The sequence below is a fragment of the Dromaius novaehollandiae genome, chromosome 9 (assembly GCF_036370855.1).
Source record: "Dromaius novaehollandiae isolate bDroNov1 chromosome 9, bDroNov1.hap1, whole genome shotgun sequence".
Classification (NCBI taxonomy): domain Eukaryota; kingdom Metazoa; phylum Chordata; class Aves; order Casuariiformes; family Dromaiidae; genus Dromaius; species Dromaius novaehollandiae.
In genome coordinates, this window is record NC_088106.1 from 5,087,923 (window position 1) to 5,232,101 (window position 144,179).

Sequence of the window (144,179 nt, forward strand, 5' to 3'; positions counted from 1 at the left end):
CTGCAATTCCCCTCCGCCTCCCCTGTGCATCAAGGCGGCACCTACCCCGGCATCGCTCTTCTCATCACCTCTCACAGCAAGGCGAGGAAAAATCAGATATCTGACTCCCCACGCTCCCATGCAGCTGCTTTCGTGAAAACTGTCCAGGGCAACAAGAACTGCCCTATAATTGCAAGGATAACGAGCTAAAACGTTCCCCTTCCAGAACTGCGAGGTAGTTTATGAGTGAAATAAGCCTTAAAGTCCAAAAAGTCTGTCCTACATACGACCCAGGACCGCAGTAATTCCTGCTGATGGCAGTTTACTTACAGGAAAAAAAAAATCCATATTCCTAAGTCTACAGTTACACAACTATGATTTTACCACCTTAGCAATCGTCGGAAATCACAGTAGAGAAACTGATGAAAGGCAGGTGACTTCCATAAGACCGTCAGCTAAGGCGCTGGACTGCCTGGTGTCCAACCTTGTTGTTTTGAGACGGGAGGAAGACCTGCAGGGTGGCATATTATCCCGCGACGAGGTTTCGTGCGGCACCACAGCTCCCACCACCGGCCCTGCGGTGGGAAGCTGAAGGTCTCTCTTGTTTATGAGGCTCTCGCGGAGCAGTTAATCTTTTCTTAGAGTACATTATTGATATTTCCCGAAAGGGGGGATTCATCATTTCTGATTATAAGAACCTGCTAAGAAATAAATGAAACCAATTAGCAGTAAAAGACTGGTCTCAAGAACGTCGGATCAGGACGATCCATTACAGAAGTGAACTGAAGGCAGCTAATGGCAAAAGACTTTGGTCCCTAACTTCTCAATTGAAATACTGTTGCCAAGTCCCTGGCTGTATTATAACACTATTTACAGGCACTGTGTGAGATTACAGGCATACTAAGTCCAGAAAAAAAGTGCTAGTGAAATTGAGAGGAAAATTTGCACTTCATTGAATCCAGTGTCAGCTTCTATTAAATTCAAAGGGACACAGGAGCCTTCACGGGGTTATTGAGCATGTGTAAAGCTATCCAAGAATGGCCCAAGTTACAGGTTTATCTTTCAATTCGCAGCAGTGGCCAGGCAAAGCTATGTTCATTTTTTGTTATAGAAATAGGAGAACAAAGAAGAATGAGAGCAAAGGTTTGATGAGAGAGCAGAGAGGTTTAAAATATGATCAAAATCTTACAATATTCGTGGTGCTACACAGTTTGGGACCCCAGTGGGTATGAGAAACCTAGTCTGATATGACTTTGCCTGATTTTTACAGATCTTGGCTACTCATTCACTCTAGCGTGGCCTCAAAGGCATTCAACACCCCGCATTTCAGGTCTGATATGCTTCATGCTGACGATCCTGGACTAACGGGCACATCTCCTCCTTGGCTGTCTTTGTTAAAATGCAAAACTTCAGCTGATCTCGATGCAGGGTCACCAAGATCACTGGAGCTAAAATTCATGAATAAGAAGGTTGAGAAGAGAAAAAAACACAGTGACAGCACTTCTCTTGCTCTGATAAAAGCTTCTTGCTTAAATAACACGGGAAGAAAAGAGAGGAAGGATATCTAAACATTTCAGTGATAAACAGTATTTAAAGTCTCTGTCGTCATCGTCTCCCCTCAGTAATAGGAGAGGCAATTCTATATGCTACAAAAGCTAAGCTGGCATCTCAGTCTTTTCCAAGTCTTCCTGCGGTGAAGGTTGTAGTCAACAAAACTGCTATTCTTGGACATGTGTGACATGCTGTTACTTGTGTGTTCATCTTGGTTATAAATACATGCTTACTTATTTGGGGGGGTTTTGTGTGTAACCTGCACATACACCTGTTCACTTCTGGTGGAAGAGAGAGGGCTGGCTCACCTGATAAATTAGGGTTCAGCTTAAAGCCTACAAACTTCAGTTGAAAGAATTTCATTGATTTTAATAGCCTTTGGATTAGGCTTCTATTGCAAAATACTGAACCCATTTGCAAGAAATAATCTTAGAGAATGAAATCTGAAGATGCTTGAGAAGAAAATCATAAAACTTTCTTGAAATCCGGGGGTTTAATTGCTGCTCAGAGCTAAAAGAGCAAGCACAGGACCTTGGGCAAGCTCCACTACCCTGAAGCTTTAACAGTGCTAAATGACTTGATGTGGCAGGAAGGGCAAAATAGCCTTTTTTAAGGAATGGACTGCAGCTGGATTTCTGAGTTTGGGAACACATTGGTTGGCAACCACTATGGAAAAATACCTTGCCTTTTCTGTTTCTTTCTTTTTTTTTAATTTATGCAGTGATAGAGCAAAAGAATTTATAGAAATCCTGCAAATCTCTTAAGGCATCAAAACACTGAGTAACAGTAGAGGCAACACAGAGGGGAAAAGCAAGAAATATATAGGAAGGGGGAAGAAAACAGCTGAATAATGGAAAACTACCTGATGCATTTTACCGGAGGGATACACGAGGAGAAGAAAGAGGTTACACAGTTATTAGCAAGAAATGGTAATTAATTGTCAAAGAAAAAAAAAGACCTAAGTGTTTTGGTTAAGTGAATGTGGATTGAAATTGGAGATCAGAAAGTATCACAGTCGGGTGACCTCTGGGCTCTGCTGCAGGACCATTTTAAATGGGTTCACATTGTGTCAGCTGCTGGATTTTCATAGTCAAAATATTGACTGGGATGAGTGTTGCACAAAAACAGAGAGACTATTTGACTAGAGGCAGTGTAACTTCTCTTTGAAGAGTTTCTTGATTAATCAGTTTGTTCTTTCACTATTTGGGATTTCAGTTTAGGCATAAATCCCCGTACACTCAGGCTGAAGTGCAGTTCTTCTTTAATGGTTGTTGCTCATGTCATCGCGCTTTTTGAAATACTTCATGAGACTGAGTGTTAAAAAAGGAAGTAACAAAAAGTTTTCCCTCCTAACACAGACATTGTCAGCAGTTCTGACCACGTTTCTGGTTATGTTTGGGAAATCTGAGATCTGCAATCAATGACCGGTGATTCTCCATGTAGTACTGAATTATAGCACGTCTCAGAAGCAGCTAAGAGACCCGGCTGGGGAACTATAAAGTGAAGTCAAGCACATAAGTCCAGATTCCCAAACAATGAATGAGAAATCCCATAATTCAAACAGAAATACCCTTGGAGCAATGCACGTAGTTATTGCAAACCACAATTCATTCCTTTACATTTTATTTTACAGATTCTCCATTACTTGCTTCAGCTACAGTGAAATGGCCTACTGTAATTTAAAGGTATTTCAAGCAGATCTTTCACTTCGCTTTTCCATGTCAAGGAATATTCAGACAACTGAACAATCAGATTACTGAAAAGCTGTTAAGTGCCTTGTAAGGCAAGAAAGTGTGAACTATTTAAGAGCTAATGTGAAAGACGGCAGTTTATATGATATCAGGTAGGTCTAGAAGGATAAAAGGAAGAATAAGTCAATATGATCAGATAGGACTGTATTCAGTAAGCACTCTTTTTGTTTTGAAATTGTAAGAAAAGAAAGTTGTTTCATGGGAGATATTTCTAGAATATATTCTAGAAAAAGATATCTCTACTATGTAACCTGCATTTTGCCCTTGCAGTCTTCATAGTTCATAGGAGTAATCTGATAGTAAATATTTGGATGCACAGAAAATGAGAAATTTTTTACACAGGAGAGGCTAAATGAGTTGTCCATACTAAAAATTGCAAAGATAATTTAAACAAGAAAATAGGAATTCATTCAATCATTTTTAAAGCAGAAATGAGCTCAAAGAGAAAAATACTGCATCAATGATAGCTATTTGCCAACTCTTTGCAGGCTTCTCAGGAATGAGAAGTTGTTGAGTTCATCTGAGTGGACCCATCACAAAGCTGTTGGCAGCTTCGGCTGCAGGACTAAGTGAATATTTGCAATTAAGTGACACATGAAAATTTCATAAAATTTAGAATCATAGAGCCTGTGTTTTGTTGTGTTTTACCAACTGAGATTTCCGAAGCCCTCAGTACTCAACGAAATCTGGTCTCACTGAGGTTAAAAAGATAGGTGGTTATTAACAGATGAATTTTCACAGCAGAGACAGGCAAACTAAGACACAGGGAACTTCAACGTGTATGTTCTTCTTTTGGGTGAACATTGAAAAGACCCAGCCTGCACTAGACCGCCTTTCTCTGGGAAGCAGGCGGGAAGAAGCACAGCTGTCCATCTGAGGTCGCCTGCCTTATTAAGTTTTGCAAAATTTAAGTAGAAGAAAATGCAATTTCACAGTAAGTTGTAAAATTCTGATTAGGTTTTTTTCCTAAAACGTAGGGCTTTAGAGTTAGCCTTTGATGACAGCTCTGGATCCACAAGCTCTGTCCTCTGTGAGGAAGATGACCTGCTACCATTTGGGCAGTTCTGGTATAAAACACAATTCTCGTGTCAGAATGAGGTCTGACAATCCAGGTATTGTACATCAGCTTCAATGCGACAAAATGAGAAAAGTCTTATATCAGAAAATGATGTCTTTTTTTTAATGTTACATATTAAAAACACATCAGAAACTGCCTTTTTTCCCTAGAGGCTCCAGAATGGAGACATGACTAACATTTGAAAAGATCTGAGTTTATGGTGACGGAAGATGGAGTGCCAAAGAATTTACTAGAGTTGAGTGCCCATTTCCATCAAAATTTATTTAAGCCAATGCTGAACTATTAAGACCTTTTCATGAAGTCCAAGGGATTGTAATGAAAGTGCTTTTAATTATAGCATTTTCCATCACAGATACTTACAGAAGTAGATATACCCTACAGAAAGATGGTATTTGTGTGAAGAAAGGTGAAGAGGGTCAGAAGAAATCTACATCTTACAGAATGTAGAGAATATGGATGCTGTAATTAATGGATCAGATTGCCAAGGAATTGCAAAGAGGATCAGAGGGTAAAAAGATAATTAGCAGATCAAAGGGTTAAGGAGCCAAATATTGAAATAAAATGGCAGTAATACAGACAGCTAAAGAGGAATTATTGACCAATAATTGTATTGCTTTGGGCAACGTGTGCTTTGCTAGAGCCATTATCACAAGGTCTTTCATGCAAGATTCTACTTTTTATAAATTTGGAGTTATGAATGTCAAATGCTGTGAAGTCATTGCGCAGCCATAGCGCACTGACAGGACCCTAGTTTGAAGAGTCTGTAACTGAAATGCATAAAGGGAATTTAAAGGAATACAGGCTTCAGTGGCTACTTACATGGTCAAGGAAGTCTATTTTGAATACAGAAGTAAAATAGAGTGCATTTTTCAGAGATTTAGCATAAGACTTATATCAACATAATTTGCATAGCTTATTCTGGGGTTAATGCCGCCTGGGGATAAATCCTCAGTGAATCCTCTCCAGTGTTCTGAGTGAGTTTTGGATCGCCCGCTGTTATTCAAAAGGGTGCCCAAGTCAGTCAAGAGAAGATCATATATTTTCACGCCATAGCACACCTGCCTCACCAGAAATAAGGGCCAGGTGGAATGACTGAGAAGCTAATAGGAATCCAGGGGTTCCCAATTGTCTTCTGAAGCACCTTCTTGTTAAAAGACCTTCCTGCCTAGGAGGAGACTTTTGCCCTGTTTTCATCAGCCTGTGGCTGTGGCTCTATGGTCCTACTACAGCAGCCACCATGGGAAGCAGTTAGCCTGGGATTAACTAGGTGGAAAAAGGCAGGTAAGACCCTGTTTGTACCTTATACAGACTGATTTCAGTATGGAACTTTTTAGAAAATCTCATGCTATAGCTGTGTTCTTACAGTTTGAGGTAGTTAAAGCCTAGTTAATCTGGCATGCTCTGCCTGGGGATAGGGAAGAAAGCACAGTGAGGTTTTCTTTACTGCTTTTCTTCCTCTGAAGTGTTGTCAGATTGCATTGCCCAGACCCCATCAAGCTGCATCTTGAAGTAAGAGCAGAGGCTTACAGGCTGAGTTTTGGCCAAAATCCAGTTTTGTGGTTCTGGAGTTGCTGGGAAGAGTGATGGGACTTGGCACAAAACAGACTTGGGAGCTGCTGTAGCAGTTGATTATCAATGCCTCTCTCTAGAAAGGAATTCTTGGCTGTATTTGATCTTATTATTTTTAATCATCTGTACATTGCATCTGAAAGTGGTTAATATGGGAACTGCTAGGGCGGATCAGATTTCCAGTACAATTAACCTCATCTCCTGCCTGCTCAGAGCCCTTGTGCAGGAGCAGAGGATGCTCAGGTGAGCTGAAGGCATGCTGACAGCTTTGCCAGGGACTTGCAGAGGATAACTCTGGTTTCTGCTTCCATTTTTCAGAGGCCATTTGTGAGCAAAAGAATAGAAATGTACAAAATGTAAACTAAATGGAGTGTAAATATAAACACTACTACTAAATGTGATGTAATACTACTGCTAAATTACTAAATGTAAACTGGATGGAGTTTTTAGCTTCTCATGCATTTTCCACTGCAAAGAGTGCATAAATATGGTTTGTCCATATTTTACTCTTGCATTTAGCTTGTCATTAACAGAAATCTGCAAAAAATATATACATATTTAGAGGTGGAGAATTTATTCTTAGATATTAAATATCTCCCAGATTTCTAAGTGATAGAGAAGATTGAAAATGTCAGTCAAAGGAGCTCTCCTTGCTTCTGCTAAAGGGTAATGACAAAGCTTTCATTAACTGATCACCCAGTGATCTAAAATTGAGAGTGCTGAGGTCATTCCCAAACAGAGATGTGATATAAAATACTATATGATATGAATCAAGACAACACTATGTATATAAGTGTATACTTGCTCTTTTGGTTTCTAAGAATCATTCTTGAAACCAAAAATATAACTTCAATGAGAGCTACAAGATCAGTCTCTTCTAGAGAGCAGGGAGAGAGGAAAACAGTTCTATCCAAGCCACTGTAGCCATGAAAGAATGAAACATGAAATGGGATGAACTCCACAGTAAAAATATACTGAAAGATAAAAAAATATATATTTTTATGCAATTCTAAATCCTAATTAAAAAAAAATAACCAGGCCTAATTTTTCCTGACTTAAAATAAATATATTTAACAGTTATGTACATCAATATTATTTAATGACTCTGATATAACTTCAGCTAGCAATATCTATAAAATTTGCAGCTTGGTAATTAGTGTGTGTGTGGGGGAGTTTAATATTTCAGAAGTATCGTTTTGGATGTGTAATTCCAGCTGGTTCTCAGTCCTAAATAAAATCCATGTGAATTGCTTTCTAAACAATTCTTGATGAATGATCAGTCATGTCTCTTGCTGCTTATTCTGGGTTAAACCCTAATTGCCTCACATATGAGATAATAAAATAAGATCAATCTTTAAAACTCTACTGAAATATATGCATCTCTTTTGCAAGAAATGGTGCTGCATAGCCTGTAATAGAGAGAAGATGATGAGGTGCCCTGAAGTGATTAGACATGCTGCAAGAGCGAATTTAATTTGGAAGATTGAGAGGTGTGGAGATAACTGCTTTCTGCCTACACACTTTTACCACTACTCAGTATAACTGAGGACTTATAAATACTTTATAAATTAAAGAAATTAACCACAGCACTCCCAAACTGCAAGAACCACCTACACCGTTTGTACATTGTGCTATTAATAGTGGCTAAAACATTAGTTCTTGGAATATATTAAGTGGAAGTGGAACATTAAAAGCCGAAGCTGGCATTCTTTTCCAGGCACCAGATATTTCTGCAGTTTTGAAACACCAGTAATTTCCAGGCAGTCTCTAGGACCCTGACCAGAGTGAGTATTCTTAAAGAGAAGGTGATGTAAGTAATGGCTGGATTTGGTAACGTCTGAATGTGACTCCCAAAGTCTGTGAGCACCTGCAAGCTGCTGTAATTCCCACCGCTCCCTCCTGTGCAACAGGCCCTGTACTGGGACTGGGCTTCGCTTTTCCTCCTAGCGCTCCCCAAACTAGCTGAAATCATCATGCAACGAACCCACCCTCAGCCCAGCATTTTCATATGCTGTATGCCTGGAAGCCTTATTTAAACTCACTGGCAATCCAATTAAAAGCCTCTCAAAAATTCACACCTGCACTAATTGTAGATTCACATTGCTGCGTTGTAGTCATTAAGGCTATGAGTTAAAGTTTTTTATGAGTGCAACTAGTCTAGTTCATCAACAAAATGCTTGAAGGTTGACATGCGAAAAGAAGATAATCAGTATTCATGCTTCAAGACTTCAGCAGGGGTCAGGACGGAATTATCTTGTCTTATGATGCATTTAAAAATGGCTAATTATGTTTGTTCATAAAATTTGCTCCTAAAACAATTGAAATCAGAGTAAAAGCTTTTGAACTTTTAACTGTGAACGACTAATTTGGCTGAGGTGTTTGCTGATTTATATCAGAATGTCCTGTGATCATCTTATTCTTCAGTTACATGACACATTTTGAAAATATAAAAAAGATTAACATATACTGCCCTTACATAAGCTTTCATTCCTGAGTCACTGTTGCTTGCAAAGGTTGGAGATAGTTTTGAGAGGCATTTTCCGGTGAATACCTATATATAGGTATGTGTATATGGATGCACAGCTTCTAAAGTCCATAACATGTAATTTTAGAGTGATGGTTCTCTCTGCTCAAAGAACGGGGTCAAGGCTGTTAGGTACTGGCTATGTGCATGCGTTGTTTCCAAATACCTCTTGTAGATCCCTAAGCCATAGTATTCATTTAATCTAAAATTTATGATTACTAGAGATCTAAAAAAAATTTTCCCACCCACCCAGAGCCAGTAATTCACCTAGCAATAGGAAAACCCACCCAGAACTTTTCCTAACAGATTCTTGCTCCCAGTCCACCCAGAGCAAATCAGGCGGTGTGTGGCATGTGCTCCAGAGGGACTGGCAGTGCTAAACGTGTCCAGCTGCACCTATCCGTTACACAGCTGCATGGCGTTAGGGCTGCTGGCCAAGCCAAGAGTGGTTGGGCTTTTGGGCAAATGCCCACAGTTCCACTGGTTGGAAGGGAAAGTCGGTGAGAAAGTTGTCAGCTGGCCCTTGCGCTTCCCACAGCAGACCCCAGGCTCGAGCCAGAGCTGCTGGTCTCATTGCTCGCCCCATATTCAGAATTGCTGGCAAGCTCCTAAGCCTGTTTTGCAGTTCAGTGGGAGAATATTTTGGCTGGAATCATCAGAACAGAGATACTAGGCTATGTAGGACCTCCATATACGCTATTCAGCCCTTTAATTGCTAATGATTCTGGGGCAAAAATGCTTGTTTCGAATGGTGGGGAAGGAAGGGCAAAGGGACCTGTCTACTGTTTTCAGGCTGGCACTTGGTAGTGGCACCACAGACTGCTTTTTAATAGCTGGACATTTTGCAGGTGTAACCGAAGCATTATGGTGTTTATTATGTCCCTCAAAATAGCTGCTACTGATGTTGCAGAACTGGTGCTGAGCCAGTAGAAATGCGTGAACTATAATCCTGCCTGAGAAGAAGACAATGTTGTGATGTTGACGAAGACACGTGTGCTCACACATGTGCACACACATACGCACACCATTAATATGACCAGATTAATTTGTATGATATCTGCATATGGCAATAGGCCGAATCCCTTGCTGATGATCCATTGTAACAAGAACATTAGAGAGGCTCAAAGAGGGTCATATTAAGCTTGTACATCATGAAACTGCCAGAACGTGTTATTTATATTGCATCACTTTCTCCATAATCTATGATAATTTTCTCTACAGCACTCTACCTAAAATAAAAAATTTATATTTGTTATGTTGCAAAGATGCATTTCCATCTATGGAATAACATGGAGCTGCCTCTGTTCCTTTCTATTCACAGACATATCAGAGCTACCTGTTGACAAAGAGCTAAATTCTGTGCATATATCTATGTATTTATAGAGCAACCATCTCTGCTCTATAAATAGCCTGAGCCTCCAGTGACCGAAGAGGGGCTGAAAAGCCAGGCTTCCAGTTAAATGGAAATTTGGCTTTCTCAGTGTGATAAACCTTGAGGGATGGATTAAAAAGCCTGAAAGCCAGTCCTAAATATCCAAGTTATGGGTGTAAAAGCTGCAATTTCAAGGAAGCCTGAAAGCCTTGGGGTTTTTAGCTCTGCTAGAGAAAAGCTGAAGGGTCCAAGGGCCCCTGTCTGAGTGCAGGGCTGGTGCTTGGGCAGCTTCCAGACACAGTCTGCAGCCAGAAAGCTTCGACCTTGACTTGCCCAAGGGCCATCAAACCCTGCAGAGCCCCTCAACCCTGGTACTCTGAGCATGCCGGCTCCTTTGGTTTTGGATGCTCCAGCAGAATCATAGGTAGGGTTTCCCTCAAATAACACTTTACTGAGAGCTTATCGGACCCAAACTCCTTTAGAGAAAACATTAAAAACTCAAAAGCTGCTATTCTTAATTAAACAGTTTTGTTGGGAAACTTCTGACTCCAACCCTCTTATGACTATCTCTAAAATAAGTGTGAAATGTCTGTAATTTAATCAGTGTGCTGCTAGCTTATAAACCTAATGACAACTGGTTTAATGCCAACATTTTCGTTGGCACTGAAGTTCATTTTATTATAATCTTCCAGCAGCTCTGGGACTAAATTCAAAATTCTTGCTTCAGATATCAAGTATGAGTTGAAAGTATCAACACATTTTCCCTGGTTTCACAGAGAAACCTTGGTTTCTTGCCTCTTTTGAGCAAAGAGAAATCATTAATTAACAACATTACATCCTCAGTGAAGTCTGGGTGAGATATTCCCTCTAACATGCAAGCCCTGGGTTAAGCAATGACACTGAAAATCACCTCAAATGATATCAAGTATGTTTGACCTTCACTTTTAAACTCTTCACAATGGGGACTGGTCTTTAGCTCTTCATTACCTCAGCCATGTTAAGTCTAAATACTTCAGGCTTTATTATATTTGGGTAAGTGTGGGATATGGATGTGTGACTACATGATATGTTGATTTCATGTGAATGATACAACAGAGAATTCCTTTCCCAGCATATGAAAAACACAAAGCTATCAATTTATTCACACCAAGAAAATCAGTAAAACAGCTCTTTAAGAAGTGATTTAAGCTTTATTTTATTCTTTCCTCTCCCCTCCATCTTTATTCCTCTTTAAGATTGTGAAATGGACACAGTATACATACTGTGGAAAGAGTATTAATTATTCTTCAAATATCCAGCCTAGCTAACAGCACATACAAAGACACCTAACCAACAAAATATTTTATAAACCTCTTTACAACCACCCTTCCCAAAGGTTATTTGTGCATTTTAGTTAGCTCAGTTTTTTTTAAATTGATTGGGCTGATTAGACAGATATCTACTGAAATACGGCTGAAGAGAGGATATCAAGGACTACAAGTGCTGTGTGTAAGTGTGCTGGGGGTGGTGTCGCTCCTGTGGATGCTCGCTGTGGCAGGTCGGTACCCGGCACCTCTGGAGCGCACGCGGAGGGATGTGGTGATGGGCAGACCCAGCTGGAGGAGGAGCAGAGGCTCGTCCTTCTGGCACGTCCTCCGTAGCTATCAGCAGTATGAGCAATCCTCAGTAAATATCCAGTGCATTGCAGACTGACACAGCTCTCCATGCTGTTTTTAATATCAGTAACCGTGCTGATGTAGGTAGTGAGATCATTACTTGTGGTATGAACATGCAATGCTGTATGAAGAGGGTTTTTCAACCTCTAGATGCTTTCATAGTTATAACCAGCCTGCCCAAAAATGTTCAGGTTTTTGATTGTGGAAGTTGTGGAAGTTTGATTGTGGTCTTCAGAAGTACTGTGATAGAAGTTTTTCTTTTCTTTCATAACTTATTCAGGAAATAATTGTATTCTCTTAACTGAAAGGATGAAAAGCTATCATGGGTTATGGAGTTTGGCTTTTCTGAAAAATAAATGATGACCCCTTTTTGTGTAGGAATCCTGCATGTTCAAGTTGGACACCAAAAAGAGACCGCTCTCTGCTATCTAGATCTCATCAGTATGGCAAATTAAACAAGGAATTTTGCAAGAGCTTGTGATCACCAGAACAGGAAATGGCTGCAGAGAAATAGTGAAAGTGGGGACTTTTACAAAAACTTCAGGATAATTTATTTATGAGATGGGTTGTTCCTCTTGCATCTTCCTTATATTAAATTCTTGACATTTATTCTTCCCAGATGGGATGGTGAAAGGAAGCTCAGTAAGGTATTATTGAGGCATATAACTTCCAACCCCATCCAAAAGCGGAGAAGTAGGAGGAATAGTTAGCTGCGTGTGTGCCTCTGAAAGAGCCGGTGGTCCTGACCACTTCACCTTGCATGATGTCCTTCCACGCTTTCCCTGAAATGCGCAAACGCTTTGGGGCAAGGTCCCTGCTCTGTCTGGCTGAGCAGGGCTTTCGGGACTGATTTCTGGTGAACCATGCAGGTCGGTGCTTTTCTGCAGGTATGGAAGCGTATCCTGCAGCGCACGTTCCTGCAAACGTGGGGCATCACCTGGGAGGCAGCTCAGTGGACAAAAATCACCATAATCGGAGCTTACCTGCACAGCAGAGACTTGTGCAGACTGAAGGCTTGGGGTGTGTGAGCAGGGGAAGGGTGGCCCTGGCCGCAGATTTCTTTCTTTGCGTATCCCTCAGTCCTCACTCTTTGCAAAACGGGGTTAGCAGAAGCTGAGGCTATTCTAACTCGCTTGACGATTGTGCTAGCACAGGGGGCAGATGACTTTAGGCCGTGAACAGGTAGTTTGGATGCTCTCCTGCTTTGGCTGTCCTACAGATTTGGCCATAAAGAAGCAATAATTCAGGCTTTATTGACTGCCTTAAAACTTCTTGGTCTAACAAGCAAATATCATTTGATGTGTCCAGCAAAGTTATAATCTCTTTATGTTTATGTCAATTAAATTATGTCTGAAGCAAGGTTTAAGTGCTGTAGCATCGCAGTCAAAGATCAAAACCAATTGTGTTTTGCATGACAATACTCTAAAACACAGCTATTTCTATTTAAAAAATCCATTTTTCTATAACAGATTACATTGTTTCTTTGAAGTGTGAATTTAAGCAGCAACTGTTTGTAATAGTATGTACATCATTAATCTTCAGACTTTAATATCTATAGTCCTATTTAGCACACTGAAGCTTCAAAGGGTTTTGGATGTCTTGTTGTTTATTGAGATATGAGGTAAAACAGAAATGAAAGATCTGGGGAATTAATATTATACCCATAATTTTTTTAAAAATCTGCATAACATTTTATGCTAGATGTGTTAAAAATACCTGTATATTTGCCTTGATCAACAGTAATACAGACATACTGGAAAGGATAAACATATTAATTAGAGACCTGCACATTTCTCCTTCTTGCTAGTGTAATCATTAAATTGATTTTTCCAGTCCGACATGTAATTGTTCCAGCGATGGAATCCTGCTTTCCACTCTTGTTCTGCTTCATCAACACTTCCTGTAAAACATGAAATGGGTTACACTAATCTAAATTTGAATCTTTAAATGCTAATTGAAAATATTTTTGATTATCACTGTCATTTACTCTAGATACATTATAGGCTAGTCTTCCTTTATATCTTTTCTCTAACCTGGAAAGATTGGAAATTCAGTGATTAACATTTTATCTTTAGATCAGGAAGGAGGGACTGGACAGATATCATCCTGACATGCACTTCAGGATAATAAATATACTTTGCAGTAGATTCATTGCTTTTTAACCAATATTCATACCCATCAAATTAGTCATTGTAAAGCCACGTCTTTCTGAAATCCTCAAAATATTATTTTGGTTTGGTATATTTTAAAGTGAAACCTAGATGCTCCAAAGAGATGCAAACTGAGACAGGTGCATGCAAAGATACAGTGAAATCACAGCTCAGCTCAAAATGAGAACAATATTGCCATTAGATTTAATAGGGTCATGATTTCACCCTGCTTTGAAATAAATATACATGTTTAATGCATAAAAGACATAAGTTTGGAGAAAGATGCAGTAAAACGTGCACAATGTCAACATAAAAAAATTGCTTTTTTCTCTCCTTGTTCTAGCCTATAAAACATGTGCCAACTAATCCTGTGTCCCAAGACAATATTTATTGCCAAATCTGTAATAGGCATCATAGCAGAGGGTGAGGTTAAGAAGGGTAATAAAAATAGATCATCTTGGAAAGTTCCCAAAGTATCTTATGGACAGGGATCACTTCTTCCATTCCCAAAAGGAAATTAGCCCCAGGGAGGAACTGGGGGATGCTGTAGAAACGATTCATACAGCAGCTAAGGGGAAGATAACACTTAAAGTTCATTGCATGTAGGTCATTATTTTAGATCTGTTGTAGAGATTTTTTGGTTTTGATTGTTTTGATTTTTCTGGTTTTTGTTTTTCCTTAAAGTTTAGAAGCATTTGTGGACCTAATTATCTCAGTCTCCCATATTGACATAACTTGCTTCTGAAAAAAATTCGGTAATTGCGTTCATGCTATACCATTTCCATAGTTGCTTTACGCTCTCCTGATTTTATGTTCTTCTGCTAGGATAGAATACAGGCCCCTTTCCTCCATAAATACACCCCTTCCCCCTTTTTTATGATCTGATAGCAGTGCAAGTTTAGCTGGCTATGTGAAAATGAAATACTACTTTTGTGTTTTACACATCAGTAGAGAAAATATTCTGGAAAGAGAGTTAACAGATTCAGAGATTTAGTTTGGAGAAGCATCCAGTAATTTAGTTGCTTATCTGCTGTTCAGCTCAACATTTCCAAACCTTTTTGGTCTGGAAATCCAGATGGCAATTTAATGAGACTTTGAAATGAGATTTTCATTACTACTTGGTTTCAGTGAGGGCAGAAATTCAACCTTTTCTTGATGTGGTTCTGTACTTCTGCTTGTAGTCAAAAGTAAAAGTATGAAGAGCAAATATAAGAAAAAAATTAAAAAAATTAAACAAACTCCTCTCCCTCAGTTTAAAGAAGAATATAAGCTTGGTCATATCAGGGTTTGAAGAAAGTTCAGATAATGTAAAAAATGTTTCTGCTGGCCAGCATTGTCATTAACTCTAAGAATAAAGCTGCAATGCTGGTAGCAGTAAAACCATGCTTTGGTTACTAAGCTAGGCAGATAGGAATCGCAGAACTATAGGGAGAAGATATGCATGACATTTTCTTTTCCTGACCCTAAGAACTGGTCTTTGCATATTTCTTAATTTAAAGAAGTCAGGCTCTCAGATAAAGCCAAATTATTTCCACGCATCTCGGATGGTTTGGTAACTCAGCATTTGGATTGTTCTTGTATTATTTGGAGAAAAGTGCCTATATCTTATTTCTTTTCTTATACTTGATTGTTATGGGTATCCAGCTTTATCCAGGCAAATCTTCTAATTATCAGTTCAAGAAATTGCTCCATTTCTTCCTTCATTATTCAGGTTTAGGTGTGTCTGAAGTCTTAATATTTGGAAAGTATTTCTGTCTAAAGACTTGGAATAAAATGGAATAAATCTACCATACACACATCTTCAATTAAAAAAATCACTGCTCTAGAATATAAATTATGAGACATTTCAGTGCTGCTTAAGGATCACTGTGAAGGAGTGAGTGAGCTGGGGAAAACAGACAGTGAGGAACGCAGACTAGCCATCATTATGAATCTAAAAGACAAGGGAGAAAGGAAAACACTGAAATAAGAACTTGGATTCCCATTTGTTTGCTTTTTGCAGTGATAAGATCCAAATTGAAGTCACAAGTCAATGCATCCCATTATCACCAACATCATCAATCTCTTTGAAGCAACCACCCATGACTTAGACGAGCTGTCAGCTAGAAGGCAAAAAAATAAATTGGGGAATTCGGCTTGACCAGTAATTGCAGCTTGGAGCACTGGGCAGCTACGATCAGCTGCAATACTACAGAAGTCGGCTACTAATACAGTGAACTTATTTTGCTATATACAGTAATTTAGATAGTCCCAGACCTTACAGTAATAACAATTAGCCTGATCCAGAGCCCAGCGAAATTTATGAGGAGAAAAGGGGAGATTTCAGTAGGCAGTGAATCATATCTTCATGCTTCGAAAGGTCTCAGTTTAACAAAGCAAAAAATAAAGTTTTTTCTATGCCTCAGCACAGGGTCAGCACAGACAGCTGGCGTTTCTTTTCTTTCCACATAGCAATACAGCCCTCATTTAAATGGTATTATAGTAAAATTAAATTTGTCTCCATACCGTCATTTGTTGCTGGACTGAATGTGCCAATAAAGTGCTAATCTTAAATGTATTTTTGTGCTATTGTCATTAGGAGCAGGGCAAAGGCCATGTAGCTGTTCTTTTATAGTACAATTAAAAAGGGATGGCAAGTTAGAATTAATTTCTCTATCCTTCTCAACACCTCATCAATCAAAAAGATGTTTGCAGGTACCAGGATTTATCAGTATGATAAACATTACAACTTGATCTACTGCAGACTCCCATGGTGATAGTTTTTACATAAAATGTCACCAAGTAGAAAAGAAACAGTACCTATACCTTTATCTCTTTATTTGATATTTTTAAATCATATATTCTGTTGAATATTCATGCTTTTTTTAAAAAAAAAGTATTTGTTTCCATATGTCTTTTGAAGAACTTTAGATTTTTTATTTTCTTCTCCAAAAGCCAATATTGATGCCTGGAAGGTGAAGTATTGTAAGGGCTGTTCTGTCTCCTATGACCTGGGATGCAAGATGCTGGAGCTAGAAAAAATCAAGATCTGTGGCTGGCTGGCAGTAGGCACACTGAACAGTTGCAGTGGTATTGGTGAGGTTACTTTTGAGTAATTCACTTTTGAACAAGCATAACGAGTGCAGGACCTAGCTCTATGGAAATAGAAAACTGATTCTGATGGTGAATTTTCTAGTTCACTGTATTTTTAGCAGTCTGAATGCCCTGAGTATCTATAGCTCTTTCGATACCTCTATAGAATCCAGATGTTGTTTGGATGATCATAGCAAATACAATGATTTTGGTTATTCACTAATCAGGAGGTTGACATTAACTGTTCTTTGTCTCCTAAAATCTTTTCAGGGCTTAGTTTTTAAAATATAGTGAGTTCATATTAGCTACCTTGATATTTGTTTTCTTTTATGATATAGGATACAAAAGAAATAGAAAAGTACATATTTTATGTATCGGACACAAATAGTAATGGAACACCAATGGAGAGTTTGGCTGCCTGCAGCTTTCTATAATCAAGCGGAAACAGGAGTGTATAAATAGTTAGGGCTCTGGATACATTCAGATTGTATTAAGGAAGTAGAGTCTTACATAGATGCTTTTATAATTAACATATGATTGCTCTAAAAGCTACTTAAGAGTCACTTACTGTTCTCTGTCCCTCCAATGTGTTACTTTTAGAAACAGTTGTCAAAAAAAAAAAAAAAAAAAAAAACTTCTGGTGATTGTCCCAGTGCTCTTGCCCTCAAGTGAAATAATAAATGCTGAACGCTCCCAGCTTTTTGTAGGCTGGGTGGGAATGGTCAGCCTATCAGATTTTGTTGCTTGAGGAAAATGGAAAATATCTAACCATAAGAAAGGCAGGGGCAAAATATTTTTCTTTCCCTTATATTTAACTGCCCTGAGCCACCTGTCTCACCTGGTGTGTCATGGGAACAGACTTGTTCAGATGCTGAACACCTTTGGACGTGGCCATTACATGACCAGAAGACCTCAAAGGGGTAGCAAGGCTTGTGCGAGAAATGGCTCAATAACTAAACAAGGGGTTTGCTGCCAAGCAGGACACGATCATCCATCTGAAATCCTGGCCACTTGGCACTACTAGAAATCCTTTGCAGTTTCTGGAGAAAAGAAATCACTTTGGTTATCCTCTTCAGATCCTAACTGATATAATTCCACTTTGTCCATCAGAATTCCCCTTGAACTATAACTCGCAATAATGAATGTCCTTAGTTCCTGTTCTCTGCTGTCTTACATCATATTAAAGTAATTTTTTACTTCTAAGAGTATTTTCATAGAAGAAATAATAGAAAAAATGGGCCTTCATAAGATGAGGAAATACTTCTATTTATGACATGCAGTGCCCTGTGTTCCTCTGGGCATAAAAGGAGATAGAAATGCAAAATATTTCAGTGAAGAGAATTTTTACAACATAAGGATATTATATCGTGTTTGTAAGTAGAAGCATAAGGGTTTCTTTGTCAGAATTGTAAAAGATTGTGTACAGAACATAAGTATAAAAACATAATATTTTTACTATGATATTTCAAGGACTGATAGATCCAGATATTTGACAAAACAGCACTACTTCTTCACAATGTTCTTGGCTCATTTCTAGAGCAGGATTCAGGCATGATGATTCTTTCCTTTTTGTGAAGAATATGTTGAATTTCTTTTAATTAATAATGTAAGTATAAGTTGTGAGTTGCAGAATGTGGTACAGAAGGTGAAGTACTTGTGTCTGTTGGCAGACCAGGAGGGCTGCTTCCTCACCCCTCGTGCCACAGGAACGTGCAAAGCAACTCTGCCGTCCTGCCAAGACGTTTTGAGCTGTCTAGCGATGTGCTCTGCTCTCTTCTGCCACAGAGCATTTGGTTACGCACGGCTCATTTGGCAGATATACATTACCCCACAGGAGCTCGCAGCCAGGTTAGAGAAACTTGTAAAATGGTTCTCCTGGCTCAGCATAAAGGGGTTGTAAGAATTTGAGAAACCGCCCTAAAATCCATCCACATAATTTGATATTCTGTGTTTTTAAAATCGTAGACTAGGTTTGATAAAATATTCCTTTTACCTACTGATGGTGCTTCCCTTGGTTTAATTGAAAAACTTCTATTGAATTGAGAGAGGATAAAAGTTTGGCCATAACACAAACAGAGGCTCAATTTAGGAAGGAACAAATTATTTTAGGAAGAAAAAGAAATCTGTGCACTTTTTCATGGAAGTTTGCTTATTTTTAAGTCTAAGATTCGAGCTGAGTCTTATGGAAAGCTTGTAAATTACTAATTAACCTTTAAAAATTGCATCTTCGTTCCGAAATGAGACTCTCTTCCAACCCAGCTAGAGTATGCAGCTCAGAGCTGCAAAATCTCTTTTATAAGAGCAGTTCCTGGTGCAGCTCGAAGGCATGGACCCTGGATCAGTTTGGGCTTTGCAAAAACAGTTGTTTGGCCTTTGCACAAAAAGCCTATCTCAGTGCAAGTGGGTTTAAGAGTCCATTGTGCTCAACTAAACACAAGACTTCAAACAGCCACAGTTATGCTTTTTTGAGTAGTGATTAGCTATATCTCCCAAACGTGTACGAACAGCCAGCTACAAATCAGATGTATTTTTCCTAGGCCAGTGCTGAGGTCCCTCAGTTGTCTTCAATGACTGAAACTCTAGAAATCAAACATTACTCTGAAGAACCAAACGCCAACTTGGCAGCTGCCAAACACTTCATATCCTCTGTGGATTGGTCACATAATAATATAATCTCATATGCTGTATATAATATAATCCCACTATAACAGCCCACAATACACCTGGGACATGTGAAGCTTAAACAAAGCTTCTCCACCCTTCAGAAATCCCAGTGCAAGTTCCCATCTTAGCAATGTCATTCGTGCTGTCGCCACCAGCCCAGGGAAGCCCAAGCTGAAGCAGTTCCAAGACCCTCACACCGGACACCTTGCATACGGAGAGATTTACACCATGCTAAAATATCTCATGTTGTAGATGCATCTGCTCTGCACAAGTCCAGGGCCTGGGCCTGTTCCCGGTTTTGTCCCAGCGTGTAGCTGGGTGCTACAAGGTTATGGACTGATGACCACAGCTGTAGGACATGTAGGAAGTACAGTTCTGAGCATCAGAACATCTTGTGGAAATACATTTACAAACAAATCAAGTTTTAAACTAAAGTATCCCATTAATATGAAGCAAATGAGCTTGCATAAAACAGTTTACATACATATGTCTACAAAAAAGAGCTTTTACCTGTCATTTCCAGGACTTTGGGAAAAAATGTATTCCAGAATCGACACTGCTGAGCACGTAATTTTGTACGTATCTCTGAAGGTTCGGTATTTAAAGTTAAATATTTTTGTTCAGTACTCGTGAAGACTGGCCACCTCGTTCCATTAGCCAGAGTCGCATTTGGTGTTCTAAATGAGTAAAGAGAAACATTTCATTTCTAATGAGAAATTACCTCAGCACATCAATTAAGTAATTTTCTTCTGTTGAAGAGTTATTTTATTTCAACTTAAGTTTGTTAGTTTGGAACTACTGAAGTACACTTTTGTAAGGAACAAATTAAAAAATATATATATTTGAACTTCATTTAACAAAAGTAAAGTGATTTATATTAACCTTTCAGGGTGTTTTGCTTTACCTAAGAAAAATCGTTAATAAACTACCATAAACAAATCACACTGGAATTTGGAGATTGTAGCAGAAGGTGTGAAGTATTATGGGTGACTAAAGAACAAACGAACTAACAAATTGGAAGGCTGTCATGTTTGTTTTAATTTGAATGTTGCTGTTCACTTCCGATAGACAAGTATATTGGGCTAAATGTCTCAGACATGCAAGCGAAGGTTAAATAAAAGTCTAAATTTTGGATGAGAGCTGTGTTGGAAGAGAAGAATTTTCTCATTAAGAGAAAGCAGTTTTTTCTTCAAGCATGCCGAGCACCTTTGCTGCAGAGCCAAACATGAAAAACCTCGGCTCTGTTGGAAACCAGGAGGAGGTAGCGTGTGCTTGGCTCTTTATAAAGCAGACATTGAGTATTACAGGATCAGAGCTGCTAGTAATAAAATAGTTGTAATTTTTATAATATGATAGAATTCGTAAGGGTTTGGGAGGTACAGGCAGATTAACATTCAAAGGGACAGACATTAACATCCATTTGTTTCCCCTCCAAAAAGGACATTTGAATCTGTAGCATCTATAGGATGAATCTATATAACTTGAGGAGAAAGAGAATGGTTTAAGGGTGCAGAAAGAACATTGGAATGGGCAATATTGTTTTGGGGGACACATGAGACAGAATATGATCTTCATAGAAAGTGGATGGTGTGTGACTTAAATTTAAGTCTATGTTAGCAAAGAAGTTAGACCAATTAAACATCTTGCTTCAGTGGAAGCACTGGAACTTGTTTTCTCTGCTAGAAGCTGAAATCAAGGAACCTGGATTTTAGGGCAGGGCAACATGGCTTGATGATTCTTGGTAAGATAAGTTAAAGAGCATTAGCAGCTGCATTAATTTAATTATTGTTACTTTACTTTTCGCCAGTGGTTCGAAAGGAGCCCAGTGCACGGGGAGCTGACATGAGCTCTGCTTGTCAAGGAAGGGAATGAGGTACCAGGCATGGAAGTGCAGCTGCTAAAATCGTATCCATACCACTGAGTTTATGCAGAATGAGTCAAGTTCTTGGTCCATGCTTTAGTGCTCTGCTTTACTCTCTGGCCTTCAGCACCAGGTATTGGCCACTCATAGAAGCGTGATATGAGAGTAAAAGGTTCAGTAATGTGATTGAGCGTGCCCATTCCTATGTTCCTAAATTGCTCACTTCTTTACTAATTCTGCTCTGATTAACTTACGGCACCCTTTTTAACTGCACATTTATTTGTGGCTCATGAGAACGATTACTTAAGCAGAGCTGACTTGCACTTCAGTTCAAGATCAGAGCACTAATGGTGCTGTCAGTATTCATTTAACAGCTTTTATGCTCTGAAATAAATCATGACATTCCACATTATAATTTACAGGTGTGGGGGGTTATACTATGGCTACAGATGTATTTTACTAAAAGTGATTGAAAGAACTGTCAGATGAACACAGCATTTTAAAATGTATGAACCTGCTGATTAGGACTTTTTCTCCGTATTCCTATAATGCTTACCATTGAGATAAATGTCCAGTAATCTCCTCCTTTGCTCTACTATTGAAAACTTCCAAAGTTAAAAAGCAGCTCCCAACGACAGCAAAGCAGAAAGATCACAAGAGTACAATTTTTTTTTAACTGGTAAGAACACAAAGTTTTGACTGTAACCTCATTGCCCTAGCACAATTACTTTTCATTCCTTCTTGTAAAGAACTTCATGATGAGAATGGTAATGCCCAGAATAAGCTGTAAAATTCCATAGTCTTTGGACCAAATGCAAAGTTTAATACTATATACAAAACAATTTGAATTGGAAGAATATCCTTACTGAACAGAAGAAATCCAACGCACCCCAACTCTACATCTCCACTCACAAATACTAATTATAAGTGAAGACCATCGTTGCAGATAGACTATAGGAACTTGGTTCTACTGAAAGAAGGCTCAGAATTTCCATGGAAACCTCCATCCTATTGACTTTATCAATTCCTCAAACCTTTGTTCATTCACATACTCTTTCAGCTTCTGGTACTGCTCAATTATCTCTCTCTCTCTCTTTCTCTCTCTCTCTCTCTTTTGTACATGCTGCTTTTGCCCCCTCAGAGCTCTTATTAGGACCTGAAGGTGAGTTTGGTGCCTTCAGCAGGGCCAGGCCAGCTTTGCCACACACGTGCAGGGGTCCCTCTATCCCCTGCGTCTACCTCATCAAATATTAATTGCCTTCCTATATCTCTGTCCCTATCTTTGAGCTCTGGCTGGGCAAAACCTTCATTTTGTGTGGAGAAAACAGGAGCTACTTCATTGAATATTTTAGGAAGAGACTAATTTCTACAGGCTCTTTAATGTTTGCATGAGAGAGTCTTATGGCAATTAAGGAGAGCAATTGTCTGAATTGCTCCCAGGGAAGAAATGCAAGGGAAAACAAAACAAAATATCTGTGTTTAAACTTTGATATAAACAGGATTTGTTTCAGTATTTCAACTATTTTTTTTCTTTGCGTATGCCCTGAAGTTATAGGCTGGACTCTCTACTCTTTCACAGTGGTACAGCACCTCATTTATAGGTACTCAATTATTTCATTAAGATCTGTCTTTAAGGCAGCCAAACTTATTTTCTCATTAACTTGAAAAACAGAGTTTCTCTTTGGGCTCAATCTCCATTAAAGCTGCTCTCATGTTCTACCTTTATGCATATACATGTTCCCACCGAAGTTCATGAGCCTTATTTTAATCCCGTGCTCAGTGGAATTTGCTTGGCATTATTCATTGTTACTAAGCTCAGACTCTCCCTCTTTGGGTATTGCATTCCCGTAACTGGCAATAACACTTAATTCTCAAGATTCATTCATAGTAAATATGCTAAGTTTGACATAGCAGAAGTGAAGAAGATTTTAGAAGAGCTTATTCCCTGATCAATTCTGTGTATTTAGTGTTCATCTTCAGCAACTTCAGGAAGAAAAAGTTAAATTGGTTCAGATGAAAAATGGGAGAGCCTAGACATAGCGAGTTCTGTTGATCATTATGAACATATTTTGGTTACCCTTCTTATTAACCTGATCAAACAGCTTGAAATACAATACTAGCTCACTACATATTTATTAATATTCACATAGCATTACTCTTACAGGTGGCTTATCAAACATGCACAAAAATTTAATTCATCGTTTAACTTGTAACTTTTTTCACAAGTGCTTGTGATATGAAGTACCTGTAAAATATGCACTTTTGCATATGACGAATGAACATTGAACAGTTCTCACTCTGCAGCAGTATCACCATTTAACATATAGGTTCTTTTGTACCATTACATTACACTTTGATGTAGTCTAGAAAGTAGAATTTTCTGTGGTAATTCTCGTGAAAAGTGTTTTAGCATCCTGTGCCTTTCTGACGCATATTGTAAGCATTGACTGTAGCACCATGCTAGCAGAGATTCTCTCAAGCTTTTGCTATATTTCTATTTTGCTGCTTTATTTGTAAAGGGATCTAATTAACATGCTGTGTGTTGCTCCATTTCACTAAAGAAAAGAAACAAACATCCTTTAGCTGTGTAACGTAGCTGGGCTACACCAGCCCAAGGTCATTAGCAGAGCTGGAGCTGGCTTCCACCAGGCCACCTCCAAGAAGGGCACGGCAAGCTCATTCGCCTACACTTTATCCTGTAGGCAATATCCAGTTCTTCCTTGTTCTGGGAAACAGCAGGAAAGGTGGTGTCTCTGTGCCCAGCTGAGTGCTCGATGCTGCTCTAACCACAGTAACGGCAGCAGTACTAGTCAAAGATGCTCTGTCCAAAGTGAGGCAATTTCTTCCTCAACGCCCTCTGCCCATTACCCTCATGCTAGCACTCGAGCCCGTGTGTGTCTCGTTAGCGGGATGGGTTGCCCACTGAGATTAATGAGGGGTTATGATAATGCCACTGCAACCTCCGCTTTCCCTGTGCAGTAAGAGTTGAAATCAAATTTAGAGCTGTTCTCGCTAGGTGCAACTTTATTGACTTCACCAGGCTTGTATCTGCTGATGCTCATTTTCAATTTGGCCCCCTTTTCTTTTAAAGAGCTGGTTTAATGGGAGGAGAGAGTGAGTGTGAATCATTTTTTATTAGCTTTCATGATTCCTCCCAGCTATCAAACAGTACGGACAATAAGCTGTTTTTCAGTGGATGGCGTTTTATGGTGTGTTACCATGGGCACAGGATAACAGGCTGGGGGAACAGCCTTCGAGTTGACATAACAGCAGCAATAAGCTTGTGTCTATTTTCTATAGTTGCATTACGAAGGCTGTAAGAATTATGGAAATAGCGGGTTCAGCGTCAAAGAAGGAACATACTGTGAGTGTTTTGCCCAAGGGGTAGCTCGAGGAATGAAGAATCGCTTGCGTACGTCTATACTGCACACAAAAGGAGTTATTGAAGCTTACACACATATGCCCGAGCTAACTTTAAGACAGTCACTCGAATGCTAACTGCGGTGCGAGTGTGGCAGAACAATTTAACATAGAAGTTCTTCTGCACCTACTACAAATACTTGTTCAGTGGCCCAGTGCAGGTATAAAACCTACTATTAGAGAATATGATTAACAATGTGCTTTGAGTTTATACTTGTGTAAACGAGAGAAGCCTAGAAATCCTTCCTACTGAAGTCTTAATCAACGAGCCATCCCGTCGACTTCAGTGGGATTAGGATTGGGGGAACCCTATGCTTTGAGGAAAGGCCGTAAGATTTGTAGCCTAAAAATGTATCTTAACTTTACAATTGATTTATTAATGGTTATGTCATGTAGAACACTTTAAATTAATCATGCTGTCACTGAACAGAACATCCAAGGTATCTTAAGTACTTGACTAAGCATTTGAGCCAAATGGATGATCTTTTTATTTTATTTTTTTTCCTGGCCTGGAAGAGAACGTGTTGTTTTTCCCCTTTCCTATTTCGGCAAAAGGGCCCTTGTAATCAGCGGTGGAGCTGAAGGGGAGAGACACTCGCGCTCCTCCAGTCCTTCGAAACGCAACGAGCTGCGTTGGGCACTGGATCGTCTCGGAGCGGGGCAGGAAGCGTTTGCTGCCTTCGTCGGGCAGACGTGGCCAGATGTCTCGCGTCATTTCTAAAGGCCACAGCGCGTGATATTTATACCTACATTCGTTTCCTAGTCACAGCGCAACGAGTGCCAGGTTAGCAGCAATTCTGGGCCGTGCTGCAGTCCCCGGAGGGACCATGGCGTCATGATAGCGCACATTTGCCTTGTGTATGCAGGGTAATGTTTTGCTCAGAAGGTGCGACTGGGAGCTTAACTGATACTTTCCGGCCCAGTCCTATTAAAAGAAGAGCAGATTTTAATGTTAAGTACTGGTTAAATCTTCTCAAACCCTCAAACAATTTGGCTTAATGCCGGTTTCTTCATACCAGGCTATTAGTTTCATATGAGTCACTGCTAAGTAGACACCAGAGAGGGCCATGAGGCTGAAGACTCAAAATCCCTAACCTGAGGAGCAACCCTAGCTACTGCAACAAAGGAATCCATTCTGGAAACTTTCCTTAGAAAAGTTAGCAAGGGAAAGGATGAAAAAAAAAATTTGTAATACCTCTAAGAAAATTGTTAATGGCAAAAATACCCCCGGAAGCTCTAGCTATTGTATATTCTTTCCATTCAGAGATCGCGACCTGTGTAGATCTGAGAGGCTCTCACTCTACGAAGACGTAGTTTGCATCTGCTGCCTGTATCGCCACCAGTTGCGGCCACCTATGTATGATTCAAGGTAACGAATTTACTCTCAGATTTTTTAAATTCAGACAGTTATTCGGAACATTTTCCTAAGTCAACTAATCATTTACTATCTACTAAAATGATTTGATGGGTTCTCTGAACAAAACCTTTACGTCATACCAAAATAAAATAAAATAAAATGTACTCTTTGAGGTTTCTATTATTAGAAACTGCAAAAGCAGAGACAAGAAGACAGAGGCACTTTTCCTCCCTCTCCGTTATCCAAAGTCTATGAATTGGCCCATTTAGAGCAAGCGGGCAGGGGAAGTGCCACTCCGACAGAAGTGAGCTGGAAAGCTGGCAAACTCTCACTTAACAAATACATTCATTATTTTTGCTGTCAATGCCACTACCAATAGGTGCTCTTGATACACAATACTGTGTAACAAGTTACTTTACTGTTTACTTTTAGTGTAGACTGCTCTTCAGAGTATTCCTTAATATCAGCTAATCACTAACCACCTAATTTATTGAACTGATGGACTCTCTGTGCAAAGGCACTGCCACAATTAATATTTTATTTTAAAATATTCTCTTGTCTTAATCCCCTCACATTCGTGGGAAACGCGTCTAATCTATCAGCTGAAAAAATCTATCAGCTGAAAAGTGTGAATGGTGCCATTTATAATAACCAAGCTCTGAGACTACCACACTTAAAAGGGACAATGCGGACAGAGGTATTATCGGCGTGTGGAATAGTGGGGGATTGGGAAGCGTTTATGATTATCTGTTTTATACTCCAAGCTTCTTTGTACCCTTGTTCTCGTTTACAACACAAGCCTGTGCTCCCGTGGTACTAGGGAGCTTAGAAAAAAGCTAAATAATATTGGACCTGTTTAAAAGCATTGATCTGTTTATTAGAATTCAATGCTTGCAAGAAAATAGTTACCAGTTTCTGCAAATTGGTAGCAATTAAACCTTTCTCATTTACTTGCTCCTTAAATATGACAAAAAAACTTAGGTCCCCATTCTGTGATCTTCGAGCCTTACTCAAACTATAGCAAACAGAAATATTCATATGATTAACTACTACCCTGTTTGAGCAAGGTTGTAGAATTAGATCCTTCAAAACACTTTTCTTAGAGTTGTTTATGGAAAACTTGTTATAGCTGCTAGATTTTGAACTCATTTCTGTGATCTGTGAGCGAGAACTGAGCACAAGGACAAAAAATAAAGTGCCCCTGAGTCACAGCCCAAGGAAACTGCTTTGCAAGTTATATTGAAGATAAACATTATTTCTTCTGCTGATCCTTGGAGAAACCTGTACCATCCAGCTGGCTTACTTTTTAACTGACAGAAATTGGAGCCGGACCTTTGCAGCTAGGCTTTCTTGCACCTTCACAGGCTAAATAAAGCTCAGGATGTTCCTTCCAGATTCCCATTTGGTGACAGCAGAGGCATGTTTAAACATCTTAAACTATAAATTATCATGGTATGCACTATTACAAGTGATATCAGTTTCAGGAAATGAAGCAACAAGCTGCTGCTTCTTTTTTGGTCTTATTGTGCTCTCCTCAAAACAGGCTCCTGAAGCAGCCAGCAGCAGAGTCCGAAAGGACTCTCGTTTGTGGATGTCTCACCTTTTTTGTGAATTCCTGCTGTACATAAGGGACTGATGAAAGTGAGTGCTAAGGTATCGGACATAAATAGAACAGTGTTTGAGAAACCTAAACCTAGGATGTGCTGCCTGAGCCCTTGGGGCATGTTTGCACTGCGTGTTGGAGGTCAGTGCGTCGAATCTCCGGCTCCTGGCCCGGAGCCTGCTCTCGGATCGGAAGTGATAACGATGCGGGTCAGCGAGGCCAGAGTTAAGGAGCCCTGCAAACCCCGCCGAGGTGCATCTCGCCTTCTGCGCCCACCCTCGTGCTCCTGCACGTAGCTCTCCCGCGTTGGGTGCACGTCCCAGCAAAGCCTGCGGCTATTTCAGGACCCCCTGCCCCAAACTCTGCTCTACTTTATAGCGCGTGATGAGAAATGATTATTAAACAAGGAACAACGTTCCTGCTCGTCCGTCTAGGAGTTACTAGTGCCAGAAACTTGAAAGTGAGTTAAAATGGACTTTCCTGAGCAGCTATAAACTTAAACCCGAGCAGCCCTTGCTCTTCCCTTGGATTAAAACAAGCTCTAGTTAGGAATGGAGATCTATATTGATTTAAATAAGCACAATGTAGTCTCAGTGTCCTCTGAGCGGGCACTATCAAACCTGTGTCTCCTGACCTCTCCACGCTGCATCTCAGCAGCCTCATCGGAGGGTGGTAAGATTTCTGGCCAAAAGAAAAGAAGGAAACGCCACAAATGAAGTGAGCCTATGGCACTGAAAGCTGCCACAGAGAGAGGAATGATTGACAAGGGGAAACGACGGGGGAAAGAAGAAAACCCAAACCAGACAATATCCTGCAATGTAATAGTAAGAGGTTCTTCAGGAAGAGGTAAAAATCAAGTTAAATTGACCCCAGGGAAATGGCTGAAATTTTGGCACTAATATGGAGATAATTTCAAGCCATTAAAAGTATGGTTTATCATGTCTTTTCTTTTTAAGAAGTACTTATTGCTCAGCCTGTAGCTTACAGGCACACTACGCTGAATAGGACAAGTACCTAGTGCACCATTCCTACAACATATAATTGTAGTCATTTACATGATTTAGCTTATACATTGAGATAAAGCAAGCAAGAATTCTTCATCAGTGCTTTATTCCTTCCTCTTAACATACATGCACCTGCCTTTTATTCTTTATTCTGGATGGTTTTTGGAAGACCAGTCCAGAACTTTGAGGTGAATCAGTATGTTCAGTTTTGATCCAAATCCAGCCAAACTAAACATAAAGATTTCTGGATGTGGCTGAGGTCCTAGGTGGAGAAGCACCTGTAGGTGTTTACAAAAGAAGCTTCTCTACTCCTAGACTGAATTTACAATGATGTAACACCTTTTCCTGGACGCCAGGTGCTTGTGTGAATAGTCTGTGTTCATATTTATGTCACTTATGAATAGACGTAATGGGGGCAACACTATGACTTAGAGTGGAGAAGGTTCCATTCTAAAGGAAATCTTTTGCAATTTTTTTTGGAAAAAAAAGTCTTTCAAACTACTTTGCAGACACCCTACGCCCTTTCACATGGTATCAATTTTGGCTTTCAAGGACCATTTTTCAAAGCTGCTACTTTTTTACACTCTTGGCTGCAGCAGGAAATCAGATGAAACTATAGTTTTTAGTCTTACTTGTAGGGGTTGAGGAGGGCTATTTGGAAATGGAAGAAGGTGCTGAACCCTATTGAGACTTTGAAGGAAGAAATCATTTCTGTAGAAGCTAAGTAAAAGAATAAGTACCCAGAAAGTGATGTGACACCTGACCTTTTACTCCTCATCTGAAACTGGCTGATCTCCTGTCCAGCCTCCCTCCCACGACCTGGAAAAGCATAAAACTTGCACACTATTTTAACCAGTATTTCTCCCTGGGACAAATCTAAAGAGCGTCTGTAAAGGGAGAGGAAAAATGCTTTTATTGCCTCAGAACTATTAATACTATATTTTAAATTCCCCGTGGCTTTGGTAAAATTTGTCAGTCCTGTTGGTTGTGAGAAAGAGTAAATACTCCACTCATATGTATATGATTGCTGTTTCCATCTCTTGCTTTCTCTGCCATTAATAGAGTTCATTCCCAGACACTCAGAAATTGTTAGATAAACGGCTTCAATGCTTTTCTTATCTCGAAGGACCAAATTTTCAATACAGCCTGTGTGGTAGACGCTATACTAGGGTATAACATTTGAGATTTGTTTTCAATTGTAATTGCCATAATCATTATTTCTTCCCAGGATGGATACTCCACGTAGTCCTGCGCCACATAAAATCATCTAAATTCATTGTGTCCTGAGGACTTGATCACAGTAACATTTTTCTTGATATTTCCCACTAATGCCATTGTCAAGTCTCTGCTTGTGGTAGGAAGAGCATGAGTCACAAATTTCTGCTGCCGTGTAGTCTGGGCCTCACTGACAGCCCTCTGTGTGCAACCATTAGGTGACTTTCAGTAGGGCGTATATGTGCTATTGCTTCAGCAGAAACTGAACCACTTATATTACGCTACTTCGTTAATTTAGATAAAAATCACAGCAGCTCCGGTAGAGGAAGGATGTCTCTGCTGTAAGTTTGAGGCAACACTGCTCAGAATATGTTTTGTATGAAATTAGGTAGTTGTCTTATGTTCCCTAAGGGAAAGGTAGAGAAAACAGATGGAAGCCAGGGATGTCTGGGGAAGATGATGATGGCAGCTTTTAATTCTGCATCTGCACTAGCATATGATTGTGTAAGATAATTAACTGTAAGCATGAAATGACTGATTTCCTCTTATGCAGCTTCTAGATTTGTGGGGACAGAATCTCACAAATCCTGTGACTAAATTGCTAACTACATTTATCCACAGCTGACTTCTCTTGCAGCTGATTGAAAAAAAATTAAACACCATATTGAGCTACCTTTGAAAAAGTGATGTTAGCTAACCTCTGCTGTTCCTCATTTCCTCCTTTCCTCCCCTTTGCCACTTCCCTGAAACAAGCCAATCTCTTGTGTTGGGGAGTAAATTAAAATGTGTACCGGAAAGTTTCTGTTCCTCCTGCAAAATTTCTCAGCAGGACTTCAAGTCAGTGTGCCAGAATCACCTGGAAAAATGGGGTTTGCAGACCTTTGAAACTCCAATTTCTGCCTTTTGAAGACAAAACAAGGAGTAAGCTGCAGAAAAGCAGCACTGTATCTATGGAAGAAGAGCACCCTTAGAAAGAGGATTAACTGTGCATGAGCACTAATTAGACCTTCACAGGGCCTTTTGCAACCATGCGTTTACATGCCTGCAAATGTTATGATTTAATGAGCGTAATTCCTAATCCTGGATTATCTCTGAAGTGTATTGAGCTTATACGTGAGCCCACCCCACACACAACTTGTAATAAATTCATCCATGCGTTTCCCTCATTTCACTGTTCACAGCTTCTTTCACCCAGAAACTGCTAGCAGGTCTCTCTGACACTTTCTTCTCCTATCTTTCCATCTGCTTTTGTTTGTCCTTTCTTCTTTGTCTTTTCTTGTTCATCTAGCTTCCTGTATCGATTAGCATTTCCCTCTCGTTTCCCAGCTTCTTCACTCACATGCTTTCCATCAAACATTAAATAATTTCAGTCCAGGCCTCGTATTCCCATCCCCAAATTTGAGGCAGAAATCAGATGATGCATACACCGGGATTTTTGTGCGTCTCTGCCTCCATGTCTTCAAACACAGCGAGTTTCCCTTATTCGGGCCCACGATTGTGGGTCCTTACTGGCGGTTTTGATCCTGCAGGCTTTGACAGTATTTTTGAAGTATTTGCTGGCTTTTCTACCTGTGGTTGTCACTGTGGTAACGGAACATATGCCAAAACTGATGAACTGTCCTTGCAATATAGCTCTGACTCAGAGCGCTACGTCGGTGATCATTTTGGGAACAGAGACTCAGCGAGACAAAGGTATTCAGGTGCTTGCCTCCCAGTGAAACAACCTTAAAAAATCTGGACTAAAATAGTTTTCTACAGGAAGCACAAAAGCTTATTGCAGATCTAAATCTTTTTCTCTTTTTTCCCTTGTAATTGAAATCCGCTGATTTTAATCACAGGGCTTTTTTCTTCGCCTCTCATCAGGAAGAGGTTTTTTTACCCGCTGCTCCGTTCCTGACAATTGTATTAGATCTTAACCTTTTCTATAATGTGCTACCAGTATTATGTTCAAGGCAAAGCTTAACATTATAGTTATAGTTTTTAGTTTGATGTCTCATTCAATTATTCCTACAATATTTGGACATTTCCTTAATAGAAGCTCTCATCCCATCTTTGAAATATGTGGTTTGACTCATCTTTTGTAGAGAACAAAACCTGTGTGGACTGCATTGGATTTGCTGCACATATGGGAAGTGACAAGACATTTTCTTGTGTTTTTGCAAGAGCTGCAATAATTTAAAGCCAATCTAAGCAATTTGTATCCTAGGCATATTTCAAAAAAATGACTGAATCAAATATTCCTGGTTTCAGTTTTGAAATTCTGTGACAGCTTGTCAGCTTGCAAGCCAGCAACCGAGATGACTGCCAAATGTGAGTCTCTAGTTACCGATTTTTCCATGATGCACTATTTCCAAATGTATTAGATAGCTAAATAGATAGATAGCTAAAAAGAGGTTTCCATTACTGTTTCTTAGTATAACAATATGCACGGACACCGAAAACATAAGTCGCTTTTAAGAATCTGAAGATGGAGAAGTAGGTATAGAAAACAATGTTTCCTAGATCATGACTATTTTTTGTTCGAGAACAAAAGGACCTGTGAGCATCAGCACCAGGTCTCAGGGTTGTGGCTCCTGCCTGTGTCTGCACAAATGTGGGCTAACCTCAGAAGCGGTACATTTCTTATCACAAAGTGCTCAGTGGTACATAGACCTTCCTAGTTTCTGAAGTACTAAAAAGTTAAAAAGGAGGTTGGAGTTTTTTGACTTGTGCTTTCTTTAGTGTGTTCTTTCCTTTCCACACACACAAGATATGGGTCCCCAGTTCAGCCCCTTGTCTGGACACTATATGAGCCTGTTGTTTTTGTTCTCGCTGTTCTGAAACTGCTGTCTATAAACGCGTGGTGATAAGCTGGTAACAAAAGCACTGAAGTTTATTATACATCTACCGGTGGAACATCAGGGAAAGGCAATAATAACCAGGCAAAGTGCTTCCGAGCTTTAGTGGGACAATCAAAGCCTCTCGAATTCCCCTAAAACATAGAAGGAAATATTTCAAAGGCTTTGCTTTATAGCAAAAGCTGCAAAGATTTGTTTCATCAGTTGTAAAACTGGCAGTGAGACAAGTTTTGCCAGTTTCCTTTTATAGGAATCATTTTTCACAAAGCCTTAAAAATATTATCTTTGTGTGTTCCGCTACGTTCTTACCTGAGTTTTCATCTCATCTGATTTGTCTGTCTCATTGTCAGTTTACTTTGCTTGTGTCTAAAAAATACAGTTACTAAACCTAATGAATAAAGTAATGCAAAAGGCATAACCTAGCAGCCACTGATTTGGGATGCCATATATTTTTTCGTGATAAATAAAACTCTGTCTTACTACAGCTAGCAGAGCATTCTGCTCGTTGTGATTGATAGTGCCCGTTAGTGTCACTTGCTTACTTCCACAAGCTTTCTGAAGAACATCAAAAGTGAAGCAGAGAAATGAGTTTTAAAAGTATTTTAAAAGAGAAATCTTCTCTCACCATGGACCTTATTTAAAGTAAGGCGTACAGGAGAAAGGCAATGAATGCTAACTCAATAGTGTTAGAGTGAACTTAATCTGTGTTCACACACAAGCACACTGAGCCTCCTCCCCGTCCCTCCATATGATGTTGAGATCACACTTTGGTTTCCTGCTGAATATGGTTTGGCTGAAGCTACTTGCCTGTCCAATTCTGATGTTTCTGGAATCTGCTCAAATGATTTTTAGACTACTCTTGAATTGATGTTCAAGGCCAATAGTCTCAAACACAAGAACTGGCTGAGGAGACCCTGGGTCAGCGTAAATGGAAAACTTCTAAATCAAAATTTAGGTCACTATGATCAACTTTTGGAATCTGTTCTTTCTCATAAGCCAGATATTTTATTATACTTGATCTATGCTGAAAGCACCAGTAACAACCCTCTTTCTTCCCTCGCTAACAGCAGAGATTTTTGAGGGAGCGATGACAATGTTCTCTCAAGGCTCAAATATATGCAAAAGAGACATCTTATAAAATTATGCTAATAACACTAGAAAAGGCTAGGTTACTTGGTCAGCCTTACTTGATACCAAAAGCTTAATCTTTAAAAGCTGTAGCGCTAACAAAACAGCAGAAGTATTCAGGTGAGGGGAAGGAATTGCCACGCATGCAGGTTTTTGCCTTCCACACCCTAGAAATTATTGGCAGTTTAGTAGAAGTTACCTTTCTCTACACATTAGCAGACATCGATGTCTCCACCAAGGCTGATGACACATTCATCAGCCAGGACCGCTCCCGGGTATCTGCACTCTCTCCCTCAATACACTGAATCCAATTTAAAGCGAGGGCACTCGAAGATGCAGCAGCTGAGCTGCGGGCAGACGTCAGGTAACAACATCGGAGACACCGGGAACTGCCTGGTTTTGGAAGGCAGAAGCCCTTTGGCCACGCTGTGGAGGGTAGTAACTGGCTGCCTTTTCCTACGGTATAAAAGATTGGCTATTGCTGCTAGTGATGCTCTTCTACACACTGTGTAAATCACAGCACAGCATTCTGCTCCACAGGTAGCGCATTATGCAGAGTCTAACCCGGTTTCTCTTGCCAGGCAGCTCCTTATGCCAGGATATAATTGTACGATGGAGGATTAGGACTAACGTATGGCATCTCCCGCATCTCAAGTGCCTAAAAGAACTTAAAATGGCATTAGGGTGAGGTAAGCACGCTCTAAATGATGTTCTTTGTTCAGAAAAGCAGAATAACTGGAACAGTTTGCTTGACAATAATAAATAATAATAAAAATCTGTGTCATTCATTACTTACATCTGCTCTTGAGATGGATCATACACGTATTTCTGAGGGGAACTGTTGCTGTAAGTGAATAAGTGGCAGATGAGGTACCCATACTGCCAGGTCAGTCAGCCGCAGCTCCGTGGCGGGTGCCCACCTATGCTCTGTTTATTAGGATCAAGGTTAGCATTAGTTGGTGATAATCCAACAGGCTGACTCCTAAGCATCGCGCCTAGAAATCTTATGGGCCTGCCAGTCTGCCCTTTTCTCAAGTTATTTCATGTCAGCTGCTTGAGCAGTCACAATACATGAGGAATTTAACTCTTTTTCCATTCATCTCAGTCTATATGCTCTGAAGTAGCAGCATGTATATGGGTTGCTACCACAGGTAGTGATGGATAGCCCGTTCCTCTGTGCAGGAGCACAGGTAGTCACCACGTCTGCATCCCCATGCAGCCCCTGTGTCAGGGTCTGCTCTTAAAACTGTGCCCCATCTGTGCATGGGTTAAGTGGCAATTCGCACTGTGGCACCGTTTCCAAAAGAAGTGACCTTCTGAACAGGACTTAAGCATCCTTCCACATCCGCTCATGGTTACCAGAGCTTCCCGAGACACTGAATCCTATTTTGGGTAAGTGAATCTGCAGGGAATCTCATGAACAAAAGCCAGTGGCCTATTGTCAGAGAAGAATGGTGCAGAGCAGGGTCTACACAGATGTTAGAGACTATGTAAATATATGTCATATTCCTAAAAAAAAAAAAAAAAAAAAAAAAAAAAAGAATTTAACACTATGCCCTTGGGTATAGAAAATGAATAATAGAATAACAGAAAATCTTCACCCTGATAATTTTCCAGAAAAAAAATGGTCAGTTATCATGGCTATTTATGTTTAGCAAGGGTGTGAAATAAAAACTGCTATACTATATACTAACAATACAGGGTATTTAAACCTTTGACTTTTGCTATCACCATTTTTAATCCCAGTGCTCATGTAGGAAGGAAAAATAGAGAGCATTAGGGTCAAAGTGTGGGCTTGAAGCCCCCTTGCAAGAAACGCAGAGTGGGGTCTGCAGCACCAAAGGAGGCACGAAGCACGTGGCCCCATGCAAGGGAAGCTGTGCCATCTCACCGGCCCGTCAGGGAGAAAGTCCCAAGACAAAACTCATTTATTTCAGCTTGTGTTGTCTCTACCTTATCTCTTTTTCCTTTTTTTCTGCAGGCTTCTCTTTCCTCCCTTACGCTTTTGTACTAATGCACATTAGAATATTAGGTCAAACGCCCTCACTAAAAATTGTGCTGTACAATATCTCTGATTTTCATCTTTTTGCCTAATTTTTTCCTCATGCATTGCAAGCATCAATGGCAAAGCAATTTTTTCCCCAGATGTTTGTCCTTTGATCACGCCAGAGTTTACTATAAACAGATGTCAAACACAAGGAGGGCTTCCCCAGTTCTTTATAAATGTTTACTGTCCGTACAAAAGTGCTGGGGGAAAAAAAATCAGCTATTTCCTTGGGGATTATTAACAATGTCTCTTATTTCTCCACTCATTCTAAGGTGTGGACAATTTATAACAGAACCCAACGGCGATCTGTGTTCTGGATTATGAGGAAAGTGGCGCATAATGGGTTAATACTGATCTGCACTTTTAGTGCAGGTCCAATTGTACCATTGTATTAGCTCCCATAATAGTCATGGTTTTGATATTTGTGACAAAAGCAGAGGTAGGGATTATTTGCTGTTTGCTGTGGAAACCACGTGAAATCCTATCTGTTGGCTAATCTAATTATAGTGCAAATGATAATCAGGCTAGAGGACAAGACTGGTGGCTAAAGCCTTTCATAAATTTAAACCTGGATGTACCTTATGATGTCTGATTTTAGCCAGAAACAGGGACAGTGTACTCTATTTCGTGCAGCAGGTAATAGGGACACAGGAATGACTGCGTATGTATATTTATATTATAATATAGCAGAAATCGAAAGTTCAAAACAATGTATTGTTCTGCAAAATCTAGTTTGGACCTAAATTTCTCTTTTCCTAGTAATAAATAGTTTTGCATAATGGAAAGATCTACAGGTTTTGGATGGCCGTTACCCAATCTCGATTGCCAGTTCCTGCAGGGCAGGTCTGTAACGCGGCGGTACCCAACACGGAGCCTGCGCTCAGCTCCCTCTCACCAAGGGCCTGGTGACACCAGCTTCCGAGCAATGCTGTCATATCCTATCTTCACAGTGCAGGAACGGTTGCACGTTTTAAGTGACCTCATTGCACTTCGCCTTGGGATTCCTTCCCGTGCATTTTTGGCGTTGACGAATGATCTGCACAGCCCATTTCCAAAGCGCGCGTTGCTGCTGAGTGCTGCTCTCTGCTATAGTCTTCCCCACAGAACTCGTACAGAAGAGCTCCCAGACTGAATTTTAGATTACATTTTTACAAGTATAAAACCTGTATTAAAGTGCTGCACATTTGAAGAGTGTAATTATCTGTACACCCATTCTCTGAGTTTTAAAATGCTCATCATTTACAATAAACAAAATACATTATAGGCTCTAAGCTGTGAAAGGAATAGAACTTGTTAAATCAATTAACGTTTCTATGTATCAAGATAAACAATTACACCTTTTCATAAGAAAATCTGTTAAAAGGAAATGCTTGTAAAAATTAACTGTTTGTTCACCTCGGGGCATAACGTAAAGGGAATGCAAAAGGCGGTCTAGGAAACGCATCTTACCAAGCAATGGTTATCATTTCCTTTGCTCAAAAAATACCACAGCCCCTTACACACCTGTTGAAGGAATAAGCCAGTTAGAAGAGTATTTGGGTGGGGGAAAGGGGATGCGGTGCGGCAGGCCTGTTAAATAAGCGCTATGACAAGTCGCGAAGGGTGGTGACACCTGGAGCCGGTAACGCAAAGACGAGCGGGTGGCAGCCGGGTCCGGGAGACACCGCAGGTGCGCGGGGACCAGACTGCCCGCGGCCGAAGCCGAGCCACCGCCTAACGCTGCGCCCAAGTCAAATAGCTTTTCCTTGGGAGGAATATCAGGTCGAAATAGAGAAGATATATGGCACCTGTCATGAGGTCTCCTTTTGGATGATTGTGTTTTGTCCTAGCAAGGGAAGTTCCAAAAATGCACTGGTGAGTCAAAGAAGAGCCCTAGTTACTATTAAAGCACTTGAAAAAAACGCTTCATAGCCAAAGACTCAAGAGCACAACCTGTTTTGTTTAACAAATAAAAGGTTTAAGCATTATTCAAATAGAGTCTCAATCTAGCTCCATAGGGAGCACAAATTTAATAATATAAAGCTTAAGAAATTGTCAAAGATTAACACATTATCGCAGCTGGAAAACTAGAATAGACAAATTCAGACCAGAAAAAAAACTTCTCTTTTTAACTGGAAGTGTAATAAAGCTTCAGAACAACCTGCCACTTCCACCCCTGGAAATGTTTAAGTCCTTTGTTTTGTGTTATGTGTAAGCTCATATGGACTAAATGAGCACAATAGACTCTTCCGATTTCTGATCTATTAATCTACTAAGAAAAAATTGTTATGTCCTGTTTCAAAGTTGACTTCAGTCTTTACACACCGTTACAAAACCCTCCATGGATTTGGTAGCAGGACATTCACAAATCGAAGGAGAAGTCCACCACGGAAGATAAATTAATGCAGGATTTTAAACTATCGGCTAAAAATTTTTAAAGTGTGAATTGAATATTTTACTGCATGTTTCCATAGGTACAGTTTTCTACTTTCTATATATACAGTTTTCTTAGCAGAGGGAGAGAGAGGAAACCGAGCTTGTGACAAGAAAAGACGGCTCCCCCTTCCTTTGGGCTGACAGCCTTGAGACTAATTGCACATGACGGTGATAACGACTGTTTTTCTTATGGCGATGTAAGACATTTCCATCTGAATATTTCATAGAGAGAGAAGCACACAGATGCAGCAGCGCAGAGCTCCGTGCACCGCACAGCGAAGGGTTTTCTCCCTGCTCTCTCGGACGCTACCTAAATACACCGGTGCATTCAATCCATTTCACGCATCCAAACAAAATATGCTTATTTGGTTAAACGGTAAAAAATGTTTAGTACTTGCTTTTATAGGTGGGTACACAGTATTTCCTTAAGCTCATCCAATACAGTGAGCTACACGCCAACAGTTTATTTTACTAAGACATTGTTTTTATCACAGCTAAAACAGGGATTCTGCCTAGCTGGACAATTAATCCTCCCTCAGAGCTCTCATCAGACTTCAAATCACAACCAGCATGGGTAGGGTTTCTGTGTCTGTGCAAGCGCAAGCAGCTGACCAATCAAACAAACGGCTACAGGAAACTTACCCCGTTTTTGCAAAACTTGCCCAGTATCTCAGCATGGACCTACTTAAGATTTCTTCAGCCTTGGTGTAATTAGCTCTTCTTTCTAAGGGTAATCCAAACACAAACTGGATCTCGCTACCGTGCATCACTCCCATCCACTCTGGCCAAAAGACCTTTGAGGATCGATGTTCGAAGAAGTAGAAGAATGCGTTGTGTCCTAGCTGCGCAAACTTTTTTGCGAATTCCACCGCAGGACATATCATAGTGTAATCACCAACCACGTCGTCCATGGCATCACGGTAATGCTCTGGTTTCTGCTCATTTTCCCAGTCTGTGTACTGAAAAATGATGGATTCCACTGCAAGTTGGCTTGCTTCTGGGAAGGCATATGCTAAAGCTGCTTGAAATTCTGTTTTATTGATCAAGCTATCGTTATCTTTGCTGAAACCGGGTACTCCATATACTAAAAAACTTGATCCTTCATCTTTGTTAACGCCCACTAAGATCTGTGTCTGTTTGAAAAGGCCATCTTCAACCAATGTTTTTGGCATATCCAGAAGAAAATCGCCATCCACAGTTGGACCAAAATATACTTTAATAAGGGATTCACTTACTACAGCAAAGCTTTCACTGTTCACTATATCCTGGGGGTCCTTGTCTTGGAGGCAGACGATTAGCTCTGTCTCATTGCTGGTAGGACAGTGGAGATACTCGGCTAAAGCCACAGTTCTGTTCCTGGCTTCTGATGGTGTTATTGCAGCCCAGGGGGCATTTGCAGCTCCACTTTGCATGATGGCTCTTGTGAAAAAGGGATGGCTTCCAGGAGAAAGGACGTGGTAGCTGACAGAAGCAGAGCCAGCACTCTCTCCAAATATAGTCACACTTCTCGGATTGCCCCCAAAAGCTGCTATGTTCTCCTGGACCCACTGAAGTGCTAATCTTTGGTCGAATAAACCTGCATTTCCAGGTGCTTCCTGGTTTCCTGGCAAAGCCAAAAATCCTAATGCACCAGTCCGGTAGTTCATAGAAACAACAACGACTCTTTCAACCCTAGCCAGAAACTTGCCATCATAGACAGGCAGGGAAGTTGACCCACCCTCAAAGCTACCCCCATATATCCACACCATGACAGTTGCATTCTTGGTTTTGGGAGAGGGAATCCATACATTAAGGTATAAGCAGTCTTCACTTAGGTTAGTTTTTGGATTCCACATCTCTGAGCCAGGAAATCCAGGGAAAGTTGTGTCTATAGCTTGGTAACAAGAGTTTGCCTGTTCTGTGGCATTCCAGATATCTGACCACTTCTCACGAGGTTCTGGTTTCTGAAACCTCAGTCTTCCAATGGGCGGCTGTCCATAGGGAATTCCAAGGAAGGCTGTCACCGTTCCCCCTAGTACCTGCAAGTTCACCCCCTTTACTCTGCCTTTCTTAGTTGTGATGATGTTCTCTTCCGGCAGCACCTTCCTGATGAACATGTACAGGAGAAGAAACCACATAAGAAATCTGGTATGGACACCTGTGCCATATTTGCAAATCATGGTGTCTGAAAGAAAGGAAAAAAGAAATTCAGAATTTGCATGTTAATGTATCGGTACCAGAACCAAAAGCATATATTCAGAAAGCACGTAGATCCTTCCAAGGGCACTGGAAACAAGATGGTGCTGTGCACAAAGCATTCAGGCTCAGGAGTCTTTAACCATAACTTCTTGCTAATTTGTCCTGTTGCAAAACCATTTTTAGTATTTAGCGCAGGGCTATAGACTCACAGTTTAGGTGGGAAAGGACCACGGGAGGTCATCTGGGCCAAATCCCACTTACAGCTGGACAGACTTCTAAGTCAGATGATGTTGCTCAGGGCCTTGTCCTGTTCTGAGTGTCTCCAAGGATGGAGATTCCACAGTCTCCTTGGAAAACCATAATTATAACTGAGGTTTACTGACAGCAGCTTCCAGTTTTTGAAAGCGATTTCCGTAGGAACAGAGGGCTGAAAAAGGCTTTTCAGATTGTAGTCTGAGCCTTGAAATTTGCAAGAGAGGACCAATAGATATTTATTTAGAGGATCAACAGACCAGCTACTCCAAATGTTCCCATAATCTTTGGATAAAATCGTGCTCTTTTCTTCGTGCAGGCAAGGCCGGCCTTAAATATAAAAGGGGCTATTTGGAGAAAGTGTTACAAAAACTCTGCAGTTTCACTGACTCACAATACAGGGCTTCAAAACAACACTGTCCCTAAAAAACGTGAGGAAATGAGGCCAAAGAGGGAAAGGTCACACAAGTAGTGTCTGACTGTGTGGACCATGGGTCATATATCCGTGGTCTGATTTTTTTCATGCCACTGTAGTTGTAAGTCCACACTGGATTTACAACACAGCAGAGGTTTTGCTGAGCCTAGGAGGAACTGCTTTTTTTCTGTTCCCAAATACCAGCACTCTCTCCCTCCATCAGCAATTTTTGGCCATCACGTTTTCATCGTTTTCTTTAGTTAACAGATGACTTCACCACTCGATGAATAGAGCATTTTATGATCTGTGATAGAAAATGCCATGCCTGATTAGCCACTATTCCGTCTGAGGTTTATTTAGCAATCTGCATTCTCAAGTCAATAAAGGGGAATAATAAACATCACTACGCACAGATTTTTCCACATCTTAACATGCACACCGTGAATGCTGGAAAGGAGCTTGGACCCATGTTTTAATCCAAGGATTTCTAGGCCCAGGCAAGGTTTGAGCTACACACTTGTGTCACAGCACGTGCCTGGGCTGAAGTAAAGATAGCACCGCTATAAACTCAAAAAGGCACTAGATGGTTGTGGTATCCTGCTCATATGTCTTAAGATCTGAAGGTGCCTCTAACAAGTGAAGTGCATGAAGTACCTCAGCTGACTGTCAGGTCATTAGCTCTTGTGGGTGACTGTACACGGAGGCAGGCCAAGACCTACCTGCAACATTTCTTTCAAGATTTTATTTCTATTAGGTAACTTAACCTGGTTTCTAACCACCATACTCACAAGAAGCTGTCATATTTCTGCTACTTAAAATGAACATTAAAATGCTAAAAATACATACGGATTTTTTTGATCTGTGTAGGCAGTACCTAATAATTTATGGCCTGGTTCTTGCTTCCTGAGAGTTTCTTAAAGAGATAATTAATATTATCTTAAAGCTAAGGGTATAGATTCCGATTATGTACACCATTTAAGCATACTAATAGTCCTATTTACCCTAATTCTTTAAAATGTTATAAAAATGCATTTTCCCCTTGAAAATGAAATGTCAGGAAAAGAATATTTGCAAAAACCCATTTTTACGGCTTCTGCTCGACAAAGCTTCCTTCTATTTTTTGCTTGCTGTCCTGTTGTACGTAGTGTACTCAGCCCTGCCACTTTAAACAGTCCATTCTTTGTTAATAAGAAGCACTTGTGTCCTTAAAAGGAATGAGGCTAATTTCTGTGGAAAGTACAGCTGTGCACCCAATCTGAGCTCCTCTTGCTAGTTTGCATATTGTTGGAAATAAGCTGAGAAAACACTGGAAAAAAAAGGAACATTTTGCTCAGAGAGGCTTCTGAATTTGAGATAGAATCAGAGGAACAGAGAAGAATTTTCAGAGAATTTATCAAAACCCATAAACAATAGATAAACTTTGGAAAAATAAATATTTAACCTCAAAGTGTCCTTTTATTTAAAAAAATGACAAGGTGGGGAAAAAGGGCAGTAGACTTCACAGTTTCCCTAGCGGTTCATCTCAAGATTTGCTTCTCAGAAGCCTGCAAACGCTCGTGTGCGTGCTACGCTTTACGGATGTGAGCGGTCGGTCTGGACCACTCAGGCGGTCCAGCAAGCGCAGAGGCGCGTGTGTGCCGGAGCCCCGCTTCCCCAGCCGCGGGGAGCTCCCGGCCGCACCGCTCGGCCATGCGGTCCTCACCATACGCCCGCCCGTTTCTGCCATTCATTCCCGCAATAAAATCTTTGGAGAGCTGGGTGAGAAAAGGCACAGAAAGAGTAGGTTGGGGCTAAACTCTTTCGCCCTCTCTCACGGTCAGCCCGGACCACCGCGGTGGCCGTGAGAACCATCCGTGTTTACAGCAGGAATCTCGCTGCGTACGTGTGCACCCCAGGCACCGCTGCTCGAGACGGGAAAAGTACTTTTTCTAAATCTGTTTCTTCGCGAGCTCTTTCTTTTTTTCCCACGCTCACTTTTAACATGCCACCTGGGACTGAGCAACGGCAACAACTAGATGCAGTCAGGGATTTCTGATATCATCCTTGCAAAGAAAAGAAAACAACACTAGCAAAAACAGAAGAGGTAAAAGTTCTTAACAGTTTTAATATCTAAAAATTAATTTAAAAAAGAGCAGGATAAGGGTAAAACACTCCAGGATTTCAAAACACAGAGGCATAACTGTTGATCCTAAAATGTTTTAGATGAGAATTCTAAGGAAAAAAAAACTAATAAAAAAATTCAATTCTGTACGTTTCTAATTAGCTCTACAATAAAACAGCTGATATTTTAAAGAAAAAGTTTGAAACAGATCAAGCTTGAAAAAGCGAGAAGTTTTAAACTACTGAATGAGAGGATATGTCTAGTTTCAAGTTACTCTGCTAATATTGACAAAAGTAGCAAGTGATAGAGGATTACTATTACACCTTGAATGTATGGCAAATATTGCATTTAATAATGATTTTAATGCTGCATTAAAACAAACTCAGCAATATAAAGCACACTGAGCAAAACAAACATTACTTGGTTATGACTATGAGAGTAAAAGAGTCAGAAGATTGCTTTGGCTCATCAACCTTAACCAAGTGGAGATATATCATATAATGTATTTGCATACTTTAAAAAGCTGCTTCTGCATTAGTTTCACCCAGCAAAAGTTAAACAGGACGTACTTTCGTATTCTCGTTCAGCAAGGGAATACAATTTATTTCAGCGTCTGTTTCCTCTCCTTGCAAATCTTTTCCAAGTGAAGAAATCTATACACGAGACTATGTAATCGCTATTTAAATAGAAAAGATGGTTGAAGTAATAAGTGATTCCTAGCTCAGTTTAATTTACTTAGCCCGGACTCTCCTGGACACCACCGAGGGCTGCCGCACATGCCTGCCTGCTTGCTCGCTTCGCGGGGTAGAGTGAGTTTTCCCAAGAGAGCAACAAATGGGCAGAGCGTAACAGTTTAAAAGCTCACAATCCCCATGCAAATCGAGCTGAACTGAAATTACCCTGGCAGACGGAGCCCTGTTAAACAGAGAATCACTTACCCCCCTTCGGTCACAGGAACTGCAAAGTTTCTGAGAGTCAGGATCTCTGAACACTTCGGTGAAACTGCAGTGTGCAGCTGCTGCTTTAAGCCCGTAAATTGGCCAGTACTGACATTATAATCAACTGTTTCTGACACAAAGCTCGCGAGAGTTGGCAGCCGCAACTTGATCTGCAGGCAGCCGGGCTGTAGTGCCTGACATCTGTCCAAAGGCTCACGGTGTAGCTGCAGAAGTGCTACCGAGACAACCCCGTTTTGGAGAAAACCGGGCATTAGCTCCTACTGGAAAGGGAAGGCAAAGTGAATTCTTAGCACAGGGCAACTATTTCATAATCGGAAAGGATAAACAGAATTATAAATGTGATATAATCCTGCCTTTGTTTCCTTCATTTTGCACAGGGAGCTAGTCCTACGTGTATTTTTTGCTGTTGTACAGCTCACGATTAGTACAATTTTAAAGTACCTCAAACTTTCCTTTTCCCTGCATTTAGTCATTCCTCGTTGCAAGCAGCTGTGGCGGAGGAAAAGGAGGGTGCTCTGCGCAGCCATAACAACCGGCAAGCCTTAGTGCTATTACTTGACTTATGACATCTGAGGGTTGCTGTAGAAGTCTGTGTTGTCCTCTTCTGACGGCAGGGTTAAAAGTGGTACCCAGAAGGTGTCACATAATGTTTTCTCACTGTTCTGAGGCATAAAATCGGAACTCACCCATGCTGGCTAGTGCCTGTGACACCCTTCCTGTGCCTAGGGTCTCTCGACCCCAAACCGAGGGTCGGCGGTGCCAGGGCTGCCGCCCAGCCGGGGACACGTCCCACCGCCCTGCCATAAATCAGCGCCTCTTCAGTCACCTCCTACGCCCTGTACTATAGACACATTTATCGAGAGAGTGTTTAAATCGAGAGCGTTTCGAGATAAAAATGAAAGTAAAATAGGAAGAGGAGGGGAGAGGATAAATAAATCATGCACGTGCACACATTCCCCCTTGCAGAAAGGCTCGTCAAAGCTCTGCTGGAGATCCACAGCCGATCCAGGCCGCACATCCCCATCTCCAGACCGCCTTTGCCGTCCTCTGCTGCCGTTCGCCAGCACTTCTCTGAAAGGGGCAACTAACTTTTCCCCACTTTGGGGTTTGCGTCTACCAGCAGCCTTTGCTTCCCCTTTTGGAGCTCCAGACAATTACCTAATTTAACAGTCAAACCACAGCTCTGTTTCAGTTATACGAAGGCGTTATTTGGCAATGTATAGAAGAGAAACAAAGCAGAAATAAGAAGTATAAAGTTCGTAGACCTTAACATGGAGACCTCAAACTATTTTTAGAAGCTAGTACGTGAAAAAGTGTTTTAATAGAGAAAAGCTCAAGAAAGCACAGTCATTTGATTTCTTCTAATAACTTTAAAATGTACCTCTAGCAACAGGCATTAGAGAGGTTTACTGCAGGGACATGTCCATTTGAAAGAATATGGCCTAGGCTAGACCGGAGCCAGATTATAAATCCCTAGGATTTTAGCATGAAAGTGATAGTTTGGAATTAAGAATTCCTAGCCAAGGTTGTGATCTTAGTTACATGAGCATAAATCTTTAATAACAAAATATAATTAGTTTGGAGCCGATTCTAGAGACAACTCTAGCCACTCGCTTTTCAAAAATTTTGAGCTGCGGTTTCCTACAGGAACAGGAGACCAGCAGGAAAACCAAACACAAAAATTGCCGTTCCCGGCCTCCTCCGTCTTCTGACACTGGCGGCGGGGTCCTACCTGCCCTGCTGTCCCCAGGTCCTGTGCCCACCACGACCCCCTCGGCAGTGCCCAGGGCACTCGAGACAAGCAGGCGGACAGATTAAATGCAGAGTGTTAGCGTTTCTGTGGCCTGGGACAAGGTGACCCTGCGAGAAGTGTCCCAGGCTGCTTCTTGGGGCGTAGGAAATGCTCCGAGTTCAGTGTTAGGGCTACCTGGCTGTCTTTAGTTAACCGGGACATTAAGACAGACTGTTTAGTCTGTTATACTGCTAAACCGTTATCCATGAGTCTAATATTAGACTGTTACGGCCCTTTTCTATGATTTTTTCCTTTAATTAAAAAATTAACATATAAATTAAAGTTTTACAACTGTGTGCTGTGAGGGGAAACACTTCTTTTAGTTATTACTTAGCTTACTAAAAATATCTTCATGAAAATTACAGATTAAATACACTTAATGCCTTTAGTAATTTTGTGTAGACTGGTCATTTTCTCAATATTCCTCTGGGAGCTCGAAAGGAAAGCAGTGAGGTATCAAACAGCAGAATATCTAGAACAGATTATAGATAGATATATACTGATACTTTTAAATATATATATATATTTACCTGTTTATTTATACCATTTTTTGAGGTCATGCAAAACTTTATTTAAGGCAAGGTTGTTTAAAATCACCACCAAAGATATTTGTGTATTTTATCATTGAATGTGTGCCTGTGAAATATATCTCACATAGGTATAGGACTTTCAATGAAAGAGATGTCCAAGTCTCTCGGGAAATGAAAGCAAAGGCCAGCTCTAGGAAAGACAGATGTTTAGCAGTCTAAGAAGCTTAAATATTTAAGCAATATATGTTATGGAAACATCAAACATTTTTGTTATTATTTATTTCACTATTAAGCTGCCCTTCAGCATATTACCTTAGCATATGCAATCTTCTAAATTTATGAATAGCCTAAATTATGCACATTTTGGATTACCTGGAGGACTCATGTAATAATGCTGAGAAATCTATGATAGACAAAATTGGGAAAAGTTGTATCTCAGATATTTCTCGCTGATGGCATCCTAGTGGAAAGTGCTTCTCTCCCAAGCTCCCTCCAAGCTTTCCAGGTCTATTCACACATTTAGGGTCACACCCAGCTGCTCGCAGGGGTCAAGCTCGGCCTCCCAAGCCATCTACGGCCTCAAAACAAACACTTGGTCTCTTATAAGCAGCACTAAGCTGAACAGCTTGCCAAATTAAAGGCATATTTCATGTAAAGTGCATGCATATGTGAAGAAATACTGCATTTTATCTGGCTTTTTACCAATTTCCTCAAAAAGAGGTCCCTGTTACTAATTTCATTTGCAGCTGGCTGGGAAGTGTTCGATAAAGCCAGTGGGCTAGCTACCTTGCGCCAATCTTGGAAAGGTCTCCGAATGAGTGATGGACAGACCTACTTCACTGTCAGGCCAACATTTGCACTTTTCTCTAAGATTTTAGGATCCTTTAAAAGCAAGGAAAAGTGCTACACTTAGAAGGACCCTGCTAACTGAGGAGATGCTAATTGTTTTAAAAGTAGGAAAGGTTTTTTTTTTTTTCCTGATACAGAGTAAACTATTGCTAAACCATCTGAAATGTCATTTGTATGAATACATGATTTTGTTTAAGCTCTCTAGCCCTGATAAGCCCCTCCTCGACACAGCGGCCGTGATCGCAGGCCTGGCTTTCCCAGGGAGCAGCAGTGAGACCTTGGCTCAAACTCTTGAGAAAGCTGCTGTGTTGAGAAAGCTGCTGCGTTGTGAGAAAAAAAGGAGTAAACTCAAGCTGTACAAGACAAGAAGATGGTAGATTGCCGAGATGGTGACAGCTCAGGGTCTCCAGAGGGAAAAACACTGATGGCAAAAGTTGTGAAATCTCAAGATAAAAAGCCAGAAGGTGGCAGCTGGGTGAACTTGGCACAGGTCCTCTTTCACCAGTCAATGTCACTTGTTATTTTAGACTACTAGAAAATCCCCCAAAATTCCTCTTAACAAATAATTAGAAAAGTCATGGAAAGACATTTTAATCAGAGAGAAATTTGCTTTATTTGGAAAGATGTCTTAGATGCATATCATGAAAACGGACACCAATTTATTAAGTATACAGAAGGCACTAACACTCATAAAAGCTATTAGACACGATTATATTTTCCTTATTGGCTCAGTTATGATGTGCTATAACTTTCTCCTTATTACTCTAATTATAGGTTGGTATAATTTCCTCTTTATTAGCACAATTATGGTCTCCACTTTTATAAAATTCTTGGCAAAATCTGAGCCAATGAAAAAATATATCCAGATGAAAGATACATGCATTATTATTATTTCTTTTGAATGTTTATTTAATCTTAGTTCCCTATGGTATTCTTAAATAATTCATTATTTTATTTTATATAGGGATCTGATTCACTAAACAAATTAAAAAATGATTCATGTATACACAATACAACTTGCACAACATGAGTATAGCCCTGGTATTTAGCTTGTAAGAAAACAGGCAAAACCTAAGTGTCAGCAGAGAGCTGAAATGTTGTGTGAACATGATAAGGCTAATTAAATCATGAGTTAGGTTTACAGATTTCTGCAGATTAATTAATTGGCCATAGAACTGTTTTCCGTTTCTGCATTTCCTTTTTCTTTCCCATGGGGTATTGGAGCTGTAACTGTCTGAGATGATGCGAAGCTGCGTTGCGCCCCGCCAAGGCTGGCGTCGGTACGGAGAGGAGGGCGTGCAGACTGCCAGCCTGCCGTGGCTCTCCCGGCTCGAGTCAGGGACAAGCTCCTGCACTTCGCGGGCAGGCCAGGAAAGGACCCATAGGCTGAAGGGACTCCGCTGGGGGCTAATGCTGGGCCCTTCTTCCAGGTAAAGGTTGCTTTGTTTTACAGAGTATTACATGGTTTGACGTGTGATCCTTCAATGACAAAAAATAGTCTTTGTGTTTTTCTAAGCTAACTTGCGATAATAACTCACATTCTTCAGCTGAAAGTTTTGCTTTTGGTGGTTTATAAATACATAAACAAATAGTTGTATCTCTGCAGTCTACTCTGGAAAGCGTAAATGCCCAAGCGATCCCTGGCCAGCTTAGCATAATCCAGCTCGGTGGCTGGTCACAGTCTGCAGCTAGCAGCAGGAAGCTCCCTCTGTGATAATCCACCCCCTCGTGCACAGACTCTGTCAATAATAGCAGCACCTGAGGGATAAAAGAGCTCATTTGAGTCCGTAAAGAGGAATGTGTACCTGGAAGGTAGGAACTCTTCCCAATTCCCGATTCTCCCTGCGGGTTTCAGGCCTCAGCACTAGTATGATTCTCCATCTTTCAGTTTCTGCAGCAGCGAGAGGGCAAGATCCGTGTCTTCAGTGACCAGTGTCAAAAAGATGTTTGCTCAGAGGTTTAGTTTGAACCACTACAGTTTTCAGCTTTCACTTTCATGCAGCACTTGGAAACCATGAATAAAAGACTTAGGTCTTTCAGCAGGACCTTCTGGGATCTGTCAGCGGGAAGTGTCACGGGAAACAAGCTGAGGGTGACTTTGTTCATCCTTCAATAGATGGGTCACAGCTTGTGGATATGACACAGCTATTAATTTTAGCAGAAATAACTTAGGTGTTTGTTATGAGCTAAAACTTCACTGGTGCCATCTTGTTGCTGTGCGTAGGCCGAAGCGCGTAGGAGAGGAGGTGTTAGAGGCCAACGCGGAGAGGCAAGAGCGACCCGTTCAGTAACTTTGCTCAAGCAGCAGGGAGACAGTGCCAACATCAGTTCATGTTGGTCCCCATCAGGACAAAATTCAAATACGTGAGAGTCATTTTCCTATTAATTTCTGTAATTCGTAGCTGATTTGGTTGCTTAGCTTAGGTATTTCATGAAATAAATCTAACTTTGGGAAAACAGATGACCCTGGAAGAGGTCGTGCTTATTTTGTTACGACCTCGGGACAACACAGATGGAGGTGCACACAGAGACCTCAACCACGAGGGCTGTGTCTAGGGACTATCACACTTATGAAGGCGCAGGCGCTGCGGAGCACTATCCTAGTGCAAACTTCTCAGGCTGAGTGACTTTTTAACAGAAGGCCCCTTCGTTCTGTGGATGCGCAAATGTTGTGTAATCATGGAAATCGCATTATAAACATCTGTGCAAATTTTTCAGAAAGATGCCGTGATTCCTGAATGTTGGATAATTCATCACAGTACCATCTGCTTGAAAAACAGAGTTGTCAGTGCAGGTGGCTTATTGGTAAAGTACAGTAAACTCCCTCAGGTTTTGCTATATGTCTAGGTATAAAGTACATAGCGTTAAATAAAAAGTAATATGATTTAGCGACACGAATTAAAATACTAAGTGCATTTTGAGTCCCACGGTGTCCTTGAAACACTAACCATGCATAACTCTTCCAAAACATTATTTTTGTAAGAGTTAGAAGAATTCTTCATCAGTACTCTTCATTAATTTATTAACAGTATGGTCTGCTCATGGTTATTCTGCCCTATGCAGATTCCTGATGGATTAATCCACCCCATAAAATTCTCTTTGCTTCTTCTCAGCTTGTTTGCACCAGTGAAATTGCACCGGCCTGAAACAACGTTGGCATTTCCCGATCCCTTTGCCCCTATCAGGTAGTAGCATTTTATTACAGAAAGTCATCCGCCAGTGCATTTTCCCCTAGCGCTGGTTGCAGCAGGCTGAAGGAGGCAAGGAAAAGCTCACTGTCCTCGGTGGGCAAGCGGTGCTGTGGGCAGAGCTTGGGAAACCCGGGGAGAAGAGAGGCGTTTTTAGCAGTGATAGAAATGTTATGATTCCCTGCTCATTCTTGCACTTTTGCCTGAAGATAGGTTCACAAAGACACAGCACAACCTGAGAGTATTTCGGTTTAAAAGATCAAAATGGAGATACAGAGAAATTAAGAGATTTGCCCAAGATCCTAAGGAAGACTGAACGGTGTTCAGGCACAGGGAACATTAAAAGATATCTGTATTGGTTTATTTTAACTCCCTCGGTTTTATAGCTGTACTGTGGTATGTTTTTTCTCAGTGTATTACTAAAAATTAAAGACGTCTTTGATGGTAATCTTGAATAAAAGCAGTATTTCCATCCATTTCCCACAGTAAATAGACGTCAGCCCTCGGAAGTTAGAGTCTGCATTTTGTAAAAGTCACCGAAGGCTACAATCAAAAGAGCATGAAATGTGCTGGGTTCCTGAAATAGGGGACGTGTATCATGGGCGGTGAGAAAGCTGTGTCAGAGCAGGACGACTGCGAACTGCCAGGGCCTATTTTTGTAGCCACCACCACAGCTGTGAATCTTGTGTGCACAATAATTAATCATAATAAAGGTTGTACCGAGGATTTGGTCTGGAAATGTGCTCAGAAGGCACAGATGGAGTAGCATGGCACAAGAACATTTGCCCGCGTTTTTGCCAAAGCAGCAACTAACTCGCATTGAGGGGAGAGGGAAAAAAAAAAGGTAGCTAGGTAGTCGCTGCTAAGTGAGTTTTACATGGTTTGCCTGTCAGTGCCTCCAGCATTACCTATCCTGCAGGGACACCGCTTTAATAAAATGTCAGTGTATTTCCCAGTGTCACCCGAGGAATAAAGTGCAATGGCTAAGACTTGCACAGAGAAAACATTCAAGTGATTTTAATTTTCATGTTCATGCAAAGAATCCTGTCACCAGCTGACGAAAACTATCCAAGATTTTGAATGTTGCACAAAGAAATGCAAATGCCTGTGGTGTTTCATTATTGATTAAGCACACTTGTACTTATACCGAGTATGAACCACCCTCCCCAGTGAAAAGACATTTACCAGTGTTTGGGATTTAACCATGTGAAAAGCGAAGTGCAATTTCCTATCTCTCGTAGGCTGCCTTTTCTCTCCTCCTCCTTTTATGTTTCCCCTAATTTTCAGTCAGCTATTCTCAGCATTGCCAAAAAATGTGCAGTGAAGTTCTTAAACAGAGTATTAAAAAAATAGTTTTTCTAATAAACCTTAACAATTGCAGTAAAACAGCAAAACGAAATGATAATAGTAAGAAAAACAATAAAAAATCTGTAGAAAAATTAAGTAATGGGAGCATGAAATAGGAAGAGGAGCAGAACTGGAGAGTCCCCTTGCTCTACAGGGAAAGCAGCAGCTGTCTCAGGATAAGATGGGCGAGGAAAGAAATTTATGAAGTGTTCGTGAAATACCTGAGCAGACAGGAAACAAGATGTTTGACTGAAGGCAACAACAGTGGACTTCTCAAGCCCTTTCCTGTTCTTCCAAATCATTGTCATTTAGGGTTCAAGTGATCCCAGTTGTATCACTATGCAAACAACTCAGAGCTAACGTTCAGAGGGAGGTTTCAGTGATGGGTAGTGATTTAGTTCATGCTAAGCACCAGGAAATGGACATTCAGTCCATGGGATTGAACCAAAAAAACCAAGAAAACAAACAAAAACCACACCAAACAAAGAAGATCCCCACAGTGCGTACAACACATATCAGGTCCTCAGAACTGGCTGTTTGGTTGCTCCTAGCAGGATGCACTACCTGGTCCTATCAGTGTGATATGTCTGTGGGTAGCTCCTTAACCCATACTCATGCCCAGACAGGTCCATCGAGTCCCTGCAAACAAACACAGAAAGACGATCTGCTCGGTGAGCAGAAAAGGGGCTTGTGTAAAGCCAACACCTAAGAGGCTTCATAATTGAGCCAGGCTGAGTGCACACATTTAGGCTGGATCACCAAATGACCAGTCAGTAGGACCGGTGTATGAGCAGCTTGGAGCTATGGTTATGTGGGCTTTGATATCTGCTCTGCGGACTAAGACCTGTTTGCTCCTTGGCAATCTGGGCGTAGCGTGTGAAGACAGCCACTGCCTGGAGCAGCTGGAGGGATTTCGGAGATCTCCCGTCTGCAGCTCTGGCGGTCGGGCTACGGGATTGCAGAGTTAGCAAAGGGCTGTTCAGCGGGCAGAGGGAAAGGGGAGACGTTACCGTCCAAGTAGTATCCTGCACTTGAGCCAAACCCTGAGCCAGGAGCCAAGGGTTTTATGCATACCCAAGTGGACATTTTTCCAGCATAGCCAAATCTGTTACAGGCACAGATTCAATAGAAAGATGATATCAGTGCTTCATGACCGAGACAGACATGTCCCGCCTCACCCAAAGACCCTGAAGAGGTAAAGTACACTTGGGTAAAGCCTGGTCAGTGGCAGCACCCATACAAACCAAGCCAACAACTTCACTTGAATGATGTAAATGAGGTTCTCCAAGCATTCAAAACCCTCAGACACCCGACAGAGACGTTAGTGAGACAGCAGTGATTTCCTAATCCAGTGATGATAACTAGCATTTGACATAAAACATGCAAGAAACAGCTTTCATTTACAGCTTTGTGGTGTTTTAGAAACTTGCCTTCCCACTGACTCACTACTAGGATAAAAACTCTTTATCAAGGCCTTGTTGAATTTACCGTAGGGGAGTTTTCTTGTACTTTCAACCAGAACAAACCTTTCTCTCAAAAAGCTGTATTGAGCCCTCACTCCATGAGTTTCAGTCACGAATCAGGACTCTTCATGTCGTGGCTGCACAAATGCATCAATTAAGAACAGTCCTAGAGAGTAAACCTTGCAATATAAGACAAGTGGCATGCGGTGAAAGCAGAAAGACGGGGCACACATTGAAAACCACAGAGCGGTATTCGTCAGCCCGTTCAGCAACACACCTGCCTGACAGAACGGCAATAGGAGATGACAAAATCACCTTGGAAATCTCTATGGGATGCTCCTTCCCATGCGCTGAGGGACACGGAGGTGTTGGCCTGAGACTGGATCAGTGAGAGATGAAGTCTGGAGTTTTTGGCAGAATCTGGCGTCTCAACAGCGCAGGAAAAGGAAGGGGTAGGTCGAGGGTAGGCAGTGAAGACAAGCCATTCCTGTCTGGAGTTCAAGCATCTGCCTGCTAGCTCCGGTTGCTCCCTCAGCGTAGGATGGAGTAAGCCTCATCTTAGCTCATTTATTATAACCCTTCAGCAGGGCATGCAGGAGAACGTCAGCAAACTGGCGCTGTTAACGCATGGATTTTGAACACCGTATACAATATGCCTGGCATTACAGCAGTGCTGTTAGAAGTAGGATCCCGCCTTGATGCAATACGCCAGTGTGTGCTAAGGAGTTATTAGCATGGCTGACTTTGACAGGATGCCTTAAGAGTTTCTCTACAGGGCAGCTGCTCGAGCACATCACGTCCCTGCACAGCGTAGAGCTATTAACGAGCAGGCTTTTAATGCAACGCGCTGTATCCTGACAGTGCGTGCTGCTAGGCAGTCCTTCATCACCGGATCACAGATGCGGATATACCAACCCTAACGGCTCTGAGGATGGATGGTGCCAAAATGTGTTCACCACATCGGCAGCAGTACGTTGTAAAACCATTAAGCAAACACGCAAAATATTATTTAGCTCAAAGAAAGATGACGACATTTCATAACTGAGTCTCTACACATCCAGTGTAAGCTAAAAGTGATATGGATTTTTTTTATTTTTAATTTTTTAACTTTCCAACTATCCACCTATTCTAGGGCTAAAAAGTGAGTGTTAAAACCAGTTTTTCAAAAACATAACTAACACAATATTGCAGCTCACTTTCATGGCAGACTGCTTGCATCACTTTAAATTAGGAAGCAAACCCTTTTACTATAATCACAGACATGCAAATGAGCCAAAAAAAATGGTGTTTAGTTTGTTTTTCTCCAAATATAAGCTGACCTAAAAAATTCAATACAAAATTAGTTGCAATAAGAACACAATTTGGCGGACACATATGGTAACACATTGAATTTGTGCTACAGAATTGTTACTCCCATGAGTAAAAGATGATTCATCCTCTAAATGTACTGCAAATGCTGATACAGCATTCACTTTTGTGGCATGCCTGGTATTATTAAAATAGCACCAATCCCCTTTATGTTCCCTTAATTTAACATGGGGAAAAAAAGAGCATTTGCTCTTATCAGAGCATGAAAATCAGCACATGCTGATTCTCCGAGTGGGTGTTGGATGCTCCCTCGTCAGGATCGACAGATCTCCCCAAATGGTGCATTAAGTTATTGCTGACAAATTCTCTTTGATAACATGACAATATTGAGCAGCACTAGCAAATACTAGGAGATTCAGAGCAGAGGACTGATCCCGTCAGTGCCGGTGTCCTGCTCCTCCAGGCACCGCGGGGCCTTTACAGCACCAAGAGCCTCTGGACTCACCAGCTCCGACCCAGCTGCTTGTCGGCTGTCGCTCCCGTAACCAACACTGTCACCTTCTGCGTGAGGGAAGCAAAAACCAAAGTGTTTGGCACTATCTGAGCTCCTGGGTTATAATTAGGGTGTGCTGAAAAGAAACAATATTAAGCAAGGACTCGGTAGACCCAACATCACCGTGCTCACCAGCAAGAGTTTTTGCAGGCTCATGCTGAGAACTTCCCTGGTGCTTCCACTCTCTTAGGGGGGACATGTGGGACACCAGCACGTGGGACAGGCTGTTCCAGCTGTGCTAGTTTTCCTCTCATGGCCATGAGGAGCAGTGGCAGAACTTAACATGCTTCTGGAATCAGCTCCAAACGATCATCGTGGTCACACAGCAACTGCATCACCTCCCTGCTCCCGGGGGGACTTCTCGTGAACCACCAGATTTGGTCTTGGACCATTTTTGCCCTCCAATTCACCACTCAAGGAGAATAAAACTCTAATTTCACCTGTATTCCTCTCCCTCCCTTTTTGGCCTCTTTCAATTTTACACTTTATCAAAGTTCTTTATACAGTTTCTTGAGAATGCATTCACCGGTTCTCAGACTATTTTGTCCTATTTGTGCAAAGTATTTCCTCTACAATTAACTAAAGAAGAAGAATAAGCATATCTATGAACTTTAGCACACTTTCCATTCCAAAGATATTTGGTCCTATTAAAATAAATGGGACTTAAGTATGAGCTTCAATGTAAGTTTAAATGCATTAATCTTACTTCTGTGTGGACTAAAGCGTTTTCTCGGACCAACACTATAAATCATGCTTCAGCCATGTTCAGGACTAAAGTACAAAGGTCAAACAATGAGAAATAAACCTTAGTGCAGGTGTCTGTGCTCAGGACCAGTCCCATCGCGGTACCAGCCCTGCCTAGCTAGGTAGAGCTAGTAGGTTTTGTCCCACTCTATGTGATCAGTGAATACTGTGCGGAGAGGATCTGTAGCTGGCAAGAATTTTGTTCAACTACGGCACCAGTGCCAGCTGCATTCCTGGTTATAAAAGAGCCCGCTTCCAGCATGGGGCGAAATAGAAAATGTAATTAATTTTATTTGAAATTTCTGTCTGAGCACTTTTGGCACCCGCTTCGTTTCCCTGCCACATCAGAAGATGTGCTCTGAACAACGTCATAGACCCTGAAGACACAGAAGAAAGAGAATCAATATTATTACTGGTGTCTGAATATTCAGCCTATGTAAATGTATTATGTACTTTGCTTGGCTTCATCGTAATAGAAAAAGCAAGACAAACTTTTTTTTCCCTGCACACATATTCTTTTTGTCTTTTTTTTTTAATGTTACATTGTGTATATTGTAAGCCTTTCTTTTTAGTTATCTGTCTCTAGCTATTAATTTGGAACAAAAATCCAGGCACATCCAGCACAAAACCACATGAAATGTCTGGCCACCACTACGCCTCGAGGCTGCAGAATCACAGATGTTAGGAGGGAAGAGACCTGTTAATTTAGCTTTTTGCAAATGCCCTTGCAGTCTAGTCTTTTCTATTTGCTCAGACATCCTCAGGTAAAACGGCACCTTACCTGTGAACTAACCGCTCCAGTTCTGTGCAAGCAGTCGGGTGGCTTCTGGGGAAGGGGAAATCCCGAGCTTCCTCGTGCCGCTCCGTGGTCTGATCCATGGGATGAACCAGGAGCCACCAGGTTGTGCTGTTGCCCTTAAGCGATCGGCATCGCCACGGAGCGATGCTGCTGCCTTCGTCCCGCGGCTGCCACTCGTCTGGGAAGACCCTCGGATCCTAGAAAACCAGAAGGAAAAACGAGTCTCTGGGACTCATTTTCCCCCTGCTTTCACAGCTCAGTATTTTTCACCGGACTTTGGCTCGCTTTGTAAACCGGCGGCAGTGTTTGCTGGCCGTGAAATTCAGGCACGAAATTAAATAACCCATCTGCACAGGCTTAGGATGCAAACATTGCAAAGCTGATCTGTGAACTGATGTCACACTATGTGCAATTCCCCCCCCCCCCCAAAAAAAATCCATTAATGTTCATAGCTACAGCTGACTTTTACTACTGCGTTTTTCCCCCTCTAAATAGACTATTTCTGGTTTTCAAAACCATATGCTATTTTTGCAAATCAGGAGTGTGGTGAGGACAGGGTCCAGGTGGCACATCAAATAGGTGTCCAGGAATAATTTTTTGCTTTTACGATTGGCAAGGATGATGGACACCATATGTCCACTTGCAGTGGGGACCACATTGCTGTTTACACTGGACGAATCCTTTGACTCTTATGAGAGTGCTTCTGGCGTGTCACACTAGCCATTATTTTTCCAGACAATCTTTCAGATTGCCCTTTTTTACGTTTTCTTCCTGTGCTATTTCTTCTCTTTGTAATCTCTAAATAGATGTAATTCTTTCAGTCTCTTATAGCCCTTATTCACAGCACTTTCTCCCAGATTCCCTACCACGTGGTTTCCAAGATACAGCAAATCACCAGTAAACCGATGGTGGGATTTTTTCCTGCAGGGCTGATCACCTCTGCAAGTGGTGTAATTCAAAATTATTTTCCCACTATGTATGACTAAAGAAAGATGATAACTGCAGAGAAGCAGTAACATCTTCCAGTAAATAACAGAAATTTTACAGAAGAAGAATGTGTAAGAATGGCCACGCTGAGTCCGACCACAGGTGCATCACCAAGAGCCAGGGGAGTTTGCATAAGAAAAGTGGAAGAATGGGGCAAACATGCAATGATGCTTGTAAAATTTCCCAGGCTCTGGAAAAGGAGTTCTTTCCATTCGCCTGTGAACCCACCACCTGCTAGTTTGACACGAGATAATGCAAGGGAAACTTGGCTAATAGTCAAGGCCAAATCCTGATGCTTTCCCTCATAAAATTAAATGGATAAGATCCATTTTAAGAGTTTGTGACACAAGAGACTCACAAATGCAATATTTTTTTTTCCTGTAGAAATATAGTTAAAGTATTTCATACTTCTCAAACACATACCTCTGTTAAAAAGCTGAGATGTAAACTTCGATCATCATCAGGAGTTAATATAAATACATATAAATAAAATAAATATATATATAATATATATTTATATATTTTAAATATTTAATTTTAAATATTTTTATATATAAATATATGTATTTTATATATATATATAATATAGCTATATAAACATATATATATCTGTATTTTAAATAAAAATATTTATATAAATATATAAATAAAAACAAAATAACTCAGACCCATGTTTGGAGACAATTTAGTCTACTTTTAATGTCCACCTCCTGTCTAGTAAGTGTTTAGCTGTATGGTATCTTTGAAATATTCCCAAACTTTTTAGGATAATTTCTCAGTTACTCTTCAACTTGTCCGCCAGTGCTGGAGTAGCTTTTCCACACTGCCCACTTTTCTCCTCAGTTGCTGCAACAGATATTCCCCTTTAGCTTTCCTCAAAGTCTCCAAGAAAAATAGCTTTTTTGGCTTGAATAAAAAGAAAAGGGAAAAAGGCATAGCTACTTCCATGTACAACAGTGGGAATATGCATGAGCAGGCATCATGGTAAAAGAAGACATGAGAAATGTAACTTGGTTAGTTGGTGGCACCTATCTTTGCTGGAGGATCATACTTTGGTTTTGGATGACATGTGGTACAGTTGCTTTCTCCCCCAAAACAGTCTCCAAAAGACTACAACCAGATTTTTAGCTATTGAAAAAAAATACAATAGCAATAACATGCTACAACCAGTTTCTACACGTCTATTTATCTTAGATGTCAACCTGTCCACGCAGAAAGGAGGTATTTACATGTTGGAGGTCTTCAGATTCCCGATGGTCTAAATTAATATCTGAATGGCAACTACTACTATGTGAAGCCCAGTGTTTTAGAGGCCGTGATAAATGTGAATAAAAGAGTTGTAGCCAGAGAACACTTAGAAAATCATAAAATAGGGAAAAGTCACCCATGTTTTGAAAGATTAAAAATCTGGCTCCACAGTTCCGATTAATGCCAGCAAAAAAGTTAATAGAGAATAAAAGAAAACTGAACAAGATCATTCATCATATGGAGTTTTAGAAGGCTTATGACAAAATCCATCATCAAAGCCTATTATGGAAATTTGATATCTACGGGGTAAAAGGTAAATTTGCACCACGGCTTAAAAACTATTCATGAGATAGAGAAAACAAAGGAGAAGAAAAAACTGCTAATTCCTGACATACAGAAAGGTTAATATGGAGTGCCCCAAGACTTGCTGCTGGGCCTGATCTTCGTCACTTCAAGTCACAGGCATAATGCAAAAAGTGGTACCAGCTTATTCAGCAAATTTTCTGCACTTCTCTATTGCAGTAAGTACTTGCTTGTACTTGCTTGCTTTACATTATGCTCCTGAATCTTTATGCCTTAACTTGTAATAGCACCCACAAGACTCTCAGGGAATGCAAAGAGGAAGCTTAATCTCGATGTGGTTACACTTCAGCAGGATTGTCCCAGGGGTACAATCTGTATTACTTGTGATTACTCATAAATCAGAACAAAGGCAGTTTCCTTTCAAATCATTCAGTGAGCCTGAAGCTCTGCAAGGCAGATAAAACATAAATTTTTCCCTTGTAAATTGAAAAAGTGTAGGGCCCATGCTGCTGCTGTGGAAAACCACTTACTGCATCTGAATGAACGGTGTTAAGTGTCGAAAGGATTCTTTGAAGCCCAAGTAAACTCTATCTAAAAGGTTCAATTCATGCCCTGGGTTTATGCAGACTTCAACACGGGAGTAAACGTTATACAAGTCAGATTTCCAACAAATGCAGGCAATCAGGAAAAGATGGTAGAAGTATCTTGCAGCTGAAGATTCATGAATGCAAAAATACAGACACTAATGGACTCAGAAACGGTTGTTCAACTCCCAAAACAAAAGTCTAAACAACAACTCAGTAAAAATATCTGCTCATTCTTCAAAAGCAGCCAAAAATGAGTAAGATGTTGCAAAAAGCTTTGTTAGCAAATGGATAAAGTCTAATATCAATGTCTGCTGGTATTTCACATCCCCTCGACTCTGAATTCCGTTTCAATCACATCATAGAAAATATGGCAAACATCTCCAAGGAGCACAACAGAAACTTCTAGGCAACAAGAACGTTAAAAAGCATAAGTTTTACACCAGATTCTGCTTCCCGTATGACCAGCAAAACCAGCAAAAGCTGCCAATTGTGCAGCTTCTCATAGGCTGAAAACCTGCTCTGGTCACCCTAACTAGAGAAATCTGATTCAGCTATGCACTGCACATATGTCAAGATAAAAATAATAAGCACCATGAATATTCTTGATTCAGATTTAGATAAGTTGATTAACTGCTGGTTCCATCAAAAAGTTGTCTTCATGGTATATTTCATAGTTAAGTCTAATGGGAGCAGGAATTGGCAGAAAAAGAGGTAGAACATTACATTTCCATTGTCAGCTGATGAAGCAATGATCTCGGACGATGAGTTCCCTTACCCCAAATCATATTGATATATGTGAATATCTAAAATTTTCATTTGCATTATGAATAACACTGCCTGGTGTAGGCCACCTAAGATATCTCATTTTTCTAAAAATATGATTGGAAGTCTTCCCAGCTCACACAGTACATTTGCCCTTTTGAGAATAATGCAAAACTGAAGTCAATAATTGTATTTCATTTCTGGTGGTGTGTAGCAAATGCAAAGCATTCGCCTTCTACTCACAACCCAAGATGAGCAGCCATGAAGCCTTGAGGCTCCCTGTAGAGTAATTGATTCTGGAAATCAGCAGTTGATTTTCACACAGAAAGGAATTCAGAAGGTATCTCTGATCTTTCCTGGTATCAGTAGCAGTATCTATGAAACCAAATAATTTATTTTTGCAATCTTTTAAAATCTATGCTTTTCAATACTGCCTTTTCCTATTTTCATGTTCTCAATTACATTGATTTAGGTAATGCCAAGGGTACTGGTACATTTTGTTAGAAATTTATCCCAGCATCTCAGTTTCCTTAGATTCCTCTGTGTTACTTTGCTGATGAGAACACAGTTTAATTAAATTACAAGGCCTAGTTACTGTAATAATCCCCAAAGCACATTTGCTGGATCAGGTTAATAGCTTTTGCCTGCTTTTTTCCTCCTGAACACATTGACATTGTTTAATAGAAATCAATTTTTTTTCAAGGAAAGATTCCTTAACAGATCTCCTGCTCCTCATGTCTAGACCTCCACTGTTACAAGACATCATCATATATTATTTCATTCATTGTCTGATTAAGCATAATCTTGTAGTTGTCCATCTGATAGGAGAGCATGAGAACTTCAGTCACTTATGATGAGAAATCTTATTCCAGTTTCTACACTAAATTTATACATAAGTAGTTTAATTATGAGGTTTACCTTTTCCTATTATGTTAATATTACCCCTTCTCCTTCCTGCTCTTTATTTCTTGTAAAATTTATAAGAAGGATACATCTGCATCAGCTGTCATTTTTCTAGGTTAAGCCAAGTTGTTTCAGTTTGTTGGGTATTTTGGGGGGGAGTAAGAAAGGGCTCACCTTTCCCTCAGCATCCAGTAAGCCTTATCCACCCTGTTCCTGTTCAAAAATCATCATTCTTGACGAGGAGGGATCAGAATTATATCTGTGCTTTACTGTGGAAAGTACATCGATGTCATATACGTCCTGTCTTATTTCTATAGAACTTTTTCAATGACTCTGTCCTCAGATAACTACAGCTGTTAAATCCTTACTTGTCCCTGAGTGTATGGTTTTGATTTGACATCACAAGCCAAAACAAGCTTACAGTATAGTTTGAGAGGGACACAAATGGAGGAATACCAGAACGTCTACTGAGATGTAGATTCTGCTTTCTGGCCTGTCTACTGCTTTCCTTCTGCCTTCCCCGCTTGGCTTATGGGACCCCAGCGCCCGTCCTCCCCCCTGGGCCCGGCAGCCCTGTCTAATTGCAGATCGGCTTTGGGGCTCTGGCGAGAGCGATGGAGGAAGAGCATTTCTTGCTCATGAGGAAAAGCCTTGGAGGCACATGGTGTCCTCCAGACTCCCCTCTGGGGCAGGTGGGTAGCACGGGAGAAGCGCTGGGGACAGGGCTAAGGAGGTATAGGAAGGAAAATCAGGATACATGGTGCGAAGTAGGGCTGGCGTGACCTGCAGCGGACCAAAAGCAGCAAGACCTCGTTTGTGTATTATTTCTAAGGAAGACGGTATTGCAGCACCATCGCTAGACAGTCTACTACCGCGGCCTCGCTGCCTGGAGCTGGGGCAGTTTTAAATTAGGCGCTTAAAAAAAGTTGCTATATAACAATCATATTTCTCCCAGAGAAAAACAAGCATAGAGAGGGATAGAAGTTTTTTTCTGAGTTTTACAGCTGGGAAAAGCTGGGAACTTTATTTTTCAGAATTCGCAGAAATGCAATGCTTTGCTGGGGTAGCTCACTAAAACAGCAGCTAGCCTAGTTGAAAAAAAACCCAAAAAAACAAAGAAAAACCCACTGCTATAGCAGAAGCGCAGAGATGATTATGCAAACAGGTACGGGACGAGGAGCCCTGGGAACCGGGAGCTGACAGACCAGTCCAACCTACCCATGATCTACAGGACCGAACATGCTGCCCGACCAGATGAAAATGTGTAAAACGAGATGAACCCCGGGAGGAAGAACCCAAAGACTCAGCTAACCACCGCCGCAAGAGCACACGCGTTAACAAGCCTAGCTGCCCATAGCATTAACCTCACCGCCACGCTTACTGATGCTGACCATCGCCCACACCACAGCCGCGTCTGAGCCTGCCTTTGGCTTTTCAGAGTGCTGGAAATAGCTGCAAACCAGCCTGGGTTGACTGGGAGAAAAGGGAGGTGAGAAGGGAAACGGCAGGAGGGAACAAGCTGAAAACAGCAGTTTGGTAAAGCACCAGCAAGTGAGGCAACGGTGAACGTCAGTGCCTGAGGTTTGCTAATGTGATGGTATGACTACAGCGCAAAGAAGCTGTTTAAAGCACCTGCCGTGTTGCCAGGAGCTGTACGCCGGTGGAAGAGTGGGAAATCTGGAAGTGCTTGTTCCATTTCTGCTGTTTATAACATGCTTTGCACAAAAGGACATTTGATAGTGTTATCAGCTAGAGAGAAATAGCTACAAACCGCGATGCAAGTTGAAGTGCGTTTATTATAGCTGGGCTTTTGATGATTGGAAAATTCCCAGTGGGACCTAGGAGATGCAAGCGTCTGACGGTTCAAACATTTTAATTCCACCTTGATGTCCGGCTAACGCTTTAAAGGGGCGAGAATACACGCAGTCCTTTTCTTACACTGACACGGTTTTATCTCTTTCAGTTTGCTCGAGCCAATGCTAATCCTCCCTCCAACATTTCTGTGCAATCTGAGGCTGACTCTCATTTCTTTGGCCAGGATGCATTTAAATGATGCCTCTCGCCTTCTGCAGCACTGCTGGCTCCTTCCCCAGCCCCCTTCGCGTGGGGCCGAGCGTCGCAAGCTGGGTGCCAGGTGCCTTCCAGGGTTCACCTTCCCACGCGACCGCGCGCGCTGCGCAGCATCGCTCCGCTACCCCTGGGGTGACCCGGAGCTGTCTGCATAGCCTTGTATTTTGCTCTATTCTCCAAAAATAGAAGTATTTAAAACTATACCAGGGCCACTCCGACAAGGGAACGGTTGCACTGCTGCACGTCTGCTGTCGTCTTTGTCATCCTAGAGCACCTTCTGCACCTCCAACACCAAGGAGCACAGAAAGCACCAGCAATATGTGCTTTTTAAGCCACCTGCCATTGCTTAAGCCTGTTCTGGGGCTGCCACCGAGGAGGACACCCAGGTCCCACGTGACATCTGTCGCCTATCCTCTTTGCGCAGCTCGGGACAGGACGGGTCCAGCAGCCTCCTTCCAGCTCTGGGAGTCGTTTGGTTGACGCTCAGGCAACCGCACTTCGGATTTGCACGCTCGACGGCGGTTTTGAGCCCGTCCGCGGCTCCGAACCGCCGCCAGCAGCAATCTCAGCGCTGCCGGCAGCCGGCACCGAGGCCGCGGCGGCGGGAAGGGTGCGAAGTTCAGCGCCGAACCGCAGCCGACTGCCCAGCGTCCCGCTGTCCTACCTGAAAGCAAAACAAACAGCACCAGCCGCCGCAGCTGATTTTCCCGTCTTGCCGCGTCCTTCCCGGGAAAAGAGAGCGCTTTCGCAGAGCAGGGTCCGGCTCCTGTGTGGCCAAGCGCCTTCCGTCCGCGCGGAGGACGCGGGGCTCCGGGCCTCCTGCCAGACGGGGCCAGCGCTTGCACGTAAGGAGGTGGGCGAGGACGGGCTGGGGGGCAGCTGCAGGGAGGCCCCCGCTCTGCCCCGGCACCGGCGCGTCTCCCTCGCCGCCGGGTGACTTTACCCGGAGCTACGTGTCACTTTAAGGCGGGCGGCTCTCGGAGGAAGGCTGGGAAAGGGAAATGGCTTTTCAGGACGACAAACCCGTTAGAAAACTGGACTGGGGTTTCCGAGCTGCGGTTTCTATTTATTTCTACACAAAACAGGTCTTAAGAGTATGTATTTTGTAAATAAAAACCATTGCACCTAAGAAATACTTCCCTGCCGTCCACAGTGCATCATTTTATAGAAACAACCCCCGGCGGTTACTAATTTTGATTATTACTCGTTGGAAAAGGTGCACTGAGTACAACATGATATTTCACCTGCGGCTATCATAATTATTCGATATGCATTAAGACAGCTCTGCATTTCAGTATTGTAATTTGGAAAACATAAGCTAAGCGCTCTTCGGTACTTCCTATAACTTCACGGGCAGTTTTGATCCTTGAACCATTTGCGTAGTAATTATTAACTAGTTTAATCCCTAGAGCTTTGTTCACGTTATGTTTTTATACAAGATATTTCGGTGTGATAAAATGATGCCTTTTACAAGTCAAGGTTGTTTTTGCTCAGCCAAAACAGCCACATTAATTCTAAATTCAGTGTAAACAAGAAACAGAATAAATGTTTTCCAAGTAGAAGAACAAACCTGGCAAGGAATAAAATGTATTTGTGCTTTTAAGTGCATATTCCAAGAGTGTAGAAATACAGAATTTTGGTTTTAAGAATGTCACAGCATTTTACAGCTTGTGGTTTATATACTTTTCTCTCATTTTGGGTTAATTATTAGCCTTAACCAGCCTTAATTCTTAATTTCTTTAGTTTCAGGTATGCCTAAATTGCACATGTATCAAAGCCTGATTCTTACTTGATTCTGAATTGGGCCTCATCCTGAATATCTTTTTGGACAAGTGTAAATCAGAGTTTCACTACAGTCACTGAATTCAGCTGAGGATAAGCTTCAAGCACAGCAACTCAGCACTGCTTAAATCTGACTCACATAATAGCGTAACTCCATTGATGTCAATGACACTACCATAGTTTATATAAGGATCAGCAGATTTATTAGCTTTAATAACTTGCTATTAGGTAGTTTCTCACGTCAGTACTTCCTTGACTTAAGGTCAAAGAAAGTCCTCTCTTAAACTTTACTTGGATAAACCAGATAGATTGAGTTTCTTGTCCCTCTCTACGAAATAGGTTTTTCAGACGTCCTACCATCCTTTTCCTGAACATTTCCAATTTTCAATATCAGTTTGGAAATTAGGCTCTAGAATTAAGCAGAGCGTTCCAATAATTGCCTCACTAATGCAGCGTGGACAAATGACACCACTTCACTGCTTTTTCTTGTTAACATCCTGCTTATGCCTCCAGGTGTTGTGCTCTTGCTCTTTCTCGCAGCACTGTACTAGTATTTTATATTCAACTGGTTAGCTAGGATCCTTTTTTCTGCAGGGCAGGTTATGTCCTAAGCACAGATGTATAACTTTGCAGATGTATAAAACTTGTCTATATTAAAATATACGTAATTTACACTGACACACGGCAAACTTTTCCTTGTTTTTTTTTGTTTTGAGTTTTTTTGTTTTTTGTGTTCTTTTGTGTTTTTTTTGGTTTTTTTGTTTTTTTGTAATCTGCAAGCTTTACCAGTATTCATTTTACACTGTTTTCTTAATCATTGGTAAGATATCATCGAATCAAGACAGATTCCTGTAAGAACCCACAAACTCATTTTCAATGCATTTCACTAGAGACTGTAGGAGTGTGTAAAGCCTAAAAATAGTGCATTAATGCTGCCTAAGCCTACTGCTGATCGTGAGAAATGTTATCTGTGTGACTGAAGTCCTTTACGTTAAAACACACTGAGATATGATGTGGTATACGTCCTTAAGCAGTGTAAATTGTCATGCTGAAATTGAAATGAATGAGCTTGTGATAATTTGTATTTCCCAAGTTTACAAATATTTATCTGAGTATGAAATTGCCTCCTTCATACTGGGAAAAAAAAAAAAAAAGAAAAGAAAAACCTTCTTGATTTGTCATCTTTAAAATTATCCTCACTTCCTACATTTGGTATAGAACTGGGAACCAAAATACTGAGGGTGGAAAATGGCAGAAATTGCTCCATATAAATAGCTGCCTCCCCTATCATGAACTGTGTGGTGGAATAAAAATCAAGTCTTTATAGTTTTTCCCTTGATGAATATTTATGAGTTGCATTCTTTTCTAGGTGAATGGGGGAAAAGATGCTAAAAAAGAAATGTACTAATGGTCTTTAGAGTTGTTAATAATTGGAGAAGCTAAAGAGCTAAGAAAAGAGTGTGGCCAGAGAAGACCTATGGAAGGAAGTCTTACTTCACTGATGGACGGTATTTCTATCAGAGTACAGAGCAACCTGAGCCAAATCATTTGAGGTTCATGATAGTAAAAAATTCCTCTGCTAATAAATCTTTGGGCTGCCAATACAAATATTCCCATTTTCTTTCAAAATATTATAGTTTGAAGCTGAGTAGGGCAAATCAGTCTAAAAATATTGATATAAATACTGGATTTGACAAAGGGCTGTAATCTTAATCCAGCGGGGTAGAGTGGTGGAAGTAGAGAACAGGTTACATGATCAGAAGATACACAGAGTATTTACTGTATTCATTTTTAAGAATAATTTATCCTATGCTATTTCTGTGTCTCCTGATGTAAGCTTTAAAACTTAAACTTGCACAGAGAGAGCCTGGAAAAAGATATGCATCATTTTAGGATAGGTAGACTTCATAGCTCGCAGGGAGCAGGGAGGAAAAGATTACTCCTTGCATTTCAATAGCTAGCATTCAATCTGATTTTTAAAAGTCCCAAATCATAGGACTTACATCTCTTCTATTATTCAACAGTTTAATATGCTGCATTTCCTGATATTTACACCAAATGTCTTTCATTCCTTATAATGTAATCCCCTTACCTGCTTAAATTATGCTTCTTTATAATGAAGTGAATAATTCTTAGACTTCCCACAGGTTTCTGGCCTCAGACACTTGAAAGCTGCTTATTTGTTCCTGCTTATTCTTCATTTGGCCACATTATACCCACTTAATTCTCTTCATTTTTTTTTCCCACATCAATTACTACAAAAGCTTTGGGGTTTCTTCTGTCTCCTCTGTGATTTCCTTCCAGGTTGGAATCTTTCTGTAGGAAATTTCTTAGGATTGCATGCAATGGCCATGACAATGTTGCAGAAAATCCCTACTTTGTGGTTATGATCCATGTCCAAAATCCTTTCAAGTCAACAGCTAAACTCCCTTTGGTTGCAAAGGCTATGGGGTCCTAAGGTTGCATTTGATTTTTCATCCTTCTTGCAACAGTCCTCCAGTTCTCTTCCTACCCATCACTTTCGTTCAGTTTCCTGTGGCGCTTACTCTTATGGTTTGTTTTCTGATTTACTGATATGCTTTATGCTGGGTTTTGTTTGCAGTAAAATCATTTTTTTCCCTTTTTTGGCCACACTTCATCCACTGTTCTAATCAGTCTGTGTCCCTTTTTATTATTCATTTCACTGTTCTTGTTGCCATTTCAATTCATCTAGAATTAGTATAATCTGTGCTTTTCATTAACATCTTATTTACACCTTTTCCAGATCATTAATGAGGATATAAACTAAACCCAGAAGTAGCCATGAGCCTGCATTATCCCACTGGACATTTCCAACCATCTTGTTACACAGCTGTTTATCATAACTTTTTTCATTTGTCTTTTAGCCAATACTCAATCCACATAAAATTGTCTCCAGCCAAGCTGACTTGAATTAACTTTTCAATTAAGATTTCATGAGACAGTGTCGAATGCTTTACTAAATTCCAAATATCTGTCAACGGCTGCACTATTTTTTCCCCCTCTCTGCTAAAAGCTCATTCCTTCAAGTGCTTCGTGCAAGGCCATCAACAGCTGTTCCATATGTGGAGCACTCTAAAATCGGGCTTTTTTGCATTTAAATCTAAACAAGCAAAACGAAGCAACACTGCACTCAAGTGTGCTTGGCAACAGGTAGACGTGAGCTGTCTACATGCCTAAGCACCGTTTGGCGTGGGGAGCCGCGGACCGTTGCAGACCCGCGGCGCTCCTCGGTGCACTGCCGTGAGCTGGGGAAGCTACAGGGCTGTTCTACCAAAGCCACTCTCAGACTCGTAAATCCCTCCATCACTTCGGTTTACACAGTTTGAAGATATCTTCTGCCCAATATCGTATGAAAAGCAGCAGATGGATTTGGTCTAGGAACTACTCTCGCTGATTTTATGCCAACGGGGAAAAAGGGCTTCCAGTCACGGCCACCACGTGTGCAGTGCCAGGGCCAGCCAATGTAGGCCTTTTCAACCCAAAACGCTGCTCTCCAAAGGGTTTAAGGATTTGATTTTTGCCGATCTCATTCCTGCACGTGAATCCTCAGGAAGCTCTACTGCTTTCAGAGGGACCGATCAGGCAGTAAAGGGCTGGTCATGGTTAATTAAAAAGTAAAACCTCACACATCCAGAGCTCCTCTGTGTTTCTCTCTTAGAGGGGATGTAGGGAAAAGATGGTAGCCCATCATAGCTTCTTTATATTTACATGTTATTTAAAATTTAGCTTCATTAGGCCTAATCATTTTCTCCAGTTCCTTGTTTTAAGCCAGAAGACATTAATACCTCATTACATTCTTCCTTTAATCCTAGCATCCTGAACGAGTGCTCTCCCTCCAAGGACAAGCAATGTATTTCAGCAGACTGTCTCATTAGACACCATGCCAGTGATGTTCTCCTAGGGTCTGTGCGTCCGCGTTGCAGAGCCGAGCTCTCCGTGCCGTGCCGTGCCGTGCCGTGCCGTGCCGGGGGCCCCAGCTGGGTCTGCTCTGCCGGGGCTCACGCTGCCCTGCGCCAGCCCGATCGGCGAGGCTCCGGCTACGCGAGCTGTCTGCAGTAATAAGACGACACAAGATATTTGAGGTTATGCACGCTTTATGTTCTGAAATTCAATCTTTTCTCCATTCTGCCACGGTCTGGTAACATGCAATATTAAAATTTCACAAGTCTCTCTCCAAAAAAAAAAAAAAAGGACCACTTCCAATAGTTTTCCATCCTCAGTTAACTCCTTTCATTCCCTGAAAACAATCACAGAAGTGATTGATCTTGGTTATATTAACTCACCGTCCCCTGGAGCTTCACTCATTGCAAAGGTGGCTTTGTGTGATTGAAGAGACAGCAGCTTTGCATGAACCAGAATGCATCGCTTGGGTGTCAGCTACCTGTACGGCAAAGCTCTCCAGCCACCAAGAGAGCTTTCAAATAAATTCACCCTGACTGTAAGTATAAGGTATTTCTTTCTTCATGCTAGAAGAATATTACTAGCAAAACATTTTATAGTCTATTCAAACATCTGCCAAGGTAAAGCAACCGATGAGTGCGTTTTTTGAACAATGCGACAGAATTAAAATCTCCTTCCATGAGAAAAATATAGAAGGACCACGAATGTCCACTTCTGCTGTAGCCAGAAATTTAGATTAGTTTATTGTGCATTTCTTTAAAAAAATCACATCCAAATCTGTGAAAGATTTAAAGAGGCCTTTGAATAATGAAGAAAACCATTGAAATTAAATAAACCCGATGGCTTTTATTTTATTGCAAACATATTTTAAGACTTGACAGTAGTTGCAGTGTTCCCCTAATTTTTGCTATAAAAGGGAAGTAAAACAACAGTTTATTGTAGCAATACTTCATACTGCCCTGCTTCTGTAAATTGTCTTTAAGCTCTAGGGTAAGGATGGAACATTCATGTTTTTAAATTGGATACAAAAGCAGCTTCTATGCAGTGGCTGCTGTAGCATAAATTGCTACGTAGAGACTACGAGATATGTCTAAACATACCGATGCATAGCAAATCGTGAGCATTTCTTGGCTTGCTTTACCTGCAAAGCTTATAGCTTGTGCTCCTTTTAAATACTTTGCAATGTTTGGAGGGGACAATGCAGACCTCGAAAATGTTTCCTGCTCGTTTTCCTGCCTGTAGCCTAGGTTGCATAATTCTCCTTGAAACAGACCCCAAACTAGCTAAGTCTGTCAAGTTTTAAAATGCTTCAGTATAACTAATTTAGAATACAAATTGGCTGACCAACGTGAACCTGGATCTTACCCTGCAGTTTTTTCCGAGGACATAATGTTCTCCCCACAACAAAGGAGAGAAAATAGCACTTATTAAATTTTCATTCGAGAGCAAGAGTGGGTCACGCCCTGTGTCACCGAGGTGACACAGTCCAACCCCGGGAAGGAGGCACTAACTGGTGGCTTTGCCCGAGAAGGTCTTGGACAAGTAATAAGAGGTTGATATGTTTGGCATGCATGCAGGATAGGCGACGTGATGGGCTTACTGTCACCCGGCTGCCACGAGGCTCATGTCTGAAAGGGCCCTGTCACTGCTCAGGGACCGGTTGCGCATTCTGCAGGTGCAGGAGGCTGCTCGGATCCGTCTGATAATTTGGGTGGCATCGGTAATTACGTTGCGTGCAAAAGCTGTGAAGGGAACTGTGCTGTTAAGAAGCTCTTGCAAGAGGCATTTGAACTGACTGCAGAATTTTGCAGCCGCATATGTGATGTGATGCTGAGCAATTCAATTTAGATATCGAATCAAGTAGATCTGTGAAGTAGATACCAGCTCTCTCTGAAAACTCCTTTCTTCTCCCTTCATTACACTTTGTTTGCTGTTCATTACAGAACAGACTTTTGCATTCTCTCTAGGAAGGGAAATACATGTAGCCTTTGCATTCACAAAAGGTAGGAAGATGAGTTGTTAACTGAAAGATTAGTAATGCAATCATTATATTTTAAATAATGTGAGAGACCTGAAACATGAAAACAAATTAAGCTTTGCTATGGATGAGAAAACATTACCTGAAAATATGTATGTATTTAGAACCTACCCACAGCAACTGATGCTGCCTCTGAAAAAAAGATATTTAGAAAGATGTACGAAGCTACCTCTGAATCTCACCTCCAAATTGCTATACTTGGAAGAATTACAAATTAACTTTTAAGAGAAGAAATACATACAGGCACAAATAGACAACGTGAAACAATTTTCTCTTGTTTTTGATATTAACGAATATATTGAGATTTAATTTGAAAGAGCTAGTCTTTATAAGGAGAAAAATTTTGAAAGCAATATACCATGTCCTTTCTTTGTTTTAATACCTGAGTACTAGATCTCATTTTGTTAACTTCAAACTGATGTTATAAAACCTTGAATTTGTTGTAATAGGAAAAATAGCAGTTTCCTTTATTGCTATTTTCTTGCCTTAGAAAAGAATAACAAACATGTCTATCATCCTGTTCAGTTCTGAAGAGACAGTGAAATCTGGATGCAGTAGAAACTCATTATATTTTTTCAGGTAGCAAATTTAATTTCCATAGCTCCAAACTAGTGCCTAGTTTAAAAGCAAATATTAACTTTACAGCAAAATGTTCAGGTTACTGTCTGGCTTTTAAGCAACTGCACTTGTTGAGCCCTTTGAAGTCAACTGCAATTTCATCCAGTGGGATGAATTAGAAATATACATTATTCATAGCATTAGGCACCATTTTTCATGCTTTCCAAGACATCTCCAATCATTCCTCTTGGATATTACCCTTTGTTTTTGTCAGCTCCAACACTGGACTTGCCATTTTCCTAATTGGCCGATGAGATGGAAACAACAAGGAGCTCAAGGCTGATGCTAAATGCAGCCCCCTCTCTTCTAAGGACCCAATTTTTAAAATCTAATTTTTTAACAGTAAATTTTGTTGATACATGTGAGAAGTTCCCACTTGTGTAGCCCCCAAGGAGAAGCTGGATATACGTGATACTAGTACTGTCCAAAAAATGATTTCTAATGACAGTGGGAATCTTCAGATACAAAGATAAAATCATTATCTATGGTAGAGTGCCTTGTGGTTGCTCCCATGGAAAAGACAGAGGAAGAACATTGCTTCTGAACGAGGCATATAGTGTGCTGAACCTCGCATCTGAGTTTGTAGGAGACTGTGGTGGCATGGCCAGCTTTGGTCGTCCTCTCAAACGAGAAGGGCACGGAGAGCAGGGGGGCCCGCGGGATGCTACGCCGGCAGTGCGAGCTGGGTTTGCGTTGTTCCTGGGGGGCACCGGCAGGGACCCCCTCTCTCCTCCGCCGGAGAAAGAGCTCAGCTCCGAAAGCAGATCTCTACAGAGCGCTCAAGTGTGATCCAACCTGGGTACCGAATCCTCCGTGGCCATCCTAAGCACTTCTCCAACACAGCTTACAGGCTTCTTCCTAAGGTTATTTTTCATAAAGCTGAGGAAGTGAGATGCCTACAAATCAGGCCCTAAATATACCACCCGAAAAAATAAATATATATATTTCTTAAACAACAGAAGGCAATAGAGCTTATCAAGTGAAATTTTTCTAGATTTTAATATCTCATGATGTTTAATAAAATAAATTCTGTAAGCCCCTTGAGGAGCCTGACAAAATTATCTTTTTTGTAATTCTTAAAACTCCACGCAGGGTCCATTCCTTTCAAACATTATCAAAATATGCGAATTATGGACAGCAGTATCAGTACATTAATCTTATCCCACAAGAAGCAGAGTGGAACTGCAGACATAGGTGCCTTATGCCTTCGTTGTGCTAAGAAAATTCAGTTCAAAATAAATAGTATATAAATGCTGTCTTATATCTTTTTTTTTTTTCTTTTTTTTTTTTTTTACTGTACAGGATGTTTTCCCCTCTGTATTGGAAGGTTTGTAGAAAAGTGTGTTTGCGCAGAACGGCCGTGTTTGAACAATCTGCTGATCTGGAAGGCAACAACAACAGGAGAGAAGATACTGCTAGTCCGACCCTTTATCTTGGCTGTGAATTTTGCTAGGCAGGTTTCCTCATATCTTTGTGATGATCAGCTATCAAAAATACGCTGTTATCTAATCTTGCCTATTATTGGATGGGTAGAATGGATAGAATAGAGAGAAGAAATAAGGCTTCATTCAGAGAGAACAATTGTCCACTCTGTGGTGCTGTATCAGGCCACACTTCTCAGAAGATTGGCTTTTTGCGGGGGGGACAAAGTTTGTTGCAAGGATAAAGAAGCCTTATACTTAAAAATTTTATTCAGGTGCAGATTCTATTAGAAATTAAGTGAATATAGCAAATGTGGATAAACCTTCCTATTCATAAAATGATGATTCCTATCCATTCATTCACAAAATAATAGGAATCTGCAGCAGTTTGGACAATTTATTACAGCTTCTTAAGCCATCAGAAGTTAGTTTCCAAGTTCTGGACAACAGCTAGGTTGTAAGTTAACTTTATCCTTGGAAACCATGCCAAAATCAGAATTGTCCCTCTCTCTGGCCTTCAGCTGGAGCCCAGCTTGGCGGAGGAGTTACTGGTCTCTCTGCAAATGGGAATGAAATAGTGAAGCAAATTTGGACTCCATAGTCCATAGCAAGATGACTCCTAAGCTTCCATGGGAAGAGAGGGCACACAAGTGATGCTCAGACTATGCCGGGGCATTAATCACCCGGGAGTGCAGAGAAGTGGTAAAGCGCTGCAAACTTCTTCTTTTGGATGTCTCATAGGCAGCTATGCTGCTATTCCTCTGCTGTCTTGCCTGATCCTTTTCTGAACAACATCTAAGAAACAGTCCATAGAGAAAGAGATAATTTTATGTTGTACTTTAACTGGGCATCATTTTATCTTTCTGTTGTGCCATTGATTTATATTTCACGCTAAAAATAAAAAAATATGTATTAAAAGAACAGGAAAATTGCATACAAAAGCACTCAGTTCAAGAATTCTTTAACTTTTATGGTTGCCCATGGGGCTTTATATTGCCTCACACGTTTTTGTGCTCTTTGGCATTATGTTTCCTTACAACATAATATACCACTTTTCGCACCATATCCCATCCCCTTCGAGTCATACAATTCTCAGTACTCTCCAACATATTAAATACTGCACCAAATCCTTGCTTTTTAGTGTGTGAATTGCCATTATTTACTGCATATTATTCAAAACAAGGTTGTCATTCCTAAGTAGATGGGAAAAACCCTGTTATATGAGCTAATGCTCAGCCCTGCCTTTGGCTGGAGCGGAGCTCTGCCGGCTTTGCATTCGGTACATTTGCCTGCCTGGACAGTGGCAGTACCCTCGCAAGCTCTGATTTCTTTTCTTTTTTTCTTTTTTTTTTGGTCAATGCAAAATATGTGCTCTTTCACACGCACAAACACAGAGAATGGTTTCCTAACTTGGGATTTACGTGTGCTTCAGCAGCACATATAGAGCTGCCTAAACCTTGAGGTGGCTGGACACGTAGGATCCCTCCTGGATGAGCCTCCGTACACAACACAGGCAGGGAAAGAGGGACTGCAATCTCTCCTTTGCCACCGGTTAAAGAAGCACCCAGGACACGGAAAACAAGTTTAATCCCTCCCATTACCTTGTTTCAAGGCAGATCCCTGCTTCCCCATTTAATACTCAAACTACCAGTCTACAGCTTGTGGGAGGGGAAGGAAGAACGAAGCAATGCATGGCTTGACAGGAGGCTGGAAAGAGGGGCGGATGCGTGCTTTGCTGACAATTTAACACTAGAAAACCTAAGTGGAAAGCTGTTATCTTGTCTGTGAACCTGCCATGCGGGGCAACATGAACTGGCAGACAGATCGCAGCTATTTGCTAAACAAATAAGAGCGCTAAAACTCGGGAACAAGTTGCCCAGTTCTGGGTTTTGCAGATGTGCGTGTTGTAGTGGTTAAACGCCTTGTACTTCTCTACCCCAGTAACCTTTAATTAGCCTTTTCTGCACCTCTGCAAAGGTTCGTTTTACCTCGCATCTCTACTTCGCTATCTTTACTCTCGCTCCACAACCTGATCCTCCTCGGTTTACGATTCCCGTGGGCTCTCCTGAATCCCCCGCGTCCCCGCCAGGACCTCCTCGCACTGCTCGGGGCCGGCGGGAAGAGCACGCAGAGATCCTCGTCTCGCTTTGGGGCCGACAGCCAGGAATTCACTGCTGCAGGAAAAATCCCGCTCAAGTGCGGCAGCACAGCGCTCGCTTTGAGCGTGAGCGGTGCAATTAGTAAATAGGCGCTGGGAGAGGAGACAGCATGGAGGGGGGAAATGAACCGTCAGCTGCTTTAGCATTTAGTCTGGATTGCTAACGAGAGTGTACTGAGAGTGTAGACTCTTGCATAAAAAAAAATGAGCCAAATTTGGATTTGGACGATATATTTCACAGAGGTATTTTTTTTTGTTGTTTACACTAAAAAGGGCAATATTATATTAAAAAATCCCACGCTAGTTTCCCATGCTCGGAAATACAAGCTTAAAAAGTCCCGGAATTAGCAATTAGCACCATTCCTGCCTAACGTAACATTAATGCAACATGGCAACATGACTAATTTTGTTCCATGTACTGTACAGCTGCATGCCTCCTGGCCCTGAGAAGCACTGAATTATGTGGTGAGGAGATATTTATCTATCTCTTTTTTTCTTTCTCTTTCTTTCTTTATATATATATATATATATATATATGATGTATAGATATGAGATATATATATATATCATTCTAAGCTGACCACTGTGTTCCAGAGCAGTGGTGTTTCATCACGAAACAACAGTGAGAACAAACTATTTCCCCCATAACTCAAAAATCTCAGAGGCATTTTAGAAGGCAAATTCCCCTCCAGTGCTCAAGTTTCAGCCTGACAGTGAGAGACTGCATAGCGAATACCAGTCCTAATGATTTGTTTGGCAACATAATAACCCGCTGAAAGTAAGACCTTCCATTAAAAATTCCAGGCAACCATAACTGCAAGTGACCCGTAAGAGAATTGCTATCACATGATAAAGAGCATCTGAACTCTGTGCTACAATCTGGTGTTTTATTACTACACGCCTCCTTAAATATTTTTCCTGCACTTAATGTTGCAATTAATAAAAATCCTTATATAAAGGTAACCGGGTGTCAGCTTCATTTCCAGTTAAGACTGTCTGTTGATTAAAAACTATTTCACAATGACATAAAGCTATAAAGAGCAAGTCAAAAAAGCATAAGCCCCAGACAGGCATTGTCAGTCCCCATAGATTTAAATTTAATTAAATGAGAAAACTGCAAGACTTCTTTTATTCACACTTGAAGATTCCCAGAGCTATCCCGTGAACGGCGTTCGGTTATTGCAAGCGATGAGCTCAACTTGGAATATTGTTTTATCATTACTGCTGCCAGTCATTCCACATTAGGTCTAGTATCAAATATGCCTTGCTGCCATAATGAAAATAAAAGGCCTTGGCTTTGTGCTAAATATGTCCTGAAAATGCAGCCTAGGTAATCACCCCGGCCTATCCGTTTATTAACACAGTAAGCCAGTCGCTTCAGACATGAAATTCAACACTAACGTAGTGCTATTTTGAGAAGCGAGGACCAGCTGCTCTTTCATTTCGTAGCTCCTGAAGTGTGCTGTTATCTCCCTGCAAAACCACATCGCGGGCCCGCGCCTAGGACCCAGGGCTGCCCTGCATGTAGCTGTCTGTATCTGTCTGCTGTTCCCCTCACGGAAAAAAGCTATCCCGACTCCCAGTAAATCTGAAGTTTTTCCCACAAAGTACAAGAAGGAGCTAGACGTTACTTTCTAACCCCTGCAAATAATTTGCTTTCCTTTGAAACGCAAAATTATTGACCTAACATTTCATCTTGTACGTCTACCAGTATCATCAAGTCAAATATAACACCTTCAAGCACGGCTTTCATTTTTCAAGTTTTAGCTTTAGCATTTGTAGGTTTTCCGTTCTCAAAGATAAATTAGGAAATAAATGAGCTCGCAGACAAAGCCGAGAATATACTGTGTGGTACCAGTAACGCACAGAGAGGAGCATGAAAACGTCACCAGCATCAGTGTAAGATATGTCCTTGTTAACGTATTTCAGAAAACTAGTTTATACCGTTGGGAGAGAAATGAAAGGAGGCTAAGGAGATGAGAAGACAGAAGATATAGTACAAATATGCTTCCCCAGCACCTTCCTGCTTGCTCCAAAAAACGGCATTGTTGCCTTAATAATTGCTATACTCTGTAAACCGAACTGTCCTGCAGAGGAGGAGCTGTCCTGTCACGCAAGTCCTTTCGGCACTAAAGGCCACGTTGCGGGTTCATGAATTTTAATACAAACAAACCCAACTCTTCTGGTTTTTAACATATCTCATCATTTTGATGTGTGGGGTGCGGGGAGGAGGAGCGTGGCCAGAGGCTGAGCTGCAGCCTGGTAGCACGTGGGTTTTCCTCTCCCACCGCATCTTACCTCCGCGCTCTGCAGAGATCACATCTACAGCAGAGACCTGAGAGGCCGCGACCAGGTAGGTACCTGGAGCACAGCTTTCACAAACCTCTCCAGTAGGAGACTAACATGAAACCACGAGATGAGCACTCCTCCGGCTCCTCTGACTTTGCGGAAGCGCATGCTTCTACTGCCGTAAGAGCCATGAACTCACTCGCAAAGCAGTTTGCATGCATTTACGGATGGTTCTTCCTAATATTCCACCGAAGCAGCTAAGCATCCCTTTCTGGGTGCTGCCGTCGGGGAACAAGGCTTGGAGCAGGCAGAGCTGGCTCCTGGCTGTGCAGACCTTTGGCTACGGCACGCAAGCGCCGGTGGCCAGCTCCGCACCAAAGCAACCAAAGTTGACCACCGTGTTTTCTCCCACCTTTTCTGCACTGTGGTTTCTTCAGCCACTAAGGCGAATTTGCTTCTAGCAGTTATTTTTAAGGACAGCTGATCTCGCAGCAGGGCTCCCACCCCAAAATTTGTATTTCTGAAGAGCTCCTGCTAGCTGATGGTACCCACACACCAAAAATGCCTTCTGCCGTTGCACGTAACCGAGCATCTCATGTGGCAAAACCTAACAGACATTCAGGCTTTTAATTTAATCCCCGCCATCCATCTCTCTCTCAGTCCTACCTGAACATAACATCTCTTCCAGTTGGATATTCTCATATATATATATATCTGCACGGCTGAGACAAGAACCAGAGATCGGCTCCGGGAATTAGGGGTGCAGGCTCCATGAATATCTTCGGGAAGGAGCATAACTCCTACTACTTCAGAGCTTCACTCTGAAATCTGCTAGACAGGGAGCACATCCAATTTACTTGTACATCAGTAATCTTAGAGTACAGATATTTTTCTTATTTAAAGCCAAAAGTCTGGATGAATAATTACACTTTAAGGTATAGCTGCTATAAAATAAAAGGACTGACGTGACTAGTTTTGATAAGCTCAAAAAGAAGAGAAAGTCCTGAAGTGTAATAAAAGTATTACACTTTCTTGAAATACAGGTACAGAATATTCTGAAATAACTAGTAATAACTGAAATAACTGAAATAACTGAAATAACTAGTAATAACTGAATAACTGAAATAACTAGTAATCTGAGTTGAAGAAAAAATTACTTTTCTGAAAAATTATATTCATGTCTCTGAGAAGTGATTGAATTAGTGTAAGACACTGTAGAGCTGAAAATACTAGTTCCAGCCTAAAGTTTTACAATAAATAATACTACTACGACAACAGATGTATCTTAAAATAATTCCTTTTCACAGTCTTCTATCTGCATGTTTTATCAGCTTATTATTTTGGTCCAAACTCCATGTAACACAGTCCGAATGGCCGCAGACTGAACTGTGCCTAGCTCAGGAGTAATACTGCATGTGCATCAGTTTTTCTACCTATCATTTATTTTAATGAACATCTTTAATTTCTTCCCTTAGGGTGAACTAAATATCGTTGCATTTCTCTTGCAAGCCGTTGCATTCCCTGGGTGGGAGCCAAATGTTTTTCCAAAGTTTGGTCAGCAAAATGCCCCACAGCCTCGGCGTGTCCAGCCCCTCTCCATCACACGCACGTGCTGTGAAACCAGATTCCCCCTCGTGTTGCCTCGTACCTACTTGCTCACTCCGCTGCATCCATTGCGTGTGCACTGGGAAAGCCGCCGGCGTGGTTTGCAACGGGCTCAGGGCGTGCTTCGCTGCCGCGGGTCGCGTTATGCCGCAGCCCCGGACGGGCCACTCGGCAGCACGACCTCTCCAACGGCGCGATGCCACACGGCCCAACAGGGCCGCTTCTTAGAGCTTCCCTTTCCCTCCCCGCCTGAAATTGCAGCCCTGCATTTTAACAGCTAAAAGTTAAGATTATCCCCCCTCCCACCACCTACCTTCTCCCCATCACCTTCCTTTCAACACGAGTATATCTAGCTGTCTGTGTTTTTGTCACCAAACCTAACAGAAGCAAAAATTATCCTTGTCTCTGGCAGGAGAGACCCAATTTGGGGGATGGCATCAGAGCCTGTCAGATGCTTAAAGCTTCAAATCTGAAATGCGAAAGTCACATTTGGTTCTAAACAGGCCGAAAACACTGAATTTCAGTTCCCCTCTCCCTTTCCACAGGGTGAATTATTCTACCTCTGTGAAACGGGTAGGCTTAAAGGTTGAGGTTCTTTTAATCTGTTGCATTGTAATTTTATATTCTTCTCAGCAGAAACGTTATACAGAAAATGAAATAAGTGTAATGGCAAAAAGTCATTGCAAAACAAACAGGCATTAGCACCTGCTTTTAAATTATATTTGCTTTTTACCCCGACACGAATAATAGTCAAAACACAGTGCTCTTGCATAAATCGTTTCCATCTCCATGAGTCAGCAGTTGCCAACAGGAAAATATTTGCATCTTTGATTCTTCTATCAGCTTCTAGATTGCTCAGATAGGCTCAAAACAAGAACTCAGCACAAATCCCCCAGGAAGCTACAAGAGGAGAGAGAGTTTCTTGGCCAAGAGAGAAAACTGGAAACGTGAGATACATGAACGCAGGCGTCTCCGAGTTAGCCTGGAAACATGGCAACAGCGCAATGCTGAATCGACTCAAAAAAAAAATTACTTCCATCCAGTTCAGCGATCCAAGCTGTTTTGGTTTTTAGTTAGGCAAAACAGAAAATGTAGAAAATTGGACAAAAAACACTGACAAAAAGTCCTGATTAGGTCAACTAGAAAGGCCTGAATAGAAAGGCTCAGCTCCACAAGGCCAGAATAGAAAGTTGAACCTATATTTGGAAAGGACGAGAACTATGGAATAAAATAAGAGATTGTTATATTTATTTTGTTTTGCAGTTTTTATCTTAAATTTAAATGTTTTGATTGCAAAGTCCAGCAAAGATTACCAACTAGAGGGTCTATTTTTCTGGTCAATTATTTAGGTCCTTTAAAAAAAAGAAAAGAAAAAAACCCCAGCCTTTGATCTCTCATTTTCTCTATTGCGAAACTATATAATCTTTTTATAAAATGGAGCAACTGTTCTATTATCCTGTCATTATATCAGTTTATTCACTGTGCCAAGATTGCAGTGGAACCACAAGCTGAAATGCAGCGTAAATTAGGAAATTGGTCTGTGTTACAAATCCGCACGCGTATGTTAATGAAGCAGCCTGGCAATCGCAACCCAAGATATTCTGTCATGTTAGGACAGACTAATCCACTTAGCTATTGAATGTTTTCCTGTTTGTTTTTCAGTTCATTGATGCAGTTATTCTGTTCCCTCACTGGAGAGCAGCGCGAAGGCTGCAGTAAGAGGTGATGGGACCAAAGAAGTGGTCTCAGGAGTCTTGGGTCTCAGTAGCCCTTCTGAAGGAGCCAGGAAAAGAAAACTGAAGACATATCTAGCTGCATCTATCTATTTATCCACAGCACATCTAAAACAAAACATTTTGTTGGGAAAAAGCTAATAGTGTTTCAAGGTGATCTTGATCCTGCTATATACTATGGAAATTGGATTTAATGCAAATATGCTACTTGAAAGTAAATCTAAGGTACAGAATAAAGATTGCCATTGATAGAACTGACCCCTGCCTCCACATGCTTATTGCCATGAATTTCTACCCTTTTTTTTATATTCACATTTTGGAACTATGGATTAGTGTTCAGCCACAGTATGCGGTGCCACACTGTGTGCAATGGTTAAAACCCATGCAAGAAAGTACTATGAGTTATGAGCAGACACATATAATAGCATAACAGCAATATCTAGCTCCCTTATCCATCAAATAGAGTGTTCTTCAAAGGGAAACCAATAATTATTTTGAATTTCATTGTAGGGCCTTGACCAAGTCTTGATCTTAATCTCATATTCTGTGGATTAGACCTTGCTGAACACCAAACTCAGAGCAGCTGATTGCTTTACTGAAAACTCACTGCTGCGTATATAAATTCAAACGATGGTAAGGGTATTTCTTTATTAAGGTTTGGTAGTCTAAAGATGAGAGCTTTTAATAGGACTAGCTAGGAAATATTTTTTTCTCCTCACAAACAGGGAGCAGCAAAGAGGAGAAGCTTTAGAAAACAGAGAACTTTGGCAATCCCTCCTCCCCCCCCCCCCCCCCCCCCGACTATTTTCATAAAGCATGTTCAGGAATTATAGGAAAGCCAATTCCAAAACTTTGAAGTCAGTTTTCAATTAAAATCTCAAAATAACAGCCTTACGTTAATATTTTGACCAAAAAATACTAGATCATACTAAAACGTTTCAATTGATCTTAATCAGCTGCACTGATTACCAGCTTTGTGCTCCCCTTGCAAATGTTTTACCACCTCCAAGCTTTGAGGCAGAAAGCTGACTCTGGTTTCCTGAAACATAAAGTTGAAGAAACAAAAGTAAAAGTTTACTCTTGTTCTGTTCTTAAGCATCTATGTTCCTGTTTTTATTTAAATTTGATTTTCCTCACTTTTTTATTGTACATTATTGATTTTGTTTCATCCCATAATCTTTCATTTTCTGCAGAATTTCTGGCTGACACGATGCCAGACTTTTGATGCATCTCACTTGCAAGTACTTATTGGCACTTGCATTGGAAATGAAAGTCTAGATTGGCTTCTGTGTCAGGACTAGCATTTTTATGAGTTTATTTAATCTGCCAAATAAGTAGGTGCATTCGGGTGCTGCCGTCTGCCCCCCTCATTGCCTTCACCCGTTACAACAGAGGTGAGGCATGGCTGGAGGTCTAGGGGAATCAATAATCCCATACCTGTAGACTTTTATCCCTTGATCATTGTGTGGAAGCTGGCTTTTGACCAAAATCATGACACTTAGACAGCTGTTTGGTGGTTTATGCAAACCGAATTGGTGGCCTCCATCCAGCTGCAAGTGCAGATAGGCGTCAACATCAAAAAACTCAAATTAAATGAGTACCTTTATTTGGAAATCTCAGCTGAGTTGCCAGGCGTGAATGGCATGGAGATTTGCCTCAGGTACCACACCAGCGCCCTGCTATCGCTTACCCAGCTCTTGCTGGGCTTCACGGATAACTTTCCAAGCGACTATCTCCGTCTTTCCAGGCTGCATACCTAAGAATCTTTTCACCTATCCTGCACAGAGAAAAGGACAATAGCAGTGATAGCACTTACTCTGGCCCAAGGACCCTAACATCAGCTTCTTCAGATGGTACTTTGTAACTCATTTTGATTTTTTTTTTTATTTTTGTGCCTTAATCCACTAGCTCTAAAATTTGGATCAGATGGGAGTGAGCTGGCACGGGGACGAAGAGACCGTTTCACCATAACCACGTCACGCAGTATTCTTCAAAAGCAGTGACCCCGCAAACGTCCCCGTTGGCACTTTCTCTTAATTCTTAAGCTATTACATTATTTTCCATACCATGTGCAAGAATCCACACCAAATTTTATTTAATTAAACATTTATAGCATACTAATTTAACAGTTCTGTTGTAGCGGAGTTCTTGGCAAGGATCCAGTTCCCTCTTTGGAATAAACTATGCAGCCTTCAGCTTCATAGTTTATTCACTTGGGGACTCTATTACTGCCTCATAAAACAGTGCGATAGTAGTATTATCACTTAATTATATTGCAAGCTTTTCAGACTTCGGTGTCTGCCTTTGCACATCGGCCACAGCGTATTTCTCTGAACCCCAGAATGTGCAGGAAATCTAAATTGGTCTATTCAAACATTCATAAATGTATCTCAGAAAGCTATTTTGTCAGTACTCGGAAAATTATCAATATATTATACTCAAATGTGATAAATTACTACTTTAGAATAAATCGGTGACTATATTCCTAATATAATTAATCCTAACAGCTAATTCCCAGACTTCACCTGTAACTCCTTATGTGAAAAACCCCAGCAATAGAAATGGGCTACTTATCTGGGTAATGAGTACTCACTGAGAAATAAGAGCGAGAAAGAAATGCTGAAATTTTTAACTGCATAATCATTATCACTAATTGTTGGTAAGTGAAATAGGTATTTTGGGGATGCAATTTCAATAATAAAAATAACTGAACGTCACACATATCCACAATTTATTCTTTCACGAGATCAAGTTTCCTGGGTTTTTTCCCTATTTGATGCTTAAAGGCCTTTTTTCTGTGCCAAGGTACTTGTTACAAGAAGGCAATACTCCTAAAAGAACAAAATGCAAAGGTAAACTAAAATAATATAAACGTTTCCTAAACCTTGGTTGTTCTATATAAGTTTAAGCCACAGCTTCACATAAATTTAACAAGTATAAAGCACAAGGTTATTCATTGTAGGAGTCCTATTATTGCTGTACTTGCTATTTATTAAATATAATCACTGATGCTTTTTATCTTCATGCTGATTACATTAATATCCAGAACACAATTTGAGTTAGGTTTATATTCAAATGCAAGGCTATTTTGGAAAGGCTATTAAAACGTAAGGATATTAAGTAATCAAAATCCGTATACAGATTGACAACATTGTTAGAAACGCAGACTGCTTAATTTCCCTTGAAACAGGTTTGGAAATGAGGCCATTTGACTTATGTGACTAAACAAAGGTTCACGCACTTATTTAAAAGTTTCAAATGAAGTGACTCGCACAACTATGGCAAGTCTCGGTTTAATAACCCCATTCCAACCCCATCAAGTCTTTCAGCTCACTCCTTTTGCCCTTATTATTTACCCATTTAAATCAACTGCAGGTAGTCATATCCCACGTGCTGTTGTTGCACTATCAGCCGCCTGCAGCCAACTCAAAAGTTCTCACCTATGTATAATTTTTCACTAGAAATAGTATATAAAGCGTGATACTGGAACAACTCTTTAATATCCTTACGAAGGGGCTTGCTAAACGTCAGCATCCCAAATATGAGAGATCACAAGTAAGTTAGAATTGGAAATACTTGTTGATTCTGTCATTTAAGGCTTTTAAATTCCTCTTGATCATATTAATAAGTTCATGAAAGTGTTTCTATTAAAATAAACATCTAGTTCTAAAACAATGATTTTGGTTTGACCCTTTTTCATGTAAAAAAGAGCAAGACTGAACTTCATGGTGTTTTCTAAAATGATGAAATTATATGGATAAACTTTATAGGCTTTTTCTTTTATGGCTAGTTATTCAAAATTCAAAAACATAACATAAATTTTAATTGCTGTGTAAAAAAAGGTGAATAAAAATTTATACATTATTCAGTATATCTAAAATGGCTTTAGTTTATGACCTATATCATTTATAATTGCTAAAGTGGTAAGTTAAAGCAACTTTAACATACCACACCATTACGGTTTCTATAGCACTGCAATGTTCACAACAACAGTCGGTTTATAAAGATCCGTAGAATGACTGAACAATTTCCTTCAGTTCTTTTCTCAAACTTTTCTCAATGCTGAACAGGACTGATTTCCCAGGATAAACATTCATTTTGTCCTTCATTTTAATAATGTTTTATACCTACATATGGGACTATGAGACAAAACGAGGCATATTTTTAATATATGACCGATGCTTGGCAAAAAACTATTTATCTGAACATATGGCCCTTTACTTTTGACAGTGGTTATTTGCCTACCCCCCACAAAAACCATGACAAAACCTTTAGCAATTTAAACTTCATAATTTTGAACGAGTAAAAAGTCATCCTGATGAAAATTTAAGATGAAAAGAATTTCGCACATTTTTGTTTTCTGGAAAACATAGAAAGCTTCTGATACAACTTAATTCATGCTCTTACTTCGCTCAACCACTTTCCAAATAAATGCATTATTTATACCGTAATACAGACGGGCAATTTCTTTTGGCCACGTTTGAACATTAACTGCTCTAATGACATGAGCACCAGTTAAAGTAATTTCTAGAACATAAAATAATGCTCTTTATGTGTCATTAGGTGTCTACTTAGCATTTAAATGCTGTCAAGTGGATTTTTTTAAAAAAATAAGCATTTGTTTCTCTTGAAAATTAGAAATGCAGGTCTCTCATCTTTTCTTGGCTAGCAGGAGAGCGATTAAGTCGTGGTGTTACACAAAAGACCAAGAAATTGAAGTTCTTCCCCCCCTTACTGATAGGAGAAGGATGTGGAGGGTGGGTGATTCATGCACCACGAAGAGGCAGTCGCTGCTGGGGTACTGCAAGGACGAGTCTGCAGTCAGCCTTCACCCATCCTACCCCCCAAATCATCATCATCTTCTCCCTCGTTCTGTCTCTCACATTCCAGTTTTCTTATTCATTCATGGCTGAGAGAGGGAGGGCAAATCCTGGGAGTCTTCACCAGACTCTCACCCCGGAATAGCCGGATCCGTTCCTATTAGTCGGCGGTTACATCCCATTTGTCGTGCCGGACCAGGGCTACGGCAGAGCCCTGACGGACCGAGAAATGAGGAGGCCACCAGTTTGGTGGAGGATGGTGCCAGAGTCAAAGCTTTGCTTTCCCTTACAATGTTTATGACTGCGGTCCCAGCCCCTAAAAAAAACCCAGGGAACAACAAAAAGTGAAATGGTATTCGGCAGGGAAGAGGAGCAAAAGCTGGGCTAGGAGGCAAAGCCTGCAAAAGCCACATCCTCCCCACATCTGGATGCTCTGGCAACAGGCAGCCCGCCGGCTCCTTCCCGCGCAGGGATACCTGCGGATGCTGCGGCCGGCTGCTTCTGCACGGCACAACACGCAAAGACGAAAAATAGAAACGGCTGAACTACCGTCTTCGGCAAAGGAGTGCGGTTCACCCGCTGCATATTCATAGCCGCTCTCCGAGCGAGCCTTCTTCCACTGACACATACCATGCCTGCACACCGCGCGCAAATGCATATTTATACATTCGCAATGCGTAGCCAATATTTCAGCCGTCATGATTATTTACTATGCACAGGTATGCAGGCAAAATTCAGGTGGCATCTAATTTCCCGTACTGTAAATTCATATTCACACCACATTATTATCCTCCGTGCACCTGCTGAATCAGACGGTATTTCACCGCAGAGGATTTTACCTTCGTTTAGTCCTCAGTCTCCATATTGCAGTTCTTACAATATTATGCGATATGCAGCCAAATTTACCTCCAGGTACATATTATCTCAGCTTATATGCCTATAAGCATAAATAGCCTATCATAATGCTAATTCCAGCATTAAGATATAGACAGAAAATGTGACTCAAAAGATCATGGGGTGGGGGCTTGTTTTTAATGAATAAACAGCACTGCTTCTTCTATTCCCTTTTTCTGAAGGACTTGGAAGGGCAAGTATGAAAGTGAGTTACTGGGCACCAGATAAGCCAATGCCAGTAGCACACTTGACAGAAATAACAAGGTATCTCCTAAATTTATCTTTCTAGGAAAATGGCCATTTAGTTGGAGTGAAACAGCCCGCTCCACTCACTACCATGATACTTTTTTTTTCTTTTTTATCCCTTTCAGAATTAAACATAGAAACATAAATGGTTATTTTCTTGAAGAAGTGTATAATCTTACGCTTTATTTAAAGAAATCAAGAGGTGTAAAAGTAACCGTGCCTGACTAAAGGTTATCCTCCTGTGCTCTGCTGCCACTTGAGTCCCCATCACAAATCACTCACAGTGCTGGTCTAATTTTAAAAATCAAAGCTAGGGAAAAAAAGTATTGCTCTATTTTTTGGATGTTAACCTACAAATATGAATGCAAATCTAATGAACTGCCATAAATAAATATGGCTTTTCTCAGCAGTGCTAAATATGTTATGCTTCCTAGGTTGAATTAATATCCTTTCAATTTAAGAGTCCTGGGCAAATCCTAATTTGATTATTTGTTCCCATGAGGGATAACCTTTATGGCATTTGCTGGCATTCACAACAGAGGGACGTTGTCTTCCTTCTGTGTCTGAGAACTTATTTAAAAAGAGAAATTCAGGTTGTAAAACAACAAGATATTCACTGACAAAGAGTTAAAACAATTCTAGGGTATAGATAAGATTGGCAAGGGCATGGCTGTACTAAAGAGTGGCGCCTATTTCCTTTAAGTGGGCCACACATGTTTTTGCTGAGAAAATTCAGTAATTACTTTTAGATAAAAAGTCACAGAGGAAAAAAAAAAAGCAAACTCAATAAGAAAATATGTAGATAAACAAGCAGAATGAGGAACCTAATCTCAACAGAATCCTTTCTGGAAGAAATGCATGCTCTTAATTCTGAATATTCTATATACTTCTTACCACTGTAGAGAATACATTAAAAAGAATGTGGGGAAAATACATACATATATATACATATACATTCAAACATATCTTCCTTTAGGATTAAAGTGAAAATATAGATAAATTGCACTGCACTTCGCTGAAGTTTTGTGACAAATACAAGAATGAGAAAATATCATGCTAAGTCATAGTTTTCGGGTTTGAATATATAATCTTCTCATCTTATCCACTGATATTCTAAATAGCTCCTTGTTATTAATCCCATCCAGACAACAGTTGAGCTCTTACCTTGTAAGCAGTCATGAATTGCTCGTATTTATTTATTCCATAGTTACGTATCAGGCTCAATCTCTAATTCATTGAGATAAAAAGTTTTTTTTTTTTTTTTTTTTTTTTTATTATAAGCATTGGCAATCCAGTTGCTGTGGTATCATCATCAGATTCCAAGGAATACAGGCCTTCTCTTTCACTTGTAATTAGAATACTTATTTGCCTTACTTTTTAGCTGGAAAATAAACATTTAATACTGTCTGTAAGGAACAGAATCTATGCTAATAACACCATATTATTTAATATTATTTTTCACTTCTTACCACATATGAATTATTTATCATTTTGATGGTATCATCTTATTTCCATAGCTAGCCAGAATACTTTATTCGTGAGTTAGCATTATTCAGTCAGGTAGCAAGTGGCGGTATATTTTAATAATATATGTCATAATATTTAAATCATGCTTGTAACACCTGGATCACATAAAATGCGTGTTACGAAAGCGTTACAACGTATGCAAGCAAAACAGGCCATTACCCAAAAGCAGTGTTCAGAACTGAACTTCACTGCAGAAAAATACTTTGCAACCTAAGGCCATCTCTAAAGTATTTATGCTATGGTCCATTTATATACAGATGCCACTTCATGTGCTTTTCTCAAACAAACATCATCGGACTTTTTTGCTACCCACATTTCTGTAATTCCCTGTCCAGTGTCAGGTATTAAAGCTATTATTTTTTTTCTTGGAGTAGAGGCTATTCAAAATGAAGACAGTTAGGTGAAAGGTAACTGCGGAAGCAAATATAAGCCAGATAGTCAGCTGGTATAAATGTGTACTGAAGAAAATTTCATTTCATTTCAATTGCACCATGTAGGGACCTAACATTTTGCATTTTGGCAAGACATCAAAAAAGTCTCCTTCCTGTGAATCATCTACAACCTGCAAGAGAAATGTCTCAGAAACATGTGCCTGCTTCCAAATATTCAAGCCTCACTCCTATATAAATAAAACTCTGAATAAAAGAAAAGTCATATCTCAGGAAGAAATGCATATTCAAAATAAATATATCTCTGGCAATTGCTTTTGAAAAGCAAAACTAGCCAAACAGCCACTTTATAATTTGTTGCAAGAGTTAACCTTTTATTTAGGATTATGGACTTAGACCTACTGCCATTATTCACATGAATAATTTCTCCTTAAGCGAGTAGTACAACCACATTTCAAGGGATGTTCACTGGGTAAAAGCAGTTGGGCTAAAACCTAACTTTAAAAAACGTACTTTTTAAATTAAAAACTGTTTTAGGAGGGGACGATGGCCAATAAATTACAGTTAAAGTCAGTTCTGTTAAAATATTGAATGCCTGCTACAATAAAGACTTCACTGGAAATGAATAGCACCAAACCCTTTGCAGGAGGGTTCAAGTACTAAGTATATATTTAGATAAATAGACAATCCGTACGAAGATCTGTTTGAGGCAAAATGCGTTTTTCTAATCTTCCCAGAAACCCCTGCCAAAACGGATAAGAGATTTGGAGTTCTGGCTGTTTCACCAGGCATCCAAACAAATTATCTTGAGCTCGATTATGCAGATTTTCCTGGACTCCGAGCAAATATGTATTCTTGCAAAAAAAAAGATGTATATTATATCAGCCTTTAGCCTTGGCTAGAGATGTTATATGAGTTTGGAAACAAGCAGGACAAGGGAATATTATTTGCATATTACCACCTAATAGTTAAATTTCAGAACTTCTCTAATTTGTCTGAGGTTTCAGATGGAAGGTTATTTTTTTCTTTAGGAAAGCTTGTCTTAAAGGACTTTCTATGAGAAATCCCCAAAGAGTAGTAGGTAGCCGTTTTCCCACGGGGAAGAAGCCCCATAGCCAGGTCCGTTCTTCTGCATCAAGGCTGCCAGCAAAGCTCTAGCTACTCTTTTGTGCGAGGTTTAATTTTGTGGTGGTGGTGGTGTAGTTTGGGGCTTTGTTGCCATTGTACAGCACACATTTTAAAGTCCAGCAGCTGAGGTTGCAGGTGGGTGCTGGAGAGTTGGGTTGAACAGGGCAGCTGTTGCTCCATCCTGCTCTTGCTATGATCCTCAGCATCTGTCATTTTTATTTCAACCTCTCTTCAGTGTGTTTGCTTTGGGTTTTTTTTAAACACTTGTTTCAGCGGAAAAACAAGGAGGGAGCTGGCAGTTTCAGCTGGCAAATGACACTGAGCTCTAGATAGAGGGGAAGGAACCTGGGCAAGCGCCGCTCTGCCGACTTGCACCACGGGGCTGGAGATTTTGTCGCGGTGGAGTAAGGTAGAGAGCAATAAATCCATGTAGGCTGATGTAATGCAATATTTAAGATAACCTTTTACAGTTCTTTCTGTTTTCTGAATTATCTACCAGTTCTCAAAACACAGACTGAAACAATTATGGAAACAATTAGAGAGAGCTCAGTCCATGAAATTTAGGCATGCCCTACATTGGGGCACCCGCAGATATTTTACAGAAGAGAATTTGGTGGTAAGAAGTTGTATGGATATAGTCTGTTTTTTTCATTTTGAAACTAAAGAAGGGCAACCCTTCATAATTAATATCTCTGCGGGGAATTTTTAACTAAAATTCCTAGAGTTCTCAAGCATAATTTAACACCAATACAATGTACTTGACTAAAACAACTATGTGCCTCGAACTCATTAAAATTATTACACTTTATCTTAATTTTTCTATTCAGTTCCCCTGACAAGACATGGTTTGTCTGGAACTGATAAGCTGGAATTGATTCTGGGCTTTTCCAAAGCAAGTGAATGTCAATGGAAAGACTTTGCTTTATGGTGTAGGGGAAGTCAGAGTATGACATAAGAGAAAATTCAAGGTTTGATTTGGGAGCCCTTAGAGAGTAAATAATTTACTCAAATAAACAGTCTCCTTCACTTAGTAAAGTAAGAATAGCAAACATTTTCCACTAAGTTTTTTCAAGGCCAGTTTAGACTAGTACCACCTAGTCCTTAATATATTAACTTTAATATTGCAAGTAGCTTCCGATAATAGTGTTAGGAAACACTTGCTATATTCTAAATTTTTCAAAGATAGGAGAAAGTATTTATAGGAAATTTAAACAATTTTTCCCTCACTCTCCTTGTTTATCTTTTATAACATTTGTTGATGTTGCTGTCTTGGCTTTGTCAATGAATACATTTTCCTGTTTTCTCTCAGTGTTTCACAGAGCTTGTTGTTCATTAAAAAAAAGCAATACTTTCAGAAAAAGCCCCAAACTGGTACCGAGCAGTAAACGATATTCAGAAAATTCAGAAAAACAGCTAAAGCTAGAGATTAATTTGAAGGAGTGTTACCACAGAGAGAAATTCCTCAAAGAGGAGCACTGAAAGAACAACCCATGCCAGAATATATGTATAGTATTACATTATTTATATGAAGTATGGATTACATAGGTCTCTGGGAAACCCAGGGTATGACTAAAATCAGGAAATTTTAACATTCATGAAAATGTCCTTGCTTAGCATGCTGTTTTAATTGCAGCAACATTTTTGGGCCATTTATCCAGGATACTCTAAAGATTTCCCAGAACTCAAATGGAAACATCGGATAACCACCACCATTAAAAGCAATATCTAGGACATATTTTGCACATGGTCTCTTCTGTGAATTTGTGAAGGATAGGTAACTGAAATAATAAACTTGCATGTAGAGATCAGGACCAGGTTCTGCCTCCTCTTCCTGCTCAGCAGTGGGGTTTTGGGGTTTGTTTGTTTGTTTTTGGCAACTGGTGCCACTGATCTCGATGGGCCTGGTTGCTATGGAGGGTAGTGATACTGGTAGGAGAGTAAGATTCAAGAAGGCAACCCTACCTGAATAATAAACTAAGCACTCATTTAACTTTAAGCACTTCTTTATGGCCCTAGAAGTTAATAGCTATACACATTTCGCCAAAGTTAAGCATATGCTTCCCTAAATTAGAAATTAGACTTTGAAACTTCAGTTTTGCTTACATTGTATATGATCTTGTTGGTAGATTCATTTTATGAAGATAAGAAAATAGCAGTATTTCAAAATGATATCTTTTTGCAATTAAACGTTACCCATACAGTATGTTCAGCACATCAGCAATTAACATTTTTCTTCTTAATGTATATTTGACTTTATAACAGCCAATAAATGGAATTAAATATAACATTGTTTCAATTAGATTTTCTAACAGCTTAATTCAAGCAGAACAGCTGAGAGTGAAGAGAAAAAAGCATAACACATCTTATTACAGACTTAATTTTTCTGTTAATTATACAAATGGTTATTGTTTAGACTTAGTTCTTCCTCTGTGCAACATGACAGTTCTTATCATTTCCTAATTTGACTCTCAGTTGCTTGCTGAGTATTACGTAGCATGCTCTTTTAAGCAAGTGGCACCGCCTCTTATGCCTCTATCAACCGTTACCTAATAGAAGATCTGTGGAAAAACACTGGTTTACTTTGTATAGTTTTGACTTTATCATTTGAACACTTTGAACTGCATTGCATTTACTGGGAATTAAGGAAATTAATGCCTTTTTTAATAATAAAAGAACATTCAACTCTCAAACAGTCTTATTCAAAGGCAGTAATGTCAGTCTTCAATACACCTGTAGTTCTGATAATCTTTTTCTCTATATATGCAGTGAGAAGTTTTTAAAGCCCAAATTCAACCCTAACCCCTTGCTTAGGCCCATCGGATAGATCAGAATTTATCCCTGCAGGAGTCATGCAAGTCAGACCTGGATATTAATAGGGAACAAGACTTGATATTATCCCTGACTACAACTTATCCAAGTTTGTTTTCTTTTCCTGTCTCTATCATAACAGTTGTGCTATCTCATATTAATATTAGATATGTATTGTTATTCTAATAACTAATTATAGGACTCATAATGCTAATGATGGCAATTTAGTTTGTAATCCCATCTGTTCACTTTACCAGAGTTGTTTATTTTCTTTCCTGCTTTCAAAATACTCTTGATCTGTAATTAATCATGCATTTTGACTTTTTTTTAATTAGAGATTTGCAGGTTTTTTGAACATAAAATATCAGCAGAAATAAACAGGAACTGCCCTGGCACTGCAAAGAGAAAAATGCTGGATTTCTATGCTCTCAGTCAACAAGTAATTGAAAAAAAATATATCCCTATAAATGACCATTGGAACAGTTGAGCAACTTCTGTCAAAAGGAATAAATTGATACTTCACCATTATAAAGTATTCCTGGAGAAGCCTGAGAAAATGTTTCTGCTCGTTCTCAATGTGGATGACGAAAACGTTCCTGCCCTTTCCCCAGGTAGCCTGTGCACACATTGGATGCTGCATTTTCATTTCGGCAAAATTGGCATTCGTACTTCTTTACGCTGGCTGACGACCTGGCCCATTCCTGTGGCCAATGGCCCTTTGCAAAAGCGCAGAGAGGGGATCTAGGAAAAGCAAAATGTGGCGTATTGAAAACTGCTGCAACATACTGTACGTGATAAATAAAGTGTTTGCGTGTTTTCTTGTCTATAGCGTTCTCCATAATTCTCTGACTTTTTCTAATTTAAGTCTCGCTCTAGTATGACTCACATTATGATAATCAAGAAGTATTTGCTTATGTGAATTTATTTCCTAGTCTACTGGAAACCTATCTGCATGATTGCTTAGGGGACAGTAGGATACAGCTATGAAACGCTGAAGACAATATTGATATAGAAATGATTACGCTCATTACAAAAGACACTTAGAATTACAAAAGACACTTAGAGCCTAGCAGTCCCTCTCTTTCCTTCCTATTCATCAGTAGAGGTCGTATATTGAGGAAGAGAATAACAACAGCATGAAGCACTTCTCAAGAAAATGAAGTTGCACAAAAGTGCGGAATGGAAAGGGCAGCTGAAGAACTTCCCCATGTCCCACCTGAGCGAACCGCCTGTTCTGCTCGTTTCCCTGGGAACGTGCAGCCACACTCCCAGAACCTTATGATGAAAATTCAGCCTTTAATTCAGCACTGTTTTACACAGTTTACTCTGAATATTAGTCTTGAAATGAATTTCTGAATAATTGCAATCCTTATTTTTATATTATTGACATGAAATCCTAATATTTGTAAGACTTTAAAAAAATCTTTTTTTTCACACACATAATTAGTCAAGCATAGAAAAAAATATTATTGCTTCTCTGTATTGGTAATTCTTGCTTCTCCAGTTAACACAAAGTACATTTTCTCAGGAATGGGGGAAGAAAAAGACAATATAAAATAGGACAGACTGAAATCTTGGTATAAGACATTCATGACATGGCTGCACTGGAGTCCAGTTTTCAGGCCTTATAATTAACAGTCTCCTTTAAAGATTGGTGCAAATTCTGTTGTGAATATCTTTGAAACCCTCCCCCTTTCAATAGGAATCTTCAAAGTGAAAAATATCTTTTTTGGTGATATATTTCTTGGATTTGATTTGATCTTCCAGAATGCAAAGGTGGCTAAAACACTTAGCTGTATCAGAGAAAATTTCCATTGATCTCCCAGAAAAACTAGTTTATTCTATCTGGATGTATTTTAGTATCCTATATATGTATTGAAATAAAAAGTAATGAAAACATTTATTCTCTCTTGCTTTATGCATTTAATTTGGGTATCATTTCTAATAATATAATATAGTCTAGTGATCTTTTTTTAATGCCCTTTTTGCTCTTTAGTATATGTTTTTCCCCAGTTCTCAATAAAAGACTATTTAAGCATCATTAAGCTTAGTTCTGGTCCCATTTAAAAAAATGGAGCAGGATCTGGTTTGGGGCTTGTTTTTTTTCCTATGTAATCTGTTCCCATTCGCAAAAGTTTCTACAATTTTTATAAACTGATTTGTGACATTCTTTGCTTTCTAAGGTGTGCAGCTATTTCTGTTAAGACTGAGAATTCCACCCAAAGGGGAAATAAAAATCTCAAATTATATTTTTGTTCTGTTGAATTTTAAATGTACCAGTGTTTAGTGGTTAATGGAAATTCACCATCTGCAAAAGAGGATGAGAGGGTTTTTTCCTAGCCTCTTTATGCAGCATCCACGGTGTTACGTTATTCTTCTAAGTTTGAGTTTTGTGTCTGTGCTTTTATAGTTGCTTTCTTGAGAGCCGAATGTGCACTGCTGATCCTAATACAAAAAAAGTGGATTCTTTGGGGGTTTTTTTAAATTAAAAAACCTGGCTATATACCTTTCCTTCAGTTTTTTAGCCATACTATGATCAGAAATATTTTCTTGTATTGGAGAATTGGATTGAGACCACCTACATTCCTGTGTCCCAGCACAGGATCAAAGCAATAGGTTTGCAGTTTGCTACAGATCTTTTATCCATGGTGCAATGTGAAACAACAATCAATCTTATTTGTTTTCAGCTAACACATACATAAAGAGACCAAGCCGTTGTAATTACATGCATGTAACTCAAACTGAATTCATTTGGAGTTGTGTCTGCACAAGTGAAGCACATTTGTACCTGTGATATTCACAGCTAATGCCCAGCCCTGTACACTGCTATTTGCTGCGAGACGTTAAACACCTTTATGACAGATCTTTTTATTTTATAAGCATTCTTCAGTACCAAATATAATATAACCCAAGTTGCTGAACTAACAGCGGTGAAGGAAGCATGTTTTATTTATTTAGCTGTCTTGGCTACAAACAGCTTTCTGCAAGCCTCATCTATTGTTTGGTCCTACCCCTCCAACTGTCTGTGTTGCTAATCAGGATTTCCAAATGCTAAGTGCTAACGCATGAAGCTTAGAGTTGAGAAATTCAGACTGTCATCACCAAGGGATTAAACAGAGATTTATTCAGGTAACTCAGAACAAATATTGCTCCATGAGATTTAAAGCAAGTCATGCATCCAAATTATCAAACTTTCCCTGCATAACAAAACCACCTTCATGTATAATGCCATACTAACTGCCCTTTTGGCCAAAGGACTTTGGTATATAACATCTTTTTTTTTTTCCCCAAATCTTTTAAAAACCTTATGCATTGAAATGATTCTACTGACAAATTAAAAATATTCTTTTAGTAAATTATCTAAATCAGCAATGATCATAGGGAGACCCATCTTTCCAAGGTATCTTCGTAGTGCTCAGCCCTTGAAAGGGTTTTTGGCTCTCCTGGGCCATGTAAGTACCACATCGCTACTCAGACCTAACCCTCACATCGCCTTTGGCTATGGCCATCTCAGATGATCCGTGGATGACGGGACACCTGAGAAGTAAGAGTGAGGGGAAGAATATTTCCTTAGCAATAAATTCATGATCTCTGTAAGTACCACTGGCCAACTGTGTGTGACAACTACCCCAGCATGTGTGACAACTGAAAAGAGTGAACGGCCGAGTGGGCATCAGAACTACCTGAGCAGATCTAAGGGCACATAGGCATCAAAAACAATCACTTCTGGCTTTCAATAAAAAAAGAAGTACACAGCACCGCACTGCTGACAGATAAGCTGTCCATATTGCATCCCGTACAGCCTGTCCTCGCCTGAGTGACTTTCCTAATTTTGAAGTCCCAGAGAAGAGGTCAGTGAACACTTAAATTGCAAGTAAGAGATGATCGACATTTGGCACAATTTATAACTAAGGTAACTAGTTCAGAAATACACAGCCCATTTAATTTTAAAAAGAGGGTCTGTTTTAATTATTTATGCTGTATAAATTATGAGGTTCCAACAGTCTGTGAAGTCACTGAAACATTATGATAATAAATCTTTGCAAGAGACAGCTCTGTGGAGAAAGACCTGGGGGTCCTGGTGGACAACAAGTTGACCACGAGCCAACAGTTCCCTTGTGGCCAAGAAGGCCAATGGTATCCCGGGCTGTGTTAGGCAGCGCATTGCCGGCAGGTCGAGGGAGGTGATCCTGCCCCCTGCTCAGCCCTGGTGAGGCCACATCTGGAGTGCTGTGTCCAGTGCTGGGCTCCCCAGTGCAAGAGAGACATGGAGCTACTGGAGCGAGTCCAGCGAAGGGCAATGAAGATGATGAAGGGACTGGAGCATCTCTCATGGGAGGAGAGGCTGTGAGAGCTGGGCCTGTTCAGCCTGGAGAAGAGAAGGCTGAGGGGCATCTTATCAATGTGCATAAGTATCTGAAGGGAGGGTGCAGGGAAGATGGGGCCAGACTCTTCAGTGGTGCCCAGCGATAGAACAAGAGGCGGCAGGCACAAACTGAAACACAGGAAGGTCCATCTGAACATGAGGAAAAACTTCTTTACCGTGAGAGTGACTGAGCGCTGGCACAGGTTGCCCAGAGAGGCTGTGCAGCCTCCTTCCTTGGAGATATTCAAAAGCCATCTGGACACAACCCTGGGCAACGCGCTCTAGGTGACCCTGCTTGAGCAGGGGGGTTGGACTAGATGATCTCCAGAGGTCCCTTCCAACCTCAACCCTTCTGTGATTTTGTGTGACGGAAGGGAGGTGAAGGGAGAGCCTCTTTTGTGCAAGTTACAAAGTGTGAGGATTAGCAAAATGTGGATTAGTAAAGGTCTGCTGCATTCAATACAGAATTTAGGGTGAATTATTTACTGTTAGTATTACTAGCTCTCAGCTTATTAAAATTAACTGTAGGGATTGGTAAAATAATAGAAAATGCATTTGATGAAAGAAATGATAACTTTTTTTCTAAGTTACTTAAGGTTATTTAACAAATTCTGTTTACTATTATCTATTAACGAAGAACAGGAAATATTCAATAGCTAGGTTGTGTTCAAACCTCGAAGAAGCATTTGAAGTGCTTGGATTGTATTTTGAGTTTTATCATTATCATTTTTTTATGTCTCTATTTAGATCTGTTTGAAATAAAATTCATACAATAGAGGGTCTGGGAGAGAAGAAATCCTTTTCACCTCCCTGGGCTTTGGAGCTGAGCACTCGGTGCTTTGCTGACTATGTAAGTTAATGCCAAAATAAACCAGAGTGTTCTACTGACAATGCAAAATTAGGGTGGAGTCTGACAGCTAAGTCCATATCTGCTCTCAGTGGTGGTCAGAGAAAGTCCAGACAAGCCCTCCTGGAGCTGAACATACAGTGGAGGCTGTGAGATCCTTTGCTGACATCCTTCAACCCTCCTACCCTTTTGTTTTTTTGGCTAGCTAGCTCCTAATACTTTCCTCTTCTCCCCCAAACTCACCTTTTCTTTGCACACAAACAATTACAGTTACGTTGAGGCCAGGATTACAGATTGTGTTTTGAACAACCCATGTCTCTTACTGCAACCAAACAGGAGGGCTAGATGTCCCAGAAAATGCAAGGCCTGGACAAGGTACAAGTTTAGCCTCAAATGTTAGGAAAAGCACGACCAGAGTCCTTCACAACTACCAAGGAGTGACTGTATGTCCCTGTATGTGACATGGCATAGTAAAGGGAAAAACTTAAGGGAAATAGGAAGTAATTACTGTGTTTTACAGGAGGCAGAGAAATCTAACAGCAGAGATGACTAACTGATTGGTACTGTTACGCCTAAATCTTAGACTCCTTCAGCAGAATTCCTGAGCCAATCCTTTTTTCATATTTCACAGCTCTTATTCCACGTTTTGATACCTTCATCCTTTATTGCTTCCATTTGATTTTACAGTAATCACTCCTGAAGTTTATGCCCCCATTAGTTTTTTTGTAATATCCATCAGCAATACAGAAATTTCAGACATCCCAAATGTCAGCTCCCTCCTGTTTTTCATTTTGACATGGTTTATAGCAAATGTCACTACCGGATTGCATTTAAGCTTCTCGTGACAGCATGTCATTGTTCAATTAAGTTTTTAGACACCTCTTCTAATTGTAAATATTTCAGCCCTTCATATTCTTATGATTGCTGCTGCTCCCTTTCCCAGTTGTTTAAAAGTCATTAAAATCTCTCCCCTTACCCAGAAATGTAACAATTTGATAGACTTTATTTTCTAAATGTGACATGAGAATTGTTCTCACAAAATCTTTAGGTTGACAACCCTATACAATGAAAACCTTTATCATGAACATGAAGTACAGGGTAATTTGCAGATTGCCTGACTATTGATTAAGTTTCTTGATATTTCCCCACAAAATGCTGCTTCGGGAAAATTCCTAAATGCATAAGGGGGCATTTCAAACACTATCATATTGCGTCCAATTGTGCGTCCAATTGGCGTCCAATAAGTGCACCCTCCCAATTGCATTTTTTTTAATAAATGTCAATTTTTAACCATTAGTAAATGGTCAGATAAATGAAACAGATGCAGACTCCTAAATCTGTTTGAATTATCTTCCTGAATAAGAGTTAACAGATCATTTTTCAACATATCTGTAAAAGAAAGATGGATTTGTTTTTTATCAAAAGGCCATCTTGCCTGGTTTTGGGTTTTTGTTCTTTTTTAAGAAAAAGCTCTGATTTCCACAGAGTCTTTCTCGGACTGCAGCAGAAAAAAACACTTCAGAATCCTACTTCTCTTTATGAGTGAAGTTTCACAGAATGACTGCCTTTGAATTGCAATGATTACAAATCAGCTAGGAAACAAAATAAACCCTTTTAACTTGAATCACCTGAAGTTAAGAGTTTCTGGATGTCCTTGAAAGGTCCTTGACTTTGGAACACATTCTCTATAGTGTTTAGGCAGGACACAGATATACTGTTTTGGGGAGAATGATGAAAATGTTTATCTTCTCTTCTAAGTTTACGCTGGATGAATTGGAGCAGTCAGACCCTTCCTGAACTGAAATTTCCTTGAATGAGAGAAATAAAACTACCTGTATTTTAGAAATGTAGAATGATCTAATTAGAGATGTATATTTTTCATAGGCATGATGGAAATTGTTTTCAAACAATTAGAAAAAAAATTTTTTTTTCTCCCAAGCCAGAACTCCACCTAAGGATAGCCAGGGAGGCAGGATGTGACCCTGAGGAACTGGTATGAATCTCAGGTCTCCAGGTAGGACAGCTTGGCCTGTAAGCATAAGCAGCATGAATTCACTTTTTACAGTGGATCTGAAATACTCAGCAGTTTGCTCTTCCTCACTGTGTCACAAGTGAGATAAAACTTGTAGGGTCTCCCTAGTCCCAGCGGTAGCACTTTACAAGATTAGGCTATCTTTCTACGCAGTGTGAAAATACCTTTTTGTGATACATAATTTATTTTACAGAAAAAAACTGTTCAGCGCCTCCATGAGAAATAGGAATTAATGCTCCGGAGGAGCAAGTTTAGGTAACGTGCATCTTCCAGGCCTCTTACAGAAATACGGAGCATTTTCATGAGGGTTTTCGAGGCAGCATAAATGAAGAGGTGCAATGAAGCTGTTATCAAACAGATCAGCCCTCTCATTTACCTGATGAAACCAAACGCAAAGTTCATAGAGGCGCTCTGAGACAGTTAATGACATTGCTGCGATGTACTCATCAGCCAGCACGTTAAAATCGAATCATCGCTTAGCATACAACACACACGCTAAGGATTTAATGAAATATTTCTCTGTTACCCAGTATGATCTTTGATTGAATGACACCATTACCAATGCTTTCCGAAAATTAGATCAAAGGAAAAAAAATCACTGCCAATAAGATCTCCAGTGACGGGCTGGAAGCAAAAAGCAGTGCCTAGCAATCATTTTTTCCCAACTGGAGAAGGTGCCATCTGCACGGAGGGACACATCTGCTTGACAGCCCACAGCACTGCGCAGCAGGGAGAAGTCATCATTACTGAATCCAGCTGATTCCAAGAGGAAGGAAAAAATCAGATTTCTTTATATTTATCATTAATTGTTTCTGTGTGGAAGAAAAGCCTTTTGAAAGTGAAAGTACAGTCATTAGCAAAACAACCCTTATTCCTATCTTCTAAGATGGACAGATTTTCTTCTAAAGTCGCTTTACCTCTCTCTTTACCTTTATTCCAAAACAGTTGTTTCTTTTATTTTGGTGCCTGTGTAGCATAGGAAGCTGCCTAAACTCCTTTGACTTTGTTATGTTTCATAACTTACTAGGCAGAGCATTTTATTCAAAATAAAAAAATCGAATAATGTGTTTGATTTCCAAATGCACTCCATTGGTTCAACAGCAGCAACAATATTTAGCTTTGATTTTTTGGGGGGGATTTTAATTGCCTGACAATACAGTGCAGACAGAGGTGCCTCCAGTGCAGAACACATCCTTGCAAAGCTGGAGCACCACCTATTCAGGATGCTACAAATCGGAGGTGGGACAGCATCCTGCATTTGTCCTAGGGCTGGACCACTGACCTTATTTCCTACATTGCATTAGTATTACGAGCAGGTAGCCAACTGTATGCTGGATCCGTTCCCCATTTCAATCAAGTATCTTGTGAGATATCAAGTATTGAGCACTTGAGAAAGAGCTTTACACTTGAAAACAAATATTCAAGAACTGTGATGGGAAAAACCCGCTTCAAACAATATTGCAAACTTATTTAAATAACACTTTTTCAGAAGCTGCTATGTTAAGTGAAGAATGATTTAGCTGAATTTCTGGAGATTTGGAAGTATTTCCTACTACTAATGGAACGGATGAGGAGGTAAGTTAAATCTGCACAGATGGCTGTGCAGAATACGTGTTCCAGATATTTATTCTCATCCCTTTTCATACTCTCCTTTTGCTGTTCTCTTTCTCTTCCTAATTGTATTCATGTCCTTTCATCGTGTCTGTAACGGACACATTTTATTTCTTTAAAAGTATAATCTATTTGCATATTGTGAAGTCCAAATCTTTCTTTTAATGTTTGTTAGTCTGAGTTTTTCTCATCTGGCACAAACCATTACACCTTGAGAGATTTTGCTGTCTCTGAGCTCCTTTTGATTTGAGATCCTGTCTCCTCTTTCTCCTTTTTCTGCGTGTGGTTCTGGGTGCCCCTCCCTTCACATCGTATTGGCGTCAGATTAGCAAACGAAGTGCTCCTGTGTGGTGGAAAGAGTCTGACTTGCACTACTGAATTTTAAATGATAAGACTATTGCTGTGGCAATTTTCAAGGATTTTCAAGATAGGTAAATTACATGCCCAACTCCCATCAACTTTCATAGGATCCTTCATTACCTTTGAAAAAATTGTGAGTGCATTATATTTTTTACTTACATTTAAAACTTGCGTTACTATTATAATAACTATTTAACACCATGAAGGAAAGAGTGATAAGCAAATGTTTGTCTGAAGAAAGGTGCGTGAGCAAGGGCATCACAGGCCAGAGGACAAACGTGTTGCTGTCTGAGACAGAACAGAAGAATAAAAGAAGATTAAAGACATCAGCAGCTAAAACTCTCAGCACAGCAGAGATTATTACAGAAAGAAATCTGGAAAGGGAATATGCACTCATCTGAACACAGACTTTGTGGAAAAAAATCTAACAAAAAATACAACAAAAATCAATAGTTCTAAAAAGCCCTACAAGAAGCTGAAATCTATTATTTTCAAATTTAAAGATGCAAGGTCCCAACAGTAAGGCTTCTTAAATACTAATTTGTTTAGGGACGTTAAAGATTACTTGAATTCTTTAAGTCAATGGTAGGTACTTTGATGAAAGATAAGGTACAGCTCAACAGCATGATGGACATGGTGCCACAACCAGTGAAATCTTTTGGCTGTGCTATTTAGAGGTCAGACCACAAAGTCATAAAAGTCCCTATAGTCACAAAATAATTTAATTCAATTATTATAAAACTGTATGTATTTACAAAAAAATTCCTTTACAAAAATGGAATATGAGGGAGGAATAGAGATCTGCTCTGACTAGTTCTACACAACTGTTCCAAGCCAATTAAGCAGATCTAAACAAACAGGAGAAATGCTCTGCACTTTCCTCGTATTTACCATGTTCCTAAAGACAAGACAGAGGAAGAAATAAATAAGGTGACAGCTTGGAGGGCAGGATCTTTGGAGAAGATGGTATTGTCATTGGGAAAATAAATGCTGAAGGATGACAAGCAGGATGAGAATTAGCAAAACAGTTGTTGACATTTGTTAGAAGGAAAAAAAGTTCCCAGCAGCTGGGAATAACACAATAGCTCTTCAATATCTGTTGGAACACCATGGAAACTGAAGATCTATCAACCTCCATTGGCAAAGGAGGGGGGATTTTTTTTTTTAATAAATTTTTAATTGGCTGCTTTAAAGAAAGAATATAACAAAGTTCAAGTTTCACCCAGCTCCATTATATCATTTGTTGTTACTTAAAACTGTGTCTAACAGCACAAAAAAGGAAGACCACATGCTCCAAGCAGCTCCAGCAGGAAATTTTCTAGACTATAAAGGCAGTAAGAGCGCTAAAAAAAAAGCATGCAAGTGTCCAGGAGGGAAAAAATGATGGCCCTGCCTGAGGCAAAATAAGCCTGGAATTTGTCATAGATTCAGGTGTGATTTCTGGCAAGTCACTGGTCTAAAAATTTATAGAAAAAATGAGTATTTTATTTCTTTTAAATTGAGTCCTTAATCCTTCCATGGGCCTCATACGTTCTAATTCCTACAAAAAGGGCCTAGCAAGTATAAAATTACATATTCTTGTAAGCACTTAGAGCTGTTTAGAGAAAAAGTTTATGTTTAGGTATAAAAGAAAAAAGTTCAGAAATATATACTGATTTAATTTAAAGCAAAATAAGAGAACTTTGGAGGCTGCATTTCTTTCCATTCATGGGGGATTCATTGAGATTTATGTTAGGCATCATAAAAGCTGAAACAATAGTTCCATCTTTTCAACAATCAGAAAGCTGCAGCGAATTTTCAATTTGGGATTTCTTTTAACTACCTAAAGTCTCACAATGGAAATTAAGCCCAGTCAACCAGGTAACATATTGCATAGGTCACTACTTCTGCATTTGTTTTAGTATTTTAGTTGAATTTACCTCCTGACCAGCTTTAATTTGCAAATATAAATGTTTATGACTACAAACCGCACAGACAAATTACTTTTGCGTGTACAGAGTTGGAAATTCATGCCTCAGATTCATTTCTGCAAGTACTCGTCTATGCATATCAAATGGTTGCATATGAAATTCTGTTAGCGAAGGCCTTGCATATGTGTATTTTGTGAATACCTATTGGCACAGCAGGATAAATATTTGGCCTTTAATATACCAAAAATCTATCACAGTAACAAATGTTACTTACTATCTCTTGTTATTACCTCTTAATACTTCCAGAGTTCAAGGAAAAATCATTTATGGTTCTCGTCATCTTCTCTTTCCTAAGAAGCCGGTATTAGTGTTGCCTATAGATTATTGTCTTCCTGTTTTCATTAATTGCTTTTTGGGCTCAATTTTGAGAGAGGGAGGAGAAGCTGCTGATTTTTGGCCTTTCTTCTTCAGGTCTATACCTTCCAGCTCTTCAATACAAACATGTCGGTCAGATATTAAGGACGTATTTTTATGAAGGTTTTTTTTTCCCTGGGTGAAAAGAAGAATGACAGATGTGGGTAAGTGATGTCGGGAAGCAGGCAAATTCCAGCAGATTCGTTAAGGGCAGCGGTGTTCAAGCTCCTCGTGCTGGTGGGCCCGTCAGCACCACGGGATAGCTTGTGGGCAGTATGAGTGGTCCCAGGCAAACATATGAAAACCAAATGGAAGTCCTAAACATTTGTTTCCAACATCATTTAGCTGAATATAAAATCTCATGAAATTACAACCTGCTGGAACTTAATTTTGACATCGCCAGAAAGCACAGACAGCATTCAGCTGAAATAAAACCCAATACACATGAACTTTACTTCTCTGGGAAAAAAAATACATTTGGAAAAAAAGCTCTATATATTAGATATGGTTGCTTTTTTATGGGTAATAGTAACATAGTATACAATAAAAATCTTTGCTTTGTTTGATGATATTACTAGAGCACCCATGTGTAAGCAGACTCCAATCCATTACGTTATACATTTATCTAACTTATTAGACTCCTGTGGTCTTTATTCTTTAAAGGCCTTCCGATTTTATGGCAGTTTGGCAATCATTACTCAATCTGTGTGGAATTGTGTATTTCTACGAATTAAACTGAGAAGCAATTTTCTAATTAGCATTACAATTGTTAACGAAATGAAACATTACCTGAGTTGCAGTGAGCGCAGACATAACACCATCACGCATTCTAGTCAGACGTGTATTTTAAATATATACTTCCTATTTTCTGAAATTCCCACTTCCAGTGGTCTCCAGAGTTTAGCAAGATCATAAAACTGGAGCAGCATTTCATGGAGTTCCTTTTAGTTAATATCACAGTATTAAATATGGTCTTTCCTGCAAGGGAAAGAAAATGATTGTTCTCTCTCATAAGCTGACTGTGTAAAATGTACTTCAATAAAATCCAAGAAATTAATATTCAATGATTTACAGTAAATCTCCTGAGCACAGGAGGTTTGCTCTAGATGGGAAAAGCAAACACTTATAGGGTACATTATTATGATGGCTTATGCTAATTAAATTGAAGCAGAAATGCTTAATTTATGCTTTACCATCAAGTGCAAAGGGGAAAATTCTTTCTTGGTTCAAGCTTTATCTTGTTAAGAGGATTTACCTCCTTATTTCATATAATAAAGAGCTATTTTTGAGACTATACTGAGAAAGCAGAGACTTGCAGAGCTTTTCTGCTAGTTGCCATGACACTTTGGATCTCAACCTACAGTTCAATACAGTGGCTGCAATTAGGTTAATTAGAACATTATCTCAAAGTACACAGCTATTGTACAAAAGAAAAAACATTCTCACTGAATATGCTACTTGCTCACCAATAAGGGATTTTTTTAAAAATTATATTTTCTAATTACAATGAATAATTTATTTCTCTTGGGGATGCTTGACATTTAAATATTGTAATTCAAAAAATAAATATAAGATCCATGCAATAATTTCTTAGGACCTTTGAAATTCTTTTGCCCTTTTAGCTACTTTTGTCTATAAAATAATGAGAGAAAAAAATCCCTATAATAAAGGATGTTGATATTTTATCTCATTAGTTATTTCTGAATTCAAAGGCCCTAACGAAAAATCATACATATATGTAACTCTTAATCTTGTTAAAGAAAAGGTTTTTTATAGTATACCCCACTTCTGTCTTTAAAAGGCATCTAAGCTTTTATTTACCTATCACAGCATCTAGGAGCTCTTCTTTAGGGACCGGAATCAGCTGCGTCAGGTGCTGTACAAACACAGAAGAAACCAAGCCTTCAGTCTACATACAAAGTAACGGGAGGGTATAGACAGATGAAGAAATACAGGAAATAAGGAATGAAAACGGTTAGCATGATGAGCTGGGGTCTCAGTCCACCGGTGGCCAACGTGTCTTCAAGTGTTTTTATAGCCATTATGAAAAGGAAAGCTTTGAAGGAGAGAAGTGCAATATTTTACATGTCCTCAGAAAGCTCTACTCAAGCAGGGAAGGAAACGTTAAGGTAGCAGGAGGCTATGGATGAAGTGCTGGCTCCACTGAAATCCATAGCAGTTTTGTAATGGATGTCAAGAGATGCAGATCCAGTTTTTAAGAGTGCACTGTGTAAATTGTTGATCTTAAACTGTTGACCTTGCATGGGAAACATTCAACGACCTGAAATTATTTTGTCAGGAGGTACCTGAGCGACACAGCTGGCACTGAAACTGTATGCGTTACAGAAAGGGTAACACTATGCTACATGATTTGACAAGCTAAGATTTCAGACAGTCCTAAAGAACAGATTGGACCATCAGTGTATTCTGTAATCTTTAAAATATGTTCAACGACACTGCCCGTTTCCTGCAGAAGCGGTATACTCTGTATAAACCTGCCGTGGGCAATGACTTAGCAGCATACATCTCATGAATGTCATAGCTGTCGTTGTGAAATATCAAATGCCAAGATTTTCATAATTTATTTCCGCATATTTGACAGGCAGGGACTTTTTGAGGACAGAATTCTAAATTTAAACATTTGTTTCTGCCTTTTTGTGTCTCAAATTGGTTCCCATTCCTCACCCCATTTATCAATCACTTTCACTAATCGTTACTGCCTATATTTATCTTCCATGATCACTAACCCTCTTTTCTCCTCATCCTGAAGAAAGGAAAGTCGCTGTCAGACGTTATGCAAACTAATGAGCATATCTGAAGTGAAAAGATGGGATGCCAACTCATACAAAATGATCACAAATCTCTCTTAACTTCAAGAGAGTCGTGTTTTCTCTTGTGAGCAATGCTATTGGCCAGATCCTCAGCTAAGCACATCGGTATAGCCATATTACTTTTAAGGGAATTTGCTGCTTTTTATTTCCAGGATTTTGCCCCAAATCCAGGGGCACCATTCAGGTTTAGGGAGAATTCTTGATTTTGCTGGGATTTGACTTTTTCACCAGTTCAAATTTTGCAAGTCCATTCTTATTTCTTTTCCTTCCTGATCTGCAAAGGATGATTATTACTATATCTTAATTCTGTGGTTCTGTGAAACAATTGTAAGGCTGCTCACCGGGGGCTTTACGTGTATCTGACACAAGTGAAAACCAATAGTAAATACGAATGGACCTAAAACCAAACCAAACACAAAATTCCCTTCTCTCATACAGACCAAGTGTACCAGTGAGTCCCAGCTCTTCACAAGAGCCCAAAGAAATCATTTTGCACCATGAACAAACCCAAAGACTAACAGAGCAAACCATTTTAGACCACAATGGGAAACAATTTTCCCAAACTGAGGTCTGTCAATTCTTCTTTTAAATATGAGGGAGAGAAAAGCAGGAAGCATTTCAGGTTTGCCTAATATGACTGCATTTAAAAGTGGTCTGCAGTAGTCTTCTACTCCATAACCTCCATGAATCTCCTCTTAAAATGATACCTGATTTAAGCAGTCTGATTTAATTCCTGACTTCTCTGTGCCTGTTTCTTCATTCCACTTTTTTCATCATTCCACCTGTTAAACCATGTTTTTTCCCTATCCTTACAAGCTACGTATTCTTGTGTACCCGGTACACACTTAAAATACATGGTATTCTTTTATGAGTGAATCACAGCAAAAGAAATTAAAGTTAGTATCCTCTTCCTCTTAATCAAGCAGCACAACCATACCCTTAACTGTTTAAGTAACTGGTTGCTTTATTTTGTAAAATTCAAATTTAATTTTAACTCACACAAGATGCGTTATGGGTCTGCCTCTCTCTCCGTCAGTTCACAGAGATGAAATCTGCTCTGGCACATGCTTTCCAGCTCAGTCTTTAGCTCCTCATCCTCTTCGTTCTGCTCAGTTCCCAACTACACGAGTCAAAATGACAACAGTCGCATAAAGTTTGGACTCAAAGTAGCATTTTGTCTTCCAGCTGAAACTCTTTAAAACAAATAAACAGAAATCTTAAATTATGGTTGTCAGTAAGTGCAACTTCCATGTGAGACAAGGATACAATGATAAAATGTTTTAATGTGGATAGATTTACAAAAATCAAAATAAAATGTTAGTTTCCCAGTGTAGCTACCTGTTTGGTTTTTTTTTTTTTCCTGTTTTCATTAAGTTTCAGTAAAATACATCTCTTTTTCTTCCAGGCAAGTATGACTAGTGCCACCAACCTCATTTCACATTACTCTGATGGTAACAGATTGCATGGATCTCTCTCACTCCCCTATTTCTGCTCATACTTATTCTAAGGCATTCTACCAGAAGTAAGAAAGTTGATCATCACCTTATCTAACCCCTTTTCTCCCTCTTCTGTCACGTTCTCACATCGTTTGTGCCCTTTCTCACCTTTTTTTTTTTTTCTTTCTGCCTAGCTCAGACTCTTCTCACTTCACCAGAAGAAGCTGACAAACTGCGATCCCTCAAATCGCGGCAGTAATATCTTTTGCCATTTGTGATCTGGAAACCATCAGATACTGTCTTGTCTAGTTAAACTGCAGTTCTGCAGTGGAGAGATTATCTCTGCGGTGCCTAGCGCAAAAGGAAAGCTGCTCCCAACCGGCTCTTCAGCATTAGTGCAAACAAGGAAAATTGACCTACTTGTGCCGGAGTGCTGGTGACATCGCTGCAGGATACACAAGCCCTTTGGATTCATTGCTCTCAACCTCCAACTGATCTCTCGTGCAAACTCTGTTCATGGTCTCACTGGTCATCTTCTAACACGAGGTCTCTCTACAGCTCCTTTGCTAATTATTACCCAGCAGGCTCGTCTCGCTGCAGAGCTGGCTCGGGGCTTGGTGGGGAGAGAAGTCAGTGACACTGAACAGGAGGGTTGGTGCCAGCAGGTCACTTAAAGGAGAAAGCGAGAAGCATTACTGTCTGTTCTCTCCTCCTTTTGCCTCCTCCCTAAACCTCCTCTCTCTTGACCCTCCCCATTCCTCCTATGGAGCTGAGCCCCAACCTGCCTTGCATCCTCTGAGGACCCAGGGCCACCCTGCTCCCACCTCCGCAGAAAATACCTTAAATGCCCTTTCCTCACTCTGCTGCACCTCCTGGACTTAAATAGGAGAAAAGGGTGTGTTGCTTTTCGGGACAGGAGAGACACCAAGAATAGAGAAGCCGAAGCCCAAAACATATCATTTCTGTATCACTTGCTGCTGCAGCCTGAAAACCATCAGTAGCGACAGAAGCAGCAGATAGCTGGATAGAAGAAGGTGGAAATCTAGCAGTGCATCTAGCCTGGATGATAGAACAGCCAAATCCTTGTTTTTATAGCATGGAAAAAATAGGCAAATATCTATCGCCTCAGGCTATCAAAATACGTATGTTTGTGGAAGTCAAATTTCAAAGTCATTTGTAACAGGTGTATCACAGAGAAAAAGAAAAAAGATCACTTTTTCTCCACCAAGGAGATAAGAAGGTCTTTGTCAGAATATCAAAACAGTTTCATTTTTCTTATGTGCAACAATAATTTCCCTGTGTTTTACAATCATAAATTGACACTGTCAGAATTAAGGTTTCCATCCACCAAACCTCCAAGATTTTGTACTGCCTTCAAAATTGTGTAAAAGCTATAGCTGTCAGGAGTTTTAGGTAGGTGTGTATGATCCCAGGTAACTGAGTCCATCCATTTCTGTTACAAATGAACAATCATGCACAATATTTACTTATATCTTTTTATATACTATAAATCAATATACCTGCCATATGTCCTCCTCACTTACAGGAGCAGTTCATATTTTTCTTGCATACTCTGTCTTTAATTCACTGATGCAACACAGCAACTGTTGATTTTGTACTAAATTTAGCAGCAGCAAATGTTACTTCATTAGTGTACCCTCCTAGGGTTTGCTTTGCGATATATTCTGCAAAAAGGCTGCAGACAAGATACACACATTACTTTATTTCTATTTAAATCAGGATTCCAGACCGAACTAGTAAAAATCAGGCCCTTCAAGCTTACAAGCCTTGTCTGGCCCTTATTCTGACTTTGCTCCATTAGGTTTACTCATCCCCAGTCCAGGTACACTTGGAGCTTAAAACGAAGTGCAGTTCTTTAGTGTCGGGGGGAGAAATACTAAAACTGGAATTAGGGATGTGGAAAAACAAGCAAGGAAGCAAGTTCTCTACATTAGTTCATTGCTTCATGACCTATCATTTGCTCCTTGTGAATTTTACGTGGGAACTGATTTACGGGCCAAATGGAAGAAACCGGTTCTTCAAGCTATGTGAAAACATCTGTCTGTGACAGCCAACGTGCAGCATGAATAAAGATCAGGTACAAACTTCTTTGCCTTGGAGGTTTGCCAAAGGTTTATAAAATGCAAAAAGAACAAAAAAACCCAATTACCTACCAAAATACCTACCAAAATCATTAAAAGTGAAATAAAGAGGTAAAAATATCTAGTCGTTATAAATAACCTCTACCCTGCAAGTACTGTTGGGGTCTGCCCCATTCTTAACCTTTTTTCACAGGAGGAAGGGGAATTCAGTGAAAACGCACATTAGTATAAATATATATATATTTTTAAGAGCTATCTTTGTTCCTCACTGGTATTACAGAAATACTTGCAGAGTTAAGTACTTACCGTCCCCCCAGGTGAGGGAAAGGCTAACTATGCTACACATTGCAGCATAGGTTACAAAAACAAAGCTTTACCTCAAGAAATAGATGGCAGCATTAAAAGAAATGTATGCCAGTAATACTTGCCAGCAGGAATGTCAAGGTCCATGGTAGTCAGTGTACGTAGACCTTGCTTGGATTAGTCCCGGTGCCTTTGGACGAAAGCCCTCTTCCAGCTCAGCAGAAGGCTGCGAAGGGCATGAGGCTGAGGCCAGCACAGACTATGCTTGAAGTGAGCTTGATGTCCTCCGTGGAGCTTGCAGTACTGACCAGGCACATGTCCCTGCATGAAAGAGAGGAATACAGGGTACACCGCTGGTTGTCCTTACATTTCTTTCTATATTTTGAGCTTTACGCATCTGTAGAGGCCAGCTTTGAGTCATCAGTGACGTACTGTTCGTATACACTTAGGTCCTCCCTCGTTAAGTGTTCTCATTTGAGGAGATCTTCAAGGATCAGTGACCCTCACACCCATACCCCGCCTTTAATCCAGTTTACCATGCCCAACTGAAAAAAAAAAGAACCTAATGCATTCCTTTGACACGAATGAACCTAAAACAAAGCAGAAAAGACATCATCAAACTTTAAAACCTCAAACTGTATTTTCACCTAAGAAATTTTTTTACACTGAAATGGAAAAAGTGCCAGAGAGCTCGTTATTGCCATATAAAGTCCAAACTACTTTATTGCCACTGACTTTAAGTAGAAGAGACTCTGACATTATGATGATGAATAGGCAGACACAGGCAGATGTGTACCTACAACTTAGATGCATGCACTCAAGCATTGATGTTATCAGATACTAAAGCACAGATAGTAAATCAGGGAACTAAGCCACTTTGCTCCAGTAAGAGAGAAGTATGGATTTCATTATCCGAGGCATTCTCAGGGTAAGTCTTAATGTCTGCAGTGAGCTCAACGGGAGAAGATAGTATCTGAAAGCAAAGAAAACCTCTGATGATTTTAAGTACTTTAATTTTTATCCCATAAACAAGTCAGATGTGATGAGCTATGTAATGACTTTTTTATGACAATTATATCTGTTTGTTTGGTCTTTTACCAGATCGTTAAAGCTACTGAGGTTGCTGGAGAGTTAGAGTTTTTCTCAAAATGTTTTAACTGTTCTTATTTGATTGTGTTGGATTTTAGCGGTGATAAAGAGATTTATAAACAGCCAAGAAAAGTTATTTTTAAAAAGCTTTCCTTCTGAATAAAAATAGTCCCTTTTCTTCCCTCCCTCTTGAAGTAATTTAAATGACAAAGTTTTTCCTATATTAAAAGGAGGAAAATGACAGAGAAAAAGCTACCTAGAAAATTTACCATGTGTTGTTAGAGGAAGAATATTTTAGCTTTCTCTAATTACTAATGTTATAGAGGGAAGGAGGAGGCAAGCAGAAAGAAAAGCACTTTAGCAGTGACATTTGGTGGAAGTTCAAACATAAATGGTGTGATTGCAGGATCAGGTCTCAGGAATGAAATCAAGGAGAACTTCATTCTGCCCTAAAATTCAGCTATGGAAACAATCATAAAATTAACTTAATCTCTTGCATGGGTTTGCTGTTGTAAAACAACATGAAAATACACTTTCTGGTGGGTCTCATTGCCGCTTGCACGCCTACGGCAGGAACCGTCCTGCTCTCGTGGAGCTGCAACTAAGTCAGGGAAAACCAGGATGCGACACTATATACCCCTGGTCTGCTTGTGCAGGCTTTTACCTGTTCTTTGCACCAACTACCACGAGGTGACATACAGTGATAGTCCTCTCTCCTCCCTGATGAATCAACCACCATCTTTCTCCGCCTTTCGAAGGCTGGTAAACTGGTCTGGCTTTTCTCTGCTCCATTATTCCAGATTTGACACGGTAGTCATCCAGTGACCGTCTCTTTTCAAGTCAAACAGCGTCTGCCGGTAGATAAAGATATGAAGAACAATTGATTCGAACACCAAAGAAAACTCTTCAAATCTGAATAAACACAGGTTTCTAAACATGGCTAAGTTTCAGTCACACTGTAATTTTTTTTAATTGCTTAACATCCTAGAGTGCAAAGAGAAGGGAGAACTGACCCCTAAATACACATACCTGTAAGTGCTTCCGTAAGGAGGTATTGCACAAGAAGAACATTGAACTCTGAACTCAAATTTAAAACTACATTTCTATTATAACACAGTACAATTAAGGCTGATTCAAAGGAAAACAAGCTCTCAGACACCCTGTAGAGCAATGCTTCAATTTTGCTTATCATTTAACAGTCTGAGAAATCAAAATATGAGTGAATAATACCTATTTACTTATATACTTACTGTACAAAGTTTTGAACATACAATCAGTTTTATATGGGCAGTTTTGCAATTAGAAACAGTTGTATGTGTTTATGAAGCTGAGCAGCTTGCTGCATCCTGCTGAGGCCAATGACAGCATTTGCCACCTGCACTGCAAATCTCAGAAATTTAATTATAATACCGTGAACATATCCCTGCACTTTCAGCACCAGGTACTCTACTACCACGCTGATATTATTTATTGTACCTGCTTAACCTTTCTATTTTCTGATGTTTTCATAGTGGTTCTACATGCACTGCTTTGTATACGACACAACAGCATGAAACTTCGACAGAAATGTACATAATTCTCCAAGGTGGAAGCTTATCTTCTGTTCAAACCCATTAAATATCATCTATCTGTATATATCATCACCTTCTCTGAAAGTCTCAATAACATTTATATGCAATATGGTTTTAAGGAAGCAGAATTTCATATATTAAAAGTAATTCCTTTCCATCCATTGAAGCATTCATTTACATTTTTAATACCACAGATTTTCATTTTTTAAATGAATGCGTTCTAAATATATATATATATAAATAAATCATATCAGTATAACTGAAAAAAAGTATTATTTTTCAGGTCGTTTATAGACATCTGTTGTGTCTCACCAGTCATTTTTTAACTGGTCTCATGTAACTACAGGTGCTGGAATGACACCATCTGGTAACAAAGGAAGAGAAGGCTTCAAGAGATCATAATAACTAATAATGTGTCAGAGAACTACTTAAGAGAGGATTTTAAAAACCTCAGGAAAGTCTTGCTTTCACAGTTAACAACCTATATTAAAGCTACAGCAAGATGGTCTCTTACTTAGATAGGACCTGTTGGACCTGTGTGTCTGCCATGGGAGGGGCAGCACAAGTCCAGTTTGCTTGTTGTGCTGAGCAGCTTTGACACAGCTCTGGGTCAAAGCACAGGAATTTTGTCTCTGCTTAAACACAAGAAGTGTGAAGAAAGGTAGTGCCATGCAATATGTTTTTGTGAAAAACTGCTGTCGATTTTTTCACCTGCTACTATCATCAAAAACTCAAGTATGTGTCAATAAAAAAGCAAGATATTTTTCTGCCTCTTTTTAATAAATGAAGTAGCTACTGAGAACAAGAGAAACGGTAGTGTTTACACCCATTGTGATTCAAAGAGAAACATATTCAACTTCACAGCTTTAATTTGTGTATTTTATTGTCCTTGGAAAACAAAAAGGAAAAGTTTAGCAGTAGAAAATAGAAAGCAATCGCTATACAAACCAGAATGAAATTAGTATTGACATTGCTATTTAAGACAATTCAGTCATGGACAGCTCAGCTACACTACGTGGTTACATTGCTGCTCTTTGGGGTGCCACGAAGGCAAATTCCCAGACGATCTGTGTACTATTAAAGCTTTAAGTTGCTGCAGTGTGTTTTGGTTAGTAGCAGATGACAATAGCAAAATTCAGGTTCCTTCCAGCACTGTGGGAAAGAGCAGGAGGAGGAAAGAAAGGAGAAATGGGAGAGAGGCAGAAAGAGGTGCTGGCTGCCTAGCTATGTTTTGGGGCTGCCCCGTCGGTACTGGTATGATGGTGCTTCTCATGGTGGCACCAACCACTGGTCGTACTGGTCTCACTGCCTGGCTTTCCTGGAGTCTGTGTACGCAGCGGAGTGGGAATGAGGCAAATGCAAGGAGAACATTGCAGGAGCTTGGGGAGGGATGTCTGGTCAGCCAGTAGCACAGACGTGCTCGAGGCACTTTGCGAGTGCCCTCAGGTGGTCTGACTGCAGCTGGGATGCAACCTAAAAGAGCTGTAGCCTAAAAGAAAAGTTATATTTTTAGCCTACTTAACCACAGACTAGCCTGCTCTATAACGCTGGGAGGTAGCTGCTTTCGTACCACTGGTGCTAACAATAATTCACGCAGTGGAGTTAGCAAGTGGGCTTGAGGAATATTTCAAATCACTTTTTGTAATTATCAGTCAAATAGTAAATGAGGTGAGTACTGTTCTTCCCCCTCTCCTTACAACCCCATTTAATGTCTAGGCCATACTTGAGCAAACAATGGCTATCCGTATAAAATGAATCTTAAATTAATTACTAATGAGCATTCAGACCATTAACTCTAGAAGTCGCTTTCCTCCAACCAGAGAGCACAAGAACACTCAGTATTATTGATATGCTCACATAAAACTAGCTAAAAAATTAAAATTTTGAATATTTATTAGTGTCCAGTCTATATTAAATGGAGTCTAGATTCATTCTATGCAAGAGATCCTCATCTATGTCCTATGGTGAAGCTGGCATGCAATGGCATTAGACACTCTTCCATAGATCTTTCAGTCCAAATTGAAAGTCCACAACCCTTCTCTAAGAACTGTACCTAAAAATTTGTATCCACTTTGCCTTCATTAACACACCTACTTTCACAACTAAATGCTTCAGGACCACTTTTGGAAAGATCCTGAGAAAACTGTGGAAGTGCATGAAAGGCACAAAAAGTTAAATAATCCATGATTGCCCCTGTATTTTTTAAGTGACTAAGTTTAAAAACATAAGTCCTCACATCTTGATGCACAGAATTTGTAAACTCCCACTGATCAAAAAAAAAAATCCTCTTTTTATTCTAAAGGAATTTGTCTCAAGCCACATATACTTAATATCTCAGAAAAAGATCTATGATATGGTATAATGGTATACATCTGGCACAGACTTTAGGTCTTCTTCTAAAATAATTATCCCTACAGGGATTTCATTAGGTTAGAATTAATTACTGGCAAAAACCAGGATCAAGATCCAGTACCATGAAATTAATTTCATTCCTCAGGCAACATTTCCAAAGAGATGTTCGTATCCTTTCATTGACCCAGGAAGCTGCATGTGGAAAAAGCTCAGAGGCAGCTTTGGGAAGAAAAAGTAGAAATGAACTTAAGCAGAACAGAAGGAAAAGACATAACCATACAAGATGTGCTCCAACCTGCAGCACTTCTGCCTGTCATCCTCAGATGAAAACAAGCAAAGCCCTTGATACTTCTTGTATTGAGGTGACACCAAAAATAGCTCATGTGAACCTCATATCACACAGATGTGCAAAACAAGCAAGCATATCAAATCTGACCCTCCTAGAGACATAAAGACGTTTCATCTTATAACGCAGCTACTGTTTCTCCTTTGGCATGGCAATCAATGACTCTGAAACAGTCAAAACAGCAAGATTTTACTTCTGTCGCAGCAATTGGAGAAGGGGTCCTCAATGCTGAAAGGGGCTTGAGGTAAAGCTGCTTGAATATGCCAGCATGCATACGTGAAGGAGCTAGACTTGAGCAGTCAGGACCAGCCCGAGCAGAGTCTTGGAGCGCACCTCCCCGAAGGAGCCCGTCAGGAGCGCAGCGACGCCGAAGCCAGAAAGTGTCCTGCCTTTTGGCTGCCCTGTAGGAAGAAGCATCTGCAAAGATCTGCATATGCTCGAATTGATGTCTCCTAGCCTTCTCCGAAGCATAACAATTTGCAACATTTTGTAGGGTTTTTTGGTGCATGAGAACAAGAATACAGGGCTCCAGAAATGGCTAAACTCAGTGCATTTGTCCCTACAGACATTTCAACATGAGAGGGCTGATGAACACAGTGTACACCGACAAAGGAACTGATAATGATGAGCAGAAGAAATGACATCATTAGTTCTGCAAGTTCCTTTTCACTTAAAAAATGCTTGTGCTAATACTGACACATATTTCATATCTTCAGTCCTCATCCTTGTTTGCAATTAGAAAGTAATTATTTGTCAAGTGCCTGTACTCTCCAAAGTTTCCCTGGGCTTAGGGCAGAAATTTCTGTGATGCCTTAGATACTGTTGTGTCAGAGAGCTACTGCATGAATTCAGAGCAGAAAATGGGAGCTCAGGCCTCAATAACAAAAAAAGAAAGATCTGAAGAGTCTGAGTCTAACATAAGTCAAAGAACTGGCTCAGGTAACCGGGTCCATCGCAGTAACACAGCGTGGTAAAAGGGGAGGACACTGAGGTTTCGGACATTCCCCAGGGTGGCTCCTCTTGGAGGTTAATGCAGTTGGGAGGGACAATTAAAAAACCCAAATTGACAGAAGATGCATCCTGCAGCCTACTCAGTAATTTCTGGAACGACTTAAGACTCCTTTAAAAATCACAACTGTAATGACGAATACATGTTGGTTCTACTTACATAAAAACGTTTTTTGTCATTTTCATTCCTTCCTCACTTGTTATAATGAAGATGGGGAATGGGGGCAGAGTCTATCACTAAATTTAAGAAACAAAGAAACAAGCAAGGAGAGAAGAGATACAGAAAAGTAAAGATTATACAGCATCCATGTGTCCAAATATATACAAAAATGTAGATTTAAACTACCTGAAAGCTAACACATTTAATTCCATAAATTACATAAAGGAGAATTTGAAGCTAAAGGAATCATCAAAATAAGATGTCTCTGACTTCATTTGCCCATATTTCTTGAGTAATTCCAATTAGCCATAACATAAAAATTTGATTTTTTCTCTTTTGCACTAGTCATTCTGAGACGTCGGTGTTGCAGTCCACAGCATTTTGAGAATTAATTAAAATGTCATGAAGTAGTTCTTTCATTAGCATATATATGGTCATAAAAATAATTATAATTACTTCTTAGAGGTGGAAGAGAGTTAAGTTTGATTGATGGAATTAATGAAAATGTGGACAGTTCCAACATACTAAATGGCAGAAACCTGGAGTATTAACTATCTACTGTGTAAAGTTATAACTACAATAAGCACTAAAAAGATTAGCATTCAAAAAAATAAAGTACCTTAGAGCCTAAAATACCCACTGCAAATTATAAATGTATTTTCAGCTGTTCATATGATTTTCAGAAGAAAAATATCATTTTGGTTAACTTCCAAAATTTTCTAGATGAAAAGATATTTGCAGTTTTATAGAGTACAATGAATCCCTTTAATCCTGTTATCAGATTCTAAACAGCTGGGTGACCTGATTTATAACTTTAAGGAAGTAATAATGTATAATAGTTTTCAAATGCTTCCTAAGAATTTGCAAGCTGTATAATACACCAAAAGATATGCAAATAAATGACATTAAAAGAAACATTATAATTAGCATTGGAATGCATGTAAACTGCTTGTGCAGCCATAAGCAACCTAATCTCATTTCAGTTGTGTTTCTTTTAATGTATTCTCTATTTTAAAGGTCTTCAACTCAGTAATGTTATTTTTCAAAACACAGGTGGACCTGATCTACAAACGGGTAAATTATTAAAGTGAATAAAATCTTTGCATTCAGTAGTTTAGACCCTCTAAAGAAAACTGACCACAATTTGAAAGAACGGTAAAAAGAGGTAAGTGGTACACTCATAATATTTATTGTTCATCTCCAGAAATGTACTTAATCTAGAATGATATTTCTCAAAAGCAGGGCTGAATAGCGTTAAACTCACGCTGGGGGTTTACCAGGCTGTGAGCCTCGTGGAAACAGCCAAAGTAAAGCTCAGCTCAACTGGATAACCACCCAGTGCCATTCCCAGACCTCTTTGGCCTGGCTGGTCTCCCGTCCCTGGCCCTGGAAGGTGTTTGCTGGATTTCCTACACTTCTTTAACCTGCTGTTCCTACACAACCTCCTATAGGTCCCGTGCCCCTCACATGCAGACCATGACGCCCACCACTTGCTCTGTTACTTGATAACGGGCCAAGCAAACACCAAGGCTTTGGTCCTTCTGCCTGCCAGGGATCACAGGAGGCAGCTCCCATGTAGCCGCCTTTCTTTTAAACAATGACGATCTGATTAGTAAATTGGAAGCAGGACATGAAAGTTTTCTGGTGACAGAATAACAGCAGGTGAAGAAAGATGGTCCAAAACTAGGAGAACCACCAGTGCAGCCAAAGCCCCAAATCAGGCATGTCTGCATTAGCATTTAAAAAGTTCCTGATGCCTTTTAAAAGATTAGTTCATTAAAGACACGGACAGCAGTCTGGGATGAAGTAGAGCAGAAAAAGGGAAGTGGAGCAAGAACAGGAACCATTTTTAGAGCATGCTAACATCATTATTATAAAAAGCATAGCATTCCAGATAAGAATTTCCACTTCCAGCCAGTGAAATTATTTCTGGAGTTTTGGTTTTGCTTGTAAAGAAAAGCCACATCCATTGCCATCCCATTCTGCTTTATGTCACAGACGATCCCAGACTGAGGCTGACTGAACATGCCCCAGTGATTTGTACAGCCTCCGTGGCATTATTCTGTAGAAAGATCAAGGCTGAGAGATTTATCAGGCGGAAATAATTATTCTTCAAACATTTAATTCGTTACGGCTCACACAGAGCAGTACAGTGAGATAGTACTGGTTGAAACCTAAGTCCATACCACTGCCCAGGACAGAGTGGACAAAAAGTTCCTTGTCCTTAATGTCGTGTCCTGATTCTGTCCCTGCTGGAAATGCTCTCCGTCTCACGTTAAGAGGAGCAGGAGGAGAAATCTGCTCTGCTATTAACTCTCTTCTGCATCTCAGTTCAGCATCTCATTGATGTTCTTCTGAATTTATGCCTGCTCCCAGCAGGTGCTGGGTGAAGAATTGAGGAGGATCTAAGCCTCCTTATCAGTGCTATTAGAAAAACAAAACAAACAAAAAACTCTCTACATCCATACAGAAGAGTCTCCCTATTACCTAGAACATCGGCTTGTGTTTCATTGTAGGCTGTCCACAAGAATGACGACCTCCGAGTTCTGCATGCTGTCCCATCTGCAACCAAGCAGAAGCTGATATGAAGCACAGCAGAGAGAACATTAATTAGTATGAGCTGTCCTATCCATGTCTATGTACCACGCTACTGTATGTTATTCCCAGATGGCAGGTTGTTGATTTCTTTTAAAGCAATTGCCAAGTTGAAAGAACGATTCTGCAAAAGCGTTAGCTGCACCTAAAGGTTTCTTTTTTTATAAGACATCTCTAATCTCGCATCCCCCCTCTAATCGCACAAACAGCTCTGACTAAAAAAGCACTGCACGGTAGGAAGAAGCAGGAGGGAGTGGGCACACACAGCTGTGCATGCTGCCGCCAGGGAGTTTGTTTTCCATTCTTGTATTGATAGAGATGCTCTGACAATTGTCATGCCAGCTTCTCACAAATGCCGTGTTTTGCCAACTGCCAAATTAAGTGAGGAGGATTTTTATTTTTTTAAGTACTATGTTTTAGGTTTTTTTCCTAAGGCACCATATGGGGGGAAGGTGAGATATTTGCAATAGTCTTATTGATTGCTGCTACATGGAGGATTACTCCATCAAGAAGAGTACTTGCTACTGGAGTAGCCACTTGGCATTATTACTCAAAAGGTGGAAGTTTTTGCAAAACGATGGAAATAACTGTAGTCTCTCATTGTAAAGGGATATAATTTGCCTTTTTCATTCTGCTTGAAAAAAGCCCTACTATCATAAACTCTCAGCCATCCCTAGCAATCTGAGTGCCATGGGCTTCACACTGGCAGTTCCAGGGACGAAATTGTATGATTTGATCACTGTCAGCCTAACCCTTGGTTTATAATCCCTTTGATATAAACCACACATGCTTCAGTAAGACTGACTTATCTTCAGTGCTGCAATAGCATAAAAGGAGAAGAATAAAACGAAACTGGAATAGAAAGCTGCTATTTCCAAATTTAACAGCAGTAAGGAGACAATCACAGGGTACCAAGAACTATTTTAGGGTTCATTCTGACTTGCACATTATTTGATTAAAGAAGGAGTCTGTAATCAAAGGGAGTGCTTAGACTTTCAAAGGAACATGCGGCTGTGGAAATACTTGTTGGGATAACCTTCAACCTTAAAAGCTGCTTCCTGGGAAGGAAATCAGAAGTAACAGCAGCCGGCAGAACCAGTGTTTGATGATTATCTTCGGGCACCTACCTACAGGCAGCAGGGGAGTGCAATCTAGTTGCAAAGGGCAATCAGAGAAATCCTCCTCGTACAAAAGACCACTCTGCAGCACTCTGCTCTACCTAGCTTTCACGTCTGTCTCGTGCCTCGCACCAGGACAGGGCTGACCTTCAGAACTGGAAATCTGGGGCTGCCAGGCAGCTCCCCGGCTTCCTGCAGGCTCCCTTCCCTTAGCAGGGGAACCCAGCTAGCTCGTTTTATTTTTTTTCTGTCTTTCTGTATTTATATGACCAGTGCTTTAAACCTAAGAGTTTCTTCCCTTCAAACAATTGTACTCCCACTGTGAGTTGAGGAGAGGTCTTTCATTAATTATTCACTGTTCTGAAAACAGAAGAATTGTCTCAGAGCAAATTTGTGTTTCTTATCATTCTTCAAAACTAGACATTGGAAAATGTGTGTACCTCAGCAAAGAGCTTACGGGAGCCCCTAAAGAACCTAAAGAACTGTTGCACAGATGATGGCATCTACAACCATAATAAAAGCAACGTTACTTTCTCCAAAATATATTCATGTGGTATTTCAATTTGAATTTGAAACAACAGTGGTGTAATTAGAAATGCAACGTATTGCAAACCAACTTCAGACATATGTGGATCACTGGCCAAGCCTGGAAACCCACCCCACCCCACCCCTAATAAAAATACTTTCCAAAATAAACATAACAAACTATTTGAGATCGTTCCACCGCTGAAACTATTAAGGATGGAGCACGTGAGCTAACTAGACATGGGTGCCTCCGACTTCTTGCTCCTACTCATGGCCCAGGATATGAGAGCATGAAAAGTCCTAGTGGCTAAAATAACAGCTCTGGAGTCACTGGGAGCTTGATCACCAGCTCCACAATTAGAATTTTATGAGTGAAATCATTCACTTTTAGGAAAAAAGTCTAGCGTGCTTTCATTGCTTATTTGCATTCAGACCTCCGCTTCAAGAGTATTCCCGACTTCCAAACAGGGATGTTTAAAGAATCTGACATTTGTTGAGTAGAACAATGAGAATTATTCTGTATTAGCCTCCCTAGCATTTTTTATTCTTAGTCATATTTAACTCTTCTCCACCTAGGGCTCCTACCTAATTACAAAAATAGAGATATAGCAACAGCAGTGAACTCAAACTACCTACATCCTTCTGTTGCTTATTAGAAAACAAGATGGTTTTTTAAATGCACACTTTACATTCCTCTTTCTTTTCTTCTTGTCTATCACCCAAAATCATCACAATGAAATTGCTAAATTAATGATACTAAAAAGTTGTTATATAATTTTGTTTGCAGATTAAACATACCTGTCTCATGGTGAGGTAGCTTACTTGAACTTGAGACCAAAGAGAACATATTCATTAAAGAATATACCATGAGTTACATTTTTCAAAATCTCTCAACCCTTCTTCGATATTTTTTTACTAACAACATCACTGATAAACCTTTCACTACATCAGACAAAGAATAAGCCATCTTTAAGTACTTTTAAAAATCCTAATTAGTGCTGCAATTTCACTGTTTATCTTTGAAGGTATTTACCATGAAATAAGAACAGTAGGGCTCAGAACAATTTCAGTAAAACCATATTTCTTAAAGTACTGTGGCATATTTTAAAAATATGTATTATTTTCCTATTTCTCTTTGTTTCTCTTTATGTTTGGGAAAAACAAACAAACCCAACAAAATTATTAGCTAAAATGGTCATTATAAACATAATTTATCCTATTGTGGAGGTTTCTACATGCACTTTTTTACAGAAAATATAATCACTAAAAACTAGCACTAGCCAAGAGCTGAGTAAGAAAAAGTATAAGGAGAAAATGAATGATGGATATCATTGACTTTGTTTTTACAAAAATACTGTAAATTTTTGTAAGTGTTTTTTTCTTAGCCATAACTCTACTTAGATTTAGTGTAGCCAAACTTATTTTCCAACAAGTTCCCTTAAACAGGGCAAAACCTTATATTATCTGCCAGTTTAGAAATATGCCGGTGCTTGCATCTTTCAGAACCTTTGTGAATATTGTACAACTTTCAAGTCTAACCTACTTTTCCTACCTTCTTTTTTCCTAGAAATATTCTATGATCCCTTATGAATGTTGCAAAAGATTCACAAATCTCTAACTGCTGCATAAAGTGGCAAAAATTTACATCTCCAAGAATGTCGTTTAGATGTGCAGAGATTTTTTTCCCCTCCCAATAGGCCAGACTTTGATGGGACCGACTTTAAAAGGAATTTTTAAGCTTCTCAAAACCTACAGGAAAAAAGTATGCAAATTATGTATCTCCCGTGAACAGTTACCTGTTCTCCCATGGATCCAAACATACTGTAACAGCCTGGAAAATACTGTTCTATACTCCTTTAAGAAGCAGTCCCAGAAGTATTATATGTCCCAAGCGGCAGACAGTAGGAAATTCCTGGATACTACTACTTCTTTTCCTGTCCCTGAAACAACCAAGCAAATAAGCCCATAAATAAAACACACAGAACATCAGTGGGTGGTAATCCCGATATGGTCGGGAACACACATAGTAGTTTACTGACTCAAAGTGTGTGATGTTACTGTAGCAGTTCCTTCTCCTGGTATCCTGAGGATCAAGGCTATCCTCCATTCATGCCTTCCAGCGCAGCTGAGCTCCTGAAGACACATAAGGAAAAAAGCTGATAGCACGCAATTTAAAAAATTCCAGTAATAAATTTCAGATTTTGAAGGACAACATAACAAAATGATATCCCTACTACAGAATTTGGAGGTTGGTTATGAAAACCACACTATAGGAAACCATTCCCTATTGAATGCTGCAGAGGCTTAGCATATGCAACTCTCATGATTGCATTTATCCAGACTTAAAAATAATGCTTCGAATTGAAGGAATAAATCTGTTAGCTAAATCTACTTTGGTTACAAAAATATGAACAATATTCCTGCCCAGAAATCTGACGACAACTGGGAGTGAAAAAAAATATTCACAGCCTCAGAGAACGTGACATATTTAATTAATGGCCACTGCTGTTCACAGAAGACGTATGGAAAACTGCATGGTCTTGGCTGCAGTACACAAGGCTATTACATTATCGAAGATTCATTTCTTGAAAGTGTACTACTCTCTTTCAGCCAAAAGCAGTCTAAAGTTTTCCACAATATAGTCTACGTATGACAGGTGACTTAATAGCATTAGTACAGAAAAATACTGTGCTTTTTTGGCATCAACAAATATAGCCTTTCCTGCTCATGACCACTCAGAATAGGACAAATCATTAGCTTTAGCTATTGCCAGTGGTTCACTCAATATATCCCCTCCAAATGCTTCCATGCCTTTCCCAGGGGAGCTACCTGCCTCCGTCCAGCCGCTACGGGCAGCCCCTGGGCCTTACTGACATCTTCCAGCGTTTGGTCTGCTAAACCCTTGCTCATCAGCGTTTTGGTAAGGTCAGGAAAGAGAAGGTTGACTCATTTGTTTTGGCTATAATATCCTATTGGTGAAGCAAATATTTTCCCCCTTCTTTTTATATATAAATCTATAGAAGTTTAGTTCCATTTACTGCCTTAACCGTGCTTGTTTATTACTAACTTGCCTGGGTGCCCACTTGTGCAATAAAATGTTGATACATACAAGAAAAACAAAACTATAGGTTATGACACACACAGTCTATGCTAAAATATATGTCGGCTAGTTTTATGGGCCACTGCTCTGGGATATATATTTTAACTCAGCATCTTTGATTATGCTGCCACCAGCAGCTTTCAAGAAATAAAAAGGCAAATGACAGGTGCTGTCAGTGACTCAAACAAAAGCTGTGGAAATTCACTGAGCATGTAATACGGTAGATTTTAGCAAAGCTAAAAACCCACGGTGGCTTCGACTAACTTGGTCTTTCAGAAAGCTATTTGAGGAAGATAGTCACAAAATAATGAATTGGATGTAGCATTACGTAACTAGGAATTCCCTGGGGTCTTGTCTGCTGCCTTATCTCATAAATTGTAATGATTTTCATGTTAGATCAAAGAACAGCATAAAAAAAAATACAGAAGAAAAGAGCTATCCGTTGCCCTCAAGTGTATAGCCTTTGTTTTAAGATACTCATAGGCAGCACCGCAGAAGGTATTTCTCTCTATATATAGATCATTACTTTGTGGTCTTTTCTATGGTAGTGTGAACAAAGTCTGTCACTGGAGGCACACATTTCACGGGTTAGTTTTATCTAACTTACCTCCCAAGTTATCAATAGCCAGATAGAGCTGATATTGCCTTTTGTTTTCTGAAAGAGAGAAAGAAAGGAAGATTGTCTCCGGAAGAAAAGCCATAGGAAAAAATGTGCCTTGGGATTTGAAAGGAGAAATCAATTCTGAGAGTACACAGAAAGGGCAAAAATGCATTAAATTCCAGCAAGAATGATGCGTGCTGTCCTGGGGGCCTTGGACTGGGCCCCATGAAAGCACTTGGCTTGGGGAGAAGCGTTGTGGAACGAGGATGCAGTCAAAGGATTTCTCCTCCCAAGGCCCAGGACTTCAGTGAGAAGTTACGGAGAGTAGGAAAAGAGTTACGACAGCAAGCTTGAGACGCAGTAGAACGACAGGACTTCTCAAGCACCAACATCTACAGCACATTGGACCTGGTGACTTCTGGTTCCCTTTAGGGCTCTGGGAACAGGAATTTTGGACTGCTAATTTATATACAAGGACAGTTATATCATTAACATGCCATCGATTTCTCAGCAAACATTTTTCAGCAGAGATCAATCCTGCCAGAATGCCAATATCAGTAAATTGCTACGGTCAAAAAGGGCAATAGTGCTTAACAATTTAATAATCATTACAGTAAAGACGAATGGAGAGAGATCCTAGCGCTGTTCTATAAACTCATGAAGCAGGGTAGAAGACTATATTCAAATCAGGAATATTTAAAAGGAATTTGTAAAAGTGCAAAAGTCTACGGTTTTTCTCTTCACTAATGCTATAATCAGATATTTACAACTATGTAGCAATTAAATTTCATTTCCACACAGAGATACAGTGACATGGAGAGGAATTTTAGGAATTATCTCCTGAAAGAAATCAGAAAATCTCTCCCGAACTCAAAGGCAAGTAAGTTTTTTCCTTCTTCATGCATTATGAATGAATTAATTCTCCAAGATTTCTTAATACAGAAATACTTTATTATTACATCTCAGGGATAAAATTTCATGAAACCTAAAATGAAAATGCTTATTATCAGAGATGGAAAAATAATAATTTGTATGAAGAATATATGTTAAACTTAGCTTCATCTTCAGCTCATGAAATATTCATGAGCAGATCTAGAGTCCTTTAAATTTACTTATTATTTGGGCTTCTGTGACATTGACTCCCCTCGATGTGTTTTGCTTATTGATCATCACGGTGTTCAGTACTCTGTATCTTCACATGATCTTCATTGGGTAGCTGTGATTAATCACACAACGGCATTCGTGTAACTTCTCTTTCTTGGTCAGACGAATATAATTCCCTAAAATGGGAAATGTTCTTGATGTTGTCCCGAGGGCTTTGAAACACTCAGAGAGGGCTGGAAGATAAGTGGGTTATGAAATGATAGAAAACGCTAAAGCTTTCTTTTTTTTCTGGCTCACTGAGGTCTCAACAGAGTCATAGTTCCCATCAGGCTAATGTAAGATTTATTGGCTGGTTACAGAATTTGAATTTAATTTGCTTTCTCCATGGTCATTTAAGTTCATGCACCAAGAGGTGGAGGGTGGAAACAGATTCTTTCTCATTTGCTTTACTTGCACGTGTGCCAGATTTCTGGGAAGAGATCTTCAGACCTGTCCACTTGCTGTGGTAAAATATGTACTAACAATGTTAAAACACACTTTGCACTGTCCTTATGAGCTTAAAAATTCATTTTGGGTTAAATCCTTCCCTATTTAGTGAGTTTCAGCGAGACTGAACACCATGAAAGCTCCATAAATGCCTAGACATAAGCAAGCTTTTTGGACAAAATCACCTCGTCTGTAAGCATTTCTCAGAGGACAGCTTGATCATACAAATACCTGGGGAAAAGCCAGCCCACAAAGAAAAACCCTCTTTAAAAGTATTTTTTAATTCTTCCTAATAGTCACCACATGTCTCTTACAATATTCATCCATTATTGCCCAAAGCTACTACCAGCTACTATAAATAATAATATTAGAAAATGTGCTGTTCCAAGTACTCAACTTATTTAAAGCTAATTTTACCCAGGATCCAATATTGCAGTCGGCGTTCAGATATAGAACACTGTCTGATGAAACTAGATAAAAGCATATTCAAGTTATCCTCAAGGGTAAAGCGTGCATATGGGAGGAAGGAAAAGGAAAGACTATAGACTGCGACACGTTTTTCCCCCCCTTATAAGCACTGAAGAATTAGGTTTAGAATTTCTTTGAGAATGTTCAAATTAAAATAGGCATAGTAACCAAAAATCTTTTAAGAACTAGACTACTTCCCATTAACACCGATAGCTTCCAGCTCTGATAAATTATTAGACAGCAGATCAATAGTCCATAGAATGAAAGGAGAGAAAAGGACTTCTTTTTATTAAGGGTATAAATAACCCTTGAGACCAGTATGCATTCTCAGTGAGCTTGAAGAATGAAAATCGTGTTAGGAGTAGAAGGGGATGATTCAATTGTACAGAAACATCTCCAGCAAATTTGTCATTTAACAACTTCATTATTCAGTTCGCAATCATCTCAGAAGATTTTTTTTGTCTTTTCCTATTCTTTCTCTCCTTCTGAAGCCGGCAGCATTGTTCGCTGTGAATTACTTTCGTGGTACATGTAGCACTTTGATTCCCTGTTCATTGCTTGCTCGCTCCCGCGCGCTCTGGCAGCCTTCCCACCCCGGCACAACGCAAAGCAGCGCTAGCTGGGCGCTTCTCAGCGGCACGAGCCGCCTCCGCAGCAGAAACCCACCCGGCCCTCCGATTTCCACGCTCTGCAAGGCAGTGGCCAGCTCCGGGCACCCGCGAGCTACTTCAGCTTCGTGGCACCTCACACGACAGCTTTCCCCAGCTCTGCATCGCCAATATTGCAAATTTCCTTCCATGGATCAGCTACGCCAGCAACCAGAAGTTAATGAGATCCTTAATGATCCCATCACCAGGTCGGTCCAGGGAGATTCGCTTTGGACAGCACCTTTGCCTTGAGCAGCATCTACCCACAGATAAAGCATTACATTTGCGTTCGGTCTCACCTGGCTGCACGACCTTGTCCGAGCACTCCCTCTGCCCCTTTTTCTTGCGAGTCCTAGAGTTAACACGTTTACATGTTACATTTAAATCTTTGCCCAGTATTGTAACACTTGTATTTTTTTAACAAATGCATTATATTGGTCTAAGTCCGAAAAGGCTAAAATTAGTGCGAGATTTAATAGGCAACCAAAAAATAGTTCCTGAAGTTCACTATTTATAATCATTTCATTAAAAAACACACGGCAACAAATAAAGACCATGAAGTACATGCCATTAAAAAAAAATGTCAACTTGATGGTAAAGCTTTCTTCCACTCCATTTGAGTGAGCACCTGGTTCATATATTTTCTCCTTTGAACTGCAAAACACCGACCAGTTTTAAGCAATGATTAAAAAAATCTTTATCATGCAATGTAACATCCCCAATCAGGGCCTATTTTACATTATTTAAGGGATAATCTGTTGTTTACATAATTTAAGAGGTAACTTCTTGTTCAGCTAAAGCAATCAAAACACTAGGACTTTGGGCTGGGAGATGAAAGTAAATTTTATATGGGCATGTTTGATCATAGGCATAAATTCTGCCCTTGGTTACATAAAAATATCATTCCAGAGAGTTTGTATAGCTTGTCAGCTGCAGAAAAGGATATTTATGTCTTGAAATGTCTTAAATTATTGTATGAACTTCAAGGTTACAACGGGTAAATAGCTTAATTGAAAGGAGATCATGATCTTTAAGATGAAAAGAGACTGACAATCTTGTAGCAGCAAGACATTGGCTTTTTAAATTCTGTGTCTAGACTTAAAGTGAGGAGATCACACACACGGAAGTTTTGCCATAACTTTTGCTGTGTGGATTTCTTTTTTTCTCCTCCTTGTTTTGCAACTGGCGATAATTTCACCAGGAACTGATGAGGGCTGTTGCTGGTTTGCTCTTTGAAAGACAGGAAAATATTTCAATCTCCTAGTGGCAACAGCTGAGGAAACCCAGCAGAGCTCGTCTGCCTTGCACGCCGTTCACCTCGTGTTTTGGGGCTTGTCTGAACCTGGAACTTGAAGCTAAACGAGAGGAACCAAAGCATAAAGCAACGCAAGACACGTGAAGCACAAAGCAGCCTGAAGCTTGTAGAAAATGAAGGCCTTGCTGCAGCAATGAGTTCTCCGTGGAGTCTATTAAGTCAGATGTGTGGTGGGGTTGTTTTTTTAACATATATCAGGTTTGGGGCTTAATTCAGCAGATTTCCGCACAGCTTCAGCTCTGTGTGGTGTCACCAAGCTCTCATCTGACTGTGCTTACTGAGATACTCAAACTTCAGCGCCAAGTACTGGACTTCAAGCAAATCCACGTAATGCAAAAATAAATACTTTTCTCCTATGACTCGACTGTCTTTCCGTTGCTTCCAGCTCAATTTGAAGCCAACTAAACCATCAGTTTTAGAGTTATCAAACACAGTTCCGGAAATGATGAGCCTGTGTTCAGAAGGCGCTGGAGACCACTCCAGATAACCGAGATGGAAACATTTGTTGACTATTTTTCCAAGAGTCAGTTAAAAGAGGGAGTTAAGTGAAGAAGAGGAAGGAAATGGACACAAAGACATCACTATCTCCTGATAAAAGTTGCACTCCCATTCTGTGATATGGCTTAAAGCCTGGGCTTTTTTTTTTTTTTTCCTTTCCACAAATTTTGGGCAGTGGGATGTTGTATTATTTTGTATTCGTTAGCTATAGCCATGAGCTCCAGAGGTCAGGGAACATAAAATCCCCTCAGTTCTGGAGAATCAAAGACAAGTACCTCTGCAACACAACTGAAAGTCAGGGTATCATTCATTTGTAATTTTGGAAAGCATTAATCAAACCTGAAGTTGCTTTTTTCTACATTCCCCTCCCCAGGAATTCTTTGCACAGTACATGACAAACTGGAGAGATGTCACATCTTGGATAATTGTACTCAGATGAGTTTCCAGTAAAACAAAACCATGCAGTATCACTTCTTATAATTATTCTTTCAGAGCTATCACGTGTTATCACAAGTCCAAACAGCACAGAAAATAACAGTGTGAAAAAAATGAGGGGGCAAAGGTAATTTCTGAAAAACATTGTTTTTAAAAGATGTCAGAAGTGTCACAACGTATCACTAAAATGAATATTAATGGGAAGGCAAGAAAAAGCATATATTTTAGCTCTGACTTTGCAAACAAATTTCCATGATTATGAAACCGGTGCTTTGTATCAGATCGTTTACAAGTAGCCGTTGGGGCTTTTGGGGTTTCTTTTGTTGCTTTTTTCCCCTGTGGTGATTTTTTTTCTAAGTGCATTTTGGAAAGCGAGAGGAGTATTAGGTTTTCAGAGCAGTCTGAATTGAGGATATCTGATTCAATAATCTGGAGATTTAGTCTCATCATGAAGACTTCCTAATTGTATTCTCCTCAGATAGTCTAGAATTAATTCTTGCCATTCTTCCCCTGAAATGTATCTGGGCTGATACACCGATAATAATTTTCTTATCTCAGAGACAGATAGCTAAGTAAAGAGCCTGCAAAAATAAAGGGAAGTGTTGAAGGTGATTATCATAATAAGAATATTAATTAACTCCATTTCAGACACCAATTGTTGTCACATGAATCAGCAAGTAACTTACTGAGTGTTTTTATAAGCTTCTTGCATTTCCCTTGCTGTCGTGACGATGAAGAGGTGCCTTGGCTGTAAGAAAAACAAAAGTGTACTTGGAAAGTAGCATCAGCAGTAACCCATAAAATCTCTTCTGTTTCTTTACTCCTTCAAACACCTCTTCTATGTGCTCATCTGAATAAATCAAATTTAATGTAGTTAAAAAAGAAAAGAAGGCGGCTTCCATTCTTTCTTTCTTTCAGTAACCAGAGACAGTGAGCAAGGCAACACTTGTGCAGAGGCAACACCAGGAACAGGGAGTCAGTCCAGCTGAACCTGTGGACTCCTAGTACGTAAAGAGCAAAAGCAGAGAAAGCACCTTACGTCCTTCTGTCTTTTCCGAGCGGTTATTCTAGTCCTCAGTTCTTTTCTGTGCTCCGTCTTCTCTGAACACCTTCACCATGGCTCATTTTTATCTTGTTATGCCTAGAATATAGCACTGTATCAAGAATCAGGCTAAAGAGGGAAAGCTTTTCTCCCTGCTCACAGCTCCAATGCGCTTTGTAAACAAGAGATTTGGGGTGTGGTTGGAGTTTTTGGGGGGGTTTTTTTGGTTTTTTTTTTTTTTTGGTAAACCACTTGGCAGTGCAGACCAGTCTTCTGCTAGCCCCACTCAGCCCTACTGCTCCTCAGACCTCTACCTCCCCTTCAAGGCGCGTTGCAAACCGTTCGTACGAGAAGGATCTCGTTTTGTATTCTCTTCCCAGATGCCTGATCTCCCTGGCTCTCCTGCATTGAGCTCTGTTTTGGGGAGGGAGTTCTCTAGTTTAATATCGGCCTGGAATTTCAACAGCCTGACATTTACTCCCACTCCTAGACTAGTCATGAAACGCACAGTTTTAAACCCAAACCTGCAGCGCCTCACTGACAGCATCCCGGCACAACGGCAGCTAACACTACCTGCTGCTTGCCCTCACCATGCTCTCAGGAGGCCGCTTAGACCTCTGCTCATCCAGATTGCACAGCCGAGTATATTTCCATGGGATGCATCAAGTGCTGATGAAACGCTGGTAAATTATGCCCACTTGCAACGCAGCCAAACGACACAGCTGAATTTATCTAACAAACTACTATAACATCAAGCTCATTATTATTAAAATCTTAATTGTCTGAATATTTTTGTTCTTCTGAGAATTAGTGAAGTGCAATAGAGGAACTGGCCTTGCCACCCAAACTACCGATAACTGCTCTAAAGGAAGAAAACAAGAGTTAGAAACAGGCTCTGTAAAGATAGGAAGTAGAGGCTTTGAAGGAAGAGGTGAAGGCTGACAAGCTATAGTTTCACGCACACATTCCCTAGCAACTTTTCAGGGTCATAAGAAGAAACTGTGCCTTTTCGAGTAGCCCTGTGTCTCAGTATAAAGCTTCCTTTACTTTAACTCTCTTATAACCTCTCAAAGCAGAGAATGCCCTAACAGCTCTGCTAACGGCATGCTCCAGCCCCCTGCAAGCTTTCATTAGCAACTCTTTCTTGCTTCTACTTTCTAGCTCTCCCCCAAGCATCTTCCCGACTAACTCCACGAAATCTCTTAACTGGGGGCCCATGACCAGCTTTGAAAGCCTCCCCAGCGAGCGAGCACACCTCGTACCCACAGTGATCCCGGACGGGAGACACTTGCTGAAGTCCAAGGCACCAAGTCAAGTTTGCAATCTCAGTTTTTCTTGCCTCTGAGGAAGACTCCTGCGTTATCATCTCTTCCCTATTGCTAAACAATGGTAATGTTCGTATTTGCCTGAGACATTTTTTAAAAAACTGTATATATGGACATGTATAGTTATTAGTTTATGAATAAAATACATTTGCTTATTACTTTCCTGGCCAGGAATGCATACAGAGTGTATAGAAACTGTACGGGTGCTTGCATGTTATTATAATAGCATATTCTTATTTTTATGGCTCAAGTCTTTGGAATTACATTTTTCCTAGTGGCAGCAGCAGAGTGACAAAGCTTTCTGGTTTGTACATACAGGCAGAGCTTAAGAAATGCAGGAGCGAACTGTGCAAGTTTGTGCTGCTCACTGACCTCAGCCCTAACCATAACCACTCTGTAAATCCGTAATGTGTTTCACTCCTACAAAGAGGGGCAAAACCAGATCTCCACCTACGAGCATGTCTTGTAAAGCATGAAGAAGGTTCTGGCTTCACTAACGCATTGAATAGTACAAAGTGCTACATGTCTCTGGATGCGTTTTTAAGTTGTATTCAGATATATGATTTATTCTAACAGTACTTTTCTTGGCCCACGCATCAAGACAACCAAAATTCGTGCGGCCATGTTAGTATTATGCCAAACCCAAGCTAATTATTAGTTTGGCTTGTCACTGTGTTAACAGAGTCATGTAGCATTTGCTCAGTTCAGCGTGTTTGTGCAGGGATCCTGAGTCAGCCCAGAATATGCTCTTTATCTTCCCATGAAAGGAGCTTAAAATACAGGATTCCTACAGTCATAAAGAACAAGCGTTACAAAACAAATTTATATCCTATATTAATTATTTGATTGATGTATTTTTTTTCTTAAATCATGTTTTGAAAAATAAGTGCCATGCTTCTCACACATTTTTTCACTCTGGTTCTTGGATTTTTTACACTTAAATTTATTATGACAACAGATTCACATTTTCTTACCATTATTTATAATCACCTATGGCACTCATCATAACAGTTAAAAAAGAAGATGGTGTGCTATTTGTGATAAAGGAGACTGGATCTTTAAGAGAATTGTTTGCAAGAGCGCAATCACAAGCTGTTACTCTAACAAGCAGCACACAGACAGGTTTCCTGTCTCTTTTCAACAATTCTTCATGTCAGCTCGAATTACGTGTCCCACAAACTACCCGATTTAAACGTCCTATTTATAACTGCAAGAGAATGCCTGAATTATTAGATCTGTAACATAAATTCCCTGTTTTGCTTTGTTTCTTGTTTTACTAATTAAAAAAATGGTATCTCTTCAAAATACCATTGTTTGGGGTCACCCACCAAACATGTTTAGTAACTTATTTGGTTTTCAGAAATTATTCATGGTAATGGTTTTCATCATTTCTCATAATCTTTCCCAATGAAGATAATAAAGCTTTTTTCATTTTTATTTTCCATGGGCTTGTGGGCTGTCTGCTTTCACCTTGTTTTATGTAGCATGCCCAGGGTAAAAGCATGAGAAGAATCCACATTTCTAAGGGAAAATCAGATCTTTCTTAAAAACAAAACTAAAAAATGTAGGGCAAAATTTGCAGTGTGACATTTAACTGTCATTCCAGTTATGAGCACCTGTGCCTTCCTCCTTGAACTTTCTCTCATCACATCCTCTTCTCTCTTATCCTTCTATTCATGTTGCCATTATTGAGATTACTATATAAAGGGTGGATTAAAGTCACCAGTAAAAAGCACCATTATTTAATAGCTATAGGGGTACGAATTCAATGCCAACACAAAGGGAAGAAAAAAGGTCCCAAGGAATGCAATCCACAGACTGGGGGGCCAGACAAAACCAATATTTCTTTGCAACCCAACCCACACAAACCTACCAGCTTTTGATACCTTTGCTGCAATACGTGGCATCGGCAAAAGGTCGTGCCCAGTCCCCACAAACCTTCAAAATAAAGCTTGGTTGAAATTACATCGCTGTGTGCACCTCCTCCTCCTGTATCCTCCAAGAGGTAGTTCTCAGACTCAGCCTTTCCCACTCCTTTTGTTACCCTTGCGCTGCTCTTTGCGTGAGGGTACCAACTTCTGCAAAACCTCAGCAGATGAGCAGAAGCTGCTACAGAAACAGCTGGAACTCCTTCCTCAGAAACAAGTAGATATGCTGATGTATTTTCAGAGTAAAATCATGTCTGAGATTATAATGATACCTGATGTACTTAAGCTTCTCTGACAATTATCTGCAAATAATAGAGAAGTCACACTATTTCATTTAAGTAATATATTGCCAATTTAAGTAGGAAAAAAAAGAGTGCTGGACTTTATCCTTTTATGAAGCAATTTTACTTTCCAGCTTCTGCTGCTGGAAGTTGAGCTGAAGGATTGCTCTCTCATAATGTATAATAGCTTTGGGAGATATGGCTGCCACTTCACCTCGGCTGGTAAGGACTGCAGATGAATCAGCAGCAGCTTCCTCCGATGAAAATAGCTGTATGTCTTTTAAATTTTTAGTGGAGATTAACACTTTGTCATTGCAGTGCATCACTCAGTGTAACATGCAGAATAATGCTCTGTGGTGAATGAGGCAGCATAATGGTATGATGCGTTCAAAAGATAGAATGACAAATCTCCGACATAAAGTGTGTCCTTGTTTGAACCAGTATTTGCCTTTCCAGAATAAAAACAGACACATCCTCATGATGGAGGACATGGGATGGCTTTCCATTTATTTGTTAGTAGATGTATAAATCCAAAGGAGAAAGTTAATTAGACTCCCTGTGTGCAAAGCAGTGAAGTACGCTCTGCTTGCTAATTATTTTAATAAAGGTAAACAGCTATTGACAATACAAGTAATTTTCTTCCATACACAGTTAAGAGGCTGTCAGGTATCAGTATAACAGCTCAGAGCAAAACGGAGGCAATCTAAATTATGGGGTTTAATCAATATGCAAATTGTTATTGCAAAATACATCAATGGTATTTTACTCCAACCGGTCCATCATTCCTCAGATACTGCAGGTGTTAGTGCAGGTCTGGATGCCAGTCACTATTCTTCATCTTGGTTGTCTGTACTTCTAAGCTGACATTAGAGTTTCCAGCTATACATTCTCTACTTAGAAAATCTCTTACTCTACTCAGTTGCTCTGGCCAAGATGACTGATTCTTTAGCAAGATGCAAAAATCCTCCTAGCAGCCATCTGACCTGACATTGGCCTTTTTATTTCAAATTTACATAAGTTACCTGTGTCCTCAGAAATAAAATACATAAATAAACAAATAAGCAAATCTCGTTATCCTGTAATTTCCTATCCTACAGTCTTTAAGGCATAATCCAATTAAAATGTTTCCAGTTCTCAAAGTTTTGTAATTAATACTTTAGAGGCATCAAGATGCCTTGTCTCAAGTGTGCTTGCAATTGTATCAAGATATTATAAAATACATTCAGTTTTAGTAAGCATGCTTACTTTGCAGTCTAGTCACTCTTGTGTACATTTTTCCCTTTGATGAAATTAGCTGTAACACTGATTATTGTGAAGATACTCAAGATTCTTTTCTATTTCGTTTAGTTTTAAATGTTCCTTGAGAGTACTAGCCATTTCTGATACCCACAGATATACTCAGCAGTGGAAAAGAGGTCCTAAGATATTGCAGTGACTGGCAACATATCATGAAAACTCTGCAGAGCTGATCTTTCAGCTGTGTGTTCAATTTAAATTATGTGCCTAGTTCTGTTGACCAAAAAAGGTGACCATTTCAACTGCCAGAAGTTCCACTATTTGGAAGGGTGACTCAGGACATTAATAGTTACCTTAAAATAAACAATCACTTGTGGTTTGATAGTCCAGTAAACCTTACCATGGATGACTTCTTTTTTTGTAGCATGAGCTATTGAGTCCTTACAATTTAAATCCAAATTTGTCGTGCATTTTGATAGGGGTGTGCAATGGCATAACCATGCGTATGTCCAGACCAGTCATGTGTTTTTCCTCAAGTATCATAATTAACGCATTATGCCTTGGCTTATTCCCATGCCATATTAATCCTGAGATACAGTGACAATTAATTCTGTTTTGGGAGCTGATCCTGAACGATAATGGTGCTAGAATAGTATTCTTGGAAGGAAGTTAATTTTAATTGTTTTTCTTCCACTTTATAACGATAAGGTCAAAACTTCCAATCTGTTTACCTGACTGCATGAGAATCATGCACTACAATTTGCTTCAAAGACGGAACCAACCAACATTAAAATCAATTAAAATCCTTCCACAGACACCACTGGGGATTAATTCAACCCAAGAATGAATGTTATAAAACTCATGCTACTTCATTCTCTTCCCTTTTCTTCCAACTCATTTTCACCCATAATATCAACATAGTCTGTTTTCCTGTTCTGTAAAATGAAAGCTTCTTCAATTTACCATAGCACATTAAAAACGGCCACCATGAAAAAGAACACCAAAATACAGTGTGGAGCACTGCACTAGGCTATAGTGCCTATGATATACTTCTCCCAATGTAATTCAATTAAATTCAAATGATCATCAGAGAAACTCGTCCTATCTTTGAAAATCTCAAAATATGCTGTTGGTTCCAGATTTGATTCAAAATATTAAGGTTACCAGTTTCTTAGATCTTTCTCAGGTGTGGCCAAAAGTAAAGAAAAGCACCTTCTAATGTTTGTTTCAATCCAAATAACAGAAATATCTTAGAAAAAGCTGCTCATGTAAGACAGGACACCACAGACCTATTGCAGAAAGGCTTAACTCCCCTTTTGCCCCTTTTTGAGACCAGAAAATGTCCAGGGAACACTCTGGTTGATTTGCAGCCGTCAGCCCTCAAATAGCATGTTCATTACAGTCAGCACCAAAACAATATATCTCTTAGCCATCACTAAAAATGATATGGCTTTGATCAACTTTTGATTAAGAAAAGCCAAAAAAATAGGGTTACCTTGCAATAATTAATATTTTATCTCCTGCTAGAGAGCTATAGCAATTGGCACAAGGTAATCAGGCATATTTCTCAGGTCTGGAGATTTCCAAACTACCTGGTAATGATCAGGAATAAATACAAAACCACTTCGGAACAGGGCAAGAGGCAGAGAAACAAAGAAGTAGTCTAATGTAAGAGGAAATACAGAATAAGAAAGGGATTAAAATCAACCCAGAAGACAGCTGAAGGTCCTTCCCGTCAGCCTAAAAGCTCCTATTCTCTTGTCCTGGTGCAACGACAGCTGATGCTAGGTGCTACAGCACTGAGGCGTATGAGAGGACTAATCTCATGGCATGGTCCACTGGCCCTGAAAAGAGCAAGGTCAAGAAAACCACACTAGACACCAGCTTAGCTGTGTGATTGGCACAGGAGTGAATGCAAGAGGTTCATGGCCATACTGGAAGACTTGGCAGGCCTCTGAATTCTCCAATTAAGCAGTGAAGTACTTTTAGTTAATTTTTCTAAATTGATACATTTATTACCCAAATGCTGTCCATCTCAGCCCACTAAACGTCATTTGTGCTGGGCTCTCTTTGGGTCTTTTCTCATTCTTAGCACCGTGGTCACTCCCCCTCCACTCCCGTGTCAGCCTCATCCTGTTAACCACTGCAGAAGGTGACTACTCGCTGCTTGGTTTGTTTAAAGTCACCAGTGTCTTCCCTTCCACTTGAAAAGGCTGCTGGCTCTGCTTATGTGTTCATGAACATATAACAAATCCCCCATGCTTTGCAGTGAAAAATGATTTGAAGTAATCAAAAAAATCACCTTAAAATAAATTTTCAATAATATTTACATGTTTCTGTGGAGCCTTGTTCTTCTGCAGCCTTGGAGCGGCACCTAAATTCCTTGTAGATGTAGACATTGCTGCCTTTTCATCGCTGGAATATCCAGCATGCTTTGGGCAGTATAAAAATAAGTAAGAATAACATTGTGAAAAGTTGCCGTTCTTTAAACTTCGTTTAGAGAGTCTGATTCCACTGAGGTCTTTGTATGATGATTATTTTTATGCATTCATTGCTCATTGACCAGGATAATCAAATAGAATATTTCATTTGCTTCCTGCTGTTTAAGTGCCTAATTCAAAGCTAATTGAAGTCAATGGGCAGATATTCCTAGACTTTAATGGACTAACCATAATCTAATGTCTACCCGTATGTGTAAGTTATTTTATTTATCTTAATTATTTTACCTTTCTATTCATGCAAGCATATATAGTATATACCTTTATTTTGTGCAATCATCATCTGTAAGTAGAAGTATTTGAAAGTAGTTATTAAATTAAAAGATATTTCAAGACAGGTATTTACACAGACCTAAGACCATGATAATGGCATATATAAAGGTTCTAATGTAATATTAATTACTCTGACTTCCAGTATAACAGTTTTCACTATAAAAACATGTTTAAATGACAAGCTTTTTGTTACTTCACCTAAATGGGCAGAACTTAAGCTATTAATGTGATTATACTAAAACCCTATACATATTTATGCCTTAATGGCATAACCTTTCAGCTACTGTGAATAGAATACTCTGAACAAAAGCCAAAGTACATGAGATCCTTTATCTGTATCCTTTAAAATATCTGAATAGTTTTACTAGGAAAAGAAAACATGTCAAAAACTATATAATATTTTTTCTATGTATTAAAGTGTTTTCATTTAAAAAGTATTCTACTTCCCACTTGTATCCACAGGTATTAAGTTATTTCCATCTCCTTGTTCTAAGGCAACCAGCCTGTTAATTTTTCAGCATTTAATGAATATTAGCAAACAGGGATGGAAATTGAAATTAGTATGTTCTGTTAGGGTTGATGTCTCATAAGTAGCAAGAATTCCGGAACCATGATGTGAAACAGGATAACCAACAATACGCACTAATAATTCATATTCCCTTCTCTTTTCTCTGCTACCAGAGACATCTTTTGAGGATTCTTAGAGTCCTTATGGTGCTGCAAATTCTAATGTCTTTTCTTGTGAAGGTCTGAATCTTGTGCGAAAGGTTACAATCTGCCTTCCTACTTTTCCCAGAGGTTTCTTGTCCTGTATTTACATGTTGAGGAATGACTGTATGTGCTAGAAAAGGTTCTGTTACCCAATTTGTTGTGTTTTAGCTGCCAAGAAGATGATATTGCATACCTGACACAAAGCAGTCAAAGGACAAGTACTGAATCAGCTGAGTACTAAATCGGGTGAGGCTCAGTGACACTGCCTTCTCTTCTCATTAAGTGCAACACTGAAAAATAAATTGAGGGTTTTCTTACCACGACAGCTTTCTGTGGTACCACATATCCTAATGGGAAGCTCATGTTTGTAGCTGTAAGCAGCAGCTCACTGGTTCCTTGAGACACGTTGTTGTAGCTGGGACTGGGTAGCAGCCAGCGGCAATCTTGTCCCCTCACTGGGAAAAGAGATCAAAACAAAACAGATCAGCTCCGAAGGACACTGATGGGATCAGTGCTGTCCAAGGCTATGGTTATTTCTATACTAGTGTAACAAAACCTAACTGAGGCCTTTGGTTTCCACCAACAGAGCACAAGTTGCCATAAAAATAAATAGAGTGTAGAGGCATGAGTGATCTCAAAGGGCTCCTCAGCCTGATCGGATCTTCCGTTCTCCCTCCGGAGACAAAGTTCTTCAGAGAACCACAAATCATTCTCTAGGCTTTCTCCACTCTGTATACCATGAAAACAAATTGCCGTAAAAAAATATTCCTAGCATTAGATTTCTCTTTCCTATTACTTTTATCTATAACTTTCTTCCACCTCTGTGAAGCTGAAAAATACAAAGAACTTCATCCAAAGCTAGTAACCTGGAAAAACGTTTTCCTTATCTCAGTAACAGATTACTGGTCAAAGCACAGCATAACTAGAAAATTAAGCAGGGAAAAGGCAGAAGATGAGAATGAGAGAGGACAGCAGCTGATCTGCTCACCCATTCTTCTGCTTGGTCTTCCTTCTTCTCCCCTGTACATTTCAAACATGTTGCCTCTGACCATGGACTCTGATAATCCCTTCCTATCTCCTTATAGCTCATTTGGCCACAACACTCACCTCTGGGGCTGGAAGGAGGCATTTCATCCCAGATGGGGCGTTATGTCGTGTCGAATCTAGCATTTGAGCTGTCACCATCCAGTCAGCTATGCGTTCCTCCAGGAAGAGTCTTCATAGACTTTGCCTACACAAAAAGGTGGGGGGAGATGGAAGGAAACAGTCCAAACACACACAATGTTGGTTAATTTTATTTTGCTATTGACTCCTATAGGAGTAAAGACAGGTCAGGCAAATGTGTTTGGAAAATCTTACCTTTAGTTGCTATACGATTAATTCAGAATCCAAACATATAATTACAATTCCATGTACATAGCATTTGGACATTTAATAGTGCATTAAGCAAGTTACATTTAATGTTTTGATATAATTTAATCTTGCTGTGTGTCAATATTTAGCTACTAATTAATGGCATATTTACGTCTCCTGCATACATTGATGTGCCAATGATGAGCTTAAGCACTCTTCACAGGTTCAATACTCAGTGAAAATTAAATGTACTGAACTGATCTATGATGTAACTCCATCAAAGTCAATGAATTTACTTCAAGAAGGTGTTTGATCCACTATATAATGCTCATAAAATTTCAAGCTAGTTTATGGATTATACTTTCCTTCTGATGATTGCTATTGCTTCAATGGGTATTGTACATATCCAGGAAAGAAAGAAGTACATTAAAGGTGCTTTAGTCATAATCTTTAGTTTGCTATACACGGCTTATGCTCAAGCTCATCTATCTTCAAAGAGTTTCCTTTCACAATAAATTTACATTTAAAGCAAACCCATCAAGTACTATAAAAACTGAAATTGTGCCTGAAACACTATTTTTTGTTACATAATTGATTAATTAACAGGTTTAGCCAGTCATTTCTCATCAATCGCTTGAGAGAGAATTTTGACAGATGTATACTTAATTAAACTGTCTTCCATCTCATTTCATCTTTCTCCATTTAGTCCTTATTCCATGCAGAATAACTGGGTTATCTGAAGCCCGTAAAGAAATTTTAAATATTTTATTGTGTACTTTTTCTTGAATCAGGATCATAGAAGTTTACTTATATAGACTGTTTTTCTTTTGGTCTTGTATTTTTAATAAAATCCTTCTATCTAAAATATATATATATATATTCATGCAATAATAATGTAAGTGTATATTTTAAAGCAGTATATTTCAGCAAAGAAAATATGTTGGTGTTATTATATATATTATTGCACATTATTGTACATTGTATTACAATATTATATCACTATATTGTATTACATAGGAGTTTGAAGCTTCTTTAGGCAAACAGATTGGGCATATAGTGGTCTATTCCACTGCAATATCACATAGTTATGCTGCTATTTCATGATGACAAGTCATGATGATATTTGTATAAACGAAGCTACTAGAGAAAGAGGCGCCAGATTCACCAGATGATGTAAAAGATGAAGTTCCAGGTGCCTGACGCTCCCCAGCAGTGCCGAGTGCTCATGCTGGCAACACGTTTCTCCTCTTAAGCCTGTTTGCTCAGCACCTAGGCAAGATGCCACATCTCTGTCTCTTCTCCACTCTCCCTTTCCCTGCACGTCCCATTTTTTTTCATGTCAATTTTGTAACTGAGAAACATAAATGAAGTATTTTCCCCATTTTATCATAAAAAGACTCACTAACTGGAAGCTCTGCATAAACGCGGGAAGGCAAAGTGTAACGTCAGGGGACACACTCCTTGTTTACACGTCTCCTCCTGCTTCAGAAAACTGCCTGAAGGTAATACAGGGATGCCATGCCACTACCCGGTACAACATCTGGGGGGAGTGGGAAGGGGGTGCTACAGCATTTCAGGTAGACAGAAGCGGATTGAATTAATGTGCCAGGAAACCCTTGGTTATCAGCAGCAGACCCAGAGGTCTGAGATATGTATGCATATACATATACACGTATGCACAGTTACATGTGTATACATACTGTGTGCATGTCTGGGTCTTAACCCATCTGCTTTGCTCAGGTTACATTTTTTTATGGAAGACCCTGCATTTCATTGCAGTTGGAGCAGAGCTTTAACGGCTAGTGTACGCTTTCACTTCTCCGTTCTTTCACCACACGCTCTGTGGAAAAACACGAGGGGAAAATTTGCGCCCACCCACGCAGCAAAGCTGCGGAGCAGATCGCGACAGAGATCTCCGCTGTTCTGCAACGGAGCTGGCATTCGAGAAACTGCGCCTCTTCGCTTTCCCAGGCTTTCTGTTTCCCAGCAGGTAACTCAGTGTTTCAGCAATTTTACTTTTTCCACACATAAAGAAAGTAATAACAGAGTAGAGTCAGTGAAAGCAATTCACAGAAAAGAAGAAAAAAGTAAATACGATCTTGAGAAGGGAAAAGAAATGATGCATACGACAGCCTGCCTTTTAAAAGGCAAAAGTTATTTCAGAATATCTGACGAGCATAAGGAGTATTATCAGGACAGAAGTCAGCTGCACGCATGTTAAAGAGAATTCAAGTGAATTCCAAATAAAGGATGAGACCAAATTATTTTTGGCATACAATTTCAAAATGTCAGTATCATAAATAAAATACTGTGATGAGTATTTCTATTAGGATTGAAGAAAGCTTCACCATAGAAGGAAACGCAAGGGAAGATGGATGTTTTATACATAAATAAACTATTATGAAGTAAACATTTTCACAATAAAACTTTATTTTTGTCTTTCTAAAACAATAATGGTAATGCTAGTGCAAGGATTGATTCTCTTCTCATTAAACTCAGTGCAAATGTTGGCTTCAAAAAGAAAAAAAAAACGTATAAAGGAAAATCTCAACGACTCCACTTTTTCCTAAAGGTTTCCTTTACCACAGTAACTACAATATACATCTGATTTTATTCAGTGCAGCCTACTTTAGTTTACAGTGGCCTCAGATATTTCTGTTCATTTACGTCATTTTTAAAATGTTTTGCATAAGCAGAAACAAGATACTACCTATTTTTGTTGTCACAAATTAATGGTCTGTTCAGTTTAGTATTCTATTTCTCGTGTATCTGCGGTTTTGTAGCAGATTTCTTTATAGGGCCTGATGGCTCCTCACCAACGAGCCAATTTTCCCTTGTTTCTAATAGAAAGTAATCTTCTTTATTTTACATAACAGATGTTTCGTTCCGCTCTAGTTACAGCAGAAATATTTTCTTCTGAAAAAAACATTTTCCT

The 144,179-nt window shown here is 39.9% G+C and overlaps 1 protein-coding gene and 2 long non-coding RNA genes across 5 annotated transcripts; 1 reads left to right on the plus strand and 2 right to left on the minus strand.

The window, feature by feature from the left end:
* Positions 1 to 10,994: 10,994 nt before the first annotated feature.
* On the minus strand, positions 10,995 to 64,390 carry BCHE (butyrylcholinesterase). Of its 2 annotated transcripts, none has more exons than XM_064516581.1 (4): positions 64,255 to 64,390; positions 38,895 to 40,416; positions 19,876 to 20,042; positions 10,995 to 13,379 (listed from the first exon to the last, which is right to left on the minus strand). In XM_064516581.1, exons 2-4 carry the CDS (start codon positions 40,409 to 40,411, stop codon positions 13,255 to 13,257), a joined length of 1,809 nt encoding a protein of 602 aa, XP_064372651.1. In that variant the 5' UTR covers positions 40,412 to 40,416; positions 64,255 to 64,390; the 3' UTR covers positions 10,995 to 13,254. The 2 variants fall into 2 exon arrangements, with proteins under 2 accessions (XP_064372651.1, XP_025961552.2); XM_026105767.2 differs by lacking the exon at positions 64,255 to 64,390 and adding an exon at positions 44,137 to 44,287.
* LOC135329148 (uncharacterized) lies at positions 64,297 to 73,663 on the plus strand. 2 transcript variants are annotated; one of them, XR_010390435.1, is made up of 3 exons: positions 64,297 to 64,435; positions 66,742 to 66,925; positions 73,252 to 73,663. It is a non-coding gene; the product is annotated as an uncharacterized LOC135329148 (long non-coding RNA). The 2 variants fall into 2 exon arrangements; XR_010390436.1 differs by lacking the exon at positions 73,252 to 73,663 and adding an exon at positions 69,206 to 69,340.
* An 18,717-nt stretch (positions 73,664 to 92,380) lies between these two features.
* Positions 92,381 to 108,525, minus strand: LOC112986473 (uncharacterized). The gene is made up of 5 exons (XR_003260028.2): positions 108,338 to 108,525; positions 106,329 to 106,383; positions 105,297 to 105,485; positions 104,384 to 104,642; positions 92,381 to 93,708 (listed from the first exon to the last, which is right to left on the minus strand). It is a non-coding gene; the product is annotated as an uncharacterized LOC112986473 (long non-coding RNA).
* Between the last annotated feature and the right edge of the window lie 35,654 nt (positions 108,526 to 144,179).

Excerpts from the sequence above, each read along its gene's own strand:
- BCHE (XM_064516581.1), bottom strand. The coding sequence starts at position 40,411 with ATGATTTGCAAATATGGCACAGGTGTCCATACCAGATTTCTTATGTGG. Across the intron at positions 20,043-38,894 it reads GCAAGTTTTGCAAAAACGGG|AACACCAAATGCGACTCTGG; the intron begins GTAAGTTTCCTG and ends TTACTCATTTAG. Across the intron at positions 13,380-19,875 it reads CAAAGTCCTGGAAATGACAG|GAAGTGTTGATGAAGCAGAA; the intron begins GTAAAAGCTCTT and ends CATGTTTTACAG.